Genomic DNA, 110,723 nt, shown 5'->3' with positions numbered 1-110,723 from the left:
TGTCCGCTGGCTTGCTGCATATGCATGATAATCAGCTCTTCCGTAATGCAGGCACAGAATGTACGAGCGCAATGCACCGACGTTTCTGTGTGCAGCGGTGTCGCATAGTTCTACAGACGTGTTTTTGAGTTCAGGCGATTCGTTCTTCCTCAAATGTCCAGTGATTACTCGTCAACAATTCAAGCTTATGGCGACGTTTTCAGCGAGCAAACCACGACATGGCTAACACAAGTAGATCAGCTGCGATAGTCGGCTCGCCACTACGGGCTTCAGCTACGGTGACTTCTTCCAGATAGAGGCAAAGTGACTTCTTCCAGATAGAGGCTGGAAATGCCTTTCGCCCATCGGCTTGCGTTGAAATTGAGTGCAACTTGACATTAGTCGCGTAAAAGTCTTCCTGCTTGCCACGTCAGCATGTCCAGAAAAGAATTTTAACGGTTTGTCTTCAGACAGTAAGAAAGATTTAGCGCCGATCTATAACACACAATGAATAACAATTCGCTTCATTTAGCACAGTGCCAAACTCGCAGCGCGATGACCAGACAAGTTGTAACACCACGTATTGTCAACCATTAGCGGCATGTATCTGTTTGTGTTTCCATTCAGAAGTGACTCGACCATCCGCAAATATTTGTTTCACCGTGCCCCAGTCCTGAAAACACACCGGGGCCAATGGGGAGTTTTTTTGCAACTTTTCTGTGCGTATGAACAAAAAAAAAAAAAAAAACCGAGTCTCCGAAAGCAGTGTGGGTGAAAGGGATGTCGTGCCACCCCATGGACGCCCGAGAAAAAAAAAAAAAAAAACGCCAAAGCTGTCCACGTACCTGCCACAGCCACCGTTACATTATGCATCCTGTATACGTGCCAAGCCCGGCGCCCGCATGGCTTCCTGCCCTGCAAACAAAAAGAAAAAAAAAACACCGGCCCATGCTGCGCGCCGGGCACCATCGCGTGTCTTGTGCCATAGAGTCGACATTTTTGTACATATTTTTCTTATTGTGCTGTACAGTTTTCTATGCTTGACTTCGCGAACGGCGAAGGGCCCGTCTATTACGGTGCGACTGCTCTCTCGCTTTCGGCCGCGGAAACCGAATAAAAGCTTTAAAAAGGATTTAAAAAAAAACTGCGCGCAGTGCCAGTGCCAACGCCGAACTGCGCTCCGACACCACCCAATCGTGGTGCCGGCGCGGAGTGCCGTTTATGTTTTGTGCCGGCGCGAAAGGCTTCCCTTTTTTAACACACCGTTGTATATATGAATTATTATATATTATTACTATATTTAAGAAGAAGCCACGCTGGCAAACTGATGTATGATGCAAGAGAATAAAAAAAAAAATCGGATCGCTGAAGCAAGCCTGAAGTTGATTGTGTCTCTGCATTTGTTTCACTGCTGTTTGACATCTAGCTGCATGGCGCTGACAACATCAGTGCCGTTCATGGGCTCTGCGTTTCAATGCAGAGGCCGTGCATCTGTGAGAAACTCTGATGCCGCAGGAGATGGAAGTGTTAAGGCGAGAACCTTAGATGCCTCATCAAACGTGAAAATTGACTGGCGTCGGCGTGAACACCGGTGGTCCAAAAAAATCATCACACGATGACCTCACCATATGACGTCACATATCACCACAATTTGTGACGTCATCCAGACGTTATGACATGACATCATCGCTTGGTCAAAGGGGGGCCGATGACGGAGGCAGTGCAAAATCAGGTGAGTTGCAGAAATCTTGCAACAATGCCTCCGATCATTGAGTCAGGGCAGAACCACATTGGGTGCGGAAAGATATATCGGAGGGGGAGCGGGGGAGGGTCCATTTATCGACTGAGAATAAATATAAGATGGCTTTCGCCTTCGAGTCGTCTTAGGCGATTGCGTAAGGGATCCTGTGTGTTTTTAAGCAAGAGCCGTTTATAATATTGTCGGCAAAAAACTTGGAGGACGCTTGAGCTTCGCCTTCAAGAGTAGAACGCGATCGCGTAATTACGCCTCGTGCGCATCGCCTTCTCAACTGCTAGCCTAGCTTCGCTTATCAAGGTGCATGCCTCAACCGTCCCGCAAGGAAACGAACGTCTGTTCGCGTAACATTGGCCGTTGCAAACTATCCTAGAATGCCTACTGCAATTGCAGTTGCTCAGTGCCCACTAAGCCATAATTCTTTCTTTGCGTATCAGCAAAAGAAAGAATTATGGCTTAGTGGGCTTAGTGCGTATCAGCCTGAAGTGGTACATGGAATACAATAACATCTACAACGTGTCTGTATTTAAGGAAGAAATATGTATGTATAGCCAGGAGGCTGGACTGCAGTACGCAGATGGAGAAAATGCATGATCGCAACGGACTCTGACAGGTTACGTCCTTCACCGCTTCAAACGGGATGCGATTAAGAATCGTCATCACCAGCGTCATCACCACCAGCAACCTCGGATGACGTGATTGTCAGCAAATTGCAAAAAAAAATATAATAATAAGTGCTTCCCTCTTGGGGCCATCACGGCCGTCTCCATAACATTCATGAAACTTACATAATGATTTTTTTTTTCGAAAGTCTGCCCTTAGGCATAATAATTATTGATTCAAAAATAAACATACAAATTTGCTTCATGTATGAAGTCAATTAATGAGCGGTGTTGAGGTCCACGAATCCAGCGGTCAAGGTCGGGTGGTCGGCCAGGCCTGAGGCCTGTTACACGGAGGTGACGACGACGGCCTAATTGCAGACCCGTGCAAGTCCATAATAAGTATGTGGCAGTTACATCGCGGATTGGGGCGTCGCAAAATGGGCACGATGTACCATACGGGCCGCGGTACTTGTGCTCCCACAAGGTGGTCACGGATGGGGTAAGCGCAACCCCAACACGAAGCCTCCGCAACGTAACCTCCTCTAGGCGGGTTAAACCACCAGGGAGGTCTGACCCACACGGAGGTATAAGAGCTCGTGTGGTACGTCTGAGGCTTTATTTTTCGCCGGAGCATCTGTTCTTGAGCGTCCTCAGGAAAATGCGGTAGTGGGTGCGGTGTAACTCACGGGCTCACATTGCTGAACTGGCCGCCATACGTGACGGATTGGCAACGCTGACACCTTTTCTTCTACCTGACAGGTGCTATCAGCTCATCATTCGTACGGATTCGACACAAGCTATTTACGATATACGACGAGTGAATCGGTCTACGTCACTCTCGCATAGTATTCACCATCTTGCTGCCTCCGCATCTGTGCGCCGTGTTCAGTGGGTGTCTCGGGCCGTTTTGCCGGACTTTGTCAAAGCTGATTTGGCAACCCACCCACAAGTTACATCATGTTTCAACTTTGCAGGTAGCAACTTGTAATGACACGAAAAAAAAATGTTTCAATTGTTTGCTCCTGGCACTTAGATAGACAACGCTAAGCGCGAGTGAAGAAAAAAAGGCAATTCGTAAACAGATTTATTTAACGTATGAAGTTATATTTAAAATGTGGTGAGTATACATACGATATATACAACAATAATACTTGCATGCGCATGTACGTGCGCTAACAGTAAAGATTTTTCCCGAGTTTATAACAGACAAATTCAAGGATCCATGTCTCATTAAACAGAGAGGAGGAAAAAAAATGTCACGGAAGTTTAGCATGAACCAATAGCACTTCACCGACATTTGATTATCCTATAGTAAAAACGCTTCATCCGTGCTAGGTAAGATATTCTTTCAAAGCACACAACTCAAGTGCCATACGCATCTGCATAATCTTCTGTAAAGCCCTGTCGACCAAGGAAACTAAATCCAAGCACACCGCAACTAGACCTCCCTACTGAAATGTTCAGTATGTCATACCAATAATTCCGCATGTTGTCGTACGAAACCCATATAGAGTCCACACATTCTCCATGTATTTGCCATATATTTCAGTAAGGATCTTAAGGGAAACATATGTCATTATTGGTGTGGTTTACTGAACGTTTCATTATAGGGCTGGTTCCCCTATGCAGGCATTCCGCGCATGCGCACTTCGCGAAATCTACCTTTCTTCTTCTGTTTCTCTAAGGCTCCTCATTGGGTCATCCTTTCCAACAATGTTTCAGGCACTCACTCGCTTCACTAAGCAAACGGTGGAATGCAGCTTTGCGTCAGTCATTCAAGTCTGGAGTAGTTGATCGTCAGCGCAGCTGATCACAGTCTCTTTTTTTTCTCTTCCATGAAATGCGCATAGTATATCGAGGCAATAAACGAGACACGATTAAGGCAACTCAAACCGGTGACAGAGAAACGTGTGATCAGTCGCAGCACGACAAGCATATGTCATTGATGCCCATTAGCAACATACACACGTTTGCTGCGTATGTGAAACTTCGAAAGGACATTTCCTTTTCTTTAATTGGCGAAATGCTGTAAGGACGCCACCCGGCGACTTTGTGTCAGAATGTGCAACGGAACTTGACTCGCTTCTTACAAAATATTATAGTCAATTCACACTTAAAGAAAATGCGCTTTCACAGTGTGTTACAGCGATTCCGCTCTGCAAAGTTCCACCAACCAATTGCACCGGTCGCACCGCCCCAACCGTTAGTTCCGCTTGTCACTTGTCCCCGCCATTCCTTGCAACATGAAGTCCACATTTCATAATAATAAACATCATCATCATCCTAGCCATTTCTGCGTGTCCAGTTTTGTACTGAATGTTCACTTCGGCGCCGAAGCATATGGCATCAGACCAGCTTCCTGTCCCATTTTGAAACGGAGCTGCGTCATGGTTGGCACACGTTCGGACGACAGCACTTCTAGCTCGATACGCTTGATTTAGGATAACTAGAATTATCCCTAGTGTGTAGCTGATGGTCGTTCACCCACCTAATACTGCTTCAAGCACTTAATCCATCAACTTTACTGCTGGATTCAGATAGCTCTGTATACTTTATGCTTTTTCCTACCGAACCCATGTATCAAGGAATTATACCAGCCGAAAACAGACGAACACAGGAAAGCCGCTTTCCTGTCTCCTTTACCGTTTCCTGCGTTCGTCTGTTTTCGGCTGGTATAATTCCTTGATGCAATGCACCAACTAGCCCAACAACGAGTTCTACCCGAACCCATGTCGTCCCTCAAGACCATTCAAGCAAGACAGAACTCGTTCAGGCAGAAGCTGGAGTCTTGGACTGAGGAAAAATCGTTAGACAGGGAGTTCAAGGTTATTCAAGGTCGTTGGTGATCGTTGATCAACGTGAGTGACTTGTTTCTTGTAAATTTCATGCTAAAATCACTGTATAAATGGAAAGCGAGATGTAACAATGTGTTCGTAAAGAAAAAATGAATTTTATAAACTAATTGGGAACTTCCTTCAATCGTCAACGCCACCTGTCCTCTTCTGTCCTCTTTGATGCATCTCTGTATGCCAACTGGACTCCGCCGAAGAGAGGCCACACTGCTTTATCGCTTATGGCTAGGGGTGGCATTTACGAAGTCCTATTCCTTTCGGATTGGAATGGCCGACAACGCTCTTTGCGATGCCTGTAGTTGCGAGGAGACGCTACACCACGTCCTGTGCGACTGTACGGTATATAATGTTCAGAGACAGCCACTGGCGTCTGTTCTAGCGCGCCTTGACAGTAGACAAATGTCTGTTGAAACAGTTCTTGCATGCCGTCAACAGAAGACATCACAGCTGAAGGCGACGAAGGCACTGCTGAAGTTTTTAAGAGAGACGAACTTGGACAAGCGGCTGTGACAGAAATGTCGCGTACCACGCAAGAGTGACCAACTGATTATGTGTGTGCTGTGTCATGTGCTATCTTTCTATCTTTCTCTCTCTCTTTCCTCTCCATCTTTAACTCTCCCCCACCCTGTCCCCGTGTGTAGGGTAGCAAACCGGCTGTCCTATACTGGTTAACCTCCCTGCCTTTCCTTCTCTATTATTTCTTATCTCTCTCTTCCTTCACTCTTGACGTGAAGGAAATAGAAGACTACTACAAAGCCTGAAATTCTGCCCCCTCGTAGATTTCATAGCGAGAAGCTGCTGAGACAGTATCACCATAGGCGTGCGCAGTGTTCCCCTTCAGGGGGGCGAAGGTTCGTCGCAGCGACCCCCTCCCAATTATGTCAATGCATGGCGCTGACATAGCGCCCCCTGCCCCCTCCCCCGCCCCCCGTGCACACGCCTATGAGTATCACCACACAAGTTAAACGTTATCTATTGCTTCTTTAATCAATGCCACAGAGAACACCGCCTCCCAGATCAGACCAGTGCACCGCATATCGGAGTGCGCAGATTACGTAGAATACAATGCTATTGCGGGCGCGCAGTGTGCCAGTGTGGTTTTATATTACAGCGCACAGAACCACTATGCATATACCTCCAAGTACATAATTGCACTTGGCAAGAGTCGCCCTATATCTACAGTGACAGAGGGCTAAAATTATAGACCAGCTATTACTTTTTTTTCTTTTTTTATTATTATTCTATAAGAAGTAACGCATGCCTAAATATGTATATTTTTTTTTTTTTTGTTATTTGCCCCAGTCCGTGGCTGTTGGTACGTTTGTTCATAGGTTTAGGATGCCGAACCACAAGCCGGTCGGACTAATTCGTGAAAGTTTGAAAGAGCCCCAACAAAGATGGTAGCTTAATTTGGCATCCAACGAAAAACCCGTTTTGTTTTTAGCGTAATACTGCAAGGTGTCATCAAAGCATCGACGACAAATGTTCAAGAGCGGGCTTGCTCCGTGTCTAAATTGTTCAACCCGTGTAACAGTCATGACATCTTGACATTTTGGCCGCTAACAAAAGAGGAGGACGGTGAAAGAAACGACAACACGGGCGGTCAGCTGTCCGTGTTGTCGTTCATTTCCCTGTCCTCGACTTTTGTTTGCGGTCAACATGTCAAGCAGTAAACGCCAACTAGGCCAGACTCAAGTTCTTCCGGAGCCATGACCCGACCTTGTATCATACATGGAGGACTCTGAATTACGCAGCCAGCTGCGGACGCAAGTGCAGTCCGAAACATAGCTCACGTGGATGTTTCAACAATGTTTCACCGGCCTTCATCGACTTGCGTCGTCCTTGTCAGGCTTGGCCTGACGCCTCGGACTTCGTTAAAATTTTAGTTTTTGACCTCCCTTAAATGTGGGCCGATTGATGAGACTGAAATACATTGTCCGAAGACACCCCCCGGCTTCCTATAATACACTCGGCTATAATACAACTCCCACCTACGATCTAGGACTTCGGGGAGCTTGCACTTTTCGCGCATAAATAATGGCTCATGTGACCAAATCTCACGTGAAGACGAGCGTATACAGTCGCCAAAAACTCTCATTGGGCGGTGTGTCTTAAGAATGCTGAATAGTTTCCTGCCGCCTCTGACGTCCATAAAACCTCAACTCCCCTTTTGTCCGTTTTCCCAACGTAAAGAATCTCGTCACCTAAAAAGTAAACCTTCGCGTTACTTTTGGTCATTTATGCGCTTGAGGACGGAATAAGGGTCCATTTAAAAGACATCAGCCGAAGGGGGCGTCAGGATCCAGTCATCCATCCACACTGAGCGTGTACAAAAAGCCTGTCGCGAACTGCTGCGCTGCAGCCGCTTAAATTTTGTTTCAGGCGAGCATTTAGACGGAGCGATCGCGCATAGCAAGCTGAATACGCCGGTTTTCATCCGATCACCGAAGCTAAGCAGCATTGAGCTCGGTCAGTACTTGAAAAGGAGCATTTAGACGGCACCTGGTGCTGGTTTCGACGTGCTGGTGCGAAACATGAGCGCCACAACCGGCGTAAGCACATCTCGTGGACGCTGGAACCATTCGCATTTTGTGAAACGCTGCAGGCTGGTGCCGCACGCTGCACAAGGTATACCTCGCCACATAACCTATAGCTTAATGCCTTTCTCTGCGTTCAGTCACACGAGCACGCAGACCGGTTCGTCGCTGAAACCGAAGGCCACCAACCGAAACCGTCCTATGAGCGGATATGTATAGATCACATTCAAGGGCATGTCGGATTCCCGAGCGTTACATCTTATCTCCATGTGCTTTCGCTTTCGGACGGCCCTACTCGCCCACGGTAACGCAGGAAAAGTCACACGTGATCGCACACTTCCACAGGAAAAGCTACATACACACAGAAACCGCCACTCGCTTGTATACTGTCCCGGGGCTCCTCAAATGGACGACCCCACACGAACAGGTTGCGCTGGCCTTAAAACGTTCGTCACCGTAACGAAGTGGTGAGCTTGGCGTCCCTCTGCGCGATGTAGCCGGGTGGCAGCGTAAGCTCCAAAGCCCTGTGGTGACACGGTGTGCTTCTCACGCTCACTGGCTGCGTCGGTTGGTAGGCGGGACTAAGCGGCCGCAGAGGAGTGATCATACCCGACGGCGGGTCGGCAGGTACCCGGAGCATGTCATCTGCCTTCATCAGCATCTCCGCCAGGGGTGCGGGCGCGCCGGTGGCCTCGGTTGCGGCCCTGAACGCTACGTCGGGGTGTATGATGCCCTCGGCGTCTTGCGCTGAAACATTGCGTGCGCAGGAAACAACAAAACACTTAGGATTTAGCTGCAATTGGCACATGCACTTTTGATTCACACGATGGAAGAAACAGCTGAGTGAGTACGTACACCCTTGCAATTTTTTAATGATATCGCGCAACCCCTGGACATGGTAGCGCCTAATATAGGCGAGAAGTAACGAGATCTCATACATGATGCGCAAGTGCTGTCTGCTGCGCTGTTTGCTTAGAGATGCATACACAGTATCAGCCTTATCTGTTCGACCAGAAAGCCGGTGTGACGATGATCGTCGTATCGCTGATCTCAATGCTTCTCGCCGATATCGGAAACCCCCATATCATGGGGTCTGCGCTCGCGCCGTATTATTAAAAATTGTGAGGGTGTAAACGATAGTGGCGTACGTTTATGAGCTGCAACAAATCGTGTTACGAAGACCAAATATTAAAGTACTTTCAACGTCTCGGCCTATGCGGAAAGCGATACCTATAAACGCATGAAAAGAGAAAAATCTCGAGATGACGTTCACTTCCGCCTCTCGTACTAGAAACAGCTTCTCTGCAAAATCGATTTTTTTTTTTTCAGGCCATACAGTACATAGAGTTTCTTAACGCGGTACAGCATATCTTGGAAAGCAATAATAATTGCTGGAGTTTAAGGACCAAAAACTACGATATGATTATGAGGGACGCCGTAGTGGAGGGCTCCCGAATTTTCGACCACCTGGGGTTCTTTAACCTGCACATAAATCGAAGTACACGGGCCTCAAGCACTTTCGTCTCCATCGGAAATGCCGCCGCAACGGCCGCGATTCGATCCCGCGACCTCCGGGTCAGCAGTCGAGCACCATAACCACAAGACCACCGTGGCGGGTACCTTGGAAAGCAAGTTAAGGTCTAAAGATGGCTGGCACCGCGACTCTCCGCCGCTCTGAACCTGAAGACAGAGAACGCAAGGCTATTCTGACATGACACTGACGTTAACTCACTGGTCCTCAGCGCTGCTGCAGGCAGAGTTGCAGCGGGGACGTGCAAGGCGGGAGACTTGCGCCGCGGCCTCCGACAGCACAGGATGCAGAGCACGGTCAGGGCCACTGCGGATGCCAGTATCACCACGAGGGCTATCCTGCACACCGCGCGTATACAGAGGGGAACGCTCGTTGGAGCGTCTTCATCTTGTAACTCGAGCGGCGCTCTCAAAAACAGGGAATAAAGTACTATAGGAAGATATACATATAACGAGTATCTCCAAACGTAGCTTCATGTCGTAGTCGCATACTCGTTTAGTGTCATAGGCGCGCGCAGTGTTCTCCATTAGGGCGACAAGGTTTCACCACAGAGCCCCCCTCCCCCCTCCTATTGGACGAGTCCCAAACACAACATGCTTCACAATTGATGAAAAAAAATGCAAATGAAGCAATTACTGGCTTGTCACAGTGGTCTGCCTTTGGTCCCTGGCTTTTCGGGAGTAAAGATGGGAAGTAAACAGTTGTTGGAACGCAACATCAGAGGTCTGCGGCCACCATTATCGTCAAAAACCTGCGTGGCCGTAACCCTGCTCTTTAAACAATGATGGGACAGGATTAAAAGTATGCGAAGACCCCCCTCCCCTCCATGTGCGCACGCCTATGTTTAGCGTGTATCGCTAAGCATCTAGAACATACTTTAGGTGTGGCTTTCCAAAGCGTCGGAGCTGCAGTTTCCAGCTGAGCCAAAGTAAAGTTATGCCGAGTTGCCGCTCAGAGGTAACCTCTTTTAAAAATCGGCATGGTATCGTGGAACCACGGCCATGAGAGCTTTTCGTTTGTATGTTGTCGATTATAAGGGATCGCTCCCCCGGTTTCTCAAGAATGAAATAAAGAAACTTACCAAAAGTACCATGCTGGATGGAGGTACGCCAGGATCACAACCGAGGTCTCTTCTAAGGGGCTGGTTCGGGGTTCTGGGCGCCTGCTTTATATCCATACACGAACCAGATACGTGCGATCTCGTTGTGGCAGGTAAGCTGGAAGACGCATATGTGAGAAAATTATGTTGATCGTATTTCGTGCGCTTCAGATCAATAATTATTGGTACAAGAAGACCCTGTGCACCTGTCCAATAAGTAAGTGACAGTAACAGGTAAACTGCTGTGTGAATACGGAGGAATGAAGTTATGGCAAATGAATATTAATATTTAGGCCATACCCGTGTACGCCGCACAGTACACGGGTATCCAGCGTTTTCTCCATCGAAATGCGACCGCCGCGGTCGGGATCGAAACCGCTAACCAGCTGAGCAGCGTAACCCCTGTACCACCGAGGCGAACTGCAATGGAACTAACTCGAGGCTATAACATCCATAGGGATATTCGCGAAATGTTGATGAAACCGTCACTTAAAAGCAGTGTGTTATAGGGTTACATTGGGTTATATGGTTCAGTTGTAGAAGTCACTGTATAAAAAGAAAAGAAAAAAAAACCGCTCGCATCAACTTACGCTAACATATTCATTTGGAGAAACCGATCACCTACATTATTGCACAGAAAAACAACAGATACCTGCCGCACGTAGACGACGTATTTATAATATCGAGACACGGTCGGGACAGCCTGCCTCAATTTTTAACGTTCCTCAACTCCTCTCACCCAACCATAAAATGCACATCACAATCCTCAACTGAGTGCATAAGCTTATGGACTAATCATTTATGTGCAGAACGGGGCATTAAAGAGAATGTTGTGCGAGAAGCCCTATAGTAATTCGCAATTCACATATGCGGAAAAATAAATACCATGTTGTTGTCGCTACTTCGCTTCGAAATATCTCGCATGCAAATAAAAACGGTTAACCATTACGGACATTTTTTTTTCGTTCCTGAACAGAAAGGGAACGGAACTTTTTTCAGTGGAACTAAACTAAAACCAGAACGAGAAACATTTCGTTCCGACACCCTGCTCAAAGGGCACTGCTGCAATGACGTAGCCAGGAATCGAGGGTTCAATCCCGCCGAAATCTTTCAGGTTTGCATGTGTATGTATGCACGCAGACATACAAACACGCGCACGAACATACACAAATCATAGTTGAACCCCCCTCTGCCCCCTCCCCCCTGAAAGCAATATCTGGCTACGCCCATGCACTGCTGGTGCTATTATGCCTTCCCCTTCCGCCCATAAAAAATATGGATGTTTGTCACACCGGGCACTATATAGAAGAGCATCGAGAGACACCTCAGTTAAAGAAGCCTAAGTTGCGCAGTGAAGCTTGCTTGCTGATTGAAATTTGAAACAAAAAAAAAAAGGCTCCTGGGAACGAAGCGACGAGCCTGCAACTACACTGCGTCGATGCAGCGCTGACCATCGTCGCACGAAAAAGATGGATATACGTGGTACATCGACCGTGCACGGCAGCCTTGGCCCGCTCGGCGTACTACATCGGGCCGCAGCCCACGTGCCCTGGCGTACGTGACTCGGCGGTATACAGGCACGGCTTGCGCACGGCAGTGTTACAGCGCCGGACTGATGAGCGAAGAGAAAATACGAACAGAAAATAATGCCGTGCAATGTTATCAACATCGTCGTTCTCCTGGGGAACGGATCACTGCTTTCCTGCAGCCGTGCCACTCTTGAGAGTATAGAGCAAGGGTCTTAGGAACGCACGTCACGTGGGTTTTTATGGCGGTACGCCATCTAAACCCGAGGGATTCTGACCCCCTCTTGCGCCGAAATCCCTGCTCTGCCACCTGAAGCCTTTTTCAGCCGCTAACAGCGGCTGTAGATGCATTAGTAGTGGCAGAAAAGGTCTCGTCGAATGCTGCTCGCGTTTTGATTGCGCTAAAAGCGAGTCACGCCCCTTTCTTACGAGTGGATAGATGACAGTTACCCGAGTGTGATCTTGGGGGAATCTCGGATAAGCGTATTTGCCAACGCGCTAACATGTATACTTCATGACCGAATTATTTAGCTTGCGTATATGCAACATTTGCAAAAACACTTTGTTTACGGTGCCTTAAGCATCACACAGGCAGTACCCCGACTTCTCTTACGCCGAAAGAAAAACTTAAAGCACGAATGCCGCCTTTTTGCATCGCACGAATGGAAATATGAAGTCTGAGGATTGTGTTTTGAACATCTCGCACACGCTTTGCCACGCCATTGATGCATTTATTCTCTGCAGACACATTAAAGAAATGTTTCTCGGCAAGTCCGGAAAACAAGATCTTCAATAATTGCATACTCTGATGACAAGATATTCGAATTGATTGATTGATTGATTGATTGATTGATTGATTGATTGATTGATTGATTGATTGATTGATTGATTGATTGATTGATGATTGATTGATTGCTAAGACCTGCCTTTTAGGTCGTCGTCGGGAAGTGGAAAGGAAGAAGCTCACGTTATTTTCACTAGGCACTTACATCTACCCTCCAGACATAATGAATAAAACAGACACAAGAAAGCGTTGCTGTGTAGGATAGCATACACTAACTGCACGCTAACCTTAAATAATGTTAATTCTAGTTAGCGTGAACTCAAATGACGTTCTACGCTATTTCTTGTTGCCTGTAGGAGTAACGAAATTAGCTGAGCATTAACCGCAGTTAATGTGAACGCAAACGATCAAATAACGTTCCACGCTAACTCGTACTTCTCTCTACTCAGCAATTAAGAGGACAACGCTTCGATTCACCGATCTAGTTTTTTGTTTTTTTACATATCTTTTTTCCCCTCCCCTTTATAGTCGACGATGTCATTCCCTCAGTTTCGCAACCGGGGGGGGGGGGGGGGGGGGGGGGGGGTCTGAATGCGCCAGATTACTTCCTCAGCACCCTGGGCGTTTACGGTTCAACCAGTTACGATTGAACTACCGGCCGTTATTAAAACGCCTCCAAACGAGCCAGTTGTTCGCAAAGCAATCTCTCGTTTTTTCGAATACGCGTACGTGAATCGAGTACGTGAAATCACCTCTTCGACCGTGAAAGCCACCATCGAGCGTATACACTTCGTGTCACGTAGTGACACGGATAAGCGACACGCGAATACGTGATTTTCGTGCACTTCAAGTCAACTCGTTTTTCTTCCCTTTCTTTTTTTGTTTTCAATTTTGGTCAGTCCAGCGGCCGTTCGACACGCTCTGCCGCTTTATAACGCTTTCGTGTCGCGGCCAGCGAGATAGCGTGCTTGCGCGGAGCACTTTATAAATTCTTGCGCACGACGGTACCAACACCTTCTGGCGAGTATTGATTGCGGAATACGAAGAGTGAGAACTGCTGCTGCACGCACTCGCACTGAGGCCCAAGGCGAAGGAATGTCCTCGCTTGAAGCCGAGTCACGCGAACCTTGCGCGATGCGAATACCCGTCGTTATTTTGCAGTAGCGAAACGATCGCCTTCTCACTGAAACGTAACCTCGCGTGCCGTGAAAGTGATCATCGCATTGCACATTCATAGGTAGCTCTTGAAGGCACGACACGTTTAAGAAATACAATGGCTTAATCGAACAAAAGAGCGAACGTAGGCAATGCCTCATGCATGTCCTCTCTATTATATAAACGAAAGGAATGGAAATTTAAGGACCTGTTTTTTTTTTTCTTTGTTAATGAGAACCAACAGACAATCAAGCCAAGGAAAGTATATGGAACGTTATTTGTAGTAATTACGGTATAAATGTGAATAAATTAAATTAAAGTAGACGAAAAGATCTTGCCGCTGGCAGGTACCGAACCTGCAACCTTCGAATAACGCACCGGATGCTCTACCAATTGAGCGACCACGGCGGTCGTTGTCCCAAGTTGTCTTTTCGTCCACTTTAATTTCTTCAGATTTATGATCTTGACATCTACAAATAACGTATACCCTATCCTTTCCTTTGCTTGACTGTCTTTTGGTTCTCACCAGATATGTATAGTTACGCGCGTGTTCGTACAAGTTGTTCATTCTTTAGCCGTTATTCCGGGCACCTTATGTGAGCCAGAATATTCCACTTTTGATGCATTTCCAGCGCATACGAGAAAAAGAAGAAAATGTAGACGCAGGAAGGCAGAAGAACATCAAGGGCACTGGTCTTCGACTAATTTTAAGGCGTAGAAGGAACAGGCTTTTAATGCATAGTGAACAGACGCCCGAAGAAAGAACGTGCCGCGTGCATGATGTCACACATCAGTATTGCATGTCAGACAAATGCTCAAAAAGATAATCTGTTTCTTCTTGCGACAAATCGATAGAGGCAGACCTTGCACAATTGTCACTTTTTTTTCGGATACAAAACGCCTCGTGAGCCAAACGGCATTTTTCGACGTTGTACCTGCCAAGATGCGCTGTAAATGCATCGGAATTCAGCGTTCCAACAAGCTTAGCTAACCACTCTAATAATATTTGCATTTCATCGTACATACATGAAACAACTCCGTTAATATACACCATACTTAAATAATTTTGTGGCGCGCTCTACTATAAGAATTTATGCGTTATATTTATCGGTTATTCGATTACCCTGCCCTGTTGTTACCATTTGCACTGCCTTCATACGCTGTGTGTCAGTCATGTATTTTGCTCCCGTTAAACCTATGCTTGAGAATAGATTTTCGTAGACCTCTAATGGGTCACCGACAGATCGCTTTTTACCTCGCAAAGCTTATATAGAGGACAACGTACGAATGGGTTCCTCCGGAGTAGTTTGAACCACATTGCGTAGCCACCGCAATATGACACGCTGGTCAGCTATGGTCAGCGCGCGCGTGTACTTGCTTGCTTCTTTCGTTTCTAACAGAAAGTAATAATAATATCTAGGGTTTTACATGCCAAAACCACGATATGATTACGAGGCACGCCGTAGCGGATGACTCCGGAAATTTTGACCACCTGGTGTTATTTAACGTGCACTGACATCGCACAGTACACTGGCCTCTAGCATTTCGCCTCCACCGAAATTGGACTGCCGCGGCCGGGATCGAACCCGCGACCTTCAGGTCAGCAACCGAGCACCGGTAACCACTGTTCCACCTTGGCGGACCTAACAGAAAGTATACCGAAACGCCAAAAAACTACAACAACAAAAAAGAAACGACACTTTGTAAAGCTGGTTTTTTTTTACACATACGCTCTTACCGTGGATAAGCCAGCTTTGCCGCATAATTGAGCGCGTTCTCTTAGTGAAGAGGGTACAGGTTCCAGGTTCGATTCCGGTTGACGCGCATCCGTTCATCCGTGTAAGCTTACGATTCCGGTACAACTTGTCTCCATTACAGCACTACAGCTTTCACGCCGATGCAGCTATTACAGTTGAAGCTTCCCCATATTAAACTGTATTCAAGAGGTGGGGGTTCTACTTTGATATTGGCATTTTCTGTTTTAATAAGTGACGTTCAGGAAAATATCCGTGCAGTGAAGTTCTACTGGGCCCCTTATAAAAGCGGCAGCCCTTGCATTTTAAACAGTGAAGATGGCACTTCATCAAACCTCGCTGCCTCAGCTATTTTTATTCCATCGAATACCTTGATCGCGTTGTCACCTTGGCTCCAACTGAACGTCACATACGAACATATACCATCTCTCTACACAAAATTTACCTTACATTCTACCTCATTCGCGCATTTCATTGCGCACAGTCCACCCATGTAACGTTGCTCGCCCAAGTGCGGCGCGTACTCGCTTGGCATCATTTTGTCATGGCACTGCCAAAGACTGGAACGGCCTTCCCCACCACATCGCTTCCCTCACCACACTGCCTTCATGGAACAAGTAACAAGATTCTTTCGTGGAAAATCACTGTAATTTTTTTATTGTATAATCACCCCTAATGCAATCCCCCGCAGGGGTCTCTGAGGTAATAACCCTAAATGAAATGAAATTAAAATCCCAAATAACTCGCAGGCTAGCTTACCATTGCGGTAGCTGATGCCTGCTTTCCCGACAGCCAGACGATGGTTCCTCACAGACGACCAGCGTCGGCTCATGCAGCTCCGGCGGAAATCGCACTACCGTCCACGTTTAAAGAAACTACCGCCACACACAAACTACAGTTCTTGGCCCCTTCCGATTGTTCGTACGAAACACGTACACCTCTTCGTGCGGCACGAGTTGTTTGGTGCGGTAAAGCCGAAAGTGAGCGTCGATGAGCGGCGCCGCTGCCACGTCGAACCGATGACCAGCCGGACTCGATGCTACCAGCCGAACCATCTGTCAGAAACGTGTCCTGCTCGCGCTCCGTGGACCTGTGTGTGTACGGCTGGCTACCTTGACAACGAGAAGGAGCCAGGTGTCGCCACGGGAACCGAGAGGAGAGCGAAAGCACTGCATGGGCGAGAAGAGAAAAACAAAAAAATCAAGGTTGAATCGAGCAAATTGGCCTTTGCTATAGGTGTAGTATCGCTGTGCCGTTCCTCTTGTTGTTTTTTTCGCCAGACCCAGCGCCGTTAGCCGAGCCGCCATGCGCTACAGGCAGGAAATAGTGAAAATTGCGCTCGCGTGCTCCTTCGTTGTGGACAACAATGCCATACGAAAAAAAAAAAAAAAAAGAAGAAGCGTCGTTTCGACTTGAGCGGAAGCGCGATGGAAATTGTTGTGTACCTGATTCCTCTCTACAACGCGGCATTCCTCACACCTCTATCTTATACCGCCTAAATACAGTTTTACAATTTTCTTTCTATTAGAGTATCACCCCTTGTTTGTTGTAATTATTTTTAGACCGGCAGCATGCTACATTCACATATTATATTCACGTGCTATGTTCAATGCTATTTTCGAACCTTGAACATTTTAAAGCTTTGCATGGAGCAAAACTTTAGCAGTAGCTCCGGCATTCACAGAGCAAAAGACATTTACAGAGGTCACTGTCATCCGACCACGGTAGTACTAATTAATGAGCGTCAAGAGTGGCGCAGGGGTGGCGCAATGTTCGCATAATGACTGCTATTCGAACAGAGCATGCACTTTCCAATACCAAGGTCGCTCTTTTTTGTTGTTTCCAGGCTTGCATACCACGCATCTATCTATCTATCTATCTATCTATCTATCTATCTATCTATCTATCTATCTATCTATCTATCTATCTATCTATCTATCTATCTATCTATCTATCTATCTATCTATCTATCTATCTATCTATCTATCTATCTATCTATCTATCTATCTATCTATCTATCTATCTATCTATCTATCTATCTATCTATCTATCTATCTATCTATCTATCTATCTATCTATCTATCTATCTATCTATCTATCTATCTATCTATCTATCTATCTATCTATCTATCTATCTATCTATGTTTCGAGAGAGCGAGAAGATGCAAAACAGTAAGTAAAGAGAAGGAGTTCAAACAGATGCACATCTTACATGCTACACTACACAGGGGAGAGGTTTCAATGAGAGGGCACTATCTACTGCGCAGGGATGTCAGGTTTCACCAAACTTCATGCAGTGTTTAAGCTTTTGGAACGCTATGCTCCTTCGAACGTGCTAACGCTCCACACTCTAAGAAAAAAAAAATGGTGTCTTTTGACTCTTCTTTGCAACGCATGTGACCCTCCCATGTATAACTCTCTTTAGAGAGGCACGCTGACTCCGTTTACGAGAGTCGTGGGATGTATATGACTCTCTTTAGAGAGGCACGCTAACTCTCTGTTAGAGAGTCGTACGTCCCACGACTCTCCTAAAGAGAGTCAACGTGACTCTCTAAAGAGAGTTATACATGGGAGAGTCACATGTGTAGCAGAGTCAAAATACACCTTTCTTTTTTTTCTTAGAGTGCAACGTTCGAAACGAATATGAATTAATTTACTTATGAGTGAATATGTAGATCTATGACGATGTGGTTGCATGGAATCATTGTGCCATTACGTGCGATGACCGAAGGGTAAGGTGAGGCGAATGAGATTCTTAGTATTTTCGACGCTTTACCCTGGTCTTTTAGAGCGACTCGGTGCAAGCGTGAACTATTTGTTCTTTGCTAGTGGTTTAGACGGCCTTGAGTATAATATGACTCGTAGTTCTACTAACTGTGAATTTTGCATTCCGCAGATTCGCAATATGTTTATCTCAGTTGTCAAGCTTAGACCCGCCGCGATGGTCTAGTAGTTATGTTGCTCGACTGCAGACCGGAAGGTCGCGGGATCGAATCCCAACCGTGGCGGCCGCATTTCAATGAAGGCGAAATGCTGGGGGTCCGTGTACTTAGATTTAGGTGCACGTTAAAAGACCCCACGTGGTGGAAATTTCCGGATCCCTCCACTGCGGCGTCCGCGTAATCATAGCGTGGTTTTGGGACGCAAAACCCCGACTATTATTATGTCAAGCTCAGTTTTCGTTTACGTCCTACTGCATTGCGCAGCACTTCAATGATCAAATTTTTTTTCGAGCAAACGGCGCCGAAAGCTATGACGTCCTTGGGAGCATTCAAACATGAAGTTGGCATCTGTCTTTCGCTTTCGCGCTTTTTTTTTCATGTATATCATTTTTCTTTGCGACAAGCGAGTTCCCTGGTAATTTATAATTTGGTGTCATAACCTCGCCAAGTCAACGATCGGTCGGGGCTTCGGACACTTTCGTGCTGAGGCTAGTTTGCATTTATTGCGGCAAATGCACGCACAAAGGCTGCATACACTGCGAGTGCGTCATACGCACGCAGGTCGGCTATCTGAGGCCGCTATTTCGGTCCTGGCATTCGCGCATATTTAATAGATCATGCGGACATGTGTGAGACGCACTTGGTACAATGCGTGCTGGTACAACGTGTGGTAGAGTGCGAAGAAGGCACTTCCGACTTCCTCGGCCCACTCGCGTCTTATTTGCGGCATACACCGCCTTTCGGCTTCCATTATTAACCTTCAGTATATACACCGTGCAAGAGAACGACAACTTGCACGCACGTAAGGTTTTGTTCCTACCTGCAATGAAATGAGGTGCCACATAGTATGGTTGATATCACGAATCAGTGTCTTTTTACACATGTAACTATACCACCATTGCATCTGATGTACATAACCTGCTTGACTGACTGACTGACTGACTGACTGACTGACTGACTGACTGACTGACTGACTGACTGACTGACTGACTGACTGACTGACTGACTGACTGACTGACTGACTGACTGACTGACTGACTATGCCACCATTGCATCTGATGTACATAACCTGCTTGACTGACTGACTGACTGACTGACTGACCTAGTGATTGATTGATTGATTGATTGATTGATTGATTGATTGATTGATTGATTGATTGATTGATTGATTGATTGATTGCAGCGGTGACGTCAAAATATTGGAGGCAGGACCTAGATGGATGTTCTGGTTGAGGGTTACGAACACTTCTAATCTTGTAGGCGCAGTTACTGTAATCGGTTTCTTAAAGTGTACTACTAGATCGAAGTACTCGAGAATATTTTTGCATCACGTTCCCATAGAAACAAGGTCACCGCGGCCGGGAATCGAGTCCACGACCTTCTGTTCATGCAGCAGAACAACGGCACAGCCACTGAGGCAACGCAGAAAGTAACGCGACGGTTGTAATTATGGTGGCTATATTCTGCTCCCGCCTATTACTTTAAAACTATTGCACATGAGGAAAAGTAAAAGAAAGCCTGGAAATTACGCTATCGAAAATATTTAATCGAGCTTAAGTACGAGAAGAGAAACGTTTAAAAACGCTGAAGCGAATGCTGTGCCGAAATCCTTGAGCTCCTTGATATCGCAGAGACCCTGCTCACCGCTTGAGCGCCGTCAGCGCCATGCATGCATGAGCGTCCTGCACGCAGCTTCAAGTGGAAATGCTCCACCAAACCGTCTATGAATACAATAGAGAGACTGTCGATTTGTGTGCTGCATTTTGGCTCACTCTAGCAGTATAACTTAAGTCAGGCCTCAATGACGCGGACTGAAAAATATATTATTGGGAGTTGGCTCGGAAGCAGGTGGCTGGAAATAAGACTGCGGGATCGTATATCTTTTCTAACTTATCCGATCATCCCGTACTGGTACGCGTATACGCGATGTAGCTTTGAGCGTGTGTTACGCCTGCAGAGAACACCCGTGGCTAAGTAATATTAAAAGCTGTCAAGGCATGCGGAATAAGGCTGCCAGCAAATCAACGAAAGTCCCAGAAGGTCGCAGGTGCTAATACAGAGGTCTTGCATCTACAAATATACATATAGACTGTGTAGCGGCTAGCCCGTCCCTATACCAGGATAGAAAACGTGTTATGGCATAAGTTAAAAAAAAAAGAGACTAGTACACGTTCAATACGACAAAATTAAAGGGGTCTTAAAAATCTGTTTGTAGTCATCATAACTTCGTCTTAAATCAAGTGAGCCTCACAAGTCAACGCCTGCTATTTCTGGTGCACACAAATATTCATTATCGGAAGCAAACGAAATAGAAATAAAATCAAGAGACATAAGCAGGATATGGTACCTACACGGTAAAACGCATTTATTCATGTGGTATTAACTAAACTAAAATTTAAAAAATGAATGTTATTGCTTGCTGGCGCTGTGCAAAAGACATTTTACCTACTACAAAAATTATTCATCGCCCTTATTCAGTCGAACAAGAGGCCGAAAGCAGTGAACGAGGATCTCCTCATTCGTTCTCCTATTGGGTCAACACAATAAATTCCCACATCGTCGTTATCTTGACTGGGGCTGCATGTCTAAGTTCGCATAGACACCATTTGCTCCCCGTGTTTCCAGCAGAGTCGCCTCTTCCAAGTATGTCAACCAGGCCTTCTCCGCGAGTCGAGCAGCGGACGTCCGTGGCTGCCCGCCTTAACCGATCCAGCTGCTTAACCGAATTAGCGGTCCGTGTTAAGCGGATGTGTGTGTGTGTGTGTGTGTGTGTGTGTGTGTGTGTGTGTGTGTGTGTGTGTGTGTGTGTGTGTGTTGTGTGTGTGTGTGTGGTGTGTGTGTGTGTGTGTTGTGGTGGTGTGTGTGTGTGTGGGTGTGTGTGTGTGTGTGTGTGTGTGTGTGGTGTGTGTGTGTGGGTGTGTGGTGTGGTGTGTTGGTGTGTGTGTGTGTGTGTTAAATTATGATTACACGGGAGCCAATCATTTCCACATCGTTCCTGCCATACAAAAGCAGAGTTAATAATGGCGCCGCTGCATTGCTACTGAGTTTTCGTTTCCCCTTAGCGAATGTCTGTTGAGACTCAATTTAAAGTCGCGTATTATTTGTGTAAATTATAGTTTCTGAGAAGGTCTGCTTAAGCGCGCGTTCGTCTTAGCAGCACAGACGCCGATCAATGCGACGTAGTAATAACGTTATTTGTCGAGTGAACATTTCGACAAAGCAGTCCTGCCGTTGTCAAGGCAGCTGCTTCCTTAGAATGGTCTCTTTGTCTGCTTGTCAGACAGGTCTGCTCCAGCGACAACCCTTGTTCAAGTATTTTTCAAAACTTCAATCTTCTATCTTACCCTGAACTTCTACCGTATTTCGTTATTAATTAAGTAGCATAACGATTATATAACAGCGGTAACCGTGAACTTTTGTGGGAACGCAACAGCACAAAAAAATATAGAGTAATAAAACAACAAGTCTGAAATTGGCAGTTCGTGCGCGTGGTGTAGCGAATACCAGTAGAAGGCAAAGCTTGACCTTGAGATTGACTGATGAGTTGTAAAGTCTAGCGAACGCGTTGCAGTTGCAACGTGAAAGCAAAGGAACTGGAAGTGTGACGGTTCTTCTCTCGCTACCATTTCTAGGAAGCGCTCGCGCGCGATAAAATAACCGCGATGTCACACCCACAATAAATCAAGCCTCATCGGCGCTACCCCCCGTTCCAGAGGCAGCAACTTGCGGCACCATACATAAACCTCCAGACGAGGAGCGTTTGTCTTCGATTGTTCTTTTCTTTTGTCGTCACACTGTGCATCACACGCACACACTTCGCGACGACAGGCGCTCTAGGCAATTTGCGAGGCCGGCCTTGTTTTTACGTGGCGCAGTCATTTCCGCCTCTTTTGTTCGAAGACAGCGGCACTAATGAGGGGTTGTTTTTCGCTCAACGTGCAGGTGCAGACAGCGGCGAAACAGCGGCAACCGAAGAGACGGCCAGGCTTGTTTTTTTTGCAAGCGAAGACGGGAGCGTCAAAAAAGAGTGCGTTCGAGAAGCTTGTAGGCGTACAAAACACGTCAGTTACTGACACCTATGGTTTCTTTACATCGAAGCTGTATGCAACTGGGTCATTCTTAACTCCACGAACAGTTAGTTACCTACTCCACAGAAAACCCCCAGCAGGTGTATGTGCCACATAAATTGAGCAAACCCAACTACTCATCACTGGTCCACTAAAATAAACAGGAAAAAGTAAATACGTAAATTAATTAACAAATAATATGCAAATAAATGAATAAATCAAATACCTAAATTAATTAACGCATAAATAAATAAATATTCCAACGTGTTCCACTTCTGGCCCACGCAACGAGGTGGAGCTTTATCTACAGCATGCGCTAATTAAAAAAAAAGGAAACTGACGAAGCTTGCACTGAGCCGCGCAAGGCTTGAAAGAGCGAAACTGGACGATTCTGAAGACTAATCTGGTTGCTTCTAGGTCGTTTCGAGGCCTTAGCTAGGTGACGCAGGTTGTTTCTAGGTTGATTCTATAGGTCGTTGCTAGGCTTTAGCTATAGGTGATGCTAGGTTGTTTCTACGTTGATTCTCATCGCAGAGATGTTTGAGGTAAACCACAGATAATCACAGAGACCACACGAACGTCCAACCTGCAGAGACATGACCTCGCGCTGAAACCAAGAGTTCGCACCTCCCATAGGTCTACGGGCACGTCGTCGTTGGCGTAGGCCTTCCATCGCTTCGGGACCGCTGTCGCTTTGCAGCCATTTGTTGGGCTAACTGTGACCTTCTTCATTTTTAGTGGACCAGTGGTGAGTAGTGGGATTTACACAATTTCTGTGGCACATACCCGTTTATGATGAGGATAGTTTTTATAGCTGGTATCAAGATGATTATAGCTGGCGTCAAGATCCCGGTTGCATTCTTTTTTTCTTGTCTTCGAATGTCGTTCTGTAACAACGGCAAAGCTTAGAATTCCTGAAAGCATTGCAGAAATGTGCGATGCCTTTTAACATGAAGACCGCCTTCCTGCACACACCTTGACTTCGGACTGCGCGCGATAATTTGCGATTTTTCTCGTCTTCGTCTATTGTTGCGCATTCAATGTCAACCATGTACACTAATATATGACATTCGTGAGAACTTGCGATCTTATCTCCACCCCCCTTCTCCAGACCACACATTTCTTCGTTGTCTCACGTACTGAATTTCGGTTATTAAAGGTTAATTTCACAATGTTAATCTAAAATTTGTCACTTGTGTAACTGACCTTTGTCATTCGCAGTGCTTATATGATCCTCCGTATAAAGGCCGTTTCACATGCCGCAAAACAAAGCGATTTTCAGGCTGCGAATAGAAACGACCCATCGCTCTCGCCTCAAAGGTCAGCGGCGAGCGACCGACACGCTGGACATTTTTCGCTCTGATCGTAGCAGCGAAGCGATATTTTGGCGTGGTGACCCTTCAAAATTGCACCAAACCGACCGAGCCACCGAAATTGTGCCGACGCCACCCCCCCCCCCTTTATTCGAACTTTATTTAGAATTTATTTGAACTTTATTTAGAATTGAGATACAAGTGATCAATTGCATGTGTTATATACAAATACAGAAGGAGGTCTCAAAGTCGCGAGACTGTGAGTGAGACCTCCTATAAAATCATTCATCAGAGATACAACGCAACAGTAAGCAGTGGTAAGGATAGAAAAATTAAGATATACAAAATGTACAGGTAAGCACGAAATAGCGAACATAAGTTATACAAAATGTGTAGATAAGCACGAAAAAACTAACACACAAATGCAATAACATTCACTCAGTATAATATCAAGCATTATGACGGTAAGGAAAGAAAAATTGAGATATGCAAAATGTACAGATAAGCACGAGATCTGTGCTCCCTCCAACTTTTTCTATTTTCGTCGCAGCAACAAACAAAACATAACCAATTAAGAAACGAAGCAATTAAGAAATGTAACTGTCGCTCAAACAACAACCTGAAGCGTGGCTGTTGCCAGGGTGACTGCGCGAGAACGCGTGTAAGCTCGAGGCAGTTCATCGAGCCACCATCCCATCACACAGTTCTGGCTCTTTGGTGAGTCTGTTTTCACCGACAGTTTTCGACTCTTTGATCTTAGCCAAAAGACAACGGGACGCGCGCATACTTTCTTTAAAATCAACCAGGCCTAGTGATCGATTGCAAGCGCGTAATGAACAGGCACACGTGTTTCACCTCGATAGCACCTTCATCCCTCAATTTCTTTCCTCCAGAGTAGGGTAGCAAACCTAACGCGCGTCTGGTTGACCTCTCTGCCCCTTTCCTCCTACAACAGTTGTCGATTAACGCTGCACTCCAGAAGTGAAAGATGTTGCGCACTTCAGTTCTCTCCTTTTCTTTCACAGCGAAGGCTGTTATGAGATCACAAGTCACAACAACAGCCGATTTTGGCGCCGCCGCCGCCGCCGGTGTCGCAAAAGGACACTATACATGCGTCATTTCTGGCAAAGAATTGCGTTAACATTAGGGGTGTGCGAATATCAAATTTTTCGAATACGAATCGAATACGAATATCCACCTTCGAATATCGAATATCAAAGGAAAAATGCCTCCACAGTAACGATATTATATTTAACATGTAGCTATTTGAAGAAAAAAAAATCACGCCATATTCACGGAATGAATGATGATGAGTGGGGCGAAGCTCGAGAGGGGAGATCATCGGTAAAACCGTAACTGTCCCGTGTAAGTTCGCCCATTACATCATTAAGAAAGACGTAAGACTCGCAAGTGAACTTCATAAAACTCGCAACTCGTAAGACTCGCATGTGCACCTCATAGAACTAGGCGGTCGCGTACCACGAAAGACATGCATGTACAGACCCGCGGCTTTAGGAAGTATAGCGTAGTGGGTTCCTCGCAAGTGCACTTCATAGAACTAGGCGGTCACGTACCACGAAAGACATGCATGTACAGACCCACGGCTTTAGGAGCTTCGCCCCTAAAACATTAACAGCCTGACTGGCAACACAACATACACTGCTATCTCCGGAACACAATGTCCATGCTAGCACAATGCACATCACAACACAAGCAAATATCACGGCACAATGAAAGTAATGACTACATGTTATCATGAAGAAATATGAGTTGCTCCACATGATCAGGCGGCAGCCGTTCCCTTGTAACAGAGACAGCCCCCCCCCCCCCCCCCCAGCCACTGAAAAGGCACGCTCGCTTGGAACAGAAGTTGCTGGTATAGGGAGTTACATGGGGCAAAGCTTTGCCAGAATGGGGTATCTGAAGGTGCCTACAGTCCGCCACCAGTCCCGTGGGTCACTGTCTTTCTTCAGAAGTGGTCCCGCATAGTGAACGAGTGATAGTGCGGCACGTTACGGCCGCATAATATTGAAAATGTACGGTTAAATGATCGCCAACAGCGCTGCGCGTCGGAGATGCACCAGCAATAAACCATACGTATTGGGGCGCTCGTCGCAGGCATGCTATCGTGCCTCCGTGTACTTACGATGTTTATCGCTCCTCTCGGCAACGTTTTTAGAGATACGAACGCAGCAGAAATGTGGAAGACGAGTTATTTTATGCGTGATAATCGAATCGCATATTCGAATTTTTCGAATATTCGAAGTTATAGAATATTCGAAACTTTTCGAATACACGATTTTCGAATCGAATACGAATATTTCGAATGTATTATTCGACGAATATTCGAAACTTCCGAATATTCGCACACCCCGAGTTAACATACGTAACATAGCGTGCTAGAAGAGTGAAATAGTTAACCAGGCGTCACACAATGCGAATTGCGCAACGAGTGGGTCGTTGAATGCTTCCAACCCATTACAAAGGGCTCAGTCATAATTCTTCATCGTCATCAGCCTCAGCACAAACAAAGTGCACATAATGCCTTACAGATGTGTAGCGGGTACCAGCCTTCTCCGAAGAACGACGAATAATGGCATAGTGGGTGGTTCCCTATTTCACAAAAAATATGCTTTATGGCGTAGTGGGTACCTTGCAAATGCACTTCTATTAGGTTCCCCAAGAGAGTTTACTGCGGGCTCGAAAAGGTCGCTCTTCCAGCTTTCGCTGTGACTGTGCTGCGTGTTCCGCGCAGATCTGGCGACTTTTTTTAGGCAATAAAACGCCGGATTTTACTTGCAGCAGGTAAACGAAAGAAAATGCCTGAAGCAGGCGTCTCCACATACAGAAATTATTGTGAAAAAGCCACGTCCTACTAGGGTTGAGAGTCGGTCTCGAGATGAGAGTCGCCTGGTCATATTCAGTTCTCGTCGTCTGCACCACTGCGCCGCATATCTCGGTGCAGATTCGTGCGAATCAATAAAAAATGAAAAAAAAATCTATACATAATACAATTCCTGCTTTTAGGTTCGAACCGCATTTCATCTGTGTACTTACTTATATATAGGCTCGCGATCAGCACTCGCGAATTATACCAACATATTGACCCACTGCTGCGCGCGTTGCTTATTCCCCACTGCAATAGCTACATTTAATATTCATGCAGCAGCGTCCTCGGTAGCATACACGTAAGCGTTTGCACTATATCCGCTATTGCCTGTAGAAACGAGAAAACTTGTAAAGCTGGCTTTTTCTCATAAAGACGCTTAATGCAGAGAAGACACCTTTACAGGAGGCGCTTCAGCGAGCTCGCAATGACTTTCGCATGGGGCGGTCTGCTTGTGCAACGCCCGCGCACACAGCCGTCAGTCACACTCTAAAAAGCAAGAGTCTCCGGCGCCTTTGAAATGGTCATGCCGATCTGTCGAGCTGTATACTGCATCGTGCGACAGTGGAAGCGTCATGTGGCCGATAGTGCCACGGAGGTTCCTCCGTTGCGCTGTTCGGCGAACAGGTCACAAAGAAAATGGCGTCACCTAAGGAGGATTCACGGTACAACATATTCATAACATGATGCTCGCAAACTCGGGCTTGAAAATTTGAAAATAGCTCGAATGCTCGCGCTAAGCAAAAAATATGAGGTTACGACCTCCTTGGCAGCTTTTAATGCGCTCATCGCGGACGCATGGCGCGTCGCTCCTCTCACCAAATAATGATGGCAACGTAAAACTAGCGGTACCCTAGACCTCGCGCTTCTCTCTTCACAATTCTACGCGTCGCCGGGTTTTGACTGCAAGCAAGGTTAACTATTGAGCAGTAACGGTTAGGTCACATTACGAACTTGGGCTCGAGGGTCACGGGATCGAATCCCGGCCGTGGTGGCCGCATTTCGATGGAGGCAAAGTGTTATTCTTAGATTTAGGTGCACGTTGAAGAACACAAGGTGATCGAAATTTCTGGAGCACTCAACTGCGGCGTCTCTCACAATCGTATCGTGGTTTTGGGACATAGAACCCCAACAATTATTATATCTGCCTGAAGCCCACGTTTTAGGCTCGCTGACACAACTGGACCTTCCCTGAGGTTGTAGCTTGTACCTTCACTATTAAAAATGCGCGACTAATTTCCCGGAGTTACGATAGAAGCGTAACCGCTAGCAGCAAGAGCAGACATCTAGTCGGTCGCCATTTTTCATTTAATAACTGCCATCAACAACGTAGGTTCACCTCCCTTTTAAAGGAGCACTGACACCAAAATTTTGCATCTTGTTTTTTCTGTTGCCCGATAAGTAGTCAACGACCCACTTATCGCGGCTTGAGAGCTCGTTTCCTCGAGTGCGCGACCGTTAATTATTTGGAGACGGTTTTAAAGCGCCCAGTCGCAGTTACAGAGAGCGCCGAGGGAGGCGGCACCCAGAGTGGGGGCTATGTAAACATAGCTGGCTGCGTAAGCACACAAAACCGCATGCACATGAGCACCGCGTCGACAACTCTTTTCAACGAAGGCTTCCTGGGTGCTGCTACAATGCCCTCTGAGACGTTGTAAATATGCGTGACCCCCTCGCGATGCACTGCCGAGGCGAGGACACCAGCCTTTGTACTCCCGTGCAAGTTTCCCCTTCTTTCCGTTGAAAAGGTCTGCTAGGAGAGAGCGCCCGCAACAGTCGTGGCGTGTAACTGCTGTTGTCAGACTAGCACTTTGAAAACACGTACTTTGTATTTGTATGTAGCACCTAGAAAACATTTTAGTTCCTCAGGATGCCTATGGTTGATGCTGCATTGTTTGTCCTATGTTTTATAGCAAAGGCACCATGTCCCACCTACTGAAGGCATGGCAGCTCCTTTAATGAGGGACTGCTATACCACTTCTCATAAGCTAAATGAGCAGGAACAACAGGCAGGTAAACCTTTCTTCCATGGTCATTACAAGTGTCAGGGATGGTGTTGCCTTGGACCACAGTGCTTGTTGGGTGCTTCTTGGCATGCCACATTATATAGAACGATTTTCAAGTAACTCAATGTTTGCTACCTCATAGGCCTTACAGCTTTGCAGCATAATTCTTCTATGTAGCAACACTTTGTTTCAACAGGAAATTGCATATTTTACTCTTGCTTCCATTTGGAGCTTCAAAGAATAAAGCACACAGAGAGACACCTACTAAATACTTTTATTGTGTAACGCATCTGCACAACTCAGTGTGAATGGTATTTCACTTTTATGTGTGACTGGTAGAAAGGACACATAATACAGCCAAAGGTAGCTCCCCATGCAAATCGCTTTCAAAGTCTTACAGAAACGAAAGTAGACTGTCACAAAAAAACAAGACACTGGTCTTGCCTCAATCAGCATTCTTCTGTCAAGTTATAAAACACTATATAGCACCATAGGCTGCCTAGAACAGAACCCGCATACATAATGGACCTTCAAATTATCAGAACTTAAAGTGGCCCTGCAACACTTTTTCGAGTAGCCATGGAATGGCTTCAATAAGGGCGCTTATTTCCTCACGAATCGACCACCACAAAAATTTTTAGAATCCGTCCAGTACGAGCGGAGTTACAAAGATTTGTCGCACGCTGTCATTGCTTTCTCTCTTCACTCGTCCTGACCAAAGTGCTGGAAGCTAAGCAGGGAGAGGTGGCACGGGAGAAGAAGGTACGTCACGCGCGCCTCGTGACCTTGATCACTCTTTCTTTTCTTTTTTCTTCGAACGCGCGCAGTGCGATCGCGTGCGCGCGCGGGGGCAAGTGACGGCCTCTCGCGGTGGCCGCAGTAACTATCCAGCGCGCCATGTTCAAAATCAGCCAATGGCGTGGCCAGTGGCAGTGACGCCGTAAGCATCATTTTTGTCGAGAGAAGAGGAAGCGCTTTTTAGCTGACTGAGAATTTATTGTAAATCCCAGGCCGCGTGCTGCGCTATAATGTTTGGATCGCGTGTTCTCGGGAGCCTCGACTACAGATCGACAGCGTTTTCTGACCATGCTGAAAAAGTGTTGCAGGCCCTTTAAGGCCTCTACAGTTATTCATTTGGACAAAGAGGAACAATAAAACTACAGCAGGTCATTTTTCACAGGGCTATGTGCCATTATACTAAAGATAAGACCGTATAGTAAATAGCTTCTTGTGCTGAAAATTAAACCAGTACTGTCAGTGCTTCTTTTGCCAGAAGCCTGTTGGCAGGACCAAAGCTCGAGTGGCCATATATTTCTGCTTATTCCTCTGAAGCTCCTTGCATGTAAAGAAAATAGTTATACTAATCAGTCTAAAAACGAAAGAATTGTGTAAGCTATCAATTCTGCTAGCAATTGCTACAACAGACTTAGTTGAATGTGGCAGGATTCATCCCTTGATCACCTCTCCACCACGCTCCTCCCAGTCACAGAAGCTGCCTCTGTAGAACCGGGCACTGTGAGACAGACAAAGGGCAGATGTTTGTTGAACTGGGCAATATTTTTGAAAAACAATATGTGACAAAGTGCATTACCACAGTTTGAAAAAGTACGATTCAGAGTGCACCAGAATACATTTACAAGGACGTTGCACACTATACTCGGATAACAAGTGCAAAAAAACAATTCCTGTAGAGCTATGTTGCAAATCAGTGTGAGCAGCCCCCCCATGGCACACTAGTCCTAAAGTCTCCAAAAAATTCTCTTCCGTACTCGCGACATCGATCTGCCCGAAGCCACCCGCCACAGTGGTCTAGTGCTTATCGTGCTCAACTGCCGACCCGAAGGTCACGGGATCGAATCCTGGTTGTGGAGGCCGCATTCCGATGGAGGCAAAGTGTTAGAGGACCGTGTGCTTAGATTTAGGTGTGTTGTAAATCATTGTGAGCAGCAAAAGCCTGCATACTTGTTAATGTCAAAGTGAAGTTGGCAGTGTTGTCTTCTCAGCACTATACATGAAAGAAGCAAGGCTGCTGCTGACTGCCCCAATTACAAAATAACCCACCCTTTTACAAAAATGCCACACACCAGCACAAAGTACTTTAACTGTTTGCAACGACACCATAGTTCTAAAGTGGGCTTCTCCGTCCATAGACTATCATTGCAGAGAAGCCAGCCTTAACGCACAATTTAGGGCCAGTTTCGGAATGTCGGATGAGAGTGTCACAATCAGATCAATGACAACAGTGACAACAGTGCAACATTATGACGACACATTGTCGACAAAGACCCAAAAGAAAGTGAAGAACCGTCTATGCAAGTTAAATTACGATAGTTACAGCTGCTTTGCACACCAGCTTGGCAGTTGTGCTGTCTGAGCGTATTGAGGTGGAGACTCATTAGATCTGTGACTGAGCTGTAGATGTAGAAGGCTCTGGTAAACGTGCTGCTACTGTCTACTATGAGACGTCGCCCTCACTAACAAAATATAAAAAAAGTGTGTGGTAGATAACTGGGAGAATGCACTCATCTAGATAAAAATCAAAATTAAAAGTTTCGTGCCTTAAGCACAGTTTTGCTGCCATTCACTCAAAGACACTTATGAAAAACTTCAACTCTGCAGTGATAGTGGGACAAAATTTGCTGTAGTTGAGAGGCTGCATTTAGAGAGCACTGCTCTGTGGCTTCTGAAGGTGTTAGATGTTGTGGTCTATGGCAGTTGACATGAGGTTTCTATGCTACTTATATTCTATTGATAAGGCACAGGCGAAACTCATGTGAAACACATTGCTGTGCAAAAGAGACCAAAAAGTTTTAATCACCCAAGATATGAGATCTCAAGAGCCAGAAGTGGTGAACTTTTTTTTAAAAAGGTTGTTAACTGCTAATTGTGGCTAATTTCTGGTGGTAAAAGGAGGCAAAAACTCATGTTTGCTTACGCATGGTATCCTCTGGCATGAGCTGTTTGCATGGCACTCGTGGCACGAACACCTTTCCGGCACGAGAAAATAAGGTTGGGATCATCTGGGGAAGGCTTGTCACGGCCATACTTTTCCTTGAACTTCTCTGGAGGTAGCTCCAAGGCCGCACCCACGTCATTCACTAGCCAATCCAGAGACACAATACACAGGTTCAGATGGCACACAGCGACTGAACACTCTTAATTTATTCTACGCAGGATGTGTGACACAACCAAGGCCAGGCCACATTCACTTGTACAAAGAGCGCACGATCATGATGATCTGAAAGTGGTTGCATCAGCAACAGCAGACGTTGCCAAACATGATGCACTTTAATGAAGAGCCACACAATATTTGAATCTGTGCTTTCCTTATTTGAGAGAACCTCTAACAAATGTGTCGGTTTTTATGAGCTCCCGGTTGTTAAACATTATGATTATGGTCCCCAAAAGTGTTCAAACAGGCTTAGTAATGCACTATGACTGTAATTCACGCATGTGCACAGGTACAAGAGTGACAAGATTTAACTGCTAAATGTGGGAAACCAACAAAGCACAGCACTCACACGGGATGTTGACGCAGCCTGGTATGCGCCCATCGTTGACGAGTTCCTTGGGCTCTCTCACGTCGACAAAGAAGGCTTTGCCTTTCTGCAGTAAGTCCTTAACTTCTTCATAGTCGCAACCTATAATGTATAGTTCGGTGCTTAAGCTCAGAGCAAAGTTCAGTGCTTCAGGCTCGAACGAATGGTAACCTTTGATTGTTATCACAGCAGCAATGAGCATAGTTGAGTCAGAAACTAGAAATTTTTGCAGGATTAAGTACAAAATCGTTTGAGGTCAATCATCACTCCTGGAGTGATATAAATATTACTGTGCAAACCAAGGCACCAGTCTTTTAGAACAGCTTTACCGAGATATGAAACTTAACGAGTCATGGAAGGAACTACAGTTACTTCGCAGTTAAAGTTGCCTGCACATAAGCATGGCCTGTAGGTAACACCTAAAAGAAGCCAGACTTCGGATTCTTGTCAGCAACAAGACTTTCACTCGCACGCACAAAAGTTCTTTGTATATACTTACTAAATTGTAATTTTAGCCCAATATGGGCCTGTATTTTCGCTTAATCAGCTGTATGTTCACTCCAGTGTGACATAATGCCCACTTGAGCATCTCACTAGAGTGTCAGGCACCCTGCCCATGTCTGAATCAGCAAATGCACACTGGAAGTTATATCCTCGAAAGTGACACATCAAGATAAGGGCCAGATAAAGGCCAGATAAAAGTAGTACATGCAAAGTTTTACCTCCATCAGCCATTGCGAAGACAGCCTGTTCCTTTGGTCGTCACCGCAATGCAGTAGCCCGAATGCAAATGTCGAGTCCTTTTATACGAGGCTTGCCTTCCACTTCTCCTCATCGAAGTTAGTATAGACATAATTGCTTTGCAAACAGATCTTTAAATGGGTGGCCAATAAAACCCAAGTTTGGTTGGCTAATGACCCGAGAAATGATGTTCCCATTACTGTCCTGCCCCCCCTCCCCATCGGTACACAAGACCTGCCCCCTAATGTCTCTAATGGTACAGGGTGTCTTAGGAGCAGCTTTGTAATGGCTCTACCATACAGTAAAGAAAACAAGGTTCTTTTTAGGGACTTACTCAAGTTTTCCAATGAAGCAGCATCCTCACGATGACTTGTGCTGTAACCTGCTAAAGAAGAAAACAATACAAAGTAAGATATTGCAAATGTACTACACACATTTAAAAATAAAAGAGAGAGCTGCAGTTTAGAATTTATGCTGCGTGGTGTATGATTTATACAGGTTACCCATCCACACTAGCAACTTTTAAGGCCACATTGATAGTAAAACTAGTGAATGTTTTATACAACAAATATTGAGCAAGAAAGGCATATGAATAGGAGATATCCCAATAAACTCCAAAGAGCACTTCCCATTTTGCTAATTAGTTCATTATAATGACCACAGCAGAAATTAATAGGACTAATTTCAACCGTACAGGGGAATGAATAATGATTGCCAAAGGCTCAAGTAATGTGACATTAATGCCAGGGCTACAAAACGTTTGAACCCATGCAATCTGCTCTGCAAATGCTAAACATGCAGCAGCCATTAGCAGTCAAACATTCCAAGTTACCCAATAGCATTGCATTTCTAGGTATTATAACATGTAGGCTTTTTATCGGTTAACACAAAATGAAACAGGCAAATTTAACTTTACCGCATACAAAAGTCGTATCAATTATGTATCCTTCATAGTCAGGGACATTTTTAAATGTTATGCCTGGTCCTCGTAGCTTTAGTTCCAGGTGTTATCAATGTATCCTATAAGTACTCAAATAAAACGGGGACACTTAAGTACACATGCAAACACAGGCAAATCTGTGGCAATGTAGCATTGTTCGTGTTTTCAGCAATGGCTGAAATAAGTGCTTGATAGTCATAATTTAACACACATTCTATTATATTAAAAGTTCCTCAATCCATTCAAATATTGTCAGTTTTATTTAATGGGTGTTAAAGGTAGCACGAAATTGAAGTTTTTTTTATGCCTGCTAGTGCAATATGAGATGCTTGGTTCAAACATAAATTAACATAAATCACAAAACAAAGGTTTTTCCCTAATACATTAATTAAAAGGCCAGAGAAGGTCTACTGAAGTTTTAGTATAATGTCTGAATACACAATATGTGCAATCATGGTCTTACACTTTTTGATGACATAGCTTCGTCTTTATAGTTTATTCATAGACCAGTTGGTAGACTATAAAAATTGACAATCAAGATGAACAAGTGCATTAACAATCTTAATAGACAAAAGAACAAGTCTGCGAGAAGTATAAATCATCTGCCTGATTGATACAGTCTATATAGTGTCTAAATTCATTTTATGAGGGACTTGACCTTCTGGTTCAGAACAAAGTGTATACAAATAAATTTTGACAACACGCCTACTTCTGTAACAGTCTAACAGTCAGAAGAACAGCAGAGATGAAGCCAACAATTTTTTCTCCTTTGAAAACTAAATACACAGACCTTTCATCACCTGATGCGATGTTTTAGCATATTCAGGATTCATCAGTAGCTTCCTCTTCGTAAAGCTTAGTCTGACTGTTCCTTGTGCAAGTGTATTACTTCTGGAGGCTGAACAGAATTGCAGGCATGCTGAAAGGAATATTTTATGATGCAGAAAGACTTTGGAGGGAAAAAAAAAAGGAAAGCACAATAAAAAAAAATGGGTGACACAGCTTACACAGTGGCCAGTATGAACAGAAATACAAATTCAAGTAAATGAGACATATGCCATGAGCTGCAAAATGTGAAAGCATAGACTACAAGCTTTTAGGTCCTTGAAACAACACTCATGTGATGTGCCTATGTGACGGCTTACAAAACCCACCAAATATAGCTTGTCATAGTGTGGAATTGTCATAGTGTGAAATTGTAGATCCTCATATTGATGTCAGATCACTCAGGTGCTGCCACATCCTCTAGTTCCATACTGTCATTGGAGCTGGGAGCTTGTCTAATTGCTCTAGAAACATTAGGCGTAGTCTTTACAAGCACTTACAAATTGTTATGTACATGATACACTTGAAATGGATGACAAGCCGTGCGGCCATTGCCAGAGTAAAACCTTACGTCCCTCTCTCCCAAACTCACAAGTAGCTTTAGTGTTAGGTCCGGCAGTAAATGGCCTCTCAAAAAGGAAGAATCATTCACACAAGTGGTAGCATGGCCAAGCAATTAATGCAGAGGTTGAAGTGCGTAGCTTCTGTTCATTTTGCAGTTTCCCAGAGATTACGTGTTACCGCTTACTGTACAGAGTGAAGACTGTTCAAAATCTGTTTCCTGTGCTGTCTTACCGCCATTATCCAATATACTGCATGTCGCATTTCAGTAAAATCACTTTTTTGCCTATGAGAAGCGAGGTGAACTCATTAAGTAAAGCAATAATGAATCATTATGTGCCAAAGTAAGGACATTACCCATTTCCTCCTGGAGGGACCGATTTGTAAGCAGCGACACTCGCCTCCAAAGACATCTGGGAGCTCGGTTTCCCAGTACAGCTTGTAGCCGGTAATATGCCATAATCTATTAGCACAAAACAGCAAGGAAGGACAACTCAGGCTTAAAGGAATAATGGAGATGCAAGTATAATGCTGCAAGAAAAGCACATAAACCAGGAGGGCGAAAGGTTGAGTGGTATGGCTGGGGTGCGAAATCTTTTAGTATAGCTTGTCGTTGGCCTATACACTGCTTTATAATTAGCAGGCAATGCTGCCAGAGCTATGCAAGTAGTGTAGCCACAGAAACTGCTCTTTGCACGCTTCACAGTGGAGTTGCTTTTCACCTGCGATTCCTATATGAAATGATTACTTATTTTACTGCAACTACAACTAGCGAGTGCAAGGTTACATGAAGTTACGGTGTGCACGCTCGCGGTTACATACAATGCTTCGGTCGCAAGTGCAAGTGGTACGCTGTAGCTGCTAGTCGCAGAATCATGCTTTTTCACTTGTTCGCTAGAAATCAGGTTAGCATGTGCAGCGCATTCTCTGTAATGTTAAGTGCACAACATTGTGTGAGACAAAAGGTACGAGAGTCAACGCTCCATCGAATCATGTGCGATGCCTTACCACTAACTTTTTGTCCATAAATAACAAATTTGGGGGCATGTTTCTTGTTCTCAAATGTGAGTAGCGGGAGCAATATCTCTAGTCTTTGCAGCACTGTCTGCAATATGTGAAACCGAGCACAGAATGCAAATTTAAAGATGATGGCTTATGAAGAAATGAGTAAACTTTTGTCCCTAACTGGATGAAATGCACCTGTTCTGTTTATTCATACACACATTTGTACTTCAAGTTCACACACACACACCAGTGCTTGTGGCCAACCTACAAAAAGTCTCTCGCCACAGGACCAAGAGTAACTGCCTCGCCTGACAAAGGTCATGCATTGAACATATAACAGTATAGAATGCACCATAAAACTGAACAGCAGGACTTACAATGCAGTCACCATTTTTTGCAACCTCTGCATAAAACTCAAGGTCTGCAAGCACTTGTAAATCAGTAAATGATCATGAAGTTGATTCGCTGTAAATAGTAGAGCAGTGACAACTGGCATGCATGTATTGTTCATCTGCTTCTTGTCCTCTGATGCACTATACTGCTGACGATTACCTAACGCGAATATAATAAATGTGCCAAACTGTAAAATTCAGAGAACACGTAACCTGCACTGACTTGTAACGTGTACGTCACTGCTGGTATACATATGTTTAAAAAATAGGGGGATGAATGAGGTAGTAGAAGGCAAAAGTTCTGTTTCTTTTGCTCTCTAGATGTTCTTATACATACTTGTTGGCCACACGCAAACAGCACGCATCCACCACATATAAACAGCTATTGCGACTACTCTGCAGTTGTCTTTAATGCAGTTCAGGCCTTCTTTTCTTTTTCTTTTTTTCTCTCAACTAAGGCAGTTCGCCCCATACATCAAATGCAAGTGCCGTTCATTGATTGACGGTACCGGTGATCAGCATGCCAACGTTCCCTGCTACTCATAGGACTTCAAATATAGTCTTTTTTTCTAATTGCGCTGGATTGACATTTTCCAATTTAGCCGATGCAAGTAAAGCTTTCGACGCAAATAGCAGATAGCAGCTCTCCAAAATCACGCTTTGATTTCCTCACTAATCTCTTTACGCGTCTGCTGTTCGTCAACAATGACAGCCACCGACATCGTTGATACTTCGACTGCCTGTTGCTTGAGAACACAGCACCAATGAACTTGTTTCGTTGATTCAAAACAACGAATAACATGCCCTGGGCCGATGACACGGCAAGCAAACAAACACAACACGTGACGGACCGCTGGCCAGGCTCCGCGAAGCACAGATGGCACAGGCGCAGAACACCGTCACAAGTACTAGGTCTTTGTTCTACTACAAGCACTACAAGTACGCAGTGATGGTACAGTCAGATACAGGTACAAGTACACAAAAAGGAACCGCTGGTACCGCTACTACAGCAAGTTTCGACTGCTCACGACGCGGCCAGTGGGACAGTGTTGGTTACTGTCGTATCTGCCGCGCTGAATCGACAAAAAAGATGTGATTTATAGCTCATAAAATTGACAACTTATATTTACGCAAAGTTCCGCATTCATTTTACGAAGAGGCAACGAGAAAGTGACGCTCGGCGCGACACGATGAATATCAGCGCGCCAGTGCTGACCAGCCTAGAGCATAGCTTTTTTTTTTTTTTGTGTGTGTGTGTGAGAAACTCTATGGCCTAGAGTGCAGAAAAAAATGTCAAATAAATACCGGTGCCACGCCGGTACGGTATGCAGTGCAGTAAAACGGCAAAAGTAGTAAAACCACGGGCACATGGACAAAAACAAAAGCGAAACCAACAATGTCTTACCTTCCGACTTTACCTAGAGTACCTAGAGTTCACTTGCTTTGCTCAGTGAGCGCGTTTGAACTCTAAAGAGAGGCAGCGATGTTGCGCTTGTTACAATCCGCTAATTTAACTCTGGGTAATTGTAAAGTTTTTGTCGCGGGTGTGAAGCAAGCACGTGGGTGACGCGAGAACAGTCACCATGGCAACGCAACCACGCAACCGACGCTTTTCGGCCACCGTTGGTCAGGATCGTGTTGTGCCTGCTGTGTGCTGTGGCCGTTCAAGCGTTCAAGGTACGCAACGAACTGGAGATAGCTCTTTAGATGGATTCTTGAGTGGACTGGAAGATTTTCTGCCGATCGATATCTTTAAGGACGTTTTGTGGTCGAACGCACGGCGAGCTCGTTATAGCTCTGCCGGCGAATAAGAAGTCTCTCGACCGTAGCGTGTGAGTATCGCATATAGACCCGATGTTTAGTTTACATACACAAGATTGTGATTTCTGTAGTCATGCGGAGAGTTCGTTGTAGGCCGATCGATCAAACAGCCAAACCATTTCGCCAGAAATTACCTGTTTTTCCGGTTCTCGCGTTTCTGCTAGCGCGCGTGCACCGACTGGTGGCAACAGGAAACTTGTGTAGAAGAAAAAGACCACCGCGCGTATAGAGTGTATTCGCGGTCTTATGCGTCTCTGACGTTGTCGCAGTATTGCTTAAGCTTCTTAGGACGAAGTTGACGACCAAAATGCGGTGTGCAGTTACGTTCATGGTCTGTGTTGTGTCCCTTCTCTGTTGGCAGCTGGCTGATGGTGCAAACGAGCGTCTCATCAAAAGGCCACACAGAATTCCGAGGATTAAGCATACAGGTGAGGCTGTTCCGAAAGCGTGGTTTGAGGCATGTAACGCGTCTTAAATTGATACGGACACATGGTAACAAGCGAACTTTGCAGCATTGTAGATGTAAACAAAATTTCCGGGGTCCCGTTGCAGTATTGCATTTTCGGACCTTTATATGACGTAATTAACATACCATCTTGCAAATAACTTGAAGCAGCGCGAAAAAAAAAAAAAAACACGAGGACAAAGAGTATGGAATATGAACACAACAGGATGAGCGCTCTGCCTATCATGTAATAATAAAATTGATTGATTGATTTGGTTGGTTGGTTGCAGGGTCGCCTTTTAATTACAAGGATTTGCAGTATTTCACTCGAAATTCTGCCTGCTTAATTGAATTTCATAGAAAGGTGCATTATCTTATGGCCTTTATTAATTAACATAACACTTGGCTCTATTACTTAATTGCCTAGCTTACATGACAAAAAAAAAAAACAAGTTATTCGAGTTAGCTGCTTAACTACATATATTTGCTGCTCGTTATTCTAAGTGCTTCCATAACCATAGACTTTTGTAAGCTGGTATCTCTTTCCTTCTTTCTTTAGCACCGAAGATGACTGAAGTGAAGGCTCGCTTTCCAGAGGTTACCTTTGAGCAAGTTCAGGATGTCTTAAAACATCATGGCGAGAAAGGATCCGTGATTGATGTCCGTGAGCCCCAGGAGCTCATCGATGATGGCAGAGTCAAAGGCTTTATCAACATTCCTTGCAAGTCTTTTTTTTATGTTCTTCTTTATTCTTCGGTATAGGAGATGCATGTTTTAGTATGCCTTGGATAACAGCACTGCAACTTAGGGACAGGCTTGAACACACAACAACACGATGCACAAATGTTTTTGTAGTTGTGGCCTCATAAACAGCACTCATCTAATGCACAGTGTATTTTATTTAGTACTGCTTGCAAACATTGTGCTGATTGGTTGTGAAGTTCTGAAAATACTCTTGACATCATTTTACTTGGTGAGAGCATTTGGTATGGTCCTAGCTAAAACCACAGTCATAAACACACTTTGCCTCGCTTCGCTCCTAATTATTTTGATGTATGAGCAGGAAATGAGCTCACAATGATGATCTTCTGCAAAATACTTAGCAGTGTGTGTGATAAAATTAATATCACATCTTGTGCACATATTTGAATAGTTATGCACCATTGGAATTACTGCAAGATGTCTTGAAAATGCTCATCAGCACAAAACGTCTCTTGTCATCTGTTTCTTGTTCCAAGATCAAATAGTACTATGCAGGCTTGTTTCCTTATTTATTAGGGCAGTCTTATTTCAGTCATTTACCTGTGAAGACTTTCTCCATCACAATAGGCATAGGTTTCCCATTTGTGTCGACCAGGGATGGAGGAATTAGTCGCGCCGGACTAACTGTGCATTGGCTGAGGTACATAAGATAAATCTGTTGCTGTAATCGAAATTTGGGAGTTTCCTTATGCAAGGTGCATTCCAGAAGTATATTACATGTGTAAAACAGAATGAAGCCACTACTAAACATGACCCCCCCCCCCCCCAAGTACTGGAACATCTTGTTCAGACAGTAAACCATATGGAAGAAAAGAGTGTCTCTCATTGGCCATTGCCACAAACATACATTGCAGCACTTTGACTACTATTTGAATCCGCAAAATACCTGTGCGTCTCAATGCTCATGTTTATGGCTCTTATAACTGGGTAAACCACAACTTCTAAGAAGTTTACAAGCACAGTAAAACTCTCTAATCAGTGTGATGTCATAGATTTGAAAGTATTCTTTCGTGTTTTGGACCACCGCTGTGGTACAGCGGTTACAGTGCTTGGGTGGTGGCCCGAAAGTCATGGGTTTGATCCTGGCTGCAGCGGTCACATTTCAATGAAGGTGGAATGCTAGAGGTCTGTGTACTTAGATTTATGTGCACGTTAAAGAACCCCGAATGGTTGAAATTTCTGGAGCCGTCCACTACTGGGTGCGAGGCCCATTACTGGAGGCGCGAGCGCTGCGATTGTTGTGACGTGCAGGGTTGGATCACATGATCTCATGTTGCTTCGGTGAAGGGAAGCGGACGGTTGAATGCATTGCTTTTAACCACAATTTCTGGCATTTTCTGCTTTGAACAGCATTCTTTTGCTCTCACTTCATGTTTGCGGACATCTAGAGACTGCACAATGTGGGCAAGCGCAGTCAAAGTTACCGGCGGCACGGTACTTTATACTGCTCTGTGCCACAGTGCAAGCCTATGGTGTGAGCTTTCACTTTCACCATTACCCTGCTTCGCGCGAGCTTGTTACCGCTGTCACCTGCCATTCCTTTATTATTATTTGCAGCTCATGGAGTTATTTGCTTATAGAGGAGCCCACCCAGTATGACTTCTTTTTTATGTTGTGCTACAGACAACAACATGGCCAGCTTCAAACACTAATCCACCCTCTATAATTGTTGGGGTTTCACATCCCAAAACTGCGATATGATTTTGAGGGATGCTGTAGTGGAGAGCTCGGGGAATTTTGAACGAAGTTTCAAAGGCTCGTGGTTAGAAGTGAAGATGACAAAATCATGGGGTCGAAGTAAGCTTGAGGCCCGTACGTGTACCTAAATTCAAGTACACAGACCTCAAGCCTTGATTCACCTTCTAACAGCAGCCGCGAAGTGTCATACTACTTATCAATGAAGTTGTAAATGCTGGACACTGGTATTTCACTGAAACATAAAAGTGCGAACACAGCTATCTGATTTAGTTGGAATCGGCTCATGCTTATGAAGCGCGTTAAAAAAACAAACTGCACGGGCACGAAGCAGCTAGAGATACACACAGGACAAAAGCTTGTCCTGTGTGTATCTCTGCTTCGTCCCGTGTTTTTTGCACTTCATAAGCATAAAATTTCCATCTAGACCACAGTAAGCCACCCCTTGCAGCATGCTCGTGCATTAATAAAATGCGCAAAATAATGTGGCCGCCTGGCACGTCGTGCATTTACCTTTGCAATTGAGCCTAACCGGGACCGTATTTTTCGATCGCGATTGCTCCTTTGTGCCAGCTGCAGAGTGGAGTAAATCCTAGAAAGTTTTCATCCCGATATGTGGCTCGATGGCGGTCGAAAACACATCACATGAAAACTGTAGAAAATTCGCGCAATAAGGAGCAACAGATAAATATTAAAATTGTGCCGCAGACAAACATACGTGTATGTAAAATGTTATCTAGCTACAACTCTGAATGAGGTGCGCGCGTGCATATAGCTCTTGTGCGTTGCCTCCAATAATGTGAGAAAGGTTGCGGCTGTACTTAGCAGTAAGCATGTTGGGCTGCTTCCGACAAAGCGGACAAACCACTCGCGTCGTGCTTTATACTATAGGACTATGTGTACTAAACGGGAAGGCAAATTTGCTCATGCCATTTCTTTCTCGTGTCAACCGCGACCCGTCTTTAGGTGCATGCAAACCAACACTAAATGAAGCTACACGGTGGTCATGTTTCACGCATTTCTTGCAGCGAAAATATGCTTCTTTGCTTCAAGCACATGCTAAAGCCCATTAGATGCTTAGTTTCGACAAAATGGTTCTTTACCTTTTACAAAAGCAGTGAGCTCAGCCCCCGTGACTTCCATATCAGTGGCCGCCAGACGACGCCGGCAGTCAAGGTGGTGTCAGTTATTTTGAGGAACGTAATACTGTTTTTTGAGCAGTTGCTTCGCAGTTCATACAGTCAGTGACGAAGCCACAGTGGTATTTTACTAGTTTCGTGAAAGCGAAGAACAACAATATAATAAAAAAGAAGACGCGAAAGCAGCTGCGGTCTGAGCGGGAGATTGCTGGCGGAGCAATCCAACCTTGCACTTCACACGGACACCTCCGCATGGCGGTGCCACGGTATGTCCTAGCGCCCAATAGTGTGCCTCATAATAATATCATGGTTTTGGCATGCAAAACCCCAGAAATTATTATTATTATTATTATCTTTTGTATTTTGGCCACATTCGCTCAATAAAGACTGCCGAAACTTGCCATGTTAAACCTTTGTCTCCTTTATTACCATTACAACCATTAAATAATTACTTGGACCCTTGCAAACACCAACAAAACCTATGACCTCACAGTGAGCTAGAGCAGTAACATCGTGACTGCAGCGCCACCTAGCTATCCTCTCTTTTTTTCGCCTTTCCTGGCCTACCGAGCATGTTCCAGTGGCAAGAGTGGTGTTTTTGGCGTTTCAGAAGTTTTCGCCAGTTTTCCTAGCTGTAACTCATTGGCCTACTGAATGAGCAAGAAGTTCTTATAACTAAGTGTTCCCATTTCATAAATGAATTGACTTTTTTGAATGTGTATTTTATTATTACTTTTGTTGCTATTTCTCTTGCAGTGAAAGATGTGAAGGTAGCATTTGTGATGAACCCTAAAGATTTCAAGCAACGTTACCATGTTGAGAAGCCTGACCAGACAAAAGATGTCATCTTTAGCTGCCGCTCCGGAAGAAGAGCACTGATTGCTGCAGAGAAGCTAGAGGAACTGGACACCTATCACAAGTGAGCTTAGAGGGCATCTCGACTGGTCTGGGAATATTGAATAGTTGCGGTGCATTACGCGAAGAAACGTGTTGAGATCATCATAACATACCGAAAAGTCGGAACACATTTTGGCAGTGTGCACCTATATAAACCTCTCCACCTTGGATAAAGAAAAGTGTTCTCACTCCGACAAGATGAACGAGTAATAAAAGCCATTAACTGCAAGCGTATTCCATAATGCATGCCTGTGATATCTGAGCATAAGGCTAGCATCCGAGTTGTAATTGTTATGGTAACATGAAGCAGTGGTTAAATGCACACAGGACATCAGGCAGTTGTAATGAATATACTGAAATGTGATTGCATCATGAGTTTTCTTTAATTACATGCTGAGTTCAGCATAGAATCTTAGCAATCTGAATGGCTTGTTTAATTATAAGCAACTGAAAGACAAGAAATATACGTAGTCGGCTTAGACACATGCAAGAAGGGAGGGCACCTTTTCTTGTTAATGTCTGTACTTATTTGCACTACCTGTTGTTCTAAATACATATGTCTAACACCCTAGGCCATGAGCAATCTCTACTGGAATAGTAGACTGTATACCCTACTTGCAACGAAGATTTGCAAAAACTTTCCACACAGATCTCATCTACGTGTGTATAGGAGCATAGAACGTCTAAGGTCACTTCATTCGTAAATAAAATCTATTACTAAGGCACCTCCTTGTTGCCTTAACAACAAAGCGCATAAGGGACTGGCGCGGATCATCCAACTATGGCTCAGCACAATATTAAATTTTCTCGGCCGACCTCTGCTCCACAACTGATTTCCACAGTCTCGCTTTCACTCACTATCATTGCATACAACCAGTTTGCACAGATCAACAGAAAGTTTATTGATGCTGGTCATACAATGGTAGAACATCTAAAACATTTTGTTTCCTTCGAAACTAGTCTCCCAGGGTCCTTCAATCAACAATTTAGCATCTACAAGGTTGACATTGCCTCACTCCCTGTAGATGAATTAACCCGTTGTGGTCCAAAACCTTTACCTGTGTTCTGTCTGTTCTGGTCCAAAACTAAGGAAAGCAAAGCTCAAGTAAAAGAAGTTTACTTACACTTTTAGAGATGACGCATAATTGAGCTTCGCTATGTTTAGATAGCTTCAGTCAGACGAATGACGTCAATGCAATGCGGGATGAATTTAAAGGAGTCTTATTTCACTGTGTCAGTAGGTTTGTGCCCATGAGAAAGAAGAAAAAAAATAAACGCAACTCATAGATAACACGAGAAATCATACATTTAAAACGGAAAATTAGCCATGAAAGAAAGAAGACAAGGAAAGATCACAATAAAATTTCCGCACTAAGCATTGAATTGCGCACGAAGATGACTGCTGCTAAAAAAATTTTTATGATGTGACATTGCCTAATTTTATGAAGGATGATCCGCACCGTTTTTGGCGCCATTTGTCACTGAACAACGAAGGCCCCAGGGACATTCTCATTAATGATGAACTTGTGTTGGACTACTCTCGCATTGCAACTAGCTTTAATGATGATTTTTTTCAATCCGTCTTTACTGATAGTTCTGCAGATGGTTTTTCATCCTTCGCGCTAGAATCCGCGTACATTTCACAGATGCCTGATATAGAGGAATCATATGAAGGCATTGTAGCACTTTGTCTTAATATTAAAGACAAGAAAGCTATCGGACCAGGCAGTATACCAAATGCGTTTTTACGTAGGTATGCGGAGTGGGTAGCCCGATATCTCGAGATTATATTTAAAGCATCGCTAGCACAAAAACAGATTCCAGATGATTGGCTAGTTGCAAAAGTTGTCCCAGTACACAAATCTGGTGAAAAGCAAAACATTGGAAACTATCGGCCTATTTCATTAACGTGTGTGTGCTGCAAGGTTCTTGAGCATATAATATCAAAGTCAATCTATAGTTACCTTGAAGACAAGAAGGCTTTCTTTTCTCATCAACACGGTTTTCGACGAAACCTATCCACCGTTACACAATTGGTAGAAACAGTTAATGACTTATCAACTGCACTGAATAACAGAAAACAGATAGACGCTATATGTTTAGATTTCTCCAAGGCCTTTGACCGGGTCGTGCATATGAAAATAATAAATAAGCTAATAGAAATGAATATAAATTATGAAGTTGTTGCGTGGATCCGCTCATACCTCACAGGTCGGACACAATACGTCGAAATAAACAGTAGCAAATCCAATCTGTTAAAAGTAACCTCAGGCGTACCACAGGGATCTGTCTTAGGACCCCTTCTTTTCTTGGTTTATATAAACGACATTGCTCATGACATAGGCGACGACATAACTGTTAGGTTATTCGCAGATGATTGCCTAATATATCGAGAAATTAATAATCATAATGATCAGGCGTCACTCAAGCGAGCTCTTATAGCAGTAGAAGGTTGGGCCGCTAAATGGGAAATGAAAATCAATGAATCTAAATCAGTCATGCTCAGGCTTACCAAGCGAAAAAAGCATGTTATTAAAGGTAATTACGAAACGAATTCCACCACTCTCACCGAAGCGGAGACGGTAAAATACTTAGGCCTAACAATTTCAAATGACTTAAGTTGGAAACCACACGTAAACCAGATTTGTACAGCTGCAGAAAAAAAGTTATGGTTCCTTTGCCGCAAACTAAAGCTAGCAACACCATCCGTTAAGCTGCTTGCATATTTGACCTACGTAAGACCAACGCTAGAGTACGCCAGTGCAGTATGGGATCCGTTCCAATCGGGGTTGACAAATCGCATTGAAAAAATACAGAGAAAAGCCGCTAGGCTAATTTTATCCCGGTATTCTCGAAATGACTCCGTTTCTGAAATGCTTCGATTGCTTGAATTGCCTACGCTGGCTCAACGCCGGAAGCTTGCTAGACTTAAATTTCTTTTTATGTTATCAAAAGGACACTTTAATATTGAAACTAAGCCTTATCTTATTTCCTGGCAAACCAGCAACGTCAGATCAAGCAATCAATTTTTGTTCTTGGTTCCAAAATGCTGTCTTGATGTGTACGCGTATTCTTTTTTTCCTTGAACGATAAAAGAGTGGAACGAGTTGCCAGTGTCTGTATTGACTTCAACGAGCATTGAAAGTTTTGAAGAGCGAATTAAAAATCTATTACAAAAATGATTATTGCTAGTGTTGTACGTACATTCTCATAAGTTCTCATGACGTTCGAAATTCTGTAGTTTCCTTTTTTTTTTTTCATATTGCATACTGTAACATCGTCACAATGTCTGTCTATATGTTTTTTTTTCCTACAGTTTCTTATTGGTTTTTGAAAAATATGTATTCTTTTCTACAGTTGTTTTCATTATACTATGTTCTACTTACTATATTCTGTGTTATCATTAAAATCACTGTACCCACCCTGTTACGGCCATGACGGCCAACAGTATTTGGAAATAATAATAATAATAATAATAATGCAGTGAGAAAACGTGCACGTGAATCAACCATGAATGAACTTGCGGAGCAGTGCCCAATCATGGACTGCTACAGCCATGTTGCGTTGTCGGCAAGAGTCCAACAACAAACTGCAAATAGTTAAGGAGAGGGCAATCATCTCACCCAATGGCACACTCGGACAGACCGGTGAAGAATAAACCTTTGGCTCAATAATTGTAATTGCACTTTACTACTGCGGTGCTGCTGCCCTGTCACTACTGATTGCGGGTCCGATCTCTAGCTGCCGCTGCAACAATCTGACTGTAGTGTAGTGTGAAAATGCTCGTCTACTTAGGTTGAGGTGTACGTTGGCCCTACAACTGCCAAGGCCTAGCTTTAGCCATAGCTGTTTGCGTCAATGTCGCCAAAGACAAGCTGTACCAGTCCAGACCCCCCTTTCAAGAGGCGGTGCGGGAGTGTAGCCAGAAATTTTTTCTGGGGGTCCGACCCCTCTTTTTTGTATGTTTCTACATGTGTTTGTACATGTGTGCGTATATATACACATACAAAATGTAAAAATTTTGGGGGGTTTGAACCCCACCCCACCCCAAACAACCTCCCTTGCACCACTGCCGCTTATGTTTTGCTTGCATGAACTAGTCATGCTCGTTGAATCAAATCACTTCGTTTATTGAGTCTGGGCATACTTGTGATTTTTTTTTTTACCGTGCTGCTTTTAACATAAACACAGAACAGGATGCAACAGGACCATGTTCCTGTTGTGTCCAGGTTCTGCTATTTGTGTAAAAAACAGTGTGGCAAAAAAAAAAGAAAGAACATGAGTATTCACGTCACTCTAGCAGATCCACCATCACTTGCTGATCTTCTACATTCGGGACACTCGAAATGCACACTGGAGTGCTTTCAGTTCCTTTTCTTTTTATCATCTGTTCAGGTAATTAGCTGCACTGTTAAAATCGCATGTGTGCTGAGGGAAGGTGGTATTTTTAGCAGCATGTATATTTTATTAATGATTTAGGGAATAAAAGGTAAGCCACACATATATTTTTTTCCAGGTTTATATACTCGCTAATAAGTTGTAGTGATCAAAGAATTTGTTAAATCTTCTTATAAGACAAATGGGAACTAGAAAGTAGAGAAACCAGTTAGCTGAAGTTAATCCATAGCCCCGTGATCCCCCCCAACCGTCTCCCTCTACCATAACATTCCTCATAACCCAATGGCGAAATTTAAATTTAAGTGTGAAAATTGTTCCAGTTAGCCTTACCATTAATGTTTATGACATACATGAGGCCATATAGTCATGGCAAGTATGCAGTTTAATATTCTTAATGACGTAGATTTCAAAAAAACACCAACAACACAATTTTTCAATTTCAGTGTGCCAGAATCATCATTTGAAATAATGGTTCTGATCAACCAAAGCTATGCTTTCCTTTTAAAGGGTGTTGTGCAAAGAGAGAGTTAACTAGACGAGGCTTGCCTGATAACTTTTCTTCTTTTCCGACAGAAGATGCAAATTTTTTGTAGATGCTGTTAGCGAATTTTTCTTTGCTATGAAGCAGGCTGCACTGTCCGAGGAGGGCATAAAGCAAGAAACAATTATTCTAAGCTTGCACCGCAGAAAACAAGTTCTTACTAGATCGACTCCTTGAGGCAATAGAGCTGTAACAGCGGAACACAGCGCAGCAGCGTAAATATGGCCTTGTGCCTATGGAAGATCGCAAAGCTCACTGTGAGTACCGCAGTGGTAGCTCTTTGTTTAAGCATGATAGTCGTCTTCTACACCATCCTTCAATGCATGGTTTTTCAAGTTCTGTAGCATACTGTAATGCCAATTAGGATTGTCACCTGTCCAGCTATAGACCGGCCAGGCCGGTTTTTCAGATGGCGGGCCGGTTGCCGGTCCGCATCGGTCGCCATTGGCCTTTTTTTTTTTGTCATAATATCGCGAATATTTATTTTTTGGGTGTTTTATAAGCGTCAGTTCAACAACCACGACGGTAAATATTTATCGTCAATCACCAAAACTCTTACGCTATTAGTCAACCACTTCCTGGGATCCCTTCAAGTCTAGCGATCATTGGAATAGAGCATATTATTGCGCATGTATGGTACATGAATATCCGACATTTTTGTGGCATATGCACATTTTAACATTCCTTTGTGTCTATAATGCCACTGGCCTGTTGGATTCAGACGCAAAGAAGAGCTTTTTTATGGACGAAGCATTGCGGTTCCTTTTCAGTGCAGCACATTCATAGTAATAAGCGAAGCATCATTCCAATCACGGGTACTTTTATGTCAGCAATCAGGCTAGTTGGTTAGCTGAGTGTGCTGCTTCTGTTTGTGCATTGGGTTTATTTAGCTCAATGAAAGCAATGTTACATTAAATGGCACTGCATGCCGAAGAATTGACATAGCGTCTATTGTTCAACATTATTTTAATCTCCTGTTAACCCCCCCCCCCCCCCGTCGAAAGGCCGTTTTTTTTTCGGTAAAAGGTGGCAACCTTAAATGCCATGCTTGTGCACGTTAGTGTCCATTGCACACAGGGTGCCAGTGCACGATTAACATACATTGGTGCACCGTAAACATTTATGTTTTTAAAAATTTTAATCTTTTATTCTACGAAAATGTATGTGCAACTTACTTAGCCAAGTTGTTCATGTGAACCCCTTTTGTGGCCACTAGTCAAAGGCTTGTGCAGTCTCTGTGCAGGTGTGTGATATTAACTCAAGGGCATCAAATTTTATTTTATAGTGCTGTCTCCAGTATTGATAAGAGTCTGAACTATGATTTTCAAATTGATACATTTATAATACGCTATATTTGAAAGAAACTTGTATGTGCAACATAATACCAGTGCAATAAGGAATCGTAATGTTTTCAGGGGAACAATATTCAGTGATGTTTATACATCATGGTCAAAAATGATTGTATCATGATCATTTTTAATCTGACTTTTCAAGCCAGTGGCAACGTTCTTGTGTTTCTTTACTGCATGCGGTTTACTACTCCATGTACTGGTGGCATTGTTTTACTGCACATTTGCTATAAAAATCTGTGGCTCTCTCTCCTTTTTTTCCCCTGTTCTGCACGGGAGTGGAATTTTGCAGGTTGCATTTTGTTGAATGCATGTTTGGATGCGGTATGTTACTTGCTTGTTTCGTTCCAAGGAAATAAGAATTGTACATCAGTATTGATGTTTGACGGAAAAGTGACTCTTTTGCAATAAAATTAGTGGTAGCAGCTGATGGGAGTATAGAATGTAGAGCAACTATGCCTTATCACATTTCTCAGGAAGTCAACTTGATAATTATATAAAGAACAAAATGACAGTTACTTGACATCTGAACTAGTAGTAGTAACCAGGAGCAGTGCCAGCTGGGGGCACAGGGAAGGCAGTAGCCCCCCCCAAAATTTTTGCCTGCCCCCCTTTTGCCCCCCCCCCCTTTCCAAGAGGAAACATTCAAAGCACAAGTTATCTGACCCCCACCCCCCTGAAGGAACTCACCTTTGGTGAGTGCCCCCCCAGTAAGGAAATCTTGGTGCTGCCCCTGGTAGTAACAACGCTTTGAGAGCAAGATCGTGATAGCAACTTGCAATAGTGTTCTGTTGGCAATGCAAATGGTTGACGAGGGCCGTCTGTGCGTTTGGTACATGACAAAAGAGCACACAATAATTTATTGTTTGTGCATTTAAGCTCCTCTGTTCTTACCTCAGTTTTGCCTTCAGTTTTTTACACTGTATAAGTCCCTATGCTTACAACTTGCTCATATTAGTGGCATAAGTGCACACACCTTTACCACACAATGGACGCATCGTTTATAGCGATCAGTACCTGTGAGCGATGCGTTACTGTAGAGGGCCCTCTGCCGTGCACAAGATCGTAACTTGCCTGCGTTTTTGTTTTACCTTCCAACAGAATCAAAGTGTACACTGGGAGCTTTCAAGACTGGTTTTTACACAATGGTGAGTTCACTCAAGGACCTGAAAAGAACCCTGAGCCCACTGGTGATGCGAAGGAAAAGGAGAAAAAAGAGGAAAAGGAAAGTGGTGACGCAGAAGAAGAGGGAGATGGAGGTGCAGATGATTAGTTGCATAATAAATGCTGCTTACTCCATGTGAATAGTGCGAGTAGTGTGAATCACCTCTATTCTTTGGTCAAAAAGAAAGAAAGCCACATCACCAGGAATTGCACATTAATAATTTAGTGAGGTTTGTCGATCTGGTGTGATGCTGTTCTTGAACAAGCAGTGGTATTTTATGCAAAGGTTTGTGAATGTAATGTGCCAGTGTGCAGGGATCCGAGAATTTCAAAACTTTCTTTTATAAGGCTTTCTTGTTTCTCTCATCTTGCTTTCCTTTGGTCTGTTAGTGCCCCATAGAAAGGGTTTTACCTGAGGCTATGAGCTGTTACGGCAGCTTTAAGTGTTGTATAGTTGTTCAATTGTCGCTTTGAAGCTGCTGATACTGTAGTACATATTGGAAATAGGAGAGCTAATGACTCAAGAAACCTCTAGTGGTCTATGACTATGGTGCACCTGTCTACACTGCAAGTTCTAAGGCACTGCCCAGAGATCATATTTCCTCCAGAATTTTTCAGATTTGTTCTTTCTCAGAAGAGATGAAGAAAATTGAAATGTCGTGTCGCCACACTGTCGGGAGGTGACCTTCAGTGCCGACATCGGCAGTCTCTCTTCTTGCTGTGCTCGCATCCACAATTGACATTCCCTGCCTGCCTTTCTTTTGACTGAAGCTTAGGGACTATGTCACCCTTACGTCACGAACCCCTCGTCCTATAGTCTTTTGAATTATTTACCGAGTTGCAGTTTTGTATCTTTTTCATTGGATGTGTTATTGAAGTCATGCACTGTAACTTGAAATGCGAGCAGTGCCACCGATGTGAATGAATGTATGCGGGCTCCCACTAAAGAGCACGGTGGCTTTTGTTCAATAATTCAACTCTTTTCGCACCAGGTATACTATGCAGACACGATTGTCAGCACGTGATTTACAGTTTGGTGACTCATGTTCTCAAGAGACAAGGCTGGTGGTATCCTAGGCACTATGATCCCTGCTGCTGTTTTTCGCTGCAGCTGGAGGGCAAAAAACAAAAAGCAAGACAAAGAAAAGGTAGCATTGGTACCTATATGACTAGCTTTTATTACTGTCGCGATAACGTCACTGGTATGACAAGTTGGTCATAAAGTCGTAGAACATACTTTTGTTGCACATATCGACATATTACAAAACATAAGTATTGAGGAAGGTGTAAGCATGCACTTGTACTGTATAGTAAACGGAGGTTACACTAGTGGTACATTTTATACAACCTGGTACACACTGGCAGTGAAGCATAAAAATGTTTCTGCCTATAATACATATTTTCACTTGGCTTAAAAATACTTTGAGATATGATGGTCTGGCTCATGTAGTATGCAACATTGCTCCTTTACCTACAGGAAATATTCTGGTCAACCCACTAAATGCAACTAACGTTTAAAAAAAAGGGCTATACTTTCATAGCACTTGCTCGCTGGTGCATGAAGGTAGATTCTACCCAGAATTTTTCTAGACTGGCTCATAATTTTTTGCTAGGTGCCACTTAACATTAATAGTGAAGGTATGTAAAAAAGCATCTGTCAGGTTTTATTTGTGCATAATGAAAAAAAAAGCAACATGTAAAATGTCAAAATGCTAAACAATGTTTTTAAGTCCAGGGACGTCTGCGTCCATCTGCAAGGTCAAGTTCTCTGCTGCAGTAACTTCTTTGCAAACGCCTTCACTTTTTCACCTCGTTTTGCTTCTTTCCTCCAGCAGCTATGGCAGGCAGGCACAAAGAGTTTCCACTTTTCAAAATTACCATATACAGCGACCTAAAGTGAGTCGTCGTCAAGTTTCTAAGCTAGTGCTAGACATGCTCATCATGTCATAGAGGGCCTGTCGATCAGGTCTCCGCATCACTGTCACTGTCGTCGGTGTCGGTCTCGGAGTTGTATCGTGGGTAGAGAGGCGGATCAGACTCCAAGTGGTACCTCGGGTCTGGTGTCAGGTCTAGCGGGCAGTCTAGGTGCGGGTCCATTTCCGCCTGCACTCTGTTCTGCATTTCGATCGGGACATTTGCACGCATGTGCATTTCCATGCGAGCTTGCATGCTTGCGACTCCTCGAGGCTGCATGGCCAACTTGCCGTGTTGGTGGGGGCCCCTCTGAACCTCGACTGGCATCTCGTGTGGCACGTTTGCATGTGTTTCCACCACCACGACGTCATTCGGCATGTTAGTCTGCATCCCACCCTGCTCTTTATCAATCATGGATGCCAACACTGGCTCCAAAATTGGCATGCTCTCCTGAGGCAGTGCCACTGAAGGCCTGCAGGCCATCTGTGTGCCTGTACTCTGTTCGCTGGGATTCCAAGCTGCCCTGTGGTGTGTCTCATCTGAAGGCTCGTTTTTGGGTGTATCTGGCAACATACTCTGTGGTTGCTGTTCTTGTTCTTGTTGCTCTTCTTCGGGTTGCTTCTCCTCATCCTGTTGTTGTTGTTCCTCTTGTTGACCAGCTGGAGTCAACTTGATTATGTGTGGTGCTGGCCGCGGAGGAGGGGGAATGCCGCCCATTCGTCCCGTGCAGGATGTGCTCGATGCACCGAGGGTGAGACCTGCGGGAAGACAAAGAGTGTCCATTAGGCAGCAGCTACATAGTTTTGACACGTAGATGAGCGCATAGCTGGATCAATTCAGCTTCTCAGGGTGGTTCTTGATTGACAAGGATACCTGCCGTGATAGCTTGATGGTTAAGGTGTCGTGCTGCTATGCATGAGTTCAATTCCCGGCCACTGCAACTGCACTTTGATAGGGGCACAATGCCAAAACGGCCGTTTGCTTGGATTTCACTGCACATTAAGTAACCCCAAGCGGTCAAAATCAATTCGCAGTCCTCTACTGTGGCATGCCTCATAATATTGTGGTTACGCAAAGCATCAGGAGTAAGTATTGACAAGGATGTCGGGCATAAAATATAGCAGATTTTCGTGCAGAAGTGTGAAGTGGTGGATTGGAAAAATAACCAAACACATGACTGGTGTATAGGCTTATTCATTTTGCAGCTATTGAGATCAGGTGTCACTTGAAAACTTTATTCTGAAAACAGCAATGTCACTAAGAGAATATCACTATGATCCAAAGGAGCTGGGTCTCCCATCGGTTTGCACGACTCAAGGTTTGCTGCTGCTGCAGCATGTGTACATTGTGTCATAAGGTAAATCACTGTTAATAGGTGATGTACCTTATATTAAACAGGTGTATGCCTAGTGCAAAACAAGAGAAGGAAAAAAGCATGCTCTTCCCTCCTATCCTGCCTTCCAGTGTTTTGCGAGCCCAGTGTCAAAGCTTTACGTGTTGGCAGATATGTAATTGTCAGCCATTACCTTGGTGCGAGCGCAGGTGGCTAGCCAGGTGCCCACTCTGAGCAAAGGCCTTGTCACAAATGAGGCAGTCGTAGGGGCGCTCGCCCGTGTGCATGCGCATGTGGTTGCTCAGGTGGCCAGTTTGGGTGAAGCGCTTCTGGCACACTGGGCACGAGTGCGGGCGTCCACCAGTGTGAAGGCGCATGTGGTTGTTCAGGTGCCCGCTCTGAGTGAAGGTCTTGGTGCACACCTGTCGGACATGTCCAAACACACAACATTGTCAGGTGCATTTCCAGTGGTTAAGTAAAATAGGCAAAAAACATGCAGGCATGCTCGCAAAAGAAACGGATAATCTTTTCGAAAACTTACTAATCTTTTTGAAAACTTATCTACTGTGTGTTACAGTTGAATGGCATCATGCATGCACCACATTCCCTGTTGCGACATCTGTCGATGCAAGTTAACTGTGTATGAAAACCCATTTCTTCTGTAAGACCAGTGTTCTTACCGCAGCCCTCAACAAAGGGACCACTGGAAGACCAGTGGCCCTTTCTGTTTCCGTGTCTGCACGTTTTTTTCCTATTTCGCTGAAGCACTGGAAATTCATCAAACACAGCATTGTCACTGCATATCTTATGTGAAAAGACAGTTTAATGAATTTTAGTTGGAACATAAGTAAAATGCAAAAGTTACTTTTGCAGGTCAAGAAAAAGATTAACGTTTCACACTACACTTACTAGAAATGGGAACAAGGTAATTTATACGATCTCATCGTTGACAAGCCACAAAAAGATGAAGAAATCGAAAGCTTTATTGGCAATGAAGCTAGCACATTATTTTCATCATGTGACTGTATTCATCATACCTTGAACTAGAAACTGCAGCTTACTATGACTTGGCAAATACTAAACTCTAAAATTTATTTCATGATAACTTGCATTCAAGTACCCATTAGCTGCACATTGCATAATATTTTGAGTAAACACTTGGCAAATAAAACTGTGCATAATGTTTCACGTCAAAAAATTCATTTGCAACAACTACAGCTTAGAGCAGCTTTTTCTCCATTCTCACAGCACAGTGATACAAAGTACAACGATATGTTTGCTAACTCCAGGGAAATTCTCTCTTGCAATATTTTATCATCTCTGAAACAGGGAAATACACACTTTATTACTGTTCAGCAGTTCCCTGAGTTCAGTTGCATCTGGCTACAGTGTTTGAGGATGGGTTAGCTGCAAGCGCTCCAAGCTTCCAAAAAACCCTCGACGGTGGCCTAGTGGTTACGATGCTCGACTGCTGACCCGAAGGTCGCGAGATCGAATCCTGGCCGCGCGGCCGCATTTCGATGGAGGCATAATGCTAGAGGCTCGTGTGCTCAGATTTAGGTGCACTTTAAAGAACACCAGACGGTCAAAATTTCCGGAGCCCTCCACTACGGCGTCCCTCAATTATACCATGGTTTTGGGACATGAAACCCCCACAATTAATAATTATTAAGCTTCCAAAAAAATTGGCTAGCCGCACAGTTCGCGGTTGAGCTGCACAGGTGGTCACCCTATCTGCTTGGGTACCTGGCACTCGAAGGGGCGCTCGCCCGAGTGGAGGCGCATGTGGTTGGACAGGTGGCCGCTCTGGGTGAACCGCTTGGAGCAGACAGTGCACTGGTAGGGCCGCTCACCCGAGTGCAGCCTCTCATGGTTGTTGAGGTGACCGCTCTGGGTGAAGCTCTTGTTGCAGTACTTGCACTCGTAGGGCCTGTGGTTGGTGTGCATGCGCGTGTGGCTCAGCAGGTGGCCACTCTGGGTGAACTTCTTCTTGCACACCTGGCACTCGTATGGCTTCTCGCCCGTGTGAAGTCGCACGTGGTTGTTCAAGTGGCCCACCTGTGAGCCAGCACCACTACAAAGCTCAACAGGGAGGCTGCTGCTGTTCATTTTACGGCAACATGTGCTCAAGCCACTTTCCCCAGCTTTCCATGGCATATCTCGCCAGCATCATGTATACATCTCCTTCAAGAAACAAAAACAATCTTGCATATATGCAGACGGTTGAAGTGCACCCTGTACAAGCCTTAGAAGCGTTACCTCTGAACACCGGGATCACTACACTGGCACGAGCAGCAGCAATGTGTGTTAAAAAAGGACGTGAAAAAAAACTGAGTGCATCTTGTGGAAAACGTTCTTCTGAAGAATCTTTGTATCGTATTGAAGAAGCTGTTCTTTCTGCCTTTGTCACATGACCAATGAAAACTTTTACAGGTACTGCAGAGGGGGAAGGAGGGACTAACCCAATTTCCATTTGGTTTTTTTCTGCACATAGCACTGAAATGAATGGCAGTGGAACTAGCCAGTACCACAGTCAGGCCCAGTCAATACTGCCTGAACATTTCTGTACTCCAAATGTAATGTATCGACAAGACTGCATGCAAAAAAAAAATTAAAAAGAAAACCCTCGCATGATATGGGGATTCTTATACCCTGACTGCACAGTCTGTTTGCAGATGTAAGGATGGCACATATCAATCCACTGAATTCATAAGCAATTGCACAATCTCGGACGGGATGCAAGTAGCCAATTAAAATGAACATTAGCGCCATCATGTAGCACTTTTACTGTCCTATTACACATAGTGCAGCTTGGTCACAACGAAAAATTTTGTAATCTTTGGCCATTTAGATCACAGCTGTAGCATGTATGTGCTGTTGTGCAACATTGCAAAACTTCTGTCTGGGTGTTTGAATGTTTCTCCAATGCCGCCTAGACTATGTTGTTGCTTGACAAGGTCCTTGACCCGGCGACGCATGCCAGCCTTTCAAACTTTGACTGAAAGACTTGTTCTAGTGCTGCCTTCAGTGAATGCATTGAACTACATACAACTCGCAGCGTCACATCGAGCGTCGCATCAAGGAGCGATGTTGGCACCCGTCTCACCTCATCCCACTTAACGACTGAATGGCAAAGGCATTTAAGTGGAGAACCACTCCGTTCTAAGAGAGGGAGAGATCTGCTCCAGAGTTAGAATGTAGCAAGCAGAGCCACCAACCACCCCTTTGGTAGGGTGGGCTCTAACAGCTTTCCAGCTATTTAAAAGCAAGATGCAAACCACACTTCTTGCCATGCTCTTGCAATAATTTTGTACACAGTAGAACATCAGCGATATGCCAGCACCAGTTTCCTGACAGTAGGTGGAAAATAGCGGGATATGAAGTACGAAATTCCCAATAAATGCGCTAGATAAAGGGTATGAACTACCAATTTCAAAACAGTGCCCACTTCAAAGCAGTAAACTTTACCATAGGTATAGGCATGCACCTGCTTAAACTTTTTGGTGCATATGTAGCAGGAGTGCAGTGTTCCCTGATGGGAGCCCCTGCCCGAAGAGCTCCGACGAGATGGCGCTGGCGGTGGGGGTGGTGGTGGTGGGTTGGGCAGCAGCGGCAGCGGTGGCATCTTGTCGTCGTCTCCGGAAACCATTGGCTGGCCCTCCCCCGTAAATGGTGCATGGAGCTCCATGTGTGTGTGCAGGTGCATGGGGTGCTCAAACTTCTTGCCACACACGTAGCATTGGGGCCGCATGCACGACTCCATGGAGGCCCGCTTGGAGCGCGTGTTGTGCGCCGGCCCTACCACCGAATTGGGAGGTGGAAACGGAGGTGGCGGTGATGTGCCCATTTGAGATGTGTCGGGGGGAGGCCCATAGGGTGTGGGTATGGGCGCTACCACGCACTCATATTGCACGGGCATCGAGCAGAAGTCCATCAGGTGCATTGGTGGTGTGCTTACAAGGTCCTGCGCAGTAAGTGCATGCAGACTTTCAGAGGACAGTCGATAAGCGAAAGATTAAGAAAAATAAAAGTGCCACCACAGAGTGCATAAATGAAATTGCATGTACGAAAGCAGGAACAAGTGCTACGACAAGTCGTCTTATTCAGTTCGTTTGGTTCCGACGTACTCATTCAGTTCAATAACAATCGTTTAGAAATACAGACACACCAAACACACAAATATAAAATGTTGATTTCTAGAGTGTGACCCTATATAGCACTACTGACGACCTCCACAGTGTAATTTTCAGATTTCAAAGGGAATATAAGTAATGTACAAACGTGAACAGTTCCCTCATTTTATGGGAACCAGTTCTGTGTCACACTTGCTGTGTATGAACATTGGTAAAGCCATACCTGCATGCTGTCGCCATTCATTGCCATGATTGCTTTGAGCGGAGAAGGTTCCCTGGCAGACCAAGTCCCGCTTCTGGCCTTGAGAATGGGACTGGTGGCACACGGCGACAGGGCTTGGCTTGTCGGAAGGTGAATCGGCCAGAAAGCAGGGGTCTGCCAGTGGAAAAAGTACTTCTTTTATGGCTCTAGGTAGGACTTGGTTAACAAGTACAGTGAAACTTCGGTGATACGAATCTCACGGGACCACCAAAAATATTCGTATCATCCGAAATTCGTATCACCAGTAGGCATGGATAAATAGCATGCGACAAAAGAAAGCTGGCGTACATTTTCATTTATTGTTTTTCAGGGACGCAGCAACGTCAGGAAGAACCCTGAATGATTTTCAGCTAAGTTTTTAGATGTCGGCAATCATAACAGCACAAATATACGGCTCATATTCATTCATTCATAAATATACGGCCTAATTCATTTAAATATAGAACCAGGTGCGTTGTGACCCGCGACAGCAGTAGCCCTTTCCACATTTTAGTATGCTTTTTTTGCAAGGCAGCGGAGTGCTGCAGCGAAAGTAAGGAAAGAAGCGCTTTGACGCGACGAATCAAGGCCACAAAATTACAGAAACCATGGTCCTGTGTTATGATTTTGCTATTGCAGGGGCGTTGGGGATGTTTTTTGGGAGATTTACGGCCGTGCCCGCCCAAGTGCAACCTCAACGGTCGCGCATGTTGACGTTGTGAGGCCTGACTCCTTCGCCAAGACCATCCTCGCCTTCTTTCGGTCCTCGTCCACCTTTCTTAGGATGTCTGATTCACGAGGCAGGCACGTGTAAACACGGTACAACGACAGCATCCCGCGTCGACGGGTTAGAAAAAGAAAAGCATGGCGCTAATGTCCTCTGTAATCTAAACGCAAAGGCACACGGAGGCACTTAAAAGCCTCAAAGGTTCGCGCACACGAACTCGGAGACCGTGACGAGTCTCTGAAGGTTTATTCTGACCGTAAGAAAAGCGCCGCACCGCCGCACCGCCAATTCTGACGATTTGGCGGTGCGGCGCGCATGCCTATGCTTGCTTTCCCGTGCTCGCACTTGCTTGGCGCGTCTTCCGCGTCAGCGCGGACAGCACCTCTTCGTACCTGGGGCCGTAGCGTACGTTCGTATCAAACGTCGCTGGGTGAAAATCGGTTCGCAGCAACCGTACTCCATTACATTGCAGGCCAATGGGTCTTGGCCGGGACCAACAAAAAATTCGTATGAACTGTGATCGTATCACCGAGGTTTCACTGTAAATGGCACACTTACTTTCATGAAGAACTTTATTAATTATGATCACAGCACGAAGATTACGACGACAACATCTACAGCATTCAAGGCCGGGGCGTAGCCAGAAATTTTTTCAAGGGGGGGGGGGGGGGTGTTCAATGTTCAACTGTACTTTATGTATGTTTGAGCGTGCATATATACACGCAAGCATAACTAAAAAATTTCGGGGGAAGGGGGGGTTTGAGCCCCCCCCCCCCCCAAACCTTGGCTATGGCCCTGATTCAAGGTGCTGAACTAACATTCGTAGAACTAAATGTTGACCCAGTTGGTCTGGCATGCTAACTGCAATGTTTTGCCACATGTAAACTGGACAATGTAAAAGGATAATGTCCTTGTCTGTCCTTTTCACATTGTCCAGTTCACTTTTTGTTCTTTTCTTTTCCTTTTACTTCTTGTTTTTGTTTTTGCAGTTAAATGAAGTATTAATCTGAACCCCAATGCATGGATGCAACAGGTAAATACGAAGAGCCAACCTGCATGTACAACTACTTATAATGTTTGCGTGAAAACTGTTTCCTTGCCATTAAACTGAACAAACTATTCTATAGCAAAGTTGTGTTCTCAATACTAAAGAGTCAAATAGAACTACAGCAAGGCATCAACTCACTCGTAGCAAGTGTGCTCAGGTTTGCTTTGCTCAAGACACCAGGGTACGCTCTTGTATATCAGCTGTGCCAAGTTGGTGCTAATCTAATGAATCATCCTTCGAAACAAAAAATGACTGGCTCTGTGACAGTTTATCTAAATTGGTGAATTTCCACAGTAGGAGAGTTTTTCGGAGCAGCAGCTGCAAGTAATACCAATTGTTTACGTATGAATAACGCAGGCCTAGTGACTATTAGATCAAACGTTTTTGCTTGAGCAAGTGTAAGATATATAAAGATTACATGCGAAGCACGACGTGTGCAAGTTTTCAGTGTGTAAACTATGAAGTGCAACATGCACAAAAAAACACTCAGTATTTATACAATCCATATTACATTCTAAACATGAACAAGCACTAAAGCTTTAGTATGGTAGATAATGTTTGTACATTTTAATAATTAATTGTACGCTGTATGTTCAAACTGTCTATGTTCAAATGGATGGACATATGGAATGTCTGAAAAAGAGCACGGAGGCAAACGATTTGGAAGGTAGTTGCAAAAAGTAATGGTGTCATATGCTTATGACACTGTTACTCAAACTGAAAATTTGGATCTAGTGTAGCAGGTCAGCAGAAAAATAATCTATATTGAGCACGAAATCTCAATATGAAGCTCAGTGACAAAAGGAAAACAGAGTGAGTAAGTGCACAAGAATGAGGTGTGTATCCCATGCCAAGGGATACACATATCATGTGCTGGTATTTCTAGCAGTATGCACCACATTGTTGTACATGCACTGAAATTATGAGAGAGAAAACAGTCAATATAATGAGTGATCAAACACCCAAGACATTCTAAAGTGTTCATACACTCATGTGTGTGAGAACTGTGATGTTGACCATTTATTCATCCCCATGATTCAAGAGAAACTGAGTTTTCACTGCTTTCCAAATACACACACACCTACATTACTTCTAACATTTGTTATGGTCAGTTTAAAAAAAAAATGTGCATGTGTTCTTTTTCTGTGCACATATATGTCCATAATTCGATTCACTTTCTTCCTTTTTATTTTTCAAATCTTGCACAATATATCAATGTCCACATGTTGTCCAAGCATGGTAAGTGTGTGTCACAAGATCACATGTGTTTGCCAGTATTCTGTCCCATGAATATTGAAATTTGCCAAGCTATAACATATCTTGCATTTCAGTATCAATCCTCCTATTGCTTTGCCACATTCGGCAGGTTTTGTTACCAGGCACCGTAAATTTGTGGAAGATTCAGGGTAAAAAATAGAATGATATGGCACGTCACGAACTGAATATGTAACAGCGCAAAAATTCGTGGATCGCCTCAGTGTACACCCTCAATTCAATGCCTTCACTTAATTATGGATGCGCAAGCATGTGTGCCTGTATGCACGGCGCAGTCTCGTTTACATTCGCTGATCGTCTACGAAACGTCGCGATCTTGTCCGGAAAATGAATGACGCACATCTCGTAGTCCAAAGTAGACAAACGCGCGTTTATCTTCGACTAAAAAATCGGGAGGCGCCGAATATACGATCAATTGAGGTTACGCTCACTTCATCATAGCTCATCGACAGGAGAACAGACAAATCATACGCGAGAGCGCAGAATTATTGGTCCTCCATTTGGCCCACGTCGACAAGCATGGAAGGGTTCGAGCATCAAGATGATGGACGCGTGATTTCCGCTAGAACGGTGGGTCCGCGGCCGCCCAAACGGCTTAGAATCCGTTGACAACAGATTTTTCTTTCTCGTTTTCTAGTGCGAGGCGCAGCGCCTGTAGGCAGTAGAAAAAGATCTCACCCGCAGATCCAGGCCGTCTTCTTTTTTGCTGGCCCGCTGGCACGACTGACGGCGCTGAGCAGGCTCGATGCACGCGCAGCACGCGCCATGGGCTGTGCGCGAGACCACAAAAACCGCCACCAGCGCGGCCCCTCCATTTTCCTGCCGCTTGCCTCCGATAACATAGAGTACCTGGAACCATAAATGAGCGCACCAACGTTTTGCAACAAACACCAGGCAACGAGTATATTAAATGACCAACGAGTCGCAGCCACAATCGTCGGCACCTGAAATATCAATGCTTATACAAACACTCAGGTACATATAGTATCTACATGGCCTACAAAACCGATCGCAAATTGCTTAAAAGGAGGTTACTTAGTTAGAAAGCTAGAGAGAAGGTTTAATCGTGCGATACGAGGAAGATTTCAGGTTAGTTTTCGTGCATGCACATATGTCATCATACACGACAAAGTGGGGTCCCATTCGGACGCTTCCACGACTTTCTCAAGTCTCCCTAGATCTCCGTACGAACGCGCTCACCTCGTATCTGCGAAGCCCATGTTAATCGTTGTAATGAACTCGAAGTCATTTTGCAACGGCTTTCACCCAGAAATTAATCAACGCCGGTTTAGCTTTGTGCAGCAGCACAATCACGCGCGCGGAAGCGCGCGCCTTGAAACCGAAACTAGCTGCGTGCTGCTTGGTTGTGTGATTGGTTTCAGTATCCGGCTACGGTGTTGATCTTTGTTCGTAGAGTTCTGTGGCTATTTACTTACTTTGAATTCTTGTATAAATTGTGACACTTATTAAAGTAATTTAATGGAACGTTTACGAACCCACAAGTGCTACTGAAAGTATAAAGCTGTTGTTTAATGTAGTGTATGCAGCGACCTTATACGGCCGTCGTAATACGAAAGCAAGTGCGGAGGCGGGGAAAGGCTTGAAGTCATCGCAGCAGGCTGCTTTGCTTGATGTTGTAGAGCAAGCATTGACGGCCGGTTGTGTTGGGTGAGGTGTGTGAGAACATCTGCAATGAGAATCGTGAAACTACATCGTGTTTGACACTGTTCACCCGAGTGACTGTGTGGGACTAATGTGACGTTACACGGCTACGCTCGAGCCGGCCGGAGTCCCTTTCCGTGTATTATTCGGCAAGGGAGCCTCCGAGAAGGCTCCGAGGGGCGCTTGGGATCTTTTGTTCCTATCGGTTTTCTCGCTGCGCTCAACGCCATGGCGCACACCCAGCCGAGTGTAAACTGCAGTCTGGATGACATCGACCTCAACAGTCTAAAGGTATGTGCGGCGGTCCTCTCGACGTTCACTGGCCCTTCACCTAATTTGTTCGTGATTGAGCGTATCGGAGTTCCGCAAGTGTCAAGTCGGCCCCTCTTTTCGCCAATTTCCGCCGAGCGGATCTGGAACTTCCTAGCGCCCCTTTGGCACTCTATAAACGCGTCCAAGGAAACTAGAAGGCCTCAAATATCTTCGATTTCTTTCCACGTACATGTAAGCGTATACTGTGAGAGTCAGCTGGGCAGCCGGAATGCCTCCTTGTGTGCTAGGCCTAACAGTTTGGACATCTCGCTGGCTAGTGTGAAGCCTCCGTTCGATAGAAAGAGATCGCGTGGACAGCCCTGATCGCTGCTTTCTGATCCATAAACTCTGAGAAGTAAGTAAATGCACGTTCGCGAACGGGTTAAACACTAGCGCATAATCTGGGAGAGCCACGGTTCTCGCATTCGAGAAAGCGCCGCTCACGCCCAGGCGAGATCAACATTTCATGCTTTCTACCTTCACTTCCGGCATGGTTGCGTCTCTGCCTCTGTTCCTTAGGTCTCATTCTTTTTTCTCTGTGTAATCGCGGGCAGCACTTGCAAAGCGACGCATACATCCGCAGTAGAGTGTTTTCGTATTATTGTTCGTTCTCGTTCCGCTGTGTCAAACTTTTGTGCGGGCCCTGTCGCCACTCACGCTGCTTCCCTGCTTCCATCACAACAGCGACTGGGCCGATGCCCCTGTCGCGCACGCCTCGCTTTATCGGATGCCGATTCCCCGAGAAAGAGCACGCCTTCTCTGCATTCTTTAGCGCGGGCCGAGTATTTTCGTCAGTGAGGCACTTTGCTTCTTTTTTTCTTTGATGTGGGCTACTTTTGGGCCCAGGCTAAGTGCTTCTGGGCGTGTCGTAAATCGGATGTAACTTTCAGTTCGTCGCAGTTTCGAAGCAAAGCAAAACTACAGCGAGCATTAAGTTTCGTCCGCTTTAGCGAAAGAAAGCCCAAGGTCTGGCAAGAAATTCCAGAATAAAAGCGGGTTCGTTGCTCTCAGATCAGGTTTCCATGCATTACAAAATGTTTTGCTGATTTTTGTATGCCAACATTTCGTGGTTCTGCGTGGCTGCAGAGATTGCTTCAGTTCCTGTGCGTCTCCTGAAGGCGTATTCGCGTGCAGCCTCTGTAAATAGCGTTGGAACGTTCTGCGGTATATTTTTCGAGGTACGGAAAGGCTGAAGAAGAAAAGAGTCGGAAACGAACTGTTTAATGTTGGTCTAAAGTGTGGGCCAACTGCGAGACGTCGATTAGCAGTACTCGTATTTTACTTGCCTGGACGCGTAATTTTTTTTCTAACTTCGAGAAACAGCATGTAAAGGCTTAGCATATGCTCGTCGGTGTTTCGTACCATGCCGTCATAATCGTAGTGGCTTATTTACCTGGAATCTTGCCCAAGTGGGGCGCGATAGATGATCCCAAATGAGTCACAACATTGTGTTGCAGTCGTTTGGAACGATGCCAGAAAGTGAATACAAATCGAACTGCATCCTCATTGCAGGGCACCGTGACGAAGTGTCTAGATATAACTCGAATTTTAGTTTTTATAATGTAATTACACCCAACGGGAGCGCGGCATGGGAAATAGAAGTGGTTAATTGAAATCGTTATCGTGCGCTGTCTCTCACTATGGAGTTTGTGTAACTGTGATAAGGCAGGTTGGAACTTAGTACTGGTGTATGTTTTTTTTTTTTTTTAATTGATCTTGGTGACATAGTATAATAGAGGGTTCGTTTAATCTAGACTGGCATTCGAACCGCGTTTCGGCTGCACTCTTTGGGACATTGCGGGAAGTGTGTATTACCACTTGGTTGATGTGAATGCTACCTCGTCACAGGTGCGTTAAGTGGCGTCTCAATATCTTTCACCTTTAGCATTAAAATTTTTTTTGTTAATGGTAATAAAAATTCTGAGTGCCTTAGCTTTGAAAAAGGTTCAGTTGTGCAACGAAAGTGAGTAGTTTGACCACTCCACTATGAGATTCATGTTGGAGGTGTTCCTCATATGAAGAAGGGTCGGTGTGAGCATTGAAAAAATAGAACATGCCACATGACTGCGAATGGACAGTGACATCAAGCAGTCGCTTTTTAACTCACTTTCCTTGGCATGTGTCTAGCCATGCTATGTGCCAATCGCACTACATGTCCGCTCAGAAGTGCCTCAAGATTCGTGAAACGAAGTTTTTAACATGTCAGTCACTACTGCTTGTTATTTTGGAGGTTTATCCTGATGTGTGCACCTATGTCGTCTGTGGCTTTCTGTACTTCAGTGTGTTGCAGTGTAGTGAGTTTTTTAGTGATATTGTCACCTTTTGGTATTACCAGTTTAAATTAAAATGCAAATGTACAAATATTCATTGTTTGTTGTTGCCTTTGTTGTCTGTGTTTTGACAGTGATGGTTTTGCTGTGGCCAGTGCAAAAAGCATTGTAAACCAGTGTGTAGAGTCTAAATAGTCTGTTCTTTTTTAAATTCTCATTCCAGAATGAAATCAGAAAGATGAAATAAGTGGTTGGTCCTGGTTAGCTGCCTGTCTTAGAGCTTTTCATTTATGCATTGCCTGCCCTTGTAGCTCTGTCTACCAAGCTACCTTGTTTGTCGGTGTACACAGTTTTGTTGTCAATTTAAAAGTGGCAATATCATTATTGGGGTTTCCAGTATGTTATGTGGTGCGCTCGCAAAATATTGTAATATAGTCCTGAAAATTTCCAATTGGCAACTGTCAACCTCTAACCATGAATGTGCCATATACCAAGGGTTTCAAGTAATGTTTGAAAATCCTCAAAAATGAGGAATATGTGACGCTCGCTACCATTATAATTGCTTTTTCTGTGGTGCAGACATCTTGAAAGGAGTAGAGACATCATTTATCGGGGTAATTGTAGAAATTAATATTATTATACAGATGGTCAGCTCAAATGGGAGAATTGGTGTCCCTTCTGTGAAGAAATTTTTGCCGCTTTGAGATTTCCAAAAAACGGCCGCTGGTAATTTTTGCACAGTGATGTAGTGCAACCAACTGAACTGGCCAAACTGAAACTGAAGTGCCACCCTGCCGAGACGCCCAGAATGACAACACTGTTTCCGGCAGTGATTGCAGGGGTGATTTTCTCCTGCATTCGTTACCCTATGTGCACCATGTGTGTTATCAAAGCAAGCGCGTCCTGCACACCCGTAAAGTAAAAATCGATGGTTGGTAACCGCGCTAGCTCATTCTGGGGCGTCTTGGAAGGGTACTCCTCAGCACTTCAGTTTCACCAGCGAAGTTGGTCAGATTTTATCGCTCTGCAAAAATTACAAGCGGCTGCTTTTTGGAAATCTCAAAGTGGCAGTGGGCTCCTCGCAGGAAGGACTTAATTCTCCTGTTTGACCTAACTGCCTCTTTCTAATTAAACATTTAATTATTTTAATTTCTGTATTTACTGGTTTAGTTAACGTATCCAGTCATGTTATGATGACTGCCACCACAGAAAATGTAGTGGCTTGAGGTGGTGAGCAACTATCATGGTTCTTATTTATAGGGTGGAAGGGCTGCACTAATTGCGCCTATGCCAAGCTGCCCGTGCTGCACCAAAATGGCATTTGAGTACAATCTGGTGGGCTAGTTGGTTATGCATGTCTATATGACCACAGCGCACAAAACCTAACACTTAAAGGGGGTCGTGGCAATGGGAATGGTGAATTCGGCCTGAATTTTCAATTTTTCAATTTATTTATTTATTTTTTTTTTTGCAATTCTGAGACTATCGTTTATGTCATGGTGAAATATTAGACCACAATAAGCAGTAGAAGTTGAGAAAAAGGCATTTTACTATTGTGCTCTTATCAAAAACTATGAGAGAATTGGGTTTTAGAATATGCAAATCTTGCAGCTTTCCCTTGGCATAGTGCCACCATCTTGGCTTCATCCTAAAGAGGACAGATCGGAGCTTCAGATAGCCGCAAAGCCGCATTTGCCCAGTGAAAAATAAAACCAGCTCCCCTTCTGAGTTCCGTTTTCCTAACTTCGAGCTCCATTTTCTCGGCTTTCATTTTTTGAGCAGTTGCTGTCAGTCATCCCTGTGCCATTTCACAAAATATAAAGATATTACTATTTTGTTTTCTGCACTTAGATCCTGAGACATGGGTGAGTGTCTTAAAGCTGTCCATATTTGTCTGCACGTCATAAAAATTTTTATAATTGGCTTTTTGTAAAAGCTGTTATTAAGACAATATGTACAGGACAGGACATCTCAAAAAAATTTTTGTGTGCTTATTTGAATATTAAAAAAAATAAACCAATAGCTTTACGGCACAGAATGGGCCTTTGTGAATATCCTTATCTGAAAACCTTGACGAACATAATGTCTATTTAATTAATTAATTTTGGGATGACAATGGGAGTCTATGAAGTGCTGTAACTCAAAAACTACAACAGATAGCTGAAAACCGATTTCAGTTATGATATCAGCACAACAAATAACGCCTGCATGCCAGATTTTTATTGCTATCTCCTTAAATAACAAAAATAGTTTTCATTGCCACGTCCCCCCTTAACCTAAAGTTAGGTGACCATAGCATTGGACATACATGCGCCACTGGTTTGCGCACCTCATGGCATTGCAGGCCGCGAGAGGGGATATACTGAAAACAAACACATCGTCCACCACCGAAGCTTACTGTCGATAATGAGTCTCCAGCCTTGGTCAAGCCAGAGCCTACCTGAAGCACTATGATGACGTCAGAGCTGCTGAAGTGCATGGCGAGGTCTCGCAGAATGCACCAGGAATGCTTAGACAATGAACAATCACTGCCCCGGAAATACAAACATGAATAGGAGCTGACTGGGACTCCAATAAGAAGAAGCTGATGGATGAGAAAGCAAACCATCACAGCCTCTTGGCTTAAAGCCCTGCGTGCTCAGCAGTGCAAAACTGCTCACCAATGGAGTGGCAGCAAAAGACACAGACAAGGCTGAGAGTAGGAAAATTGTGGTTGGGTGACATGAACTCTAAGCTGCCAGGTACGCTAGACTGAATTGAAGAAATTGATTTGCTTCTTAAGTCAGTGAGGAAGTAAGTTTCATTCTGCTAGTAGTGACAGTTTCGGCTACCTTAAACACGGGCTTAGTCTGGACAACCTTGAAAACCTTCGTTACACCAGTAGTGCAAATGCTGGTTTTCACTGTGCATTTCATCCCTGTAATGCTCAACACATTGGCTTTTAGTGCTGTTGTGCTCTGATTTCATCTTTATTGTTACTAGGACTTGTGCAGCCATTACAGTTCCCTACAGTTGCAGATTGATTGGATCTCTTTTTTTAAGTTGCTTGACGAGTATTGTACAGAAATTTCATCTTGGCGCATAAACTTTCTCGCCTAGCATTTGCATTTGTTGAAAGCAAAAGTTTGCTAATTAAAATGGTCTTAGGATGGCGACAGCCTCTAAACTGCCTTTTTCTGCTACAAAACTACAAATTTATTGCTCTAACGCTGCTCCAATACAGCAAGTTTGCTGCTTCATCCCTGCTTTTATATTGAGGATTTTTGGACACATCCCTTAAAACACCCGGTCTTGTATAATAAGCACATTCTGGCTTGGTGATTACGTCTGATCACGCTTGTACGTAAACTGAAGTAGGTGTGGCACTAGTGCAATTGCTCAAAAACTACTTGCAGCCCACATACATTTTTACTTTGTGTGTGCATGTGTGTTGCTGATAGGTAGTGTTTTCATACTACTAGTAGAAAGTTTATGTTGTAGTTATACTTGTTTTTAGATTGCAAAGCATAACTGGGTCTAACAGATTTGAATTATTTTTCCAAACATATGTTGAGCCAGGACTGACATGAGTTAGTATAATGAAATTGAAAAAAAAAAAAAGCCATTTGAGATTTCATGGCTTCGAAATTTTACATGGCTTGTTTGTGCTGCCAGGAACTGGACGATCTTGAAACTGAAAAATACACACACAGGGTGAAGCGCGTTTCATCCTGTGTGTTTCAAAATCGTCCAGTTCCTGGCAGCGCGAACAAGCCATGTATTCGCACCAACTAGCCCCCATAGCAGCTTTACTTAGAAATTCGTTTTTTTCACTAGCCCATATTATCATGAACATAGGAGGCAGTTATTATTTCTGTATGAGTACGCTCAACTAAAACATTATCTCCATGTCCTGTCTTTTGTAGTTTTACGCAAGAGCTGATGCTACCGATACTAGGTGGCTTTCTTTGAAGGAACACTAAAGTGATACATTAAATCAGTTCAGACAAATTTTATTCTTTCAGAACTCTATTGTCATTAATTTTGCCATCATATGTTAATTACAAGAAGAGAAAATGAAGGTGAAAGTTTTATTTTTTAATTTCGTCCGGAAAGTTTTATTCTGAATTTCGTGCAGATGCACAAGAGTATCACCCTGATGTCACGAATTTGAAGTCTTTTTGCGTACTTTGGCCACATTGGTTCAATGAAATTTTGTGAAACTTGGTGTGTTAAGACTTCAGGTTCCTTGGAACACAATGTAAACAATTATTAACAATCAGTGATTATGTAGGCACTGTCAGACACTATAAAAATCTATGACAACACTGGGAGCTGGTGTGGGAACGCCAAAGCAGTGCTGCCACCTCCATTTTATTATTGTGCATTTACTCGCAAACCAAGCACCTCCTCGCGATTAGTGTCGTGTGTTTGGTACTGTGAAATTCTGATTTACTAATACACAGCTGCGATTGGGTTGCAATGGCGGGATGGGATTCCCAGTAGCTCTATGTTTTGTCCAATTCAGAAGCTTCTTGTTGGAACAACATCTGGTACACATATTTCATATTGGCCATAGCAGGGCCCTCTAAGCTTTAAGCAGACAAATGTCAGATGTACTTACAGGCATGCAATTGCAGACATGCACTTTAGTTTACTTTGACCTGATTCTCGGTCAAGATTGATGAATGAACGAGACACCTTTGGGTGCATGATTTGTTCTTGGCCATGCTTTTGAAGAGCCATGCTGTCTACCATCGTCAGTTTCAGTTGAGTGTTGTTAATTTTTGCACCATTCCTCCTGCAGGACCCTGCTGGTATATTTGAACTAATTGAAGTGGTCGGAAATGGCACCTATGGCCAAGTATACAAGGTTTGTACATTTGCTATACATTTTTGTTGCCCAAACATTCATTTTTCTGGCTTTATAGTACGGAGAAATTTGACACTGACACCTGCAATTGTTTTTTCTATTCCAGGGTCGGCACACCAAGACTGGACAGCTTGCAGCCATCAAGATTATGGATGTTACTGAGGTGGGGATTTCTATGAAGGATAAAAGTGTTGCGCAGAGGTTTCTCACAGGGGTGATGTAGTGCTTAGCTAATTAAGAGCAGTGATAACTGTTAATAAGGCCATTGAGATGCCACATGTAATTTCAGTGTTGTTTTGTCCTGTCGCAGCATTTTCCTTTCTCGTGTTCACTAGCACCCGGAAATGCTTTTGCTTTAGTAATGTGCACGTTGTTTTCAAAGCCCATGTAATAGCCTAAGCTACAGAACTCTTGCAGTTAAACAATAACACTAAGGTTTATCCGGCAGAGCTTGTTTCTTCTTCTTACAGCAGAGCTGTTATGAACGAGGTTTGCCGTATGTCGTAGACAGAAAATTATCATTATTGTGAACTGGCACGCACTCTCTTCGTCTTCGTCCTCTTCTTCCTCTTCTGCTTTGCTCTTAGAACACGTGTGCCAATTTGTCTGGTATGGGGTGCATACCTCCCAACTCTCCCGATTTGCCCGGGAGACTCCCGATTTCCGACCAGTCCTTTCGATTGCACAGGCACGGCCATAAATTTCTCTATAAACAGCCGCCCGAAGTGAAATAACAAAGGACGACAGTTCTATTCATTTTCTGGCCTTGAGGCACCAGAACAGCTTGCAGAGGGACCCTCCCCCATGCCCACTGATGTAAAGGGAAGGGTGCCCGCCGCATAGCTGTGTGGCCTTGGCTATTCACGGTTCGGCACGTTATCTTTATCTCGACAAGGAGTTCTCGATAGCATTACACTGCAGCGCACGCAAAGTCAGCTTCGCCGTCATACAATGTTATGCGATGAAGCATGCTAATTGTGGGAAAAGGCTACCATATTTTGCCGGTCATAGCAGGTTTTGTTGCGCGCGCGTGTGTAATTACACATGTGTGCTCTAAATACGAGCATCGGTATGATCGCCAGTGTGTAAAAGCTTTACCACAATCATTCAGAGCTCTGTATGGCATTACTGCAGCCCTCAGAAGCCAAGAAATAAAAACGTGCGCGTTCTGTCATCCCTCCCCGTCCTACAACTCTCCCGACTTTCGAGGGTCCCTAGGTTGGCAGGTATGGGGATACAAGAACTATGATGGGCTAGAGAATGAGTACAAAGGGAGAGAAAGAGATAGAAAGATAAATTCTTGGTGAAAAAAAAAAAATTATTTATGAAGCGGGATTCAAACCCACGATCCAGAAGCGAGCATTGTAACCACTCTGCTATCTAGGCACGCTAGCAGAGCATAACATAGCCTTGTGTAATATAGCATAGCAAGGGGGTGGGACAGGGAAGTGAGGGTGAGGAGGAGGAAGGTAGAGAGTAAAGCATAGCATAGAAAGAAAGAGAAGAAAGATTGAGAGAGAGAATCAAAGAAAGAGAGAAGGAGATGGAAAGAGGAAGGGAGAAATAGAGAAAAAAGGGTAGAAAGTGATAGAAACAAACAGAGGTAAAAAGAAAAAAAAAGAGCAAGCATAGCCATTTGTAGTATAGTATAGTAAGGGGTGGGAAAGAGAGAGGTGAGAGGGCAAAAGCCTAGCCAAGCCAAGACCAGCTAGGTGCCTGCCAGCTCCATTGTGATCCAGCCTTGCGTGACTTAGTGCAAGCTGCGCTAATTTTTTTTTTTTTTTTTTTTTTTTGCTTCTACAAGACCAAGGCATTTATGCTTCCTTGTCTTTCTTGCATTGCAGGATGAAGAGGAAGAAATCAAGCTAGAGATTAATGTCCTGAAGAAGGTAAGTGTATCGACAAAGCATTATATTCATGATCACGAGTGTTAAGGCTAAACTTTTCATTATTTTACAGCAAGTTTAGTAATGATCCCTTTTGTTTAGCTCCAAGAAATTTTCAGGCAATTTCGCCTGAACTGTAAAGGTTTTTTGTTTTTCTTGTCATTTTTCTGTAAAGTGCTCTTAACTTTGCATAACAGTACGGCAAGTAATGCAAAAAAAAACGGTAAGGTATGCTCAAGTGATGGAAAGACACCAGAGTGGATTTTATATCACGTGCGTATGATTGCTGCACCAGTTGACCCAGAGGGAAAAGTGGGATTGAGCAGGTCTTGTAAAGTGTAAAAGGTAAACTAACCAGTGGTCTGTTAGCGTAACGAAAGGATGCCCGGAGAGAGTCACTATAATAAAGAATTATTTTCTCTTTTTTTTTAATGTGAAGTGTTCGAAAACTTGCAGGCATATATGTTGGGTGCCGTTGATGCAAGACACTTGGGATTGGAGATCTCTTGGAGTGTGTTTTACTTGCCATGGTAGGGTGGTGGCTATGGCTAATGTCTGCCTTTTATCGTTCTCCATGCAGTATTCCCACCACCGCAATATTGCCACCTACTACGGGGCATTCATACAGAAGAGTCCACCAGGCAAAGATGATAAGCTTTGGGTGGGTATTTTTTCTTTGTCTAGTATCCGGAGGATATGTGCATAGTCATCACAGGGATTAGGTCCTCACAAGCTGGTCTTGTCCTTTTCAGCTGGTCATGGAGTACTGTGGTGCTGGTTCAGTCACAGATCTTGTCAAGTGTAAGTCTTAATTTTTTGTCCCTCTGTATTAACAAATGTTTTTTCTAGCCTGTCTGGTTTTATATAGAATTTTTTTTGTTGTCATTAGCTTTTTTGTAGTAACTTTCAGTCGTGAAATTGTCTAGCAAGCGCATCGATGTTGCCCAGTGCATTTAAATACATAGATCAAAACTTTACCTAGGTAGATTGAGATGCATGGTGGTGTCATCTCTCTTACGTCCTTGTCTGCTAGTGTTGAGCATGCTTTCAAATTCACTTTACTAGCGTGCCCAAAAAATGGCAATGCTAAGATTTAGATGTTTTATGAAGATGTCAGTTGGCTCTAACAATTGAGGCTGCTTAGAAAGCAGGCAGCATTGCATGACATGCATTTCATTTTGTAGAAATGATTTACTTACATCGGGACTGACATAATTTGGCAGACTTATTGTTCGTTTTGCAAGATTTATTATTTTTCTGTGTGATCCAGAAAAGGAAGCTGATATATGGCTGCAGAGCTATGTCTTTCCGTGACTGCACTGAAGTTTTTCTAAGTGCAGCGAACAAATGGGGTATAGAATGTTGTCATTGAACTTAAATTACTAGAGGCATCATTGCCAACTTAAAATTTGTTTATTTGTAGAATTCAGAGGTTTCAAAAACGCGGCCCACGGATCTTTCGATGTGCCCGGCCGGCACATGACTGTCTTCATCCAATATTATTAATATTTTTTTTCCTAATAAGGACGTTCATGAGCTGTACAGACATCACTGATCTCAAGCATTTTTGTGAGGCGCCCCATCCGGTCACCATATGTTAAAACATAACCATGAAACAAAAACTACATTTAAGAATCGGCGTCCAGATTTCAGTCATTCTAGAGATCAATATCTATATATTTATCTAAACCTGGCATCATGTCCACTTAAGAAATGACACAAATATGAGATATAGGAAAGGCCATCTGTCAAATGGCATGTTAGTTGACATTTTGTTCAAAGAAAATGTTATGTGTGTGTGCCTGTGTATGTCTGGTTACTCGTTAGTTTCTAAAACAAAGGTACACATTAAATACGCATGAATGAAGCGTAGTTTGTAACAGTGTAATGGAATGTGGGCTTTGCTGTTTGCAGGCTTTCTTTTTTTTTTTTTCTTCAAATATTTCTGCTCTACAAAAAAAAAATACACGTATCATGTTTCGTGCAATCATGCTGGCTTTTATGAATGAAGCAACGTTATGTAGAAGCATTTTTTTATGTGAATACATGAAAATTTAGTGGTGTGCTTGAATATGAAATTTGCAAGAACAAATGTACATGCCTCGTATGTTCTAGGACTATTCTTACAAAGGCTTCTTATGCCCCCTGAACTTGCACCGAGAAAGTCACCACAGTCAATGAACTTGAGCAGCCTTTAGTGCTCTACTAATTGCCGAAACTACATGGGACAGGTTTGTCTTCTGCATCCAATAAGTGAATGCTAGACAAGCCAAGGTCATCTGGCGTGTGTAAGAATTTATGGAAAACAGTGGCTAGCTCATTCGAGCGGCAGCAGTCTTCGAATCGGAGCAATTTAGGAACAGGTTTGGAGCTGAGGTTTGTTAGTGTGCACGTGGATCAAACAGTTCAGAGTGCCAGCCATGACTGCAACCAATGTGGTATTTACAGCAACCAAGGGCCAGTCACTGAAGGAAGAATGGATTGCATACATATGCAGAGAGATCCTCAGGGTAGGAGATAGTTTGCTGCTGTAATTTTTGGTCATTCGTTTTTTTATTTTCACGTTTCCTAGTTACTCACTTCTGCCCTCTCTCCCCTCACACCCCTCTCCTCCTGTGCATTTAGGGCCTGAGCCATTTGCATGCCAACAAGATTATACACAGGGACATCAAGGGACAAAATGTCTTGCTCACTGACAATGCTGAAGTAAAGCTTGGTGAGTAGTACGATGTAGCAATGACCCGAACACGTTTGTGCTTTAGCAGATGAAACTAAGCTCACTTTGATTGCGCTATGCCTCTTAGCTAAGATGGCAAGCTCAGTCTGTTGAAATTACCGCTGTTGGTTTTCAGAGGGGTGGGGGAACTTTGAAGCACTACTCAATGTCTACTACTAAACAATGTCTCATTTCCTAATGAAAACTGACTGAAAGCACAATAATGTTGTTAAATGATCTTGAAGTCTGAGAAGGATAAGGTGAGATTCAGTTATTTGATTTATATTAGGAGATGAATCAAGTGTTAAGATGTTGGTTTGATTGTTCAAAAACGTGATTAGAGAAGCAGAGTAAAGCTGTAGGCGAAGAATATTTCTAAATGGTTAATTTCCTTATTAGGATTTCCTTCGGAACTTGTAGTATGGCCTCGTGGGAAAATTGAAATAAATTTGTACCCTTGCACTCTAGCTGGCTTGCGGACCAATTTTTGAAAAACTCTTGATGTACCTTGCTGCGCGTTTTTTTTTTTCATCAGTTATTAATGTTCAGTACTTGCTTGTTCTGAACAGTGGACTTTGGAGTAAGTGCTCAGTTGGACCGTACGATAGGACGGCGTAACACATTTATTGGAACTCCTTACTGGTAAGTATTCTTGACAGGCGTTTGGTTGTTCGTGCCCTCTTATAAAGCTCCTTATTGTTTTATTGTCATCAGCATCAGGCTGCGTAAACCTTGCAACAGCATTCATTGTAGATATGCCTACTTGTCGAAGGATGGCATTAGCTCTTGTAAAATGTCAGGAGGAGAACATAGAGGCGGAAATCGCCTATGCACTTTGAACATGTGTCAATAGAGTCTTTTAGCAAGTTACGGATATACGGTATGGAATTACAATAGGGTATTACCATACCGCTCCTTTCTTGGTCGTTATGCTTAAGCCGCTACCAGTCCCGGTAACAGTGTGTCCCCTGAACGACAGGTTCCTCGTTAGCGATGCGTAGGCTGAGGACCAACAGTGAGACGTGACAACCCCATATAGTAGTAATTTTTGAAAAAAGCATTTGCGGTGTTGGGGGGCCTTTATTGGAATTAGGAGGGCAAAAGCACAATAAGCAAGAAAGGAGGAGCGGTACGGTAATACCGTACCATGATTCAGTACTGTGTTTACGTAACTTGCTAAAAGACTCTAATATGTAGTACAGTGGATTCTTGGTTAACAGAAATCAGTTAAATGAAATTGCTTCTTAAATAAAACTGCCTCTTATTTAGTTGGTTGTGCACTAACGTGCATTTTTCTCAGTATACGAAATGAGTGATATTATTCAGGTCCCTTCAGGTTCCAATTAATGAGATTCTACTGCATTTTTAAAGTGTAGCATTGACAGCCAAAACTTGACCCTTCAGCATTTCTGTGTTCTCTTCTATAAACGTGGTAATGCGCCCTTGGGTCAGATAACTCTTGGCGTTCAGCATTGAGCCATACTGTGTAAATCAGCTTGGTATTTTAAAAACTACATTGGCATGCTGCACCAGATCTTGCTTTTATTGTTTCGTGCAAAATTTTATTGCAATACTGTATAAAAAGTGCAAGGTTGTGACCCCCCTTGTATAAGATAGAGATGCTTTCTGCATGGCTTTACACTGATGGGCTGAGATGTCCATGGGATACAAAAAGGAACACGCTTAAGGGCACATAAAAGACATAGTGGGATGATAGTTGAAAAATTCTTGGGCATACATACTTGTAGTCGTTATAGTGAGACATGACAAACAATTGCAAAACCTTGGTGGAAGGCATTTGTACTGCATAATCAAAACTGTTCCTTTACGTGATAACTGTAAATATCATTTATAATTGCATTTGTGATGTATGTAGCAATCCTTAAAAAGTATTCTCTTGTTATGGGGATTCCTGTACTTGTTCAGGATGGTGCTTACAATGTGTGAGGTTGCTGCGGACTTGTTTTGTGGAATATGCCCGAATTTAAAGTCAGAAATTTCTCGGACGGAAAGGCGTTATGGCGCAGTTTTGGAAGAATTAGTATAGGTACACTGCTCAAATCCTGCAGACTGAAGCGAATTTTCTGTCCATTTTAAGCACATACGCTTACATTAGAAATAATAAATATACTCGGCAAGAAATATGCTGAAGTTGATTTTTTTTGTTTCCTCTTTAATACACAGGATGGCCCCAGAAGTGATTGCTTGTGATGAAAATCCAGATGCCACGTATGACAACAGGGTAAGTATACATTCAACATGTACTCAGTGGCTGCATAGACTAGTTGCAGAAATGACTCTCTATGGCACTTTGCTGTGTCACATTTTCACCTTTATGTTTGTGTGTTTAGGTTGTCATTAATTCGGTAAGGAACTTGCCATGTATGTCATGGTTTCTGTTGCGGTCAAACTGAGGAGAGGTATTTCCCAACACCCCTGATCTCATGTGTACTGTTTCAGAGTGACCTGTGGTCGCTTGGAATCACTGCACTGGAAATGGCTGAGTCACAACCACGTGAGTCATTTAGCTTTTTCACATCTCTGGGGCTGCGTCGTATGCAAGTACCAGCTTAATCATGCCGGGCCACAATGTGTGCATTAATATCAAAATCAAAAATTGTAGCCTCTGTAGTGGTGCGAATCCCACGTACGCAACCGACCCAACCTGTGGCTCCTTCAGTGCCCTACCAACTCCTTGTTCTGCCATGCAAAATAATGACGAGAAACATAAAGGTGTTGAACCTTACCAAATTATTGAAAACCCACCGTGGCGGTCTAGTGGTTACGGTACTCGGCCGCTGACCTGAAGGTAGGGGACCAAGTCTCGACTGCGTCGGCCGCATTTTTGGTGGAGCTGAAAATGCTTGCGGCCCATGTACTTTAATTTAGGTGCACGTTAAAGAACCCCAGGTGGTTGAAATTTCTGGAGCCCTCCACTACACTATGGCGTTCCTCATAATATCATGGTTTTGGGATGTAAAACCCTGGCAATTATTATTATCAAATTATTGAACAGAAGGTTGCACCTCTCCAAGCTCTGCAAATGGTTTAAGGGGAGCTTTGCCCTAATAATTTCTATGACTGGTGGTGAGAAAGGGGGGCTAGGCTAGGACAGGGCTAAAGGAAGTGCATATTATACTGACTTGGTGTATATTTGAAATATCATGCTGAGTTGAAACACTTACGAAAACTACTCTACCAAGCCATGCAGCTTGGTTGTTATTACTCTTTCGTCCAACTCCCTTTAGAGCGATATAATTTGCCATCGGCTCATAGGCATTCCCGCTGCCCCTTTTTCAGCTTTGTGCGACATGCATCCAATGCGGGCTCTATTCCTAATTCCTCGAAACCCGCCGCCTCGGCTCAAGTCACGCAAGTGGGCAAAGAAGTTTCACAGCTTCATTGAGACCGTGCTGGTCAAGGACTACCAGCAGAGACCCTACACAGAGCAGCTGCTCAAGCACCCATTCATCAAGGATCAACCCACCGAGAGACAGGTACGTACCCAGTTCTTTGAAGCACCTGTCATATTGAGAAAGTTGGCTGTAGCAATACATTGAATGCTTCGTTTTTCAGCGTGTTTTTAGGCTGAAATTTTTGTGCTGTCATTGGCACGTGAAACATGGAATGGGGGCGCCCACTGCAGTAGCCCAGCAGCTGTGGTATTAAGCTGCTGGGCATGGGGATGCAGGTTCTGTCCCCAGCCATGGTGCCACATTGTGCCAAATGCACAATAGATAACTCCGTATGGCCAAATTCAATGCCCTATGGCTTGCGTCATATCATAATGGCTTTGGCACGTAAAACACCAGAATTTCGTATCTTAATTTTCAAAATCAAGAGCGTTCGTGTTTTTGTATGTGTGCATAAAAAAAGGGGGTAACATTGTAGTGGCACTTTTGTACTTCCAGACATGTCAGTGCATCTCTAACCAACATAGCTGTTTAAATGGACCCTTTTCGGCCCCCATTTCCTTTTGTTGTTTGCATTTCATTTATCCTATTCCCTTATTTGTTCCACTGAGTGAAGCAGGAATGATGTAACATAACATTGCATTATAAAAAAAGTTAATGAATGCGGGATGTCGCTGGAGCCTACGTTTCAAAAACGAGTGGACTTGTCTTTAAGAAGCATTGGCTCCAGCAACACCCCATGTTCACGAATTTTTTTCATTTCTTCTAGCTCCCATCTTCCCCTGTACTACTACCCCCCCCCCACACACACATACTTCTTTTTCTTTTTTTTGAGCAGCATTAGATTGTAATAGTTGCATCTAAAATAAGTATTCTGAAAGAAGTGTATCAGTTGTGAGGTTGTGTATTTGTCTAGCAGTGTACTATCTGGAAGGGGGGAAAAACAATTGTAACTTTTTTTTTTATTTTGCACCATTGTGCACAAGTCTCACTTGTCTCTCCTGGGTAAAGGTGCGCATTCAACTCAAAGACCATATGGACCGATGCCGTAAACACAAGCGCTCAGCCACAGGAGCAGGAGGTCCCAGGGAAGTGCCAGGAGGGCCCGACGATTACCGATACAGGTTAGTGGCTCGCTGAAGCCCTTGTTGTTGGCAAGCATGGCCACAAGTGCACTAGTTGACACTTGCTCACCTAGATCACTGCGCCAATAGCCAAGAAAGTGAACGAGAGGGTGGTCACTGTGGTAGCCCGGTGTATCACACCTGTAGCATAAAAGCATGTGCCCCTACCTGTGACAATTGTTGTTTCGTGCACTTTCGTTTTCCCCGCTTGCATACCTCAAAACACAAATTTCTTTTTTCAGCTAATTGCCAGCTTTGTTGTGTGCTTCTTTTGTGTCCCTGCAACTTACAAAAAAAAAAAAAAAACAAATCGGACACCCTTGGGTAACTTTATTATTATCACATTTTTGTTACTGTTTCTAACCAGAGAGCAATGCACTGACAAAAGGTGTTCTTGGATTTTGTTTGACAGACTGCAGGTGAGGGTAGCCTCGGCGTGCCTGCGGGGAAAGTAGCGTTATGGTTGGTTACTCAAGTGTGGGTTTCATCTCTCTGCAGTGGCAGCGAGGGTGAGGACGAAGATGGTACAGCAGGCGAGCCGGGCTCCGTAGAGCCGGCACAGCGCGACTTGACCCTGAAGCGGAACTTCCAGCAGTTACAGGCCCGGGATGGTACGCTCACTGCTCCACAGCAGCAGCAGCCGCAGCAACCAAGCAAGCCTCCCGAACTTCCTGCCAGGCCACCACCAGTGCCACCACAGAGGGTTATAGGTGAGCAGTGTCCGTATTCATTGTGAGCAAGTTTTGTTGCGATAATTGTTGCATATCTTCTTCTGGGTAGAAGTCGCGGTCTTTAGATCAGCCATGCAGCTCTTGTGTACAGATGTAGTGTTTAACGTATGTGCCTCTATGCATGCTACAGTGGACTGCCGATTCAACTAACTAATTGTGGTCGGATACAAGCTTATTAGTCGGCAGCATTTCCTCATCAAAGGCAGATGAATGCAAGCATGCACCACGGACGTCATGAGCAGGACTATTTCTTTAGTCGCAGATGTGATGGGCTGCCGCTCTTAGGTCATCTGGGCGGGGCCTCTCCGGACTTCTTAAATTGTATCCGACTATAGAAAACTGAACGTTCAATGTGGCCGGGATGCATTTTCGACTGCAAAGCGTAGCCTTGGAGATTCGAATACGCTCTTGCTGACGTCGGTCAGTGGCAACAAAGAGGACGGTGATGATATAGCTAGTAAGTCGTACTGCCTTTCTCTCAGCTGGGAAAGTGACCGCCAGAGTGAAGCCAGGCATAGCAGCGTGCAGTTGAAATTAACCATGGTAGACCCAATTTGCGTGCAAATGAAAACTCTTTAAAGGGGCCCTGCAACACTCTTCCAAGTAGCCATGGAATGGCTTCATTAAAGGAACTTATTTCCTCACGAATCGACCACCGCAAAAATTTTTAGAATTCGTCCAGTATGAGTGAAGTTGCAAAGATTTGTCACACGCTGTAATTGCTTTCTCTCATCTCTCGTCCCCACGAAAGTGCTGGAAGCTAAGCAGCAAGGGGTGGCATGGGGGAAGAAGGTATGTCGCGCGCCTCGTGACCTTGAGCACATTTTTTTTTTCTTTTTTTTTTTCTTCGGGCATGCGACGTACTTTCAGTGCGATCGCACGTGCGGGCAAGTGACTGCCGAGTAACTGCCGAGCACAGTAACTACCGAGCACGCCATGTTCAAATCAGCCAATGGCGTGGCCAATGGCAGTGACACCGTAAGCGTCGTTTTTGTTGAGAGAAGAGGAAGCGCTTTTTAGCTGACTAAATTCCAGGCCGCATGTTCTGTGGAGCCTTGTCTGCCTATCGGCAGAGTTTTCTGACCATGCTGAGAAATGGTTGCAGGGCCCCTTTAATACATAGAATTCTATGGAGCTTGGCTGGGCCATGCCACTTAGATTGAAAAATTTAAAAATTATAATCGCTGATCACTCACTTACTCTAGTGCAACTTTACTGAAAACTTCCTTTATGGGTGCGACGCTCTTCATACTGAATGTAAGAACACAGTAATGGAATTATTACCTCCCATAGACGGCAGATTGAATTCATTGGTTGGACTGTTGAATTCGCTTCTTGCTCAGATTACCTCAATGGTGACCGCTTGCACCCATTAGCAACAAAGATCGCCATCGCGGCGGCACTCTTGTTGAGTGTATATGAAGGTGATGTCACTCTAGCGCAAATCCAAACAAATGTGATCGCTTGCAAACGTAGTACAAGGAGAGCATAATTCCTGATTTTCTTTTTCAAGGGGCCCTGCAACACTTTTTCAGCATGGTCAGAAAACTCTGCTGATTGGTAGTCGAGGCTCCCGAGAACACGCGAGCCAAACATAGCGCAGCATGCGGCCTGGGATTTACAATAAATTCGCAAAGTCAGCTAAAAAGCGCTTCCTCTTCTCTCGACAAAAAATTACGCTTAAGGAGTCACAGGCAGGTTCAACGCCATTGGCTGAATTGAACATGGCGCGCTCGGTAGTTACTGCGGCTGCCGCAAGAGGCTGCCACTCGCCCGCGATCGCACTGAAAAGTGCACCACACGTTCGAAAAAAAAAAAAATAAAAGAAAATGTGCTCAAGTTCAGGAGGCGTACGTGACGTACAGTAAAACCTCGTTAATTCAGACTCACTGGGACTGTGAAAAACTTTCGAATTAAGCGGGTTTTCGAATTAACGAAACATACAAAAAGCGGGATACAAGGAACTTTGAATTACTGAAAGTAATCAGAGGTGGTCGTTTGGCCTTCTAGTTTGCGGCTCCAAGGGTTGTTTTCCAGCAATACCCGGTCCCATTTTTGCCGCAAACCCGGGAAAACTGCGGGCCTCGCTGCTGTCAGCGCAAAATAAAAGAAAAAAAAAAGTCACAGTTTCGCCGCAAGGGCGAAGCAATGAATGTGATAGCAAGAAATTAATGCTATACGAAGTGAGGCTCGCCTATGGATACTCTCAGTTTGAACAGCGCTCCTGTTGCAAAGGCGACCGAAGCAGCGAAGGAAACTAGCGTGCTTCAAGTGTCGAGCTGTGGCACTTGATAGTTCGCGCTCATCTTCTGTTTGTTTGTTTAGCGGCGTCCCTGAGCTCGAGTGACTTTCGTACGCGCCGTAACATGAGCGCGGACATCACGGTGAAATCTTGAAACATTCCTCTTCCCCTCACCACGAGAAAACCGCGCGAGCAGACAGCGGAAGGGCAAGGTTCTCCCATGCGCAAATATTAGAAGAAGCGAGCGAGCCCGCCGACGACTTTTAAATGCGCCCGTCGGGCTCCTAGCGCCATCTCGCTGGTAATGAAGAAACTCTTATTATCGCCTGCCGTCTCCGAGTCCATCCAGCGGTAAAGCGTGTGTATATAACGCTCGCCGTTAGCTACGTGGAGGATCTGCGTTTCGTGGCGTAGTGGATAGTGCCACTCGCTGCGGAGCAAGAGGTCCCTGGTTCGATTCCGCGCTTCGGAAGCATTTTTCTGAATTATTTTTCTTTGGGGCTTTTATATATATATACATACTTATACATATACGGTGCATGACGACGGCGACGGCACAATCCAGCCGAGACTGTACATATAATTGCTATCGCAATAAAAAGGAAGTCTTGTGGTCAGCTGAAATGCATGCCTGCGGAAAAAAAGGTGTGCTTCACTGCAGCACAGTGGTGACACGCGTGTAGCATGTCACCTGCTCCTCACAGCGTCAGCGTGCCATGATGCAACCATTCGCCCATTCTTTCTGGTAAAACAAAGAATATGATAATGGCCAGTGTGACGGAATCCGCAATGTGTTCTGGCTGGAAAACATGATCATTGAAGTTTTCGAACTGAGTTTTCGAAGTAGGCGTTGCAGGCAAGCACTCCGCCAGCAGTGCAAGTGCGCAAATTGTCATAGCAACCGCCAATCGGAGGTTCGTATACATCATGAATTCCGTCAGGTCGTCCTTTATTATCTTTTCTTTTCCCAAAAAGAATGGATAAATCATGACACACTGACGTGAGAAGCATGCGACATGCTGCCCGCGTGTCACCGCTGTGTTGCAGTGAAGCACGTCTTATTTTCCGCAGGTGCACGTTGTAGCTGACCACAAGACTGCGTTTTCTTTTACAGCGAAAGCTGTTATGAGATCATTTCACCGGCCGTTTTTGGCGCCGTAGTTGTCCGCCGCCGCCGCCGCCGCCGCCGCCGCCGGTGTCCGTAACCAGTATCGATCGAAATAAGAAAAAAAAACGAAATAAGAAAAAAATTCCAGGATGGAACGAGGTTCGAACCTGGGCCCTCTGCGTGGGAGCCCAGTATTCAACCTCTGAGCCATGCCGGTGCTTGAAACTGCCTTGCAAAAAGGTCCTATACAGGCTTCATGTCGGGAAGGAACCACATTAGCATATGCAGTATAGCGTGGTAGAAGAGTAAAATAAGCACCAAGCGTCGCACAACGCGAATTCTGTAACCAGGCGTCACACAATGCGAATTGCGCAACGAGTAGGTTGTGAAATGCTTCCAACCCATTACAAACACCTCTGCCATAATTCTTCGTCGTCATCAGGCACAGCATCAACAAAGTGCGCATAATGCCTTACATGCGTTTAGCAGGTACCACGGATCTCCGTAAAATGACGAAAAATGGCACAGTGCCTGCTGCCCTACTTCTCAGAAATTAGAATGATTTAGAGCGTAGTGGGTTCCTCGCAAGTGCACTTGTATTGGTTGCCAAGGAAGCCTATAAGCGCAGATCCATTTCCTTGGGGTCTCAGTAAAATTACAATGCTTTATAGCGTAGTGGGTTCCTCGCAAGTGCACTTGGATTGGTTGCCAAGGAAGCCCATGAGCGCATGATCCATTTCCTCGGGGTCTCAGTAAAGTTCTTCGTGCCCCCCCCCCCCCTCTCTCTCCCACGTCAACGTATGTTATACAGCATGGCGGGAGAGGGAAAGAGCGAGCGGGCGTCACCCAATGCAAATTACATAACTGGTGGGCCGTTTAAAGCTTCCAACCCATTACAAAGGGCTGAGCCATAATTCTTCATCGTCATCAGTCGTCGCGTCAACAAAGTGCACATAATGCCTTTCAGACGTGTAGCTGGTGCCTCGCTTCTCCGCAGAATGACGAATAATGGCTTAGTAGGTGCTTCCCAACTTCACAAAAATTGTGATTTATGGCGTAGTGGGTACCTTTCTAGTCTACTTGTATTGTAGCCCCAAGAGAGCTTACAACGGGCTCTAGAAACGCCGCTCTTCCAGCTTTCGCTGTGACTGTGCTGCGGTTTCAGCGCAGGCTTGGCGTTTTTTTTTTTTTTTTTACTTTCTTTTTGCGCTAGCACCAGCGAGGCTGGGTTGCTTCAACTGTCACTCATTAATATCGCTACACTGCATTGCCCTGTGGCTCCTAATGGCCGTCGCTTCCTCGGAGTTGCGGTGAAATCGGGATCGGGAATTGGCACATGGCACCCAGAGTTTTCGAATTAACCGGGCTGGCACTGACCGCCACTTCAAAATATCCACTCAGATTTACATTGCAAAATACGGGACTGCAGAAACCCTTCGAATTAAGCGGGATTTTGAAATAACCAAGTACGAATTAATGAGGTTTTACTGTACCTTCTTCCTTTGTACCATCCCCCCCTGCTTAGCTTACAGCGTGCGACAAATCTTTGTAACTCCGCTCGTACTGGACGGATTCTAAGGACTTTTGCGGTGTTCGATTCGTGAGGCAATAAGTTCCTTTAGTGAAGCCATTCCATGGCTACTTGAAAAAGTGTTGCAGGGCCCCTTTAAGTCCACCTAATAAATTTTATTTTCTTGGCTGAACAAACTCTTTCGATTGTCTGATCTTCTTTTACTAAGTACTCATCTGTTCCCAGCATGTCTAGAACAGAGATCAGCGAATGTGTTCCAGTTCAGCCTATACGGTAGGCTCGCAATTTCTGCTTAAATGGAACACCTGCCTCCAACATGATCAATTTCGTATTTGAATTCTGCACCCCTGTTCATCTCTCAGTAAACAGAACTCCTCTTAAACGGAACGTTCTCTTCCTGATCCCTTCAGGTTCTGTTTAGCGATAGTGTATTGTATGCTGAACCATAAAGTATCAGTCACACCCAGTAGTAAGTGTTTTGCCTATGTTTCTACATGACGCAGTGGTGCCCGATCCCCCGCCGCCCAGCAAGCCATTGCCACCAATTCCCGTGGAGGAGGAGCGCAAGCCAGCTACACCGCCACGCAACCATCAGGCTGGGGGAGCCCGCGGAAGCTCCTCATCCCACCAGCAGCCCCTGCCACCTCCACCAAACAGCAGAGGCCCCAACCGCAGGCCTGAGGTTGGCTGCCTTTTCTTTGCATTGTCATGGGAAATCTCTGCATGAATGGTTAAAAAGGTCACTTGCACTAAAGGATGCAGACAGGAGAGAAAAATGTTTCTATCTCTCTGTTCTGTCTTTAAATCATGTGAAGAAGCTACTTTGCCTCATTTGCTGACATAATTTATTACTACAAATTAGGGGTGTGCGAATATCAAAATTTTCTACTGCAAATTGACTGCGAATGCATAACTTGAAATACGAATCGAATACCGTATATTCAAGAGGGGTGATTCTTTCACCAGTAATCTTTTTATTTGACTACATATTTACCGTACTATCGGTCTACGGAAATTTAAATTTGTGTCACTGACAGTACATTTTTGAAAAATTGCCAAACTTTGATTTTTCAGCGACAGCCTCTGGCTGACCCCAAATTCAGGGGCCTTTTTTCACAGTTTTCTCTAATGCGCTAAAGCCGAAAATATCTCTCACAAGTCTACGAAAGGTTTTTTGCTAATTAAGCAAAAATTATGCGACTGCACTCGATATTTATTTAGTTATAAAATCCCAAACATGCCATAATTGCAAAACTAGCGAAAATTGCAACATTTTAGGGTTGTTTTAAAAAAAATAATCATCAACCCGACCATGACTGCTAAATATTGTGTTGCAAAAATATGTTGCATTAGTTTGTTTTAATTGAGGAAATTGAGCCTATTTGAATACCCATGTATGGTCTTAACATCGATGTGTGTCGTTATGATAAAATAAATTTAATAGACATATTTAGTTCGTAGCTTGCTTTTTTGGTTTTAATGACGATTGACCCAGCTTGTGTCTTTTTGACCGTTTTGAGTCACAGAACAGCTGAGCTTGAATTTTCAGAGCTCCTCTGTCTGTATCCCTACCAGTACATTGAGACAGGCGGCACGCGAGAGCGCGTACAAATGAAAGCTCGTGGTGCAGAGCGCAAATCTTTCTACACGTCAGCCATTTTAGTTCACATCATACCATGTATCTAACGCAAAAGAGAATTAACTAGTATTTCCCTAACAGTACGGGAAAATGTTATTGTTGCGCTAGTGTGCCTAGACCCAATTGCTCACTGCTGGGTGGTAGAAAAAGGGGGCCCGAAAGTGAGGTTCGCGTTTGTTTCCTTAACGAAAATGATTATTAACTTGCCCTAAGACTTCTTGAGGGCCATATCTCAATGAAAATGCTGCAAAGATATCTTTCTGTACTTTATTAATAATAACAGCCTTCGTGTTACCATCTTCAGCTTCATACTTACCCTGATTTTCTTCCATCAAGCAAAGAAATTTGTGGACTAGAGTTGGTTGCAATAATGTGCAGGTGGCTCGAGCATTACCATTGTATGGGAATATTAACACAGTTGCGGTCCTAATATTTCGACGAATTTATCATTTGCCGAAATGGGTTGAGATGGTGGGTGAGGATTTCATGAATCTTCAAGCGCCACACGTTCATGTTGTGCATTAAATAGTTTATTCACGTCACCTAGAACGAGGAATATCCAGTCGGGTAATCAAATTTTGCACACTGTAGATTCAGAACTCCTTCCACTCTGTGTCTGCACACCGCGTTATGTACAGGAAATTCCCTTGGTCCGATTTGATGTGTTTCCGCATGTGGGTTGCCTGAATCCCTTGAACCCGTCTGGCAAGTTTCCATTCCTCCTTCTTCAGTTCTCTGAAGGCTTCCACTTCACTCTTCTCCACATGCAGTAAGAAAACCTTTTTAAGTTTACTGGCTACAATAGTAACGAAATCACTTGCGCACTGAACGACCTCGGTGGAAGGGGAACGCAGGTTGCGTAGTGTGGCTTGGTGTTTCACAACGCCACCGACGCCGTCACAGGCATTTTTGCCGTGCCCCATTGCCGAAAAAAGCCACTTGGTTGTGTGAAGCTGACTGCATTGCAATTCGTGCAGTTGGAAGCGGTTCTTATAATGGGCAGCTACTCCATCACTCACAATTGGTAGTTTCGTGTAAATTGGAGCATAATCTTCAATGTGATCCTTGGTTTTTCTCAGAGCCAAGCAAGCATGTGCAGAGTCTTGGCGAACATCGTCGCTAATTATTGCGTAGTTCCATGTCGACTTCCTCTGTAGTCTGGAAACCCCGATTGGACTGACTGGATTCCTCTTCCATATGCTCAATGCCTTCTTTAAAGTTCCCAAAGCAATTCTGAGCACTGTGTCAACTCTGAGAGCTGTGTCAGCTTCCAACACTTTCTTTAGATTGTCAATTCCCAAGTCTATGACACTGCGGAAATTCCTTTGAAACCTGATCTTTTGCTTGTGTCTGTTTAAGTAGTCAGCGCAGCAATTTCGCTCAGGAAACTTTGCCATCAGAACTGCGCCACAGTGCTGTTTCTCAGTCATACAGTAGGTTACAGTGAGTATAAGGCACACTCACTTTGGGGTGAAGGTAGCGTCCAAGGAAGTTCTTAGTGGAATAACGAAAGTTCAGTAGCCGGGTCGCAGCTGATGTCTTGACACCATAGTTTACGTGAAGAGAGCTGCTTCCACTGGGCTTCTTACACACTCCGCAATTTCTATCTTATCTACTTACGAAATAACTTATTATTAATAATAGAGGACAACACGAGAGTAACTACAAAATGATGAAAAAAATGTATCATTGACACGCGTACAAAACAACACGACTTCTTCATTCAAGTTCTTTATCCAGACTGACATACGGTCCACACCCAAAAAGCTTCTTTTCAGGGGTGAGGGGAACGCACTCTCCCGTCTGGGTCCGACCGCTGCAGGTGCACCTCGGTGCGTCTCGCATTTCACGATGGTCATGTATTCTTTGTCACAGGTTCTCGGAGTGCTTGGCTGTGATACGTACTTTTGTTTCCGCCTCTTGCGGCTGGTATTTTATTACACTCTGGTCTTGCTGTAGGCGCTCTAGCGTGCCTGCTGCCTCAACGTGGTGCCGTAGTATAGATACAGACAGAGGAGCTCTGAAAATTCAAGCTTAGCTTTTCTGTGACTCAAAACAGTCAAAAAGACACAAGTTGGGTCAATCGTCATTATTAAAACCAAAAAAGCGAGCTCTGAAAATTCAAGCTCAGCTTTTCTGTGACTCAAAACAGTCAAAAAGACACAAGTTGGGTCAATCGTCATTATTAAAACCAAAAATGCGAGCTATGAACTAAATATGTCTATTAAATTTATTTTATCATAAGAACGCCACACATCGATGTTAAGACCATACATGGGTATTAAAATAGGCTCAATTTCCTTACTTAAAACAAAATAATGCAACATATTTTTGCAGCACAATATTTAGCAGTCATGGTCGGGTTATAGTTCATCATTTTCGTAAAAATCAATGATGATTATTTTTTTAAAACGACCCTAAAATGTTGCAATTCTCGCTAGTTTTGCAATTATGGCATTTTCGGGATTTTATAACGAAATAAATAACGAGTGTAGTCGCATGATATTTTGCTTAATTAGCAAAAACCTTTCGTAGACTGAAATATTTTCAGCTTCAGCGCATTAGTGAAAACTGCGAAAAAAGACCCTTGAATTAGGGGTCAGCCAGAGGCAGTCGCTTTGCCAAGTTCAAAGTTTGCCAATTTTTCAAAAATGTACTGTCAGTGACACAAATTTAAATTTCCGTAGACCAATAGTACTGTTGGTGTAGATTTACGAAAAATTAACACTGATGTCCACAATGCGTTAATTTTTTAGTGATAGGCCTCCAAAGTTCTGAAATCTGAAAGTTGCAGAATTGCCTTTTTCCACCTCTTGTGAAGCGCGAATTTTTCCCTAGAAATCCATGAAAATTTCTACAGAATGAAGGTTCATTTCTTTCTATAGAGACATTTGCCCATCTCATATAAAAATTTCGTGCAAAACAAAAAAATAGTCGGGGACCCCCCTTGGTCTGTCCTTATCTGAACTCCTACAGATGCTTTCAAGGTCAAATTGTCATTACAGACGGAAGTGGGTTATGAACATAAAAATGTGAAAGTGTTAATGTACAACACTAGCTAAACATTTCATAAATTGGTGATGTTCAATGGTTGGTTACAATTGGTAGGGGACTGTGGTTCCACTCTTTCGCAGTGCATACTAAAGAGGACTGGTATAAAGTACTTAATTCTGCCAAGTTTAGTAGAATTGTCTAGTCAGTGTGAAGTTAATCAAGAGGAATTCATTGCACAGACAATGGTGATAAAGTATATTATGAAAAATTCATTAACGAAAGATCTCATGACGGGATGATGAAGTCATGAGTTGGATTTCATTGCAGTTATGCTTGCAATGTGGTTGTAATTAGAATAAAAACAAACAATGAATTGCACCCCCGAATTTTGTCATCAAAACTTTATTTTTGATCTTCTTTTCTTCGCTTAATTATTGCGCCCGGTACTTGCCCCCCAGTGAGAGGCAACAGCACTGAAGGGGCTACATCACCATTTAGTGAGGTGGCCACCTGCGTTGTGCGCTTTCACCTTGCTTTGTCTGTCTCGGTGCTGTTTCTCCCTAGGGCAGTATTCATGTTACACAGCTGCCTTCAAGGTAGAGGCTATGGAGTGTGTGCTCAAGCACGGCAGCGAACACTTCCGGCAGCACACACCATAAGCCACGGACACTGTCATGCGTCATTCCCATTAATCTAACGGCGACATAGACACCCCTTATCTCAAAACAGTTTAGACAGCAAGAACTCTCTCAGGTGTGGGAACACGCGTCAGAGTATCATCTGTGAGCTCTTGAGTAAAGTGGCATGCATGCAACATCTATGTTGTCGTATGGCTAGATGACACAGGATGATACTAAACTGCCTTTGGAGTATGAGATGCCTTTGTAGTATGAGATTGCACAACACGTCGACGACTGCACGATCTGATCACTGGCTTGTCTGATCCTCATGATAAGTGCTTCCTCTTCCTCACTGTATGATCACATTACGTTTGCACCATGCTTTCTTTATGCGAGTCCAGTTTCTAACCTTTTAAAACGTGGACAGATTCATTGCTGCCTACAATACTGTTGTGGATCGATCAAATAAGGAAGAAACTAGAAACAAGGGATGAAGGCTAGAACACACAACATCAGCACAGTGTATTTGATACTTCTTACAGCAGCTAAGTCTCTAAAGCAGACCTAGCAGGCAGATGTATCACCGGCAGCATCATCTAACAGTCGTTGAAGTAATGGTCAAACCAGGCGTCCTCCGCATTGCAAACTTCGCAAGTTCGGTTTTTCTTTTTTCTTTTCTGAACCCTGTGCAGGGTATTGAACTAGTAAATTGGATCTAATGCGCCTTCCCGTATTTCCTCCCTTTCCTTCTTTTCGTGTGCTTCTTTGTGACAGCGGCTGCCCTGTTTTCTTACAGGAGCTGGAAGTGCTAGCGCAACAGCTGAACGAGCTTGCCCTGAGCGGTGCTGGGGGACGGGGCTCGAACGGAGCGCGCCTGGCGCCATCTCAGAGGCTGAATGGTGCCCAGCCCAGGCCGCCTGCTTCATCCGAGATGGTGGGCTCAGACTCTGACGAGGACGATGGGCTCATCCAGAATGATGGCACCCTGCTGGCATCAGACCCACCAAGGCCCTTGTAAGTGCCCTCTCTGTCTTTTGCTTCATCTGCTTGGTCATCAGAGAAGTTTACCATAGGGGCCTCAACCTCAAAGGTTGTGTCAATACAGTCGAGCCCGACTATATCGAACCCATTTATATCAAATTATCCCGTATATCGAACAGTTTCTAAATGCGGTAAATTTACATTGAGAATATATAGCAAAAGTTACTGTTACATCGAACGAAAATAGCAACGACAACCGATATATCAAACTCCGTGATCCTCAAAAGTGCCCCAGCAAGTTGGCTTTCCCCCGCGGTGACGGGGAAAACTGCCGACGCCACCCTAGAAAAAGTGGTTTAGACCCGGCTGTGCACGGGCAAACACCCCCCTGCAAAAAAATGATCCTGGCCTGCTCGCAGCTTACAGCCAATCGGAGGCCGTCATGCTTTCTCCGAGGCGCGGAGGCAGTACAAGTGAGCGCCATTTTTTCTTTCTTTATGCTTGCGTGCCTGCTGCTGCCTCTTTTCCTCGAGTCCTCATTCAGCGTGGTCCGTGCTGCTGGTGTTGCCTGTTGGCGCTCTGTGAACTTTCTTGGCGCGCTGTCGTCATGGCTTGTGCAAAGAGGCAGAATTTGCCGTTGGCCGCCGCGTACAAGATTTCATAGAGCTCTTTCTATGCTGAGTAGATCGTGGGCAGATGTCATGAAGGAGACAATCAGAACTGCTTTAGGCATGCCGGCTTCCGTATGCCTGGTGATGACACCCCAAATTACGATGACAGCACTGAAGACACCGCAGGTTTTTCCGCCGAAGTTTGGAGTGAGCTGGCAGAGTTCCCGGGTGCTATCGACGGATCGATATTCGACGAGTTCGTCAGTGCAGACGATGATATCGCCATCATGGGCCAGCTACAAGATGAGGACTACGTTGCAGACGTCGTGCCGACCACGAGCCAAAGCGACAGCAATAAAGAAATTGACGATGGCCCGTTGCCTACATCCTCCGAGGTGATTAGTGCACTTGCGTTGGTCCGGCACTATTGCGTGGATATGGAAGGTTGCGGCCTCAGCTGCCCGACTCGGACAACGTGGAGGCTGCGTGCTGTCGCAGGCAGCGAAGTCGTTGAAACATAAGAAAATCCAGGACTATTTTGTTCCAAAGTAGGGCACGCAAGTGAGCCACCATATTAATAAAGTACTTTTCATCAAATCCTATAGCGGGCCTATATTGAATTATGCCATATATCGAACTAATAAACGTTTTTTGGCGAGTTCGATATACCCGGGTTCGACTGTATTGGGGCTTCGAAGAATGGGGCTTTGCTTTCAGAGTTTGTGTCTTGAGTTTGCACTGCCACTACAGCTAGAAGGCAAAGCTGCATTGAACACTGAAATAAATGCGAATGAGGGAAATGCCTTTGGGATATGTCGATTTTAAGGGTTAGGAGTAAGCTCAAGTGTTGGTTTGTTGTTAATGTGCTGAGAGACTAACTTGCCGCTAACAGCCATGGCAATTCAGAATGGGGTATGGGCAGTCCATTCATGGGACTCCTACAGAATATCTCTCATGTGCCATTTCATTTAGTCATGGCTATTGCATTGCAGAGCCTTGAGTCTTTTTCAACTTTATTACATTCCACGCCTTTCGTGGCTGTCACTGCGACTACAGATATAAGCTCATTGATGCAGTTTGCGTGTGGTTTCCTTGTGGGGCTTGCAAAGATTAGCAGAGTGAACGTGGCTTAGTTATATTAACATTTCGGAAACCCTTGTTTGTTCATTTACCTGTGTGGAAAGTTCGGGCTGCCAGATTGTCATTTGATTACACATTGCCCTGAAGCATAGGAGAAAAAGAAGCACTCTAGCCCTTTGAGGGTCGAATTTTTTCACGAAATGCAGTCCGCAAATGTGTAATTTTTTTATTGCTGAAATAAATTCTTCAGACGATTCTATTTGAGGAAAAAACTGTCAAAAATTTTTTGTGTGACCGTAAAGTGACAAGAAAATCATTTTTGTTGTTACATACACATGGTTTATTCGTAGTAACTTCGAGCAAAATCTTAAAAAAAAAGAACTTATACAATCTTTTATAAATAAAAATTGTGCATTGTATTAAACATAGCTCACAGGCATATAAAAATAAGTGCACCAGAGTACTTTTCCGGTGAAAAATGTTCGTGCTCCCCAAAACAGGAAACGCATCCACGGCGGCATTGTTTGTGCAATTTAGCGCCTCACGGAAATGGATGTAATCGCGCCCCGGGGAGCAATAAACGAGAGTCACAAGCAGTCACCCTTTGAGAGATTAGAAACCAGACAGCCATCAACTTTGCGGGCGCAAGAAGCGATAACCACCCGAAATACAAAACCGAAACCAGCCGCACCGTGTGCGCGCGTTCTGATGCGCAAGTGAAAGCGGCTGTGCCGCTTCAGAAAGCAAAAAAAAAAAGCAACAGAGAGACATTGGCGCATGAAAAAAATTCTATGTATTCCCGTGTATTCCCGAAGTGTGGCAGCACATTCCAAGCAAGAGAATGGATCGAAAAAGGCGTGCATTTTAAACCAGCCGCACTACGAGGGTGCCACTTTGCCAAGCAAAAACGGCAACAGAGATACATCAGCGCATGAAAAAAATTCCACGTATTCCTGAAGCGTGGCAGCACATGTCAAGCTAGAGAAATGATCGAAAAATGCATGTGTTTTAAACCAGCCACACCGCGAATGCGCTCTGATGGGAAAGCGATAGCCGGCGCACCACTTTGGGAAGCAAAAAAGAAAAAAACTGAGACATTGGTGCATGAAAAAATTTCCACGTATTCCCGACGTGTGGCAGCACATGCAAAGCAAGAGAAATTATTGAAAAAGGTGCGCGTTTTAAACATACAGGCTGTGCCGTACATGTATGACGAAAATCCCTTTGGTGCCTGTTAGGTGACGCCGTACATGTACGGCAAAAGCCCTGAAAGGGTTAACGATAAGAATTTGGGGTATGGGGTCATGAGTTGGATGGGTGGGGACCCAAGTCCAGGGCTCCACTGGTGTGGCTGCCACCTGCCTGACATGACCCAGATGCACTAGCTGCACCTCCGGGTCAGAGCTGGTGAGCTGTGTCTCCCATAGCTCGAAAGTGTTAGATTAAACTGACCCTCAAGCATAGAGTGATTCATGGTATTGAAAAGTTTCTCACATTTTGTTTTTAATTTGGAAGGAGGAAGGAGGTATAGATGATGCATTGTGGTATGGCACTTGCACTCCCATTGTAAATGGGTTGCGGTGGATGCGTTTGCTCTTGCTGCTAGGATCACATGCGTGTGTGCTCATTTTGTGCAGACCTCCGGACGGCTACAGCCAGGAGACTCTGCGCTGCCTGGCCTCAGAGGACCCGCTGTGCCAGGCCCCCAACAGACCTCTGCCTCCGACACCTGACGAAGAGGAAGGTCGCAACGATGCCACGCTCGTGATGCGCAGGGTTGGCCCTTCCTTCTCTTTTGTCTCACTTGTGTGGCCCTTGGCCAACGTCATCTTTTTGTCTGGTCACAGGCTGTGACCGCATCTAACCATGGAAGTCCTCGCATGTTCTTTTGGTGTCACTTACCCCCCTACAATTTCTGGTCCCCTTTTGCTGCCTTATGTGCAGCACCTTGGCACAAGTACTAGAAATGTTTTGTGTTATTTCCCCCTCTTGTCACTTCTGTTAATGTGTACTAAGGCATTGTGTTAGCAGAGCACTGGGGTCTAGTTATCGCTGCCATGGTGCGTAGCATAGGCATCTGTGTCTAAATGAGTAATTTTGCTAGCATACCATATTTGCACGAGTGTTATGCGTGGGCTGCTCAAAAAATATGAAACATTGCAATTATAATGCGACGCAACATTGCGTATAACTTTGGTGAGTGAATTAAGCAGCAAGGAAGCGTGTGTACCTGTTGGCTGAATTTGTGCCATTTTCTCTACTTGGCTCTTTATCACTCATCAGCGTAATGTAACAAATACGGAGGGATCACCAGCAATAGAATGAGGATCTCTCAAGCAAATGTGACACAGCTCCATTGTATGTAGCACAGCATGTAATGTAACTCATTAGAAAGACTTCAGATTTCCTAATTATAGCAACGCAGCTTCATCAGTAACTCACTGTGTTCATTTGCCATCGTGTGATAACATTGGTGTTCGTGCTATAGCTCAGATTAGGCTGTTAATGCCGCAGATGCAGTTTTGGTTTTGTATCTGTAACACTCGGGTAATTTTCCTACCAATTTATCTTTTAAAAAAATCCTTTAGAATGCAGCGAAAATTAGTTTGAGATGTCCAAGTAGGAGCCCTGCTGAGTCTTCCGTGAGGGTCTATTATTTACAGTTCGGTGCGGTGTGTTATCTGTCTGGAAGGTCATCACCTCTGTGAGGATCTCGCAATAATACATATGCCAGCGATTTTTTTACCTGCTCTGCACATTGTATTGTGGAAATTACAATTGGGTCTTGGACACCACCAGCACCGCTGCTACGTGGCTCTCACTGCTCGCAGGCTACTGAAGGGCAGATGCAGCACGTGTAAGTTTCAATAAATCCAAAATGGAATGCGAAGTTTCTTAAATAAATGTTGTGTAAGTTAATAGCGCGACTGAACAGTCGATGGGGGTCACATTCATTCTGACTACCCGCTGAAACCTAAAACGTCCTTCACAGAACTGGATCCACGTGGACTTGAACCTCTTGTCTAAATTAGCATTTTGTGCTATTGAGCAAATAAACCTCTTTGCAAATATGGTAATGTATGTGAACTATTTAGGCTGCTCCCACTCTCTGTTGGTCTTCAGTTTGACCTTGTAGCATCGCTGGTGAGCACCTTGTAATAACTGCTAGAGCTAGTTCCTGAATGCATAAACAGAGGAGTTGAATGCTAGGCGCAACCTTACAGATACCAAGCAACAGCAGCAGCAGCAATGAACAGAGGCATTCGTCATCTGCTGGAAAAAATGATCACGGAAAAGTGCCCGCAGCCAGCAGCGCAGCAGCAGCAGCCCCCAGCGCTGGTAGCCGACGTTCCGAAGAGCACCCGCGACGGTCCAGTCACTCCCAGCAACAGCAGCAGCATCGACCCAAAGAGCGGCCACGAGAGAGCAAAGGGCGCCGGAAAGAGTCGTCCGCATCAGCAACTACAGCAGCCGAAGTGACCGGCCGGCAAGAAGCGCGTCGTCCCAGCGAGCGAAAGCACTCGCAGCAACTTCCAGACCGCACCGATCGCAACCCAGCAGCGGTCGCCGAGTGGCTCATGAAGCACTCCGGATCGCCAGCAATCAGGTCATCGCTCAACTCCTCCACTGGCGCAACCAGCGCTGAAAGACAGTCGCGACGTGAGGCAGCAGATTCTGCGAATTCAAGTGGTGACAACGCCCTCTTGCGAGAGGAGACAAGTAGTAAGGTCAGTGTGGGAATGCAGGAGGGCCCACTGTTTCGGCTCATTTCCTGTAGTTTCAACCGGCTGTAATTCAACCCACCACAAATCAAACTGCGTACTAGCTATCATTGCAGAGGCTGATTCTTTGTGCACGTGAGCTTGTGTGCTAACATCGAAGGAGAACAGAGCTGTACACACGGCCCAGTGATCGCTCCTATGACGTACAGTGGCTCAGAAAAAGAAAAAGTGCTCACATTACACGAGTGACCTATCGCAGGGGCACCTCATGCCAACTAGCACATTGTTACTTGTCCTCATAAGTACTATACTAGTTTCCAAAGTTGCTCGACTATCTGGGTTTTATTTTTTGTGTCCTTGTAATTTTGTCCCGTCACATTGACTGCCTTTTGTGCTCGCTTGTATTACAAGCCACATTCGCGGCCATTTGTGTGTCTCCTTCTCTTCTCACTTGCCTCCTCTACTAACACTTTCTTTTTCTGGCTAACATTGCTTTCTCTTGGCTACTAACCACACTCTCCTTCTTCATCAAGGTTCTCTGTGCAGTAAGCTCAGTCTCTTCTTCACTGAATCATCTTTCTCATTCTGCATGGCCTCTCTGCAGCCACCTGGTGTGATTGTGCTCTGTCTTCTGCCATTTCAACCAATGCGCAGCAGTGTCATACTGATTTCCTGAGAGCGAGGCATGTGCTTTATAATTGCTTTTAAGGCACGAGGGAACACAAACGCAAGGAAGGACACGGGACAGAGCGCCACTAACTGTTGTTAGTCATGCTCTGTCCCGTGTCTTTCCTTGTGTTTGTGTTCTCTCGCGCCTTAAAAGCAATTATGAACATTCACCAAATCGCCCAACAAAAAGTTCTCTAAAGCATGTGCTTTGTATGATGCTTGATTGTTTATTGCCATTAAGGGAGGTTCTTCAGGCTTGGTAGTAAATACTTAAAAAGTGTTCTTTCTGAAACTCACACAACGTCTGTTTTAGAGTAGAGAAGATACGATAGTTTTATTGTATTTCTGCCAGCAAGCAGGCAATATGGATACCCTATTTAGCAAAATCAGCAAAGCTGAAGTTTTGTTGTATAAAATGAGTTTGCATAAAAGCTGCTTGCATAAAATGAGTTAAACAGTGATACCCTATATTCAAAAGACACACAAAATTGCATATATTAGCAGGCATTCAGCTGCTTAACTCATTGAATGAAGTTACTCAAAAATTTTTGTTCTAAGAACCAACTCCCTGATAATAACACTTGTCTTTCACTTTGTTTTGTATGTATTTTCCATGTTAGTGTGATGATGCGATTAATAGTAGAGAGTATTTGGTGCCTAAAAGGTGCTGTCGCTGGTATCCTGTGCAATAATTCTACGCAGTTGCTTGGCTGTAGTAAGCATTGCAAGTGCATGTGGATCAGCATTTTATACATATGGGACTTAGTGCATGCATTCCTGTACTGTTCAAAATTAAGATCTCGTTGCGTACAACTTCCATAGCACTTTGCTAAGTAAAATAGGCGAGCATGTTTGCGCCCTTGCAGTATTTTCAGGCAACTGCATGTTCAGGGTTTCTGCATTTGGGGTGTGTAGGGCAACCATGAAGACCGACTGGGAAGGTCAGACCTGTCCCAGAGTTCGTCGGGAAACCTGTCCAATGCTCGGTCAAGTGGCGAACTTCCCGATTTGCTGCCACGTCACGCGCAGCAACGCCAGCAGGACAAGTCAACATCTGATGAGGTATGTAGCTTTTTTTTTTTGTTATTAATGAATATGAAACAGTTTATAAGAACACGCTCTAGCGTAACTATAAGCACTTCAGCCACAATTTGCATCAGTAGCGCCACTTGCAGCAGTAAGCTCTCCTATGTTGTTTAAAGTTCATAACACCCTTCTTGTGTTCAAAATATTAAAATGCAAACACCTTTGTGTCTGACGGAAACGATAACGTGGGTTATGTTTTTTCCCGACTTCCGTCTTGATTGATTCATTGTTCAGTATATTGTCGATGTGAATAAGTTTTTTTGGCGAAAAGTGGGAGGCTGTAGAATGTTTTTTAAACCTGATTTTACAGTTACAGTAAAAATGGGGAAATGTGCGTTCAAAGCATGTGGTGTGATAATTAAAACTGCTTTGGTGAACAGGATTTTAACCAGCATGCGGTGGAGTTCTCTTTTAGTTATGGGTGGCTGCTGGGAGAGGTGCAAATAGCAAATAGTAGATTAGTTAATAGCAGGCCACTATTTAGGTGTGTGTCATGGCCACAAGTGCTCACATTTTAACTTTCTGGGAACTTTTGATCTGTGGGAGTTATGTTTTCCAGCCCTTAGCTCGTTTTCCTAGTTGCCTTCAGTGTTAGTCTTGTTTAGGCTGAAGTGGGCCTTTGACAGCAGTAGCATTGTTGAAAGCTGTGTTTCAGTGAACCCTGTTTGATGAAGTTGCAGCACTCCCCATGGTAGCATAGCACCAACATGTGATGGCATGATGCTTTGGACGCAAATGACTGGATTTTTTTAAAGCCTAGTAATGCCTTCAAGGCATGGCTGCTTTCTTGCATGGTTGTTTAATGAAAGCGCTTGTGAGAATTTTCTTTTTTTTTTTTCATGCGACTTTAAGAGCATCTGTGACAAAGCCCTGCTAGCTAGGTGTCGTTTGAAGGAATTTATTATGGTGATGTATTGCAACATGCACGCAAACATGGAAAGCTTTTTTTTCGTTTATCCGTTGTGTGTGTGAAGACCATGTATGTGACACGTTCGTTGAGGAACTTAAGTGGATTGGGAACCGAGCAAAAGAAACCCTCTTGGATTAACTCGGAAAGAGAGCTAAGGAAAAAGGCTGAGGAAGAATGTGTATCTGTCTTAAGCCTTGCATACATTGGCAATAACGTGCAACTGTTGTGATAGCATGGCATCATGTTCACATACCTCGTCACTACCATCACTACCTATAAATGGCATCGTCACTTGCTATGGCTGCGAGTGTGTAGTGTAGAAGCTAAATCTACAACAACCAACTCGGTCCACGAGCTTTTCGAAGCAGCCTGCATGGTCAAATGGCTCGTCACACACACCATTGCAGCATCACAAGTTATGCTATTGCTGCTCAGTAATGCTTGTTTTCATCGTCGATGCATGCTTGAGATGAAAGAGCCAAGATAACAGTGGACAATGCAGCATTGCAACAATTACCTTACAGATCAATTCACAACACACATTGGCTCTCCTCTCAACTATGTAGTGTGAGGTGCAGCGCCTGTCTATGGACTTGAGACGCTCCTCTTGAATAATGCTTGTGAGTAAATTGTAAAACAAACAGCTACTTGAGGAATGTACCTTCTTTGGAGTACATGTGCGTATATGAGTGCCCTTAGCTAAGTATGAAGATACAGCTCAGGAATGCTTGAATAAGATTACTGAATCATAGTTGATAAATTCAGTCGAGGGGCAGCAATCTCATCCACAAGCTAATAAGTAGAATAAGGGTTAGCTTTTTCATACATGTCATGATTACAATGTGTCGCATGTAGTTTTTCATCTTAGATTGACAACTTTATTGCTGTCTTGCACAGGGAGAATGGGAAAGAATATAAGAGTTGCTGAGGTATGATTAGGAAATTGAATTGTAAATAACTAAAGTAATAGAGCTTTGATACAGGATGGGTTGGCGACCTTTTGAGGCAGAGGGCCAAGTTGCATGAAGCTGACGCAGCGCAGGCCAGACAGCAGATCGGGAAGTGGGGGGTTGGGGGTGGCTTTGCTGGTAGGGAGAAAGAATTTGGTGAAGTGACAATAATATACAAAACTAGAATAGAAATAATTTATTTTCAGCACGCATGCCACAAGGTTGCAATTTACGAACATAGGTTACAAGCGAAAACCACATTTGAGGTCAAAACTGCTGTGTCGGCTTTCAGATAGGAAGTGACAAGGCAAGGGAAGGGGGGGCGGGGTGTTCTGATGTCGTGCCGGAGGCCGCATAATACTGCCCCGCAGGCCACAAGTTGCCGACCCCTGATCTAGGGGAACTGCAGTGCAGACATTCACATGCCTGTGCTGGTGCTAACAAATAGTGCTTACCAAGCATTTTCTTTTTAACGGGCCCACTTCGGCAAAAGCTGTCATGCGCTTTGCGCTCGCATCGGAGGTGTCGGCCTTTGTCGTGCCTTCTTTAACTGGTTGTGGCTGGACTATGTGCAGGTTTTGGGTTTTCACGCGCTGTTGTGTGCATGGCATTCCTCTCCACTGGTGTCTGCCTGCATGTGTGCCTAAGGCCTGGCCACTCTGTGTGTGCGTCCCGTCTTCTTTTTTTTCTCCTTCCCCCCTCCCCTTTTTTATTTTTCCTCTCCCACCTCCCGTAGTACCGACAGGCTCTTAACCCACCGGCTCCACCTCAGTTGCAGTTGCAACAGAAGCAACGCTCCTTCCTGACATTTGGCTTTAGCGCGGGTGGGGGCAGCACAACGGGGGGTGGGGCCCCCCCAGCCCCATCTCCTCGGCGGGAGTCCCACGTCAATGTCAACGTCACACCCACCTCGCACGAGGCAGTGAGCACCACCCCGGAGATTCGCAAGTACAAGAAGCGCTTCTACTCGGAGATCCTCTGTGCAGCTCTCTGGGGTACGTCCCATCTTTCACCCCGTGCACCTCTTGTGCTAAGGTAATGCATGGTGCACAACAGCATTTGACAGAGATGAGGCGAAAAAAGAATGAATATTGACGTCAAAGTGGTACTTTGCTTGAAAATAAGCTTGTTCACTTGTGTGTCAACTCGACAGAATGCGCACCCAGCAAAACAAACGTCAACAACATTCTTAAATTTTCTTGTCCCACCTGTGCAGAGGGCTCACTGCTTTTATAGTTTAAAAAAAAGAAACAAGGACAGTGCTCATTCTCGTCAGATGTCTGGTCTCAGCATGAAGTTTAAAGCGAACTATGTCTTTCATTTCCTGCAGTGATAAACCCTTTTATGCCGAGGGAATATAAAGTAGTAATAGCATTGCTGCCCTTGTAAGACATATTTAATGCTCAGATCTAATCTACATGACCTAGGTGTTTTGTCCAACATCTTTCGCTCTCTCGCCGACAAGTGGTCTTATATTTATTGAAATAACCCAGGGATTCTTTCACGCACACACGGTGTAATGTTCTCTGCAAGCTGCCGCAAGGTCCCAGCTGTGTGTGTACATCTTTTGCTAACTGTGCAAATGTCACAACATTGGCCTAGCCACAGTGTTGCTACAAAAGAAAGGGATGTTATATAACACACAAAAAAATGTTGACGGGAAGTCCATATAGCCTACAAGTTTTGGGTCTGCCTTATCTTGTGTAACCAGGTGGCAGTGCTAAAGGTGAAATCCTCAAGAGCCCTTATTGCCAAGTATGTGCCCACGTGAACCTTTTGGCCAGAACATTGCTAATCTCGACTCCTTCAATTCAGGGGTGAATCTGCTGATTGGCACGGAGAATGGCCTGATGCTGCTGGACCGCAGTGGGCAGGGCAAGGTGTACCAGCTCATTTCGCGTCGGCGCTTCCAGCAGATGGAGGTGCTCGAGGGCCAGAACATCCTGGTCACCATTTCGGGCAAGAAACAGCGTGTGCGCGTCTACTATCTTTCCTGGCTGAAGAGCAAGATCTTGCGCACCGATGCGGTCAGTCTGCCTTTTGCCGAATTGGAGGGAGTTCTCTTTACAGCGTAAAATCTGGAAGCAAAAGTGAGCTTGCCTCGTGGTTGTTGCACTGCAAGTCATGCCATTTGTGGAACCATGCTTTAGTAAGCTCATCATGCACACTCATTTACCATACATACAATGCGAGTGCAATGTTTCATTGTGACTACCGGGAATTACATCCAGATCTCCGCATAATCAGTTGGTCGACACAATGCCAGCATTGTTGAGTTCTTCATGCTTTACAGTGACCAATTCTGTTGCAGAACATTTGTACCTGCAGAAAGTGAAGAGCTTTATGTGAACCCAGCTAAAAAGCTGGTGCTGTTGATCATTCATTGACTTGCACATTGTGCTGCAGATTGAATTATCTGATACAGTAAAACCTCGGTGATACGAATCTCGTGGGGTTACCAAAAATATTCGTATCATCCGAAATTCGTATCACCAGAAAACATGGAAAATTAGTATGCAACAAAAGAAAGTTGGCATACGTTTTGATTCAATGTTTCTCAGGGCCGCAGCGACGTCATGAACAGCCCTGAATTATTGCCAGTAAAGTTTTTAGATGTCAACGATCATACTTGTACTCGTAAATGTACGGTGCATGCGCGCGTGTGTAATTAATTAACCAGATGTGTTGTGCCCCGTGACCGCTAGTAGTCCCTTCCTAATCTTACTACGCTTTTCTGCATGACACGAGAGTACGGCGGCGAAAGTGACTTAAGAAGCGCTTTGCACATAATAGATAGAGGCCAAGCTTCGTCACCAAGACCGTCCGCTTCGTCTCTTGGAGTCTTCGTCCACCTTTAATAGGACTTCATGAAGGACCCGCAGCCAAAGTTTCAGTCTTGTTTCATAGAACGTCTGATTGCGGGGACATGGCTTGCATCGACGTGGCAGGCACGTGTTAACACAGTACAAAGACGCTGCTGCCTCGAGCACGGGAGCACGCATCAACGCTTCGGGGAAAAAAAAGCGCAACGTCAATTTCATCTGTAACCTAAACGCTAAAGGCCTCCAAGATTCGAGCCTATTATCTCGCAGGCAACGACGCACCGTGGATGGTCGCGCAGCGCGCATGTTCGCGCCCGCGCGTGACTGCCGGGTCTTCCGCGACAGCACGGGTAGCACCTGTTCGTACCTGTGCGCTAGCGTGCGTTCGTATCAAACGTCGCGGGGTGCAAATCAGTTCGCAGCAACCGTATTCCAATACATTGCAGGCTAATGGGCCTTGGCCGGGACCACGGGAAGATTCGTATCACCCCGAAATTCATACGAGCCGTGATCGTATCACCGAGGTTTTACTGTATATAATAAGCTTGTTTTATGGCTTTTTTACAACAGGCTTATGAAAGGGCCCTGCTTGTGCATGTTTTGGTCGCACGTGCTGTTCTAATTCATGATACATATGGGACCAGTGCTCATTGATGTACAAAGCTGGAAGCTCTGTCGACAATAGTGTCAGATAACTTATTAGACAACAACTTTTGCTAGTTTTGTTGCTTTTAGAGCGAGGACCACCATTTGTCTTTAGCAGTAGTGCTGTCTCCTGATGGCCTCGTAGCAGACTCAGTGGCTGTGGTGTTTTGCTGCCAAGCGCAAGTTCACGCACACGATCCCAGTCCGTGCAGACGCATTCTAACGAGGGCGGAATCCAAAAACACTTGTACCATTCTTTCGGTACATTGTGAGCATCAAATGGTCAGAATTGATCCCTCGCTACAAAGTCTCTCTTACCCCAAGTGTGATTTGGAATGTTGAACTCCACAGATTGATCATTGTCACAAAGTCTAGATTGAACGTGCTCATTTCGTTTTGCATTGCTTGCAGCAAGTTGAAAAGCGCAATGGCTGGATAAACGTCGGGGACCTCCATGGCGCAGTTCACTTCAAAATAGGTGAGCCCGCAGTTTAGTGTTCTTTTGTTTCATGTTGGCTCATGTGCCTGATGCACGTTGTGCATTGTATGAAGGTGCTAGGGTGCAGTATATGTGCTGTTTACTTACTGGTTTAGATCTGTCACTGTAAGCTTTTTGAAGTGTACATTTCCTCACTGCAGCTGCTGCTCTTCTTTCTTTATGTTCTTGAAACTGTCAACTTTTTTCTTTTTTTTAGTTTTTGGTAAAGGAAAGGCAGGCTGCTGTCCTTCCCTGAAAGCAGTGTTGCATGTTATATTAAAAGCCCGTTTTTTAATTCTTTACCACTGCCACTTGGCTCCGCTGTATCAGGTGGGGTGTTGACCGCACCACTCCGCGAAAGCTTCATAGTTGTGTTCAGCGGTAGGTTCGAGTGGAATTAAGCTGATGATGTACATTCAGCCACTTTATTTTGTTCAACGACGGGTGATAAGCATTAATTTGGAATGGGCAGCAAGGGCAAAGACAGGACAACTTGGCACTTGTGTTTTTACTGTTGCCACATTTAATGATGTGGTGAGATGGAGCAGGGGCACTGCAGACATGCTAGCAGCAAACATTGTGACTTGCTTGTGCCAAAGTTTTGAAATCTTATTGCACCAATTTTGCTATGAAGGCTCGGACATTGGCATAACTGTTTACTCATATTTCTGCATTGTTCTTGTACCGGGGGTCACACAATACCATGCAGTGAGGTTGCAGGCTTGACCTTCAGTTCATGGTAGAGGAGCTGTGACTCGTCAAGATTAAATGAGGGCCCTTCCACTGCAGGGTTTATCACAGGGCTGAGGTGTTGCTTTGAGATCTTCAATAACTTAAGCCTTGTTTACTTGAATGCGGAAATAGCAGATTATTTCCAAGTGCATTTAGGAAAGCCAGCACGACACTGTTGACATGTAGTGTATCAACTTCCCCGAGAACGTAGTGCCACACGGTGTCACATGAAGGAAGTGCCAGTGCACCAGGCTCAGAATCTGCATCGACCGGTTTCCAACACCGGTTGTGGTGTCGAAGAGCGTTCATAGCTCAGTTTGACCAGCATGGCAGTACAACACCCAATTCCATCACACCTTTCCTAATGCGACGCACCTGCATTTACATGCTCTGCGCGAGTCTACTCGAACTTGTAAATTTACCCTCGCCTGGCACATTAATGCGATGAGACACTGTCGCATTCGTGTAGGCACGGCTGTAGTCCGTGCAGTATTGGTGTGCGCATATTCTCGTTGAACACAACCGAGCCCCCAACCTAATTCTCGGCGTCACCGTGATAGCATGAAGCCCTCCACAGGCAGTGGTTGTGGTACATCCCTTGTTGCCCTGCATAGTCTTTGTACCTGTACATCAGAGGGGACTGCCAGCGTCCATTACCCCATGCCCCTTCCCATTTTAGTCGTGCATGTATCACTGCTAGGGGCACACCAGTGTCACTCTGTTGTGGCTCCTTTGTGTGTTTGCCCCTCTGCAAGGCCCGAGCAGCAGCTTTCTGACAGAATTATTTTTTTTTTTCCTTTCTTCTCTTCTTTCTTCTGCTTCCCCCTGGCTTTCTCTTCGCTCCCCGGGGGCCTTCTCTGCCCCCCCTCCCCGTGACTCGCTGAGCGCAGTGGTGTGGTCAATTCCCCAACACGATCTAAAGGAGTGGGAAAATACCTTTCGAATTTGGAGTGGCAACGGTAACTAGTGCTTTCATCCCATTTCTTGAAACCCTTGGCTCCGTTCTGTGATTTCCTTTCAGTTCTGGCCATTTCTGCTTTTTGGAATGTGTTTTGATCAAAGGAACTGATTTCTTGTTTTATATGTGCCTTGCCTTGGTCTTGCGCACTGCTTGGCTGCATGCGCTTTTAAGACATGTTTCCGGGCAGTTACTCATAAACTGCTTTTTGATTGCTTGTGGCTGTTATGAGAGACCGTGTCCTATTTTTCTTGCATGAACTATTTAGCCGGCACTTTCAGTGTGCATGCCGCTCTGCCAGGTACCTAATGTTTTGCATGAAAACGTAATTGCATTGGTCGCCTAGATCTGAACTTACTCATTTTCGTATAAGTCATATGAGCATGCACAAATGTCAAAAAAAAGAAGATAGTGTTGATATGAAGTTGAGTTCAAGTAATATGGCAACGCAAGGCTGCCCATTTATTCAGTGTGACACCATCTTTAAAAATATTTTAGCCCGGTGCATGCAAGCACTGTTTCAAAAGTGGCCCGCTTGTAACTTGAGAGATGGCCATTTGCTCAACTGGCATTGTCATCGTTTCTGCTCCTTTGCAGTGAAGTACGAGCGCATCAAGTTTCTGGTGATAGCGCTGAGGGACAGCATTGAGATCTATGCCTGGGCACCCAAGCCATACCACAAGTTCATGGCGTTCAAGTCTTTTCCCGAGCTGATCCACAAACCTCTGGTGGTGGACATGACTATCGAGGAAAACATTCGCCTTAAGGTGGGCATTAACTGCTCACTGTTCGAATGTAGTGATTGTCAGCCTGCAGTACTTGTCTAGTGCCACCCGGCACAGTCATCTAGTGGTCATGGTGCTTGAATGCTGACCTGAAAATCGTGGGATGAAATCCCGGCTGCGGCAGCAGCATTTCGATGGAGGCAAAATGCTAGAGGCTCATGAGCTTAGATTTTGTAGCGCACGTTAAAGAACCCCAGGTGGTCGAAATTGCCGAAGCCGTCCACTATGACGTGTCATAATCATATCGTGGTTTTAGGACGTAAAACCCCAACAATTATTACTTGTCCAGTGCCTGACAGAGGGAGTGAGGAAATGCTTTGGCAATGAGTCAGAGAGATTTGTTGCAAGTATGTAACCACTGGTAGGCTTCTGTAGATTAAGGAAATGGAGAATCTAAAGAAAGATCCCAGGCTAGCAAGAGAGTAAGAACCACAAGTAATAATTATAATAATAAAAGACAGACTCGCGTGTTAAAGTAGACTCTCGTTAAACGGAACCTGAAGGGACCAGGAGAATGTGTTCATTTAACAGGAGTTCCGTCTACTGAGAGTCTACTGTATTTGTATCTGAAAAAATTTTTAACTTTTGATCCCTGTTGCATGAACTGAAAAGTATGAGAGCAAGAGGCATAGATTAGACCAATTTCATGAATATGAAAAGATATTTCAGCATTATTTGTCCTGTATAATTTCACCTTTTTGAATGTCCTACAATTTTCTTGACCCGCTACGGGTACGAGTGGCTCGGAAGTCTTACATTTTGTGTGTGCTGTTGGCATATATATTTGAGCCCCAATACCTCAAATTGCGGATTCTTCATATTATTATTCTGAATTCATATCAGGTGGTGTACGGATCAAGCCAAGGGTTTCACGCAGTGGATTTGGACTCTGGAGCTGTTTATGATGTTTACATTCCTTCCCATGTAAGTCTGCCTTCTCAGCTTGTGCAGCAATGAGTGTTTTCTTGAAAACGCGAAGCGGGCCCCCTGCACAGCTGAACTAGCTTGTTCACTTAAGTCTGCTAAAGTAGCATTCTGTCTATAAATTCTTGCTGGCCAGCTGATATTCACCGGAACCATCTGGTTCTGTCAAAGGAAAGAAAGGAACATTAAGGGCAACATGGTAATAAGTGGTAGTGGGGAAATATACCGCAGTAGCAGGGAAACTTGGTTGAAGGAATTGGGGGGCCAGTGCTTTTACCGATGCTTTTGTCATTGCTAACGCCTTTTCGTGTTTTTCGCGCATCAACCGTGGTCAGAATGACTGCCCACGTTTTCAATGGCATCAGCCGGCCATGAACAGTGGATGATAAGACTGAGAAAGAATTGGGCGTCACACATCGCTACAGAATACTGGCCTAGTGTATGTCGACACACAGTGCCTTGAAGGGGCCCTGCGACACAAATTAAGCATGTTGATTTCGTCACTTCTTCTGGAACTGTGGAATGCACCGATATCGTTGCGCAAGTGGTAGCACCAAAAACAAAGCTGTTATAATTTTATTTCAACGGAGAAACCACTTTGGTTTCGCACGAGAGGGACACACAACGGCTATTTTTGTGATCGGAAGTGACGTTTTATCACGGAGTGACGACATTGGCCGGGCGTTTTGATTTGACGCTACAAGTCGCATGTGATATTCATATGGTCCCAGCTAGGCCACACTATTGTGAACTAAAAATTTTAAAAGCACTCTTTATACTTCCTCAGATATAAAAGGATTTCTGTTTTTAACTATAAAATTTTGAAAACAATTGCAAAACGACGCTAGGTGCGCTGCACAACGGCCACCATGAGGCGAGACTTCCGGTATGCCTCTATCAAGAGGCACACGGTGATTGGAACCAGCCACTGACGTCAGTGGCAGAGTGAAATGCAAAAGAAAACTCTTTTTTTTTTTTTTTTGTGTCATCTTCTGGGTGTTTGAAGTTTGAAGACTAGTAACTTCCATTCCCGTGCACCAATTTGGATAAATCTTTTTGCATTCATCTCAGTATTGAGCACTACACACACTCCAGCGCTGCAGAATGCAGACGAGAAAACGTCGCAGGGCCCCTATAAGTGTGAATGTTCCATAACTTTTCAACACCTTTGTTACCACTGTTTTTGTAAAGTATGGAATGATGAGATCGTGAAAATCTGACATAAAGCGCTGTTGTCTTTCTCGAGGTGGGTTATTGGATTTCACTGTAAAGGACCTTCATCCAGTAACGAGGGAATAAATAAGCTGATGTTTGGTAATTGTGTTATATGAGGGGCACGTGTGTTTCATTTATGCTTTTCCTTTTGTGCTGTCATGGAGCAGTTCCAGGATCGTGCAGCGGGGGTAAGCATTGTGGCTGGTTTTTGGCTTGCTGAAACTTGTAGTTTGTGCGTAGTGGGTTGGGGGGGGGGGGTGGGAGGTATCTCAGCACCATCTTTGAACACATTGTAATGCACAGTCACAGGCATGCTGCACTCTGCAGCTATCATGTTCGCTTCTTGTTTCCTTGACACGAGTTGCTTTCTTGCACATGAAAATCATTTGAACTTTCCAGTTAGTATCGCATGTTGGTGCATCCGGGAATTTCAAGTGTACCTGCAGTCGCAATTTTTAGTGGTGTTCATATGAAATTTTACTGTCTTGATAGCATAACTGTTCTTTCCATTCAGCCAGAGACTCAAAAGTATCATTATGGAACATAATTGTGTTTGCAGTATTGAAAGATTTTCACTATGCTTGGCACAACCCCTTGAAGTTGCTCTCGTGTAATTTACACTGTTGAGTCTGGACTAGGGGTGTGCGAATATTCGAAATTTCGAATATTTTTCGAATAGTGTTTGCTATTCGATTCGATTCACACTGGAATTTTACTATTCGAACTTCCCAAAAACAAATACAGTCAACGTCAGACTGAAAGTGCCCCCTTCAGATTTTCAATATGCCTCACCTCATTACACTCTCGTATTGCGGCAAAGCTGCTTTTCAAGTTCCGTTACAGTCGAACATAGCCAAGACACAGTCAACGTCAGATTAGAAGTGGTCCCTAGAGTTTTAATATGCTTCACCTCATCACACCCCGCATTGCGGCAAAGCTACCTTTCAAGTTCCGCTACGGTCGCAAGTGTATTAGCTCAGGAAAACGCTGGTTCCAACATGGAGATGAAAGATGTGGCAGAGGTGGGGGCTCAGTAATGCTGTTCTGGACCTGAAATTTGGGCAGGAAGTCCGAAAAATCGGACGCCGAAGCTTTTTAGCATCCAAAATTTCAGATATTATATATCGATGTCTACGAGGCAGATTTGGAACTTCGGACTTGAAGGGAGCACACCCTTGTCCACCACATCATTTAGGCTTTCACAGAAGTTGAAAGAGGAGGAGAGGCTGAGGAAATGGCATCTTTGCCTATCACATGTAAAGTGTTGTCGGCAACACTTTGGTTGCACCAAATCTTGTACATAAATACAATTCGGCCTCTACATTGCACTTCAACCTAGCGAAAAGAAACACTTTATGTTGCTATCTCATAAGAATA

General features: G+C 44.5%; 4 protein-coding genes and 1 long non-coding RNA gene across 11 annotated transcripts; 2 read left to right on the top strand and 3 right to left on the bottom strand.

The window, feature by feature from the left end:
• Positions 1–9,463: 9,463 nt before the first annotated feature.
• On the bottom strand, positions 9,464–16,629 carry LOC119385108 (uncharacterized). The gene is made up of 3 exons (XR_005182091.2): positions 16,338–16,629; positions 10,342–10,477; positions 9,464–9,598 (listed from the first exon to the last, which is right to left on the bottom strand). It is a non-coding gene; the product is annotated as an uncharacterized LOC119385108 (long non-coding RNA).
• A 12,420-nt stretch (positions 16,630–29,049) lies between these two features.
• LOC119387242 (uncharacterized) lies at positions 29,050–38,222 on the bottom strand. 4 transcript variants are annotated; one of them, XM_037654573.2, is made up of 7 exons: positions 38,202–38,222; positions 35,757–35,862; positions 34,804–34,932; positions 33,408–33,458; positions 32,315–32,434; positions 31,729–31,891; positions 29,050–30,306 (listed from the first exon to the last, which is right to left on the bottom strand). In XM_037654573.2, exons 2-7 carry the CDS (start codon positions 35,857–35,859, stop codon positions 30,240–30,242), a joined length of 633 nt encoding a protein of 210 aa, XP_037510501.1. In that variant the 5' UTR covers positions 35,860–35,862; positions 38,202–38,222; the 3' UTR covers positions 29,050–30,239. The 4 variants fall into 4 exon arrangements, with proteins under 4 accessions (XP_037510501.1, XP_037510499.1, XP_037510503.1 ...); XM_037654571.2 differs by lacking the exon at positions 38,202–38,222 and adding an exon at positions 37,648–37,863; XM_037654575.2 differs by lacking the exon at positions 38,202–38,222 and adding an exon at positions 37,648–37,863 and having other exon boundaries at positions 33,408–33,455.
• Positions 38,223–38,363: 141 nt separating this feature from the next.
• LOC119387243 (rhodanese domain-containing protein CG4456) lies at positions 38,364–51,148 on the top strand. Of its 2 annotated transcripts, XM_037654576.2 has the most exons (5): positions 38,364–38,628; positions 38,979–39,045; positions 39,622–39,783; positions 43,415–43,577; positions 50,945–51,148. In XM_037654576.2, exons 3-5 carry the CDS (start codon positions 39,630–39,632, stop codon positions 51,114–51,116), a joined length of 489 nt encoding a protein of 162 aa, XP_037510504.2. In that variant the 5' UTR covers positions 38,364–38,628; positions 38,979–39,045; positions 39,622–39,629; the 3' UTR covers positions 51,117–51,148. The 2 variants fall into 2 exon arrangements, with proteins under 2 accessions (XP_037510504.2, XP_049269410.1); XM_049413453.1 differs by lacking the exon at positions 38,979–39,045 and having other exon boundaries at positions 38,392–38,628; positions 50,945–51,142.
• Positions 51,149–52,208: 1,060 nt separating this feature from the next.
• Positions 52,209–62,513, bottom strand: LOC119387239 (zinc finger protein 628). The gene is made up of 6 exons (XM_037654570.2): positions 62,357–62,513; positions 58,611–58,763; positions 57,742–58,218; positions 56,001–56,312; positions 54,448–54,676; positions 52,209–53,679 (listed from the first exon to the last, which is right to left on the bottom strand). Exons 2-6 carry the CDS (start codon positions 58,635–58,637, stop codon positions 52,970–52,972), a joined length of 1,755 nt encoding a protein of 584 aa, XP_037510498.1. The 5' UTR covers positions 58,638–58,763; positions 62,357–62,513; the 3' UTR covers positions 52,209–52,969.
• A 771-nt stretch (positions 62,514–63,284) lies between these two features.
• LOC119387238 (serine/threonine-protein kinase mig-15) lies at positions 63,285–109,534 on the top strand (the record flags this gene model as incomplete). Of its 3 annotated transcripts, none has more annotated exon segments than XM_049413447.1 (25): positions 63,286–63,631; positions 70,709–70,774; positions 70,881–70,937; positions 72,619–72,663; positions 73,241–73,321; positions 73,413–73,461; positions 75,109–75,170; positions 75,286–75,376; positions 75,946–76,018; positions 77,561–77,618; positions 77,837–77,891; positions 78,677–78,873; positions 79,801–79,913; positions 80,412–80,623; positions 86,029–86,207; positions 91,575–91,792; positions 95,088–95,226; positions 96,675–97,178; positions 98,757–98,903; positions 101,560–101,782; positions 102,603–102,814; positions 104,666–104,732; positions 107,020–107,189; positions 108,051–108,131; positions 109,514–109,534. In XM_049413447.1, coding segments are annotated over 25 exon segments (3,183 nt in total), but the record flags the coding sequence as incomplete, so codon positions are not given.
• Positions 109,535–110,723: the final 1,189 nt, after the last annotated feature.

Source organism: Rhipicephalus sanguineus, chromosome 3 (genome assembly GCF_013339695.2).
Source record: "Rhipicephalus sanguineus isolate Rsan-2018 chromosome 3, BIME_Rsan_1.4, whole genome shotgun sequence".
Classification (NCBI taxonomy): domain Eukaryota; kingdom Metazoa; phylum Arthropoda; class Arachnida; order Ixodida; family Ixodidae; genus Rhipicephalus; species Rhipicephalus sanguineus.
This window is presented reverse-complemented; position numbering and strand designations above follow the sequence as displayed.

Bases quoted from the DNA above. Each gene is read 5' to 3' on its own strand.
- LOC119387243 (XM_037654576.2), top strand. From the start codon at position 39,630: ATGACTGAAGTGAAGGCTCGCTTTCCAGAGGTTACCTTTGAGCAAGTT. The intron at 39,784-43,414 runs GCAAGTCTTTTT...TTTCTCTTGCAG, and splicing joins AGGCTTTATCAACATTCCTT to TGAAAGATGTGAAGGTAGCA. The intron at 43,578-50,944 runs GTGAGCTTAGAG...ACCTTCCAACAG, and splicing joins GAACTGGACACCTATCACAA to AATCAAAGTGTACACTGGGA.
- LOC119387239 (XM_037654570.2), bottom strand. From the start codon at position 58,637: ATGGCAATGAATGGCGACAGCATGCAG. The intron at 56,313-57,741 runs GTGCATGCCTAT...GCTGGCTCACAG, and splicing joins GCACCAAAAAGTTTAAGCAG to GTGGGCCACTTGAACAACCA. The intron at 54,677-56,000 runs GTACCCAAGCAG...CATGTCCGACAG, and splicing joins AGCGCCCCTTCGAGTGCCAG to GTGTGCACCAAGACCTTCAC.
- LOC119387242 (XM_037654573.2), bottom strand. From the start codon at position 35,859: ATGGCATATTACCGGCTACAAGCTGTACTGGGAAACCGAGCTCCCAGA. The intron at 34,933-35,756 runs GTAATGTCCTTA...TATTCCTTTCAG, and splicing joins GTCCCTCCAGGAGGAAATGG to CATGCCTGCAATTCTGTTCA. The intron at 31,892-32,314 runs GTGAGTGCTGTG...TGGATTGGCTAG, and splicing joins AGGCTGCGTCAACATCCCGT to TGAATGACGTGGGTGCGGCC.